Source organism: Rhinoderma darwinii, chromosome 11 (genome assembly GCF_050947455.1).
Source record: "Rhinoderma darwinii isolate aRhiDar2 chromosome 11, aRhiDar2.hap1, whole genome shotgun sequence".
Taxonomy (NCBI): domain Eukaryota; kingdom Metazoa; phylum Chordata; class Amphibia; order Anura; family Rhinodermatidae; genus Rhinoderma; species Rhinoderma darwinii.
The window spans coordinates 50898393-51042571 of NC_134697.1; positions in this window are offsets into that span (position 1 = coordinate 50898393).

Genomic DNA, 144179 nt, shown 5'->3' on the forward strand with positions numbered 1-144179 from the left:
TGCGCTTGTCGCAGTCCCTGTACGATCTAAGTTAACGTTACTATTGGGACTCGTGTAACTGACCATGGTTATTTTATTTGTTGTCACTGCTTTACCAGTTTGTGCTTGTTAGGCTTGTTTACAGACCTGTTGTTATTTACTTGTGACTGCATCTGATGTGTATGCTTTTTTATGTAACCTTATGAATGCCATCAAAAAGTAATAAAAAAATGTAAAGTTTCACAAAAAAAACAGCACGCTGACTGAGTAGCCTTCTGAACAGGGACAAGCAGTGAACTCAGCTCATCTTTCGGGTGTTCACAAAAAATACAGTCAGTCCATAACCCATCACTCGTGGGGCAGGTAATTCATGCTTTGTAGTCTAAGCCTAAAGAATTAACCAGGTGACTTCAGTTCATCTTCTTCCTTATGTAAGGAGTCGCTTTACGCCTGCACTAAATGTTAATGAGATGGAGAGACGCATGACAACCTTTTGCTTACTGCCCCAGTCTCAGTTGAGTTATGTAAGTACGGGATGTACAAATGTAACAAAGTATACAAAAGAAATTAGCATCTCTATAGCTGATGTCTACTATTTCAATTCAGAATATTTCTGATTCTTCTCTCAAACCCCAGCAGAAACTCATTTGAAAAGCCATGTTTCATACCTTTTGAATGTGAATTAAAGCAAAATATTTCTATTAACTTCCTACCAAACTAATGGTCGATGGGTTTCAAGACTGTAGATGTGTTATTGGAAGGTTGTGTTGTGATTTTTGTTATATTATCTGCTGCACATAGTGAGATGTGTAGTTTATAATAAGGTGAAGTGCTTCACTTAAACACAAAAGAAAGACAGTCAAAAATATTTCAAGTGTTACTCCCAGTGTCCATATCCTTACTTTCGTCTTTTCACACTGCAGCATTACTGATGGCGACAGTTATTAAATACCAACATCTCAACAAGTGCAGAAATTAGAATATATTTACCAAGCAGTAACCCAAGACTTCTTGTGAGCTGCACTTGACCTACTGTTACACAGTTAGGGTATGTTCACACACAGTTCTTTCGCGCCCAAAAACTGCCGAAGACGCATCTTAATGATTAAAAAAATAAGCGTCATGCTCTTTCTTCAGGTGTTTCCATCTTTGACCACCCATTGACATCAATGATGCTTTTATTATCCGCAACGCTCAACGCCGCAAAAAACGGGGCAAACAGAGTGCAGGCAGGTAAAAAAAAATGAAATGTTCTGCCTGCAAAAAACTCAGTGTGAACACGACCTTAGAGTGTACTTGTTTGCAATGGATGTTTAATATGAGGTTTTTCAGAATAGATATACTCATGGCTCTATGCTGCTGCCTTGCACTGGATTGGAAGACCAGTTCACTAGAGTTTATACATATGACACTAAGAAACTCATATGAACTAACTTAGTGATAATGACAACAATCTCGGTAATTTTACAGGAACACCAGCAGCTAGAAATTGTTGGTGCTCTGTTGCACGGGGCCCATATATCACTTGGGATGTATGATATATATAGATGTATAGATAGATATAGATAGATATATAGATATATATCTCCGAGCTTCCACCATCCAGCTGAACTAAAAGCTGCTGCATGAATTCTCTGGCTTAAGCTACAGACAACAGTTGCTCTGCTAAATTTGTATCTTTTTTTTGTGCATTGTACTATAATTAAAATAGATATTTTTAGCAATATATTATTAATCTAATAATAATCTTTATTTATATAGCGCCAACATATTCCACAGCATTTTACAATTCAGAGGGAACATGTACAGACAATATCAGACATTACATAGTGGCACAACTTATTTACAATTCAAACTAGAGGAGTGAGGACCCTGCTCGCAAGAGCTTACAATCTATGAGGAGAAAGGGGTGAAAACATTTTCCATCTGTTATATATCTATTTACATCTCTGTTTTAAATTTATTGTATCTGTGTCTGTCTGATTGTCTATCTATCATCTCTGGTATGACATCACAGCCGCTCTCTGACCCGTGTGCTTTGGCGTTTTGTTTTTTTCAAAAAGCACACTGTATTTAAGGTGCATTACAGTTTGTCCTATGTTCGGCCTGATGAAGACGCTAGTTCAGCGTTGAAACGCGTTGCCTTTTAGCAAACAATAAATACACAGATTATTTAAACATCTTTCTGGATTGCATGTGTAGCACCGCCGATTGTGGTCCTATTTTTCATGGATACCCTATTCTATCTATCATCTCGTATCTATTTCTCTCATAAATAGCTATCTACATTATTTATTGATCTATCTATTGATCCTGGAGGATATGCCAATCACATGACAATCTAAGCCATTGTGGTTACTGTCCATTTAAATGATAAAGATTTCATGCATATTTTAAATAATTAACCAGTCTGAATATATCTGTATGGGTGTCTAATTCACATGTAAAGTTGGCTCAATAAGAATTCTCTGTATTGTCCTTCTGGTTATATGACTTTCTAAGTGTTTCTTTCATTGTAGCCCTGTGTGAAACCTTTAGTGGCTTAAACCCAAAGAATGAAAGCTGACGGGTGAGTTTAGTTCATCTCCTTCCTTATATGGGAGTCCTGGAAGACATCACTATAACATTACCTGCTGGGTAGACCAGATTCCTTTCTCTTCGTAATTACGATAGCATTCAGAAAATAATTATCAGGCCATGATTCAGAACCCAATGCTTGATCCACAGTTTGCAGAGTGAAAACTGTATTTCCACGACTGGACAACTGATGACCTATCCACCAGATAGGTCATCAGTATATGATTGGTGGGGGAACGACACCCGGACCCCACACCAATCAGCTGCTCCGGCTGCCTCCGGGCACGGGACATCCATGCCAGAAGCAGATGGCTCCGGTCACGGAATAGCGGCCGAGCTGCAGCACTGCATCTCTGCTCCTATTCAGGTGAATAGGAGCAGAGCTGCAGTTCTGCCGAACGGTCGCTGTGAAGTGGTCGCAGCCATCTGCTTGCAGCTCCAACTACTGCACATCGTTCAAAACATCCGGCGCCCGGACGCAGCCAAAGCGGCTCATCGGTGCGGGGTCCGGGTGTTAGACCCACACCGATCATATCTGTTGACCTATCTTCTGGTTAGATCATCAGTTGTCCGGTTGTGGGAAAACCCCTTTAAGTCCATTGTCCATATAGATGGTTGTGAGATCAACTCTGTATATAATCTATATAATCTTTTTTTATAGTAAGATGATTTGTTTACTTAGTTACCTATAAAAAAATGTGAAGGAGTAAAATCACTTTTACTCCGGACAGCATTAGTCAGAAATGACATAGGAACCTGACAGCCCAAAAAGTCCAGATATTACATTATAAAGCACCTGAGACATAAGGTAACGCTAGCCAAGCTACGATCAATATTGATATCAAATCTGTTCTATTTTTATTTTTGTGTGTGCAACATGGATGTGAAGTATCTCTCTACACCAACACTATAGTACAGCAAAATGTTGAAGAGAAACTTTTAGCCTGCTTACCATTGCAACTCCCAAAGGTATTTCCTTATTTTCCCAAATGATATGTAAACAGTAATGTTGGTTTCACACAACCTATTTTCAGGCGTAAACGAGGCGTATTATGCCTCGTTTTACGTCTGAAAATAGGGCTCCAATACGTTGGCAAACATCTGCCCATTCATTTGAATCGGTTTGCCGACATACTGTGCCGACGACCTGTCATTTACGCGTCGTCGTTTGACAGCTGTCAAACGACGACACGTAAAATGACTGCCTCGTCAAAGAAGAGCAGAACACCTCTTTGAAACGTAATTTGAGCTGTTCTTCATTGAATTCAATGAAGAGCAGCTCAAATGTTCGGCCGTCAAAGACGCCTCGCAAAATGCGAGGACGAGCAATTACGTCTGAAACTACGCAGCTGTTTTCTCCTGAAAACAGTCTGTAATTTCAGACGTAAAAGCCAGTTCTCGTGTGCACATACCCTTAGAGCTCTTATCATTGGTGTAACTACCAGTACCATAAGAATAGAAGCTGCTATATGGTCTAGCAAGAAAGAGGGCACACTTTCACTCAGATGTGAGGTGCAGTTAGCAAGGGTATGTTCACACGCAGTGACTAAAAACGTCTGAAAATACGGAGCTGTTTTCAGGCGAAAACAGCTCCTGATTTTCAGACGTTTTTGTAGCAACTCGCATTTTTCGCGGCGTATTTTACGGACGTTATTGGAGCTGTTTTTCAATGGAGTCAATGAAAAACGGCTCCAAAAACGTCCCAAGAAGTGACATGCAATTCTTTTTCGCGGGCGTCTTGGAGCCGTTTTCTCAGGCGTAATTAGAGGCGTAAAATGCCTGAATTATGTCTGAAAACAGTGCGTGTGAACATACCCTAATTGCTATGGATGATGGAAGGAGAGCAAGGAAAATAATGTAAGTAATGAAAATCACTAGGAGACCATGAAAAGGACATTATTTCTGTAATGGCAGGAAGGAGGTGAAGGGAAAGTGAGCCCTAATCTACCCACCGCCCTGTCCCTGCCTACTTGCAACGACCCGCCCTAGGCAACGGGGTACAACTGGGCGGCGGTCCCTACGCTGTCTAAGTGCACGGGAGAACAAACAGGGAACACGCAAGGGAAGGGGCAGTCGCCCACGGAACGCCGCGGGGAAACGGGGTGGTGAATGAGTCGTCCGGACCAGGATGAAGTGGAGTATACCCAAGTGAGCACGGAGGAGGAAGCAAGCCAGAGGCAAAGCAAAGCAGGTTGAGCGGAACTGCAGCAAGGCAGAAGCACGGCAGAAGCAGGCTGGAGCAAGCAGCAGTGGGCCAGGAATCCAGAAGAATTACAAGCACTGAGGAGGAGAACACAGCAGGTAATAAAGGGCAGGGGGCGGAGCTAACTCCGACTGACCAGGCCGCGATAGGCTCTCCCACTCCTGAGCCTGCCACCCTGGTTGGTGGGAGATGGTGTCAGTCGAACAGGTCTGGCCTCAGGTGTGGATTGATTAATCCCAGGAGTATACCTAGATGTAGTACCTGGCAGATCCCTAACAGTACTCCCCCTTTTATGAGGGGCCACCGGACCCTTACTAAGAGGTCCCAGTTTAGTAGGGAAGAGAAGGTGGAACCTCCTGATCAATACCCCAGCGTGAACATCACGGGCAGGTACCCAAGTCCTCTCCTCCGGCCCGTATCCTCTCCAATGGACCAGGTACTGGAGGGAGCCCTGGACCATCCTACTGTCCATAATCTTGGCCACCTCGAATTCCACCCCCTCAGGGGTGAGAACGGGAACAGGAGGTATCCTCGAGGGGGACCAGGACGGGGAGCAGCGTTTAAGGAGGGAGGCATGGAAGACGTCATGTATGCGAAAGGATGGGGGCAGCTCCAGACGGAAGGATACAGGGTTGAGGACTTCAATGATCTTATAAGGTCCAATAAATCGGGGAGCAAACTTCCTGGATGGGACCTTAAGGCGCAAGTTCCTGGACGACAACCAGACCAAATCCCCGACAACAAACCGGGGGTTAGCAGAACGTCTACTATCCGCCTGAATCTTTTGTGCGCTCTGGGACGCCTCTAGGTTCTTCTGAACCTGGGCCCAGACAGTGCACAGTTCCCGATGAACATCCTCTACCTCAGGATTATTGGAACAACCAGGGGAAACGGAGGAGAACCTTGGGTTAAACCCGAAATTACAGAAAAACGGGGAGCTCCCTGACGAGTTACTGACCCGGTTATTCAGGGAAAATTCAGCAAGGGGAAGGAATGAGACCCAATCGAATTGACAGTCAGAGATGAAACAACTTAAATATTGTTCCAGGGATTGGTTAGTCCTTTCCGTTTGACCATTAGTTTCGGGATGGAGGTGTAGTGAGCATTTTGACCCCATTTGGTGAGCTCCCCAGTATTCCAATCAAACGTGGGATTATGCAACTGCAACCAGGGAAGACCTAATACCAGATCAGACGATAATCCCTGCATCACCAGTACAGAGCACTGCTCCAAATGCATGGAGCCAACCAGGAGTTCAAAAACAGGAGTATGCTGAGTAAAATAACGATTAGCAAGGGGAGTTGAGTCGATACCTACAACAGGGATAGGATAAGGCAAATCAATAAATGGCATCTTTAGAGACATAGCAAATTCCACAGACATGATATTAGCAGATGAGCCAGAATCCACGAAAGCACTGCCCGTGGCAGACCGGCCAGCAAACGAGACCTGAAAGGGAAGCAAAATTTTATTGCGTTTCACATTAACGGGAAATACCTGTGCGCCCAAGTGAGCACGGAGGAGGAAGCAAGCCAGAGGCAAAGCAAAGCAGGTTGAGCGGAACTGCAGCAAGGCAGAAGCACGGCAGAAGCAGGCTGGAGCAAGCAGCAGTGGGCCAGGAATCCAGAAGAATTACAAGCACTGAGGAGGAGAACACAGCAGGTAATAAAGGGCAGGGGGCGGAGCTAACTCCGACTGACCAGGCCGCGATAGGCTCTCCCACTCCTGAGCCTGCCACCCTGGTTGGTGGGAGATGGTGTCAGTCGAACAGGTCTGGCCTCAGGTGTGGATTGATTAATCCCAGGAGTATACCTAGATGTAGTACCTGGCAGATCCCTAACAATTTCTGTACTGTGATATCACTTTTTGCATTTTTTTCTATGCTGTAACATCACTATGCACATTGTCCGTGTACAGTGACATCATTATGTGCATTATTCCTGTGCTGTGTTATCATTGTGTGCATCATAAAGCAACAGAAAAATGATACCACTATAGTGACATAATTGCTCGCATGATACATGAACTATGTGGATTGATACTGTGATATCACTGTGTGTGTGTTATCTCTATGTTATGACATCACTGTGTGTATTAACTCACTACTGTGTAATGACTAAAGGGGGTTTTACACTGGACGATTATCGGGCAGACGAGCGTTCATGTAACGCACGTTGCCAATAATTGCCCTGTGTAAAAAGGGCAGCGATCAGCAGAAGAACGAGCAAACGCTCGATCATCTGCTGGTCGTATCATTTTAAAAAAGTAAAAGTTTATCGTTGTCGGCAGCGCATCTACCTGCGCGCTGCTGACATGACAATAATGTATGGGGACGAGCGATCGGAGTAACGACCGCTCGTCCCCATCCATAGCTCCGTGTAACAGGAGCAAGCACTGGCCGACTGTCGGCCAGTGTAAAAGGGCCTTAATGTGCCGTGTAAACGAATGCCGATCAACAAAACAGCTTCATGATTGGCGCTCATTTGCTTCTTTGACAAAGAGCAATGCTTGTTTATGTATGGGGTCGAAGGATCGTTACCACGATCGATCATCCCCATGTATTTCAATCACGGCAGCACACCTCTCTGTTTACATAATGATAATATTTAATGGAGCATAAACGATACGAGCAGCCGATAAACTAGCCTTTGCTTGTTCATCAGCTGATCGTTGCCCTGTTTACACAGGGCAATGATTGGGTATGAGTGTTCATAAGAAGGCTCGTTTGCCCGATAATTAGCCTGTGCAAAAGAGCCTTAAGGGATAGTGCTTCCTGAAATACATCAGCATTCCTTCTACTTTTGTTTGTTTTGTACCTTAGATTTTATCGCAATTCAACAATAAAGGATCCTGGTTTTATCTCATGAAGAGTGCTGGTCTTTTCCTTAACTTCCACTGTGAAATCACTGTTTTCATGATTCATGAGCTGTAGCTTTACCAAGTGGATATCCCAGTATTGTGATAACGCTGTGTGCATTTTCTCTATTCTGTGATATTGTCATGCCCATGGCCGCCGGCCGTCAGGCTCTCTCACCTCCTGACGGCCGCAGCCATGGACCTGTGAGTGCTGGCCCCCATCTCCTCCTCAGGAGACGCCAGCGCTCAATTCCGCTTCTCTTGGCCGGGTCCTGTAGGGTGCGGGCGCACGCTCGTGCCCGCTCTTAAAGGGCTAGTGCGCGCACCTAAGTTAAAGTGCCAAATTAGCCCATGAGCACCCTGGACTATAAGAGGGGCCTGCTGCCAAAGTCCCTTCCGAGCCTGCCTCGCTAATGTCTGAGGCTACCACAGGTACACCTATATGAACTATAGACTTTGACCTGTGTCCTCTTGGCCAGCTGCCATACCGTTAAGGCGGTACAGTCCAGTGGGTCCACGTACCCATCGTGACAGATATAACTCTCATGGATAGTTGGTCACAAGACCTTCTGCTGCTTTGTCCCACCAGAGTTAGCTATTGGTTAATTGTAGAGTGATAGAAAGCCTGATGTTCATCTTTTAGCCTAGATTTTCTCTAGACCTTATTAAGGGGTACCAAATTAGATTGAAAAGCAATGGTAAGTAATTTTTTTAATTGCACAGTTCTCCAGCAGTTTTTGAATTTCTATTGATGAACAATCCAGCTGATGTAGGGGGATTTAGTTTGCAAGGATTTCACCAAGAGTGTGCCAAAGACATTGGATTATCCTGCCATTTCCTATAAGAATGGATGATCAGTACAGGGGATGTCCCATTCATCCAGATATGTGTTGTGGCTATGCTATAGTGATAAAATTACAATACTATAAAGAAAAGTCACCTTCCTTGACGTTACTGTGTTGATGGTGGATCCAGTATAATCCTCAGTAAATAGTACTTCACTAAGAAAAAGCTTAGTTGTATTAATTTAAAACTGCAACATGTTTTGACCTTGCACCAACTCAAAAAGGTGAGGAAATAAAACTGCAATCCTTCCATGTTTAGTTTAAGAAATATATTGCCTTATTTCGGTCCTTTTTTTTTTTTTACTATTCACAAGCATATTGATAATATTGAATGTGTGAATATATATCACAGCTTTTTCTTGTATCCCCAATCTATCTGGTTAAAATTGCAGCAGATAAGCATATTGGGGGAAGCAATATTGGGGAGATTTAACATAGTGCTTGCAGATGAAAGGTCAATGATTTTGAGACATCCAATTAAGTCTGGGAATAGCCAGTCCACCTCTGTTGGGTCACAGAAGAAATTGAAAAGTTGTAGCTGGAAAGATGATGGGATATATACAGAGGGTCCTGAAGGTATTGCACATAATAGGTCAGATACTGGTGTTTCGTTGCCACTTTCAGCATAGACCGAAGATTATAAATTACGTAACCAAAGAAAGAGGAAAAAGAACAAATCCTGGTATAGAATGGCACTCGGCTCGGTTTGCTAAAAAAAAGTTTTTACAAAGTTTATTAATTAATTATAAAGGCTAAAAATATGCAATCTTGCACAAAATAACAAGCAAATAGACATCACAAGCCCGGCCGGGTAATGGGTAACATGATTCACTAGATTTGAGAAATAATCTTACTCAAAAAGAGCATATGTTAAACAGTTTTGGCCTGGTGTATCAATATATATATATAGAATAAAGCAAAATAATTATATGCAAGTAGGATCGGAATCATGAAGTGGTAAATTAATCAAAAATATAATACCGCTAACGGAAGAGGGCTGAGTATAATATCATGGGCTGGAGACGGAGTACTGGCTTTAAATGGTGAGTAGTCACAAAGCAAATACTGTGCATGGACATAGGGACTTATACAAGTACATAACAATCAATCAGACGTAGTTGTAGACTGCATAATATAACATACAGGGAATCAGCCCATAAGGTACATGTATAAAAGAATATACTTATCGATAAGTTATTAGAAATTACGTAACTCCTATACCTGAACTTCATCAGCCTCATACATTATGTCTCAGAATAAGGAAGCATTTTTAAGACCATTGCCATTCATCTATCCACATTCTGGTTATCTCCCTCCATTGATTCTATTTCTAAATTAATTCATTGGAGGAATGTTGTTATAGTGTAGACAGAAGCCATACAACCAGACAGATTTTCGAAAGGCATTATAAAGTTTGTGCAGGAACCAATGCCAAGAATACGATATTCGGGAACAGATGTCAGAAACATTGTTGACTGTTATACTGAAATCTGACAGACTCATTAGCGCTTCCAGTCCTGCTGCTCTTTTAATTTTAACGATGATCTAAATGTTCTAACTTTTAACAGGCTTCAGGTTTATCCACAGCTGCAGCAGAAAAGGCTCAATCATATAAATTTCACTGGACATCCATCATGAAACTAAGGGAAACATTCCCTTATTTGCGTTTAAGATTTAATAGAAACATAACTTGGTTGCCAGATACATTTTTTTGTTTTCGTTTTTTTGGGAGGGGGTCATAATTGCATTTTTTTTAAAAACTGGCACTGTCTATATGAGCTCCCATAAATTCCTATAATATTGAATTCAGAGGTATATCTATGGGCACTATATTTGAGATCTGGATCATACTCTGTATGTTGCCATGTGGTACCTCCAATTCTACACTGAGGGACAAGGAGGTAAAATATGGGCCCATAGCAGGCCAATCACCTGTATGTCCATTAAATGACCAGGACAGATTTGTTTCTCCTAAAAGTAAACAGTACAGGTTTCTATTGAATGACCGAGGGCTAAGATCTTGAAAGCCATGAACATTCAGCAAATATATAAGAAAATCTTACAACTTATACAATGAAAAATTTTTTTTGCTGAAAGTGTAAGGGTATGTTCACACGTAGTGACCAAAAACGTCTGAAAATACGGAGCTGTTTTCAACCGAAAACAGCTCCTGATCTTCAGATGTTTTTTTAACAACTCGGGTTTTTCGTTTCATTTTTTATGGCTGTTTTTGGAGCTGTTTTTCAATAAGTCAATTAAAAACGGCTCCAAAAAAGTCCCAAGAAGTGTCCTGCACTTCTTTTGATGAGCCGTCATTTTACGCGCCGTATTTTTACAGTGGGAACAGAATACCGTAATTCCCATTGAAAGCAATAGGCAGATGTTTGTAGGCGTATTATGGGAGTTTTTTTCAGGCATAATTCGAGGCGTAAAACGCCCGAATTACGTCTGAAACCACTGCGTGTGAACATACCCTAATAGACTAAGGACCCATGCACACGACCGTATTTTTCATCCACCGTAAATAATGTCCATAAATATGTAGTCATTTATAGTCATCCGCATATCGGAAATACAGTCCGTAGTACATCCGTAATGCATCCATATTTACGGATCCGCAAAAAAAAAATAGTGAAGACTCTTGGTTAATCCCCTGGCGTCGCATAGCAATGCTTCCGTAATTACGGATGGCTACGGATGCACATCCGCAGCCATCCGTGATTACGGAAGTGCCCATAAACTTCTATGGGGAGTCCGTGCCATAATTACGGACAAAGAAAGGACATGTTCTGTCATTTCTACAGCATGGACACCCATCCGTAAAAATACGGAAACGTGTCCGTAGCCCATAGAAATGAATGGGTCCGTAATTACGGATGAAAAGTACGGTCGTGTGTATGGGGCCTTAGACTTTAAATTGAGAATCAGAAGGTTTGATAAAAACAATTATAATATTATATTATATTATTACAGATAAAACACACAAAACATCCTGGCTGTTAAATTGCACATTAGTTGCAAATATCTCTAAACCCTTTAGTTCCGAACTGTCAGAATATAATTGAATAGATAAATTATTAATGTACTAGTTCATTTCAGGACAAGGTAGATTAAGTTGGTTCAGACTTGAAAGAAGTCATGTTAGTTTGTTATTCTCTACTATGCCAAATCTGATTATGTTAATATCATATTGTTCCGGCAGAGTCTGGCAAGATCTGGTAGTTCTGGACTATGAGAAATTAATGTTTTTCAAGGGCTTCATAAGTTAAGGTTAAGAGGTGAATGGAGTCTTCGTCCAAAAATGCTCTAGGATAAGGGCAGTTACATATAGTTACATAGTTGATAAACTTGAAAAAAACACAGGTCCGTCAAGTCCAATTTATAATCCTACCGTGTTAATCCAAAAACCCTTATAAAGGTGGATGACAATTACCCCATAAAAGGGGAAAAAAATCCTCCCCGACTCCAAATTAGGTATTCAGAGCAAATCTCTGGATCAACATTCCACCCACAGAATCTAGTGCATATAACTTGGAGTATTATTTTTTTTCAAAAAAGGCATTCAAGCCCTTCTTGAACTTACTCAATCAATACAACCATCAGAACATCCTGTGGCAGCGAGTTCTAGTCTCACGGCTCTAACAGTAAAGAGCAGTGAAAGGTATTGTACGGTAAAATCTTCTTTCCTCTAGACGTAGAGGATGCCCCTTGTCATAATTATAGGCCTAGGTATAAAAATATCATTAGAAAGAGCTCTGTACTATTCTTTTATATATTTGTACATTGTAGGTGGATCACCCTCTAAGCCTTCTGTTTTCTCAAATGAATAACCCTACGTTTGATTACCTTTCTTGGTACTGAAATTCACCCATTCCCTTAATTGCATTTATCGCCCTTCTTTGCAACCTCTCTAGTTCATTTATGTTGTTCTTGTATACATGTGCCCAAAATTCCATGTTCGGTCTAAATAGGGATTTTTATAGAGGCAAAACTATGTTCTTTTTATGAGCATCTATGCATCTGTTGATGCATGCCTTTATTTTATTTGCCTTGGCAGCAGCTTCCTGGCACTGGTTGCTAAAGTTAAGTTCACTGTCAACCAATATCCCCAAATCTTCTTCAGTGGCAGTTTTACCAAGTATTTTACTATTTAATACATAATTGTAGAATCTATATCTTTGGCCCAAGTGCATAACGTTACATAAATCCACATTAAAGTTAATTTGCCATTTCTCTGCCCACGACGACACCAGCTTCCCCAAATCCCTCTGTAGTATTACACTATCCTCCTCTGTGTTGATTACTGTATGGAGCTTAGTATTATCTGAAAATTTTGAAATCATACTCTATAAACCCTCTACAAGATCATGAAAAAACATATTAAAAGGAAGAGGGCCCAATACTGACCCCTGTGGTAACCTTACTGGTAATTGTGACCCACTGTGAGGATGTCCACTGAATAGCCACTCTGTTTTCACTGAGCCAGTTGTTAACCCAATTACAAATATTTTCTCTCAGTCCTAGCATTCTTGTTTTATATACCAAGATTTCAAGCGGCACAGAATCAAACACCTTTAATGCTTTTTCTCCCTATTACTGTGCATAGGGAGAACAGTGTTAATCAGCAGCTGGAAGGAAGGGAAAGCAGGCATATATGAATATACTTGGACTCATCATTTGCATTGCTGGCCGCGCGCTATAGGTATAAAACCGAAATACTCATAAACTACTGAACATTAATGACTAAGTGATGCACCGCTGAAATGAGCATGCCTGTCACTTTATGCTGCCCTCAGACAGGGCAGTATAAAGAAGTGACAGATCTACATTAAATGCTTTCTTTTTATCATTTATTGCCCCCCTTTCAGTTTTATTAAACCACATCGGTTTATTTAAGAGGCTTTTAAACATGTCCCATTTAGCTTGTGTACTTTTATTTTTTTGTGGGCATTGTCCATGTTTATACCTCTAGGTCATCCCTTGACCGATGAAAATAGGCCTTCCTTAAGTTTAGTGTCACTGTAGCTCCTCTTCTAAACATCTTATTAAAGGATGCATGAAAACATATTATGTTACCTAGGTGACCTCCAACCTATACTTTTGATATCCTGTCCAGTCTATTGATTAAAATTAGTTCTGGAAGTGCCCACCCCCCCCCCCCCCACTCTTGTTGGGTCCTTGCACCAGTTGTAAAATGAAATTGTCTTTTATTATGGCCAAAAAAGTGTTTCCTTTGATGGACCTGCAGATTTCTGCTTCCCAGTTAATATCAGGGTAGTTAAAGTACCCTATAATTATGACTTCATTATGATTTGCTGCCTTATTTATTTAAAGTACACAGCCTGTCCGACCTTGAACCCACAGGGAATTCCAGTCTAAAGACCAAACCAAATTGTGGTGCAGATTTTTGTCTGAAATCGCTGCAGCGGAAGGAAGGGAAGGAAAAAAAAAAGAAGACAATATTTACTTTCACTTGCATTGCCATAGCAACGCATCCCTCTGGTCTCCGTGCAGCCCCGCCTCCTGTGATGATGCAGCGGCCCATGTAACCAAAACAGCGTGTGATTGGCTGCAACAGTCACGTGGGACGTCATCTTAGGAGGCCAGGCTGCACAGAGAACAGCTGGTGGAACAAGGAGCCATTGCTATGAGAACGCCAGGGGGGTAGGTATAGACTTTTTTTATTCAATTTAAACAAGAAAAGGGGTTTTATTTTATTTCAGATTTTTCACCACAAAATCGCAATATTTGCTATTTGCTGTTTGAACTCAATGGTGAAAAACTGCAACAAAAGTGCAACGGTTTCACAGCATAAATTGACATTGACATTGGATTAAAATACTGCACCACAGATCAATTTATACACATTTTCTCAATGGATTCGCAGCGTGTGGATGAGATTTATTTAAATGTCATCGACTTTGCTGCTACTGTATTATGCTGCGAATTATCCGCAATGAAATCTGTTGCGAAAAATCCGCATCTATTCCGTCCAGTGTGCACATAGCCTTACAGAACCTCTGTGTCGCATTGGTTTTTTTTTTAGCAGAATGTTAATGTCCTTTTGTTTATTCAACAGATAAGTGTTGTCTACACAACCGATGATTATTAGAAGAGCTGCTTAGGCATTTATGGTTCATTTATTCTCCATTGAGGTCATGAGTTTATCCCTGGGTGTGGCCCTAGGGGGCTAAGGCTATGCAGCTTTCCTAAAAATTATGATATTGTCTCCCAGACATGGTGACTTTTGATTTCCCAGATAGATTCGCATGGCAATGTGCGCATAAACTTTGTGAGTTCCATATTTTATTAAGTACATTTTATTAGCCAAGGCACTATTGCCTTCTTTAGAGGCAATAGGTTTATAAGGAACTAGTAGCCTAAGTAGTTAAGGCACTTTTATTTTTGGCAATTTTAAAATACTGTCTGTGAGTTACAATCAAATCCTGGAAACCCTTACTTTGGACAAACGTTTGGGGTTGTCTGTCGAAGATATGCTAATGAATACCAAATTTGGATTTATTACTTATATTGTCTTTTGTTAGCATTGAATGGCAATAGTGGTAATGTGGTGGTTCTTACACTATTGTAGTACACAGAACTATGCTGAGAGTGCTGAAAAGTTCACATCAGCCTCAGTGCATTGAGGAATTCCCTGGTAACATGTTGGGCAGGTGCCTAGATAATACCTAAAAGACAAGCTGTATTATGTGGAACACACCTCTAGCAGCAGAACTGCATGTGATATAGTACAAGCTGCATTCTTGAAGGTGGTGGTGTTGGGTCTTGATACATCTTTTCCAAGGTCAGTCACTTAGAGGGCCTGTCAGAACTCTTTTCCTGTGTCTCTTACTTAGATAAACCCTTCACGTAGGCGGTGGGTGAGGCCAACAACTGCCGACCAAGTGCAAGACAACGCCCACTAAATGTATTTGCTAGGTATGTCTAGGACCCGTGGTGGTGTACAGAGCGATTTAGGTGCAAGCCAACAAATTTAGCGTTGCAGTTAATGGATAGTTCTCACAATTAAGGATTCTGTCAGTTAGTTGGTAGCCCCACTGTGACCCGCAGAGACGCATTGAAGGAACAATGACCATCTGGTCGGATGTGGGCCTTTGTCTCAGCCGATCCAAGGGGGGTCATGATCCCCAACCTCTATTCATACCGTACCTACTGAGGGTTCCAGGTGATGTACTGTACAATAAAGCTGGTATAGACAATGTCCACATGTGAAGCAGTCTTCAGAAGAACATACTGTTCTACTATTCTCTTACTATCATCTCAGGTAATATCAGGGTAGTTAAAGTCCCCTATAATTATGACTTCATTATGATTTGCTGCCTTATTTATTTTAAGTACACAGCCTGTCCGACCTTGAACCCACAGGAAATTCCAGTCGAAAGACCAAACCAAATTGTGGTGCAGATTTTTGTCTGAAATCGCTGCAGCGGAAGGAAGGGAAGGAAAAAAAAAGAAGACAATATTTACTTTCACTAGCATTGCCATAGCAACGCATCCCTCTGGTCTCCGTACAGCCCTGCCTCCTGTGATGATGCAGCGGCCCATGTAACCAAAACAGTGTGTGATTGGCTGCAACAGTCACGTGGGACGTCATCTTAGGAGGCCAGGCTGCACAGAGAACAGCTGGTGGAACAAGGAGCCATTGCTATGAGAACGCCAGGGGGGGTAGGTATAGACTTTTTTATTCAATTTAAACAAGAAAAGGGGTTTTATTTTATTTCAGATTTTTCACCACAAAACAGGGGCGTAGCTAGGGGGGGTAGGGGGGCCATGTGCCCCGGGCGCAGCTTAGAGGGGGGTGCCAGCGCCACCTCCTCCTGCACTATAATTGTACCTGTGTCTATAGGGCACAGGTACTGTAATGATGGGGGTAGGGAAACGGACAAGTGAGCCCTAATCTACCCGCCACTCTGTCCCTGCCTACTTGCAACGACCCGCCCTAGGCGACGGGGTACAACTGGGCGGCGGTCCCTACGCTCAGTAAGTGCAAGAGACAAACAGACAAGGGAACACAAAGCAAAGGGAAATGGGGCAGTTGCCCACGGCAACACCGTGAGCAACAAGAGTGGTGAACGAGCCGAGTCAAACCAGGAGTGCACGAGGTACCAAACGCAGAGCAGGAGAGTAGTCAGAAAGCCAGGGTCAGTATGGAGCAGGATCAAATAGTCAGAAGCTGTAGCTGGGCCAGGAAACCACACGAGAAGAATCACAAGCCAAGGGGGAACAGGAAAGGCAGGTATAAATAGACAGAGGGCGGGCGCTAGCTCCGTCTGGCCAGGCTGCGATAGGCTCTCCCACTCCTAAGCCTGCCACCCTGAGTGGTGGAAGCTGGAGTCAGTCTCAGAGACATAGACTCAGGTGCAGACTGATTACCTATGGGCGTATACACAGAAGTTGTGCCTGGCAGATCCTTTACAGTACCCCCCCTTTTATGAGGGGCCACCGGACCCTTTCTAAGTGGACCTGGTTTATTGGGGAAACGAAGGTGGAACCTCCTGACCAATACCCCAGCGCGAACATCCCGGGCGGGTACCCAAGTCCTCTCCTCAGGCCCGTATCCTCTCCAATGGACCAGGTACTGGAGGGAGCCTTGGACCATCTTGCTGTCCACAATCTTGGCCACCTCGAATTCCACCCCCTCAGGGGTGAGAACGGGAACAGGAGGTTTCCTTGAGGGAGCCACGGACGGGGAGCAGCGTTTAAGGAGGGAGGCATGAAACACGTCGTGTATTCGAAAAGATGGGGGCAACTCCAGTCGGAAGGAGACAGGATTGAGGACTTCAATGACCTTATACGGCCCAATAAACCGGGGAGCAAACTTCTTGGACGGGACCTTAAGGCGCAAGTTCCTAGACGATAACCACACCAGATCCCCGACCATAAACAAGGGGTTAGCAGAACGTCTTCTATCAGCCTGAGTTTTTTGTACGCTCTGGGACGCCTCTAGGTTCTTCTGAACCTGGGCCCAGACTGTGCACAGTTCCCGATGAACGACCTCTACCTCGGGATTGTTGGAACTACCAGGTGAGACGGAAGAGAACCGTTGCTTAAACACAAAATTACAGAAAAAGGGGGAGACCCCTGACGAGTTACTGACCCGGTTATTAAGGGAAAATTCGGCGAGGGGAATGAATGAGACCCTATCATATTGACAGTCAGAGATAAAACACCTTAAATATTGTTCTAGAGATTGATTAGTCCTCTCAGTTTGACCATTAGTTTCAGGATGGAAGGCAGAGGAGAAGGACAGATCAATCTCCAACTTTTTACAGAAGGCTCTCCAAAAGAATGAAACAAATTGTACCCCTCTGTCCGAAACAATATTGACAGGGACCCCATGGAGACGCAGGATGTGTTTGACAAACAAGGTAGCTAACGTCTTGGCATTAGGTAGTTTCTTGAGGGGCACAAAGTGGCACATCTTACTGAAGCGGTCTACTACCACCCACACCACCGACTTGCCTTGAGATGGAGGCAAATCGGTGATAAAATCCATGGAGATATGGGTCCAAGGTCTCTTGGGAATGGGCAAAGAACGTAGTAAGCCCGCTGGTCGGGACCTGGGAGTCTTTGACCTAGCACAAACCTCACAAGCAGCGACGTAGGCCTTAACGTCTTTAGGCAACCCAGGCCACCAATAGTTTCTGGCAATGAGGTGTTTGGTACCCAGGACGCCTGGATGACCAGATAGTGCGGAGTCATGATTTTCCCTAAGTACCCTTAGCCGGTATTGCAGGGGAACAAACAGCTTGTCCTCAGGAAGGTTCCCAGGAGCTGAACCTTGATCAGCCGCAATTTCAGAGACTAAATCAGAATCAATAGAAGAGATGATTATACCAGGAGGCAAAATACAAGCAGGATCTTCCTCCGAAGGAGGGCTGGCCATGAAGCTACGCGACAGTGCATCGGCCTTAATATTTTTAGACCCAGCCCTATAGGTAACCAAAAAGTTGAATCTGGTAAAAAATAGCGCCCATCAAGCTTGTCTCGGGTTTAGCCTCCGGGCAGATTCTAGGAAAACCAGATTCTTTTTGGTCGGTAAGGACCGTTACCTGGTGCCTAGCCCCCTCCAGGAATTGGCGCCACTCTTCAAATGCCCATTTAATGGCTAAGAGTTCGCGGTTGCCAATATCATAGTTACTCTCAGTGGGCGAAAACTTCCTGGAGAAGTAGGCACAGGGACGGAGATGGGTGAGGGACCTGGTACCCTGGGACAAGACAGCCCCCACTCCCACCTCGGATGCGTCAACTTCCACGATAAATGGCTCCATTTTGTTGGGCTGAACCAGCACCGGGGCCAAGATAAAGCACTTCTTAAGGACCTCAAAAGCCTGGACAGCCTCAGGGGGCCAGTGGAGGAGATCAGCACCATTGCGAGTGAGGTCCGTAAGAGGCTTAGCGATGACCGAGAAGTTAGCAATAAATCTCCTGTAATAATTAGCAAACCCCAAGAAACACTGTAACGCCTTCAGGGAGGCAGGTTGGACCCATTCCGCCACAGCCTGGACCTTGGCGGGGTCCATGCGGAATTCATGAGGAGTGAGGCTTTAAACGAAAGTAGAGCCTACAACTCTCCCGAAAGGAGAGAAAAGTCCTCCGGTCCCCTGAGAACCGGTCAGGCAACTTGAGGTGGGGTTCAAGAGGTGAGGTGAGGGGCACTACCATGGTAGCGTCAGGCTGGTTCACCCTCTGAGCCAGGGCCTGGACCTGTAGGGAGAGACCCTGCATTTGCTGGGCCAGGGTCTCAAGGGGGTCCATAGTAGTGTCAGGGACCAGGGTAGACTAGGTATATGGGCTTGTGATTATGTAATGATGGGGGTAGGGAAACGGACAAGTGAGCGCTAATCTACCCGCCACTCTGTCCTTCCTACTTGCAACGACCCGCCCTAGGCGACGGGGTACAACTGGGTGGCGGTCCCTACGCTCAGTAAGTGTAAGAGACAAACAGACAAGGGAACACAAAGCAAAGGGAAATGGGGCAGTTGCCCACGGCAACACCGTGAGCAACAAGAGTGGTGAACGAGATGAGTCAAACCAGGAGTGCACGAGGTACCAAACGCAGAGCAGGAGAGTAGTCAGAAAGCCAGGGTCAGTATGGAGCAGGATCAAATAGTCAGAAGCTGTAGCTGGGCCAGGAAACCACACGAGAAGAATCACAAGCCAAGGAGGAACAGGAAAGGCAGGTATAAATAGACAGAGGGCGGGAGCTAGCTCCGTCTGCGATAGGCTCTCCCACTCCTAAGCCTGCCATCCTGAGTGGTGGAAGCTGGAGTCAGTCTCAGAGACATAGACTCAGGTGCAGACTGATTACCTATGGGCGTATACACAGAAGTTGTGCCTGGCAGATCCTTTACAGGTACAATTAGAAGCAATGAATGACCGGGCACGTTCCGTGCCCGGCCATTCAGCGCCTTTCCACGAGTGAAGCAACTGGTACCTTTTGTACCAGTGAAGCTTCCGTCGATGAAAGGCACTGAGTGACAGGGAAAGTCATCCTGCCCAGCCACTCAGTGCCTTTCATAGACGCTGCGTTCAACCCCCAGGAGACCTGCGCAGAAGAGAGCAGGTCTCCATGGCTGCCGGACGGCGTGGGAGCGGGATTAAGGTGAGTTTAAATTATTATTTATTTTTTTTAAATTGTAATAAATGTGTGCGGCTGTATCTACAGGGAGGACTTTGTCTACACGGTGGGGACTTTGTCTACACGGGGGGGATGCCTTTATCTACACGGGGGGGACTTTATCTACACGGGGGGCTTTATCTACGGAGGGGGACTTTATCTACACGGGGGGGCTTTATTTACACGCGGGGGCTTTATCTACGGAGGGGTGTCTATCTACAGGGGGGCTATATACTGGGGTGGGCCATCTATGGAGAAACATATACAGGGGTGGGCTATAGCTACAGGGGGGCAATATACAGGGGTGGGCTATCTATGGAGCACCATATACAGGGGTGGTATATAGATACAGGGGGGGGGCTATATAGTATATAGCCCCCTGTAGATATAGCCCACCCCTGTATATAGCCCCCCTGTAGATATAGCCCACCCATGTATATAGTCCCCCTTTAGATATAGCCCACCCCTGTAGATATAGCCCACCCCTGTAGATATAGCCTATCCCTGTAGATATAGCCCACCCCTGTAGATATAGCCCCCCTGTAGATATAGCCCATCCCTGGATATAGCCCACCCCTGGATATAGCCCACCCCTGGATATAGCCCACCCCTGTAGATATAGCCCACCTGTAGATATAGTCCCCCTGTATATAGCCCACCCCTGGATATAGCCCACCCCTGGATATAGCCCACCCCTGTATATAGCCCCCCTGTAGATATAGCCCACCCATGTATATAGTCCCCCTTTAGATATAGCCCACCCCTGTAGATATAGCCCACCCCTGTAGATATAGCCCATCCCTGTAGATATAGCCCACCCCTGTAGATATAGCCCACCCCTGTAGATATAGCCCACCCCTGTAGATATAGCCCATCCCTGGATATAGCCCACCCCTGGATATAGCCCACCCCTGTAGATATAGCCCACCTGTAGATATAGTCCCCCTGTATATAGCCCACCCCTGGATATAGCCCACCCCTGGATATAGCCCACCCCTGGATATAGCCCACCCCTGTAGATATAGCCCCCCTGTAGATATAGCCCCCTGTATATATAGCCCACCCCTGCATATAGTCCCCCTGAAGATATAGTCCCCTTGAAGATATAGTCCCCCTGTAGATATAGTCCCCCTGTAGATATAGTCCCCCTGTATATAGTATCCCACAAATAGCTCCCCCTATAGTGATCCACAGAAAGCCCACCCCTGTATATAGCCCCCCTGTACATATAGTCCACCCCTGTATATAGTGCTCCACAGATAGCCCACCCCTGTATATAGTATATACAGGGGTGGGCTATCTGTGGAGTACTATATACAGGGGTGGACTATCTAGTGGAGCACTATATACAGGGGTAGACTATATGTACAGGGGGGCTATATACAGGGGTGGGCTATCTGTGAAACACTATATACAGGGGTGGACTATATGTGGAGCACTATATACAGGGGTGGACTATATGTGGAGCACTATATACAGGGGTGGGCTATATCTACAGGGGGGCTACATACAGGGTTGGGCTATCTGTGGAGCACTATATACAGGGGCAGGCTATATCTACAGGGGGGCTATATACAGGGGTGGGATATATCTACAGGGCGGCTATATACAGGGGTGGGCTATCTGTAGAGCACTATATACAGGGGTGGGCTATATCTACAGGGGGCTATATACAGGGTTGGGCTATACGTGGAGCACTATATACAGGGCTGGGCTATATCTACAGGGGGCTATATACAGGGGTGGGCTATAGATACAGGGGGGCTATATAGTATATAGCCCCCTGTAGATATAGCCCACCCCTGTATATAGCCCCCCTGTAGATATAGCCCACCCCTGTATATAGTCCCCCTGTAGATAGTCCCCCTGTAGATATAGCCCACCCCTGTAGATATAGCCCACCCCTGTAGATATAGCCTATCCCTGTAGATATAGCCCACCCCTGTAGATATAGCCCCCCTGTAGATATAGCCCACCCCTGTAGATATAGCCCATCCCTGGATATAGCCCACCCCTGGATATAGCCCACACCTGTAGATATAGCCCACCTGTAGATATAGTCCCCCTGTATATAGCCCACCCCTGGATATAGCCCACACCTGGATATAGCCCACCCCTGGATAAAGCCCACCCCTGTAGATATAGCCCCCATGTAGATATAGCCCCCTGTATATATAGCCCACCCCTGCATATAGTCCCCCTGAAGATATAGTCCCCCTGAAGATATAGTCCCCCTGTAGATATAGTCCCCCTGTAGATATAGTCCCCCTGTAGATATAGTCCCCCTGTAGATATAGTCCCCCTGTATATAGTATCCCACAAATAGCTCCCCATATAGTGATCCACAGAAAGCCCACCCCTGTATATAGCCCCCCTGTACATATAGTCCACCCCTGTATATAGTGCTCCACAGATAGCCCACCCCTGTATATAGTATATACAGGGGTGGGCTATCTGTGGAGTACTATATACAGGGGTGGACTATCTAGTGGAGCACTATATACAGGGGTATACTATATGTACAGGGGGGCTATATACAGGGGTGGGCTATCTGTGAAACACTATATACAGGGGTGGACTATATGTGGAGCACTATATACAGGGGTGGACTATATGTGGAGCACTATATACAGGGGTGGGCTATATCTACAGGGGGGCTACATACAGGGTTGGGCTATCTGTGGAGCACTATATACAGGGGCAGGCTATATCTACAGGGGGGCTATATACAGGGGTGGGATATATCTACAGGGTGGCTATATACAGGGGTGGGCTATCTGTAGAGCACTATATACAGGGGTGGGCTATATCTACAGGGGACTATATACAGGGTTGGGCTATACGTGGAGCACTATATACAGGGCTGGGCTATATCTACAGGGGGCTATATACAGGGGTGGGCTATCTGTGGAGCACTATAGGGGGAGTTATTTGTGGGACACTATATACAGGGGTGGGCTATATGGGGGCACTATCTACAAGGGGCTTTATGGCAGGCACTATCTACGGGGGGCACAGTGTGTGTGTGGGACACGGTGTATGGTGCTATTATAATTAGAGGTGCAGTGTATGGCGCTATTATATTTAGGGGCGTAGTGTGTGGTATAATGATAACTTTATATTTATTTATAGGTGCAGAAATGTTGGAAAAGTGAGAAGCTGAAGACATGTGAGCGGCAAACTGCAGAAATGGGCTGTGACCGGGAGAATTCATCATAGAGGTCTAGATCGGATGGAGAAAAAGAACTAGAATCTGAGACGTCACCGGTGAGTCACTTAATGCAAATGTTTATTCTGCCTCTAATCAGTAATGTAGTCACTGTGTGATCTGCAGCGAGATAATGGGTGGTGTGATTATGATATGATTTCTTTTTTGTGAAACAGCATCTCCCAGCATATCCTTACCATTGTTCGGGCCATGCTGGGAGCTGTAGTTTTACGCCGTACACACCTATACGGCAGGGGTTGCACTAAATTGAGCTGTATTTGTGCTGGTGCTGTATTTATGTACTGAGCTTGGTTCTGGTATTGTGTATAGAACCATATTGCTTGTAAAATGTACAAATGTTTTTATGCTCGCGTTACATAAAAAGAAATGTGGAAAAGAAATGACACGTCGATTGGTAGAGAAAACAAACACGGCGAGGGGGAAGGAGATGTCGGGAAAGAGGTTGGGGGGGGGCGCCAAACTGAATCTTTGCCCCAGGTGCTGGAGAACCTAGCTACGCCTCTGCCACAAAATCGCAATATTTGCTATTTGCTGTTTGAACTCAATGGGGAAATACTGCAACAAAAGTGCAACGATTTTGCAGCATAAATTGATATTGACATTGAATTAAAATACTGCACCACAGGTCAATTTATACACATTTTCTCAATGGATCCGCAGCGTGTGGATGAGATTTATTTAAATGTCATCGACTTTGCTGCTACTGTATTATGCTGCGAATTATCCGCAATGAAATCTGTTGCGAAAAATCTGCATCTATTCCGCCCAGTGTACACATAGCCTTACAGAACCTCTGTGTCGAATTGTTGTTTTTTTTTAGCAGAATGTTAATGTCCTTTTGTTTATTCAACAGATAAGTGTTGTCTACACAACCGATGATTATTAGAAGAGCTGCTTAGGCATTTATGGTTCATTTATTCTCCATTGAGGTCATGAGTTTATCCCCGGGTGTGACTCTAGGGGGCTAAGGCTATGCAGCTTTCCTAAAAATTATGATATTGTCTCCCAGGCACGGTGACTTTTGATTTCCCAGATAGATTCGCATGGCAATGTGCGCATAAACTTTGTGAGTTCCATATTTTATTAAGTAAATTTTATTAGCCAAGGCACTATTGTCTTCTTTAGAGGCAATAGGTTTATAAGGAACTAGTAGCCTAAGTAGTTAAAGAGGCTCTGTCACCGGATTAAAAGTGCCCTATCTGCTACATAGTCTGATCGGCGCTGTAATGTAGGTGACAGCAGTGGTTTTTATTTTGAAAAACAATCATTTTTGAGCAAGTTATGAGCTAGTTTAGATTTATGCTAATGAGTTTCTCAATGGACAACTGGGCGTGTTTTTACTTTTTACCAACTGGGTGTTGTACAGAGGAGTGTATGACGCTGACCAATCAGTGACCAATCAGCCTCATACACTTCTCATTGTTCCAGCCCAGCATGATCCACAGCACAGTGTGATTGTGCAGTGAAAGAAGCTGGGCTGCAACAATGAGAAGTGTATGACGCTGATTAGTCACTGATTGGTCAGCCTCATACACTCCTCTGTACAACACCCAGTTGGTAAAAAGTAAAAACACGCCCAGTTGTCCATTGAGAAACTCATTAGCATAAATCTAAACTATCTCATAACTTGCTCAAAAATTATCGTTTTTCAAAATAAAAACCACTGCTGTTATCTACATTACAGAGCCAATCAGATTATGTAGGAGATAGAGCATTTATAATCTGGTGACAGAGCCTCTTTAAAGAGGCTCTGTCACCAGATTTTGCAACCCCTATCTGCTATTGCAGCAGATAGGCGCTGCAATGTAGATTACAGTAACGTTTTTATTTTTAAAAAACGAGCATTTTTGGCCAAGTTATGACCATTTTCGTATTTATGCAAATGAGGCTTGCAAAAGTACAACTGGGCGTGTTGAAAAGTAAAAGTACAACTGGGCGTGTATTATGTGCGTACATCGGGGCGTGTTTACTACTTTTACTAGCTGGGCTTTCTGATGAGAAGTATCATCCACTTCTCTTCAGAACGCCCAGCTTCTGGCAGTGCAGATCTGTGACGTCACTCACAGGTCCTGCATCGTGTCGGCACCAGAGGCTACTGTTGATTCTGCAGCAGCATCAGCATTTGCAGGTAAGTAGCTACATCGACTTACCTGCAAACGCCGATGCTGCTGCAGAATCATCTGTAGCCTCTGGTGCCGGTGTCCTCGCTCGTCTGACACGATGCAGGACCTGTGAGTGACGACACAGCGTGATCTCTGGAGAACACGGCTGTGTCTGCACTGCCAGAAGCTGGGCGTTGTGAAGAGAAGTGGATGATACTTCTATACACAACGCCTAGCTAGTAAAAGTAGTAAACACGCCCCGATGTACGCACCTAATACACGCCCAGTTGTACTTTTACTTTTCAACACGCCCAGTTGTACTTTTGCAAGCCTCATTTGCATAAATACGAAAATGGTCATAACTTGGCCAAAAATGCTCGTTTTTTAAAAATAAAAACGTTACTGTAATCTACATTGCAGCGCCTATCTGCTGCAATAGCAGATAGGGGTTGCAAAATCTGGTGACAGAGCCTCTTTAAGGCACTTTTATTTGTGGTAATTTTATAATACTGTCTGTGAGTTACAATCATATCCTGAAAACCCTTACTTTGGACATACGTTTGGGGTTTTCTGTCGAAGATATGCTCATGAATACCAAATTTGGATTTATTACATATATTGTCTTTTGTTAGCATTGAATGGCAATAGTGGTAATGTGGTGGTTCTTACACTATTGTAGTACACAGAACTATGCTGAGGGTGCTGAAAAGTTCACAACACCCTCAGTGCATTGATTGCAGAGGAAAAAAATGGGATATGATATGGCCTGAGGAAGATGCCGGTGCGGCATTGAAACGCGTAGCCTATTGAATAAAAGATCTTATCATTATAACCATTCCAAGCATCATTCTTGAGTTGCAGCGCCGTTCATATCCCATTTTTTTCCTCTGCAATCATTTCTACACGGAGACCCATTGGTGTGACCGTCTGGGATTTCGGCTGCAGCACTTACCATCCTACGTGACTGATCTTACTTCTTGTGGTAAGCCTACACCTGTCACATTTTGACTGCTATTTTTGGGCTTACTTACGCTATGTGGCGCCGTGTGTTTTTTCTTGTATCATTCACTCAGTGCATTGAGGAATTCCCTGGTAATATGTTGGGCAGGTGCCTAGATATTACCTAAAAGACAAGCTGTATTATGTGGAACACACCTCTAGCAGCAGAACTGCATGTGATATAGTACAAGCTGCATTCTTGAAGGTGGTGGTGTTGAGTCTTGATACATCTTTTCCATGGTCAGTCACTTAGAGGGCCTGTCATAACTCTTTTCCTGTGTCTCTTACTTAGATAAACCCTGCACGTAGGCGGTTGGTCAGGCCAACAACTGCCGACCAAGTGCAAGACCACGCCCATGAAATGTATTTGCTAGGTATGTCTAGGACCCGTGGAGGTGTACAGAGCGATTTAGGTGCAAGCCAACAAATTTAGCGTTACAGTTAATAGATTGTTGAGGATAGTTCTCACAATTAAGGATTCTGTCAGTTAGTTGGTAGCCCCACTGTGACCCGCAGAGACGCATTGAAGGAACAATGACCATCTGGTCGGATGTGGGCCTTTGTCTCAGCCGATCCAAGGGGGGTCATGATCCCCAACCTCTATTCATACCGTACCTACTGAGGGTTCCAGGTGATGTACTGTACAATAAAGCTGGTATAGACAATGTCCACATGTAAAGCAGTCTTCAGAAGAGCATACTGTTCTACTGTTCTCTTACTATCATCTCAGGTAGAGAAATGCGCCAACAACCAATAAATACTCTTGACGGTAAAAGAGATCAAACATCTGCCCAGACAACCCATTTCTTATGGAATCCCAGTCCGAGATGGGGTGAAAACCTGAATCATACATGCCCAAGAAGATTAACCAACAAATTAGCCAAAGATGCAAAATTAATGAACTTATAATATGTATTGTGTGTTTGCAAGACCATATGGACTGACCCCAAGTTGCATGTTCTTAGGGACAATCTTCTTTCTCTTTTTCTCACACCCATGGTAGAAAGGGGGATTTTTATTTTTCCACTAGGGATCTCCTTGAGGGATTTTTCCTGCTGTGCACCAAAGTTAAAGGAGAATATTGTTCCCATCCAGACACTCTGAATTATGACCACATAAAATATACCTGGTAAATTGAGATGGTATGTACTGATATTATTCAGTGATGTTCACCCATTGAGGTGTCAATATGCCCAGAGGATGTTTGGTCATATATTTTTATGAACTTCTTATAAGCATTTCAAGGGGCCTCAGTACAGAAAGGAGCCATTGTAAACTAGGTGTGGAGGCATCTAGGCATACTGGAAATCGATTTACTTGCATTGTACAGATGCACATTGGAAGTTATTTGGATGGACTGCAGGTCCTCTTACACACCCCGTCGTGGGCGGTGTAAACGAGCGCCGATCAACAAGACAGCTCGTTGGTCGGCGCTCATTTGCTCCTTTCACAAGGAGCTAGTATGGGGACGAGCGCTTGTTACTACGATCGCTTGCCCCCATACATTTTTATCATGTCGGCAGCACGTTTCCCTGTTTACACAGAGAGATGTGCTGCCGACAATGATAATATTTTCGGCATATAAAATTATACAATCAGCCGATGAACGAGCGTTTGCTCGATCATCGGCAGATCGTTGCCCTGTTTACACAGGCCGATTATCGGGAAGTAGTTTATCTGTGAACGCTCATTTGCCCGGTAATTGGCCAGTGTAAAAGGGCCCTAAGGTAGGAGTGCAGGAAGTGGGCAGAGACAACTTAAAGATCGAAACATTTAGACCATGTGAAACTCTTGGGCTCTCTCTCTTTTCCTGCCACCCCTGGACGAACAGCACTTATATCAGGAACAGGCAAAGTTATATTATATGTGTGCCTTCTGTGTATGTATATAAATCAGGGGCGTAGCTAGGGGGGTAGGCGGGGCATGTCCCCCGGGTGTAACTTAGAGGGGGGCGCCAGGGCCGCACCGTCCATGACGGCGGCCTGCTGCCTCTCTGAGGGGTTGACGGCGCCACTGAAATCAGCCGCTGCCACCCCCTCCTGCACTATAATTGTACCTGCGTCTACAGGACACAGGTACAAATAGAAGCAATGAATGACCGGGTACGTTCTATGCCCGGCCATTCAGCGCCATTCTACGAGTAAAGCGGCGCGATACTTTGCGCCGCTTGCATCGTTGAAAAGAGCTGATTGGCAGGGAAAGTCATTCTGCCCTGCCAATCAGCGCCTTTCATAGACGCAAGCGGCACGATCACTGCTTGCGTCGTTCAACCCCAGGAGACCTGCGCAAAAGAGAGCAGGTCTCCATTGCCGCCGGACGGCGCGGGAACGGGATTAAGGTGAGTTTGTATCGTTTTTTTTTTTATCCTAATAAAAACATGTGTGGCATTATTTACGAGGGTGGCTTTATCTACGGGGGGTGGTTTTTTCTACAGGGGGGCTTTATCTATTGGGGGCTTTACCTATGGGGGTGCTTTATCTATGGGGGGCCCTATCTAAAGGGGGTCTATACACTGGTGTGGGCTATATGTGGAGCACTATATACAGGGGTGGGCTATATGTGGAGCACTATATACAGGGGTGGGCTATGTCTACAGGGGGGCTATATACAGGGGTGGGCTATCTGTGGAGTTATATATACAGCGGTGCACTATATGTGAAGCACTATATACAAGTGTGGGCGATATCTACAGGGGGGCTATATGCAGGGGTGGGTTATCTGTGGAGCACTATAGAGGGAGCTATATGTGGGACACTATATACAGGGGTGGGCTATATGGGGGCACTATCTACAGGGAGCTCTATGGGGGCACTATCTACAGGAGGTTCTATGGGGCACTATCTACAGGTGGCACGGTGTGTGTGACACAGTGTATGGTGCTATTATAATTAGAGGTGCAGTGTATGGCGCTATTATATTTAGGGACGTAGTGTGTGGTATAATGAGAACTTTATCTTTGTTTATAGGTGTAGAAATGTTTGAAAAGTGAGAACCTGAAGACATCTGAGCGGCAAACTGCAGAAATGGGCTGTGACTGGGAGAAGTCATCATAGAAGTCTGGACCGGATGGAGAAAAACAACTAGAATCTGAGACGTCACCGCTAAGTCACTTAATCTAAATGTTTATACTGCCTCTAATCAGTACTGTAGTCACTGTATGATCTGCAGTGAGATGATGGGTGGTATGATTATGATATGATTTTTTTTTGTGAAACAGCGACTCCCAGCATATCTTTACTATTGTTCGGGCCATGCTGCGAGCTGGAAACAATTTAGTGCAAACCTATACGGCAGGAGTTGCACTAAATTGAGCTGTATTTGTGCTGAGCTTGGTTCTGGTACTATATATATGTACTGAGCTTGGTTTTGGGGCTGTATTTATATACTGAGCTTGGTTCTGGAGCTGTATTTATGTACTGAGCTTTGTTCTAGTGCTGTATATATGTTATGAGCTTTGTTCTGGTGCTGTATATATGTAATGAGCTTTGTTCTGGTTCTGTATATATGTACGGAGCTTGGTACTGGAGCTGTATTTATGTACTGAGCTTCGTTCTGATGCTGTATATATGTAATGAGCTTTGTTCTGGTGCTGTATATATGTAAAGAAACATAAAAAAAAGTGTGGAAAAGAAATGACATGTCATTGATTGGTAGAGAAAACAAACATGGCGAGGGGGGAAGGAGATGTCGGGAAAGAGGTTTTCTGGGGCGCAAAACTGAATCTTTGCCCCGGGTGCTGGAGAACCTAGCTACGCCTCTGCATAAATATAAGTATAATAACATTACAGTAGACTTTATATGTGTATATATAGATATTCTAGGTGTGTGTGTGTGTGTGTGTGTGTGTGTGTGTGTGTGTGTGTGTGTGTGTGTCAGAAAATACGTAGGCATACTCGGGTACAGGATTCACGTCCTGCAGTGAGTGTGTATGTGCACATATATTTGCAGCCTGTAGTTAAACCGCAATTACACAGGCTCTGTGGATCCAGTGTCCTGCAATTGTTTATGGATGAGTAGATTATATATGCTATTTATACATGAGTCTGTATATGTACATGTACTAATAGTCAGGTGCTGGATGCGGCTTTGGTTGTAAGTATAATTCCAGGAGACAGTGTAGTGTAGGGATTCGGATATATATTATATATACATACACATTACAGCAATGGACTAAAGGGACAAAATACAGATAGTCTCCTTTTTCATCATGAAAATAAAAATCAATGTATTTTCAGAAAAAATTCTGATTTATTGCAGCATATACTGCTCTTATGTATTCAACAAACTGACAGTACATCATTCGTTGAATATATTATTAATGTTTTGATTCGTTTCTAAAATTGTCAAAGTTGATTCAGACTTAGAAAAGGTCATTTAAGTTTGCCCTAGACTTTGTTATGCCATACTAAGCCAGATCTGATTATTATGTTAATCTTACATCATTCCGGTAGATTCTGGGAAGGTCTGGCAACTGAGGACATCTTAATAAGATGAATTATGGGCTTAAAAGTGAACATAATTATTATGTAGTTCTTTTGTAAAGTTTTTTGTAAATTATGTCATTTATTTCAAATATGGGATATGGTTGTGTCTGAAAATTCCGTTTTCAGGAGTTGCCAGGAGTCTAAAACTTTCCTCCAGTTGGGTTTTTCAATTTCCACCAGTACAAGTTTCGGCCATACAAGCTCCATAGACAATCAATAGTAGAATTGGTCATACCAAGGTGGCATTGTCATAGCATGCTGCATGAACAAGTTACTTTGTTAAATTTCTCCCCAGCTCACGTTGGGTAGTGGAAATGTCTAGGAAGGTCAATAGCTCTCACACAAAGTGCTAAAGCCTGTAGCACATAAACTTGGTCGTTCTTAGTTGCAAGCGTGTTTAACGTCAATACATTGGCTAGCGTGGTATTAAGCATATTGCCATTGAGTTTTGGAGTAGCGAAAGCGCTTTCCATCTAACACTTTGACGGAATAATCTACATTTAGTGGATGCCAAAAGAATCCCTTCTGTCCACATGCATTGTGGCAACTTTAATGTTTGGTGCAGGAGGAATAATGGTCTAAGGTGAAGTTTATGATAAGGGCATAGAAATACCCTCTGTCAGCCCATCACATGGTCAGCCAATTATTTGAATGTATGACATGTAATGCTACATTTCCCATGCAATGGCCACCAAAGGTGTTTTTTTCTGGCTAGAGCAGGACTCGTGACTATCAAATGATAACCAGGCCAGCATCTATTTAAAAACAGATTGTCTTCATGATACAACCCCTTTAGTGGTAAAGCATATACTGAAATTGCAGATAAATGTGCCCTTCCAACTTTGTGGCAGCAGTTTGGAAAGTGCCCGTTCCTTCATCTGCTTCACAATGCACCTGTACAAATGAGATCTAAAAGAACAAGCTTGAGGTTAATATGGAAGAACTTGACACACCTAATAGGACCCAACCTAATACCATCTGAAAAAGATGAATTGGAATGCTGAGTGAGCCAGATCCCTACTGCCATGTTTTTAAGGCTAAGTTCACACTAACGTTTATCTCTCTTCCGTCAGAGGAAGAGAGGATCGAAAAAGATTAAACTGAAAGCAACAGTTCCATTAGAATTTCCATTGATTTTAGTGGTAATTCTTCTGTTTCAGTTGCTTTCAGTTTTTCTCCATTCGCTAGGTTTCCATTTTTTTCACGGAAACAAAAGTTCTGCAGACTGTCCTTTTTTCTTCTGTCAAAAAAACCGGAAACCTAGTGAACGGAGACAAATGGAAAGCAACTGAAACAAAAGAATTACCATTGAAATCAATGGCTAATTGTAACGAAACCGTTGCTTTCCGTTTAATCTTTTGATCCTCTCTTTCTCTGACGGAAGGGAGGTAAATGTATACTAACGCTAGTGTGAAAGAAGACTATCTCTACTGTAAAGCCTTGCCACAAAATTCGAGGCTGTTATAGCCTAAAAGGAGGGACCAATTCTATTTGTCCATAACTTGGTAAACCGTTGCTTTCCGTTTAATCTTTTGATCCTCTCTTTCTCTGACGGAAGGGAGGTAAATGTATACTAACGCTAGTGTGAAAGAAGACTATCTCTACTGTAAAGCCTTGCCACAAAATTCGAGGCTGTTATAGCCTAAAAGGAGGGACCAATTCTATATGTCCATAACTTGGTAAATAGGAGTTAGGGAAGCAAATATAGTTGGGATATTCAGTTGTCCACATACTTTTGGCCATCTGTTGATGGTGATAAAGCAAGAGGTAGTGGCTAGCAGATACCTCTGGCACCAAAAGTCCAACATGGCCTAAAGCAGGTGTTTAAATGAGTCTAGAAGTTCCCATACAATTTAGATTTTCAACAATTTCATTGGAAGGAACAGGATCTGATGTGTATATGTAATTATTTAAAGGATTAAGCCGATCGATGGAAAATAGGGAGATTTAGCATGTTTTATACAACAAAATATATCATAAGTTAATTCTGATATCATTTTTTTTTTTAATCTCTAGGACAGTGCTCCCCAACTAGTGACTTGGGAGCTATTGGCAGATACTAATGCAACAATGACACCAGGTATATCAGAGCATTAAAAAAAAACTTGGCATCAGGGCCAGGACCACATCACTGGCAATTGACACCAGGTATATAATTGTCTCTTTTCTGGCAGGATCATATAACAGGCACCAAACACTACAGTCAGCATTGTAGAACTGGACTTACTCCTTCACCAGCACAATATCACAGCCGGTTGACATTATTCACACTGAAATTTTCAGTATAGTGTTTTCTTTAAATCTTACTAGTAATTGGATATAAGCGGAGGAAAATCTTTCACTAAGGCCCCATGCATACGACCGTAAAAACTCCCGTAATTATGGGCCCATGGACTTCTATTGTCCATGGGTACCTCCCTGTATGCTTACGGGAAGGTGCCCGACCAAATTTTTGTCCACCCGTAAATACTGGTGTAAATACGGGTCCTTAGTCAGTTAGCCACTGTCCAGGGTGCTGAAACAGTTACTGCCGATCGTTTAACCCTTTCAGCACCCTGGACAGTGACTATTTACTGACGTCGCCTAGCAACGCTCCCGTAATTACGGGTGCACACACGTAGTCACCCCTAATTACGGGAGCCCCATAGACTTCTATGGGCTGCCCGTGCCGTAATTACGGCCTGAAATAGGACATGTTCTATATTTTTCAACGGCACGGGCACCTTCCCGTAAGCATACGGGGAGGTACCCGTGGCCAATAGAAGTCTATGGGCCCGTAATTACGGGCCAAAATTACGGCCCGTAATTACGGGAGTTTTTACGGTCGTGTGCATGGGGCCTTAGGCTGAGTTCACATGTTGCGGATACGCTGCATAATAGCATGCAGCGTATCTGCCCTGTGTGCCGCAGGGAATTTCGGGTAAAAAAGCGCACCAAACTGTGGTGCAGTTTTTCGCCCAGAATGTCAGCGGAAAAACTGCACCAGATAGCCTGTAAACTTGGGACATTTCATCCCAGGAGACCGCTGCAGCCAGTGATTGGCTGCAGCGGCAGTCACAGGGGATGAAGCGTCATCCCAGGAGGCTGGCCCTTTGAATTCATCCAGGCCGGCTTACTGGGATGATGTTTCACATTCTTCCTACTTCTCCCGTGCATGAGGACAGCCAATATTAGTGCTTTATTTACTGTACGGGGCATATGCCAGGGCCTGGCAGAAAGGAAGGCCGTTTTGGCTTTTGCAGCCCACCAATTGTACAGCTAATTTTCTGGAGTGCCAGAATATTGCAAACACCCCGCAAATCATGTCTACAAAAGTAGACTCCCCAAGGTATTCATCAAAGGGTTTAATTACTTTTTAATAGAAAGTTCAGAATTTTTAATTTTCTAGAAAGGGTATTTTTTGTTTTTGTTTTTCAGGGGTTTGTTTTTTTTGACAAATCTGACATTTCATGCATGCAGTTCTTATACACAGCACCTTTTCTGGCGATTACTCCTAGTTGATGTTGGGGGAATGGGACTGATAAATCGCCCAGCTTCTGGCAGTGCAGACACACAGCGTGTTTGAGAGATCACGCTGTGACGTCACTCACTTCCTGCCCCAGGTCCTGCATCGGTCCTGTGTCGGACACATCGGCACCAGAGGCTACAGTTGATTCTGCAGCAGCATCAGCGTTTGCAGGTAAGTAGCTACATCGACTTACCTGCAAACGCCGATGCTGCTGCAGATTCAACTGTAGCCTCTGGTGCCGATGTGTCCTTGCTCGTCCGACACGATGCAGGACCTGGGGCAGGAAGTGAGTGACGTCACAGCGTGATCTCTCGAAAACACGCTGTGTGTCTGCACTGCCAGAAGCTGGGCGTTCTGAAGATAAGTGGATGATACTTCTCATCAGAACGCCCAGCTAGTAAAAGTAGTAAAAACGCCCCGATGTACGCACATAATACACGCCCACTTGGACTTTTACTTTAAACACACCCACTTGGACTTTTGCAAGCCTCATTTGCATAAATACAAAAATGGTCATAACTTGGCCAAAAATGCTCGTTTTTTAAAAATAAAAACGTTACTGTAATCTACATTGCAGCACCTATCTGCTGCAATAGCAGATAGGGGTTGCAAAATCTGGTGACAGAGCCTCTTTAAGCATCTCCTCACAAGCATAAGCACAGGACTCCCCAATTATCATGCACTCCCCCACTAATTGCTGTGGAAAACAATTATGTTTTGGTTATGGTTCCAGATGCCCCTGTGTTCGCAGCATGCCAATACCTACACAGGAGCAAACTTGGGCTTTTTTTTAATAATACTCCTATTTAGGGTGAGCCCCAAAACTATTTTTAACTATTCAGTTGTTTGTGGGTGTCCAATCTTTGGAACGGGTAGATGAAGGGTTCTGCATTATATACTGCGTAGCATATACATTAGTTAGATTAACGATTCTTTAAAGAAGTTGTCACTTACGAATAAACTAAAGTAGTCCATTTGAACAAACTTTGAATTGTCCACTGTTATGCCAGGAGTGGCAGTAAATGTGTGCATGATATGGGCAAAAGATGGTGCAGGTGCCTGAACTTGAGGGACCTTACTGTCCTGTACCACAGCGCTACTAGATCCTGCGCTTTCATGCTCTGCAGTGTCATCTTCAACCAGAAATAATGTCCCCTGAAGACGAATCTCAAGTGACACTAACTTTGTCGCTGCTAAAAAAAAGTTCCATCTCTGTTACTGTCTCAAATTCTGACCACAGCTAGCATACGCCTACTCTATATAACACTATATAACCTCCTCAACATAATAAACTAACACTAACTAATCAAAAAAAATATATTTTTATATTTTTGGTTTTGTTTTATAACTTTTTTTCTTTTTTTTTATAACAAAAGAGATTTTATATATATATATATATATATATATATATATATATATATATATATAGTTAGGTCCAGAATTATTTGTACAGTGACACAAGTTTTGGCATTTTAGCTGTTTACCAAAACATATTTAATACACAGTTATATAATCAATATGGGCTTAAAGTGCAGACTCTCAGCTTTAATTTGAGGGTATTCACATCCTAATTTGAGGAAGGTTTTAGGAATTACAGCTCTTTAATATGTAGCTGCCTCTTTTTCAAGGGACCAAAGATAATTGGAAAATTATCTCCAAAGCTATTTAATGGGCTGCATGGGCTATTCCCTCGTTAATCCATAATCAATTAACCAGGTAAAAGATCTGGAATTGATTCAGATGTGGCATTTGCATTTGGAAGCTGTTGCTGTGAACCCACAATGTGAGGTCAAAGGAGCTCTCAATGCAAGTGAAACAGACCATCGTTAGCCCGAAAAAATTAAGAAATCCATCAGAGAGATAGCACAAATGTTAGGAGTGGCCAAATCAACAGTTTGGTACATTCTTGAAAAAAAAGAGCACACTGGTGATCTTGTGAACTTCAAAAGGCCTGGACGTCCACGGAAGACAACAGTGGTGGATGATCGTAGAATCGTTTCCATGGTGAAGAAAAACCCCTTCACAACATCTACCCAAGTGAAGAACATTCTCCTGGAAGTAGGTGTATCAGTTTCTAAGTCTAAGAGAAGACTTCATGAGAGCAAATACAGAGTGTTCACCACAAGGTGAAAAACATTAATCAGCCTCAAAAACAGAAAGCCCAGATTAGACTTTGCCAAACAACATCTAAAGAAGCCGCCCAGTTCTGGAACAGCATGAAACTAAGATCAACCTGTAATAGATTTATCCGAGGAAGAAAGTATGGAGAAGGCTTGGAACAGCTCATGATCCAAAGCACACCACATCCTCTGTAAAACATGGTGGTGGCAGTGTGTTGGCATGGGCGTGCATGGCTGCCAAAGGCCCTGGGTCACTAGTGTTTATTGATGATGTGACTGAAGACAGAAGCAGCCGGATGATTTCTGAAGTGTTCAGGGATTTGCTTTCTGCTCAGATTCATCGGAATGCAGCAAGGTTGATTGGACGTCGCTTCACAGTACAGATGGACAATGACCCAAAACATACTGTGAAAGCAACGCAGGAGTTTTGTAAGGCAAAGAGGTGGAATATTTTGCAGTGGCCAAGTCAATCACCAGATCTCAACCCGATCGAGCTGCATTTCACTTGTTTAACCCCTTAACGCTCCAGGACATACTATTATGTCATGGTATGTGCATCGTTCGCGCTCCATGACATAATAGTATGTCATGGAGTAAACACGGCGCCGTTCGCGCGGGGCGCGTTCATGAGCTGTGATAGCTGCTGTTTCCGACAGCAGACTATCACTGCTCAATGTGCCGGGACCGATCGCGGAGCTCCCCCGCCGATTAACCCCTCAGAAGCCGTGTTCAATAGCGATCGCGGCTTCTTAGGGGTTAATCCGCCATCGCCGGCCTGCTACACGATAGCGGCCGGCGATGGTGACTATGGCAACCGGACACCAAACAATGGCGTCCGGCTATGCCACAACGTCAGGACCCACTATGCTTGCTGTCAGTGAGTAGCTGACAGTTCTAATACACTGCACTACGCATGTAGTGCAGTGTATTAGAATAGCGATCAGGGCCTCCTGCCCTCAAGTCCCCTAGTGGAACAAAGTAATAAAGTAAAAAAAAAGTTAAAAAAAGTTGTGTAAAAATAAGAAAATAAAAGTTTTAAAAGTATTAAAAGTAAAAATCCCCCTTTTTACCTTATCAGTCATTTATTATTAATAAAAATATATAAACAAACAAATAAACTATACATAATTGGTATCGCCGCGTCCGTAACGGCCTGAACTACAAAATTATTTTGTTATTTATCCCGCACGGTGAACGCCGTAAAAAAATAAAATAATAAACCGTACCACAATCACAATTGTTTGGTCACTTCACCTCCCAAAAAATGGAATAAAAAGAGATCAAAAAGTCGCATGTACCGAAAAATGGTACTGATCGAAACTACAATTCGTTATGCAAAAAATAAGTCCTCGCACGGCTTTATTGATTGAAAAATAAAAACGTTATGGCTCTTAGAATAAGGTAACACAAAAAGTGAATGATTGTTTACAAAACGTATTTTATTGTGCAAACGCCATAAGACATAAAAAAAAACTATAAACATCTGGTATCGCCGTAATCATATCGCCCCGCAGAATAAAGTGAATATGTCATTTATAGCGCACGGTGAACGCTGTAAAAAAAATAGAATAAAAAAACAATAGTAGAATTGCTGTTTTTTAGTCACCACGCCACCTAAAAATAGAATAAAAACTGATCAAAAAGCCGCATGCACCCCAAGAAAACTACAATGGATTCCTCAAGGGGTCTAGTTTCCAAATTGGGGTAACTTTTGGGGGCTTTCCAATGTTTTGGCACCACAAGACCTCTTCAAACCGGACATGGTGCCTAATAAAAAAGAGGGCTCAAAATCCACTAGGTGCTCCTTTGCTTCGGAGGCCGGTGCTTCAGTCCATTACCGCACTAGGGCCACATGTGGGATATTTCTCAAAACTGCAGAATCTGGGCAATATGTATTAAGTTGCGTTTCTCTGATAAATCCTTTTGTGTTATAAAAAAAGTGGTATAAAGAGGATTTTATGACCAAAAAAAAAAAGTAAATTTCACCTCTACTTTGCTCTAAATTTCTGTGAAACACCTAAAGGGTTCATAAACTTTCTAAATGCTGTTGTGAATACTTTGAGGGGTCTAGTTTCTAAAATGGGGTGTTTGATAGGGGTTTCTAATATATGGGCCCCTCAAAGCAACTTCAGAACTGAACTGGAACCTAAAAAAATAAATAAATGAGGCAATACTTCGCTTCTTACATTATACTGATAATGAGCCGTGCCCACCCCGAGATGACCCCAGTTTTGACCGTTTGTATAAACGGAGACCCCTATTAGACCGTTTCAGTGCCCGGTTTTCCCAAGCATACACCCCCGAGAAGTGTATTTCTATTGAGGAGTCCCTGGTACATTTTAAAGGGAGGGTTCAATTCCGCCAGTACCTGCCGGGTAAGAGGGCAAGGTATGGCGTGAAGATGTATAAGCTGTGCGAGAGTGCATCAGGGTATACCTACAGATTTAGGATATATGAAGGAAAGGCCACCCCCAAACCAGACTGCATCCTGGACTACAATAGGTACATGGGAGGGATGGACTTGTCAAATCAAGTCCTGAAGCCCTACAGCGCCATGCGGTGTGGTATAAGAAGCTGGCCGGGCACATCATACAGATGGCTTTGTACAATGCGTACGTGCTACGTCGATGTGCAGGACAGAGGGGAACTTTCCTGGAATTTCAAGATCTAATCTTTAGGGACCAGGAAGGTTGGGCACCCAGTACTTCTGGAAGCGAGGCCACACGCATCGTACCAGGGCAACACTTTCCAGGAGAAGTTCCCCAAACCGGTGGAAAGGGAAAGAGTCAAAAGAGGTGCAGAGTCTGCTATAAGAGGGGGATAAGGAAAGTCACAATATACCAATGTGACACGTGTCCCGAAAAACCAGGGCTCTGTATAAAAGATTGTTTTAAAATGTATCATACATCCCTTGATTTTTTATTTACCCTGATGCACTCCGCACAGCTTACCCCCCTCATCTTTCCCTTCTGAGCCCTGCCGTATGCCCAGGCTGCTGATAACAGCCACATGTAGGGTATTGCCATACCCAGGAGAACCCACATTACAATTTAAGAGGTGTATATCTCCGGTGGCGCATGCTGGGCACAATATATTGGACACTGAAATGGCATATATATATATAACATTGCAAATCTCACTCTGCACCATCTGCTGCGCATTATCTTTTACACAGTACCTGTGGGGTCAAAATACTCACTACACCTCTAGATGAATGTCTTAAGGGGTGTAGTTTTTAAAATGGGGTCACTTCTCGGGGGTTTCAACTGTACTGGTACCTCAGGGGCTTCTGCATACATGACTTAGCACCAGAAAAGCTTCAGTAGGCCAAATGGTGGTCCTTCCCTTCTAAGCCCTGCCGTGTGCTCAGGCAGCTGATAACAGCCACATGTAGGGTATTGCCGTACCCAGGAGAACCCACATTACAATTTAAGGGGTGTAGATCTCCGGTGGCGCATGCTGGGCACCCTATATCGGACACTGACATGCCATATATATATATAAAATTGCAAATCTCAATCTGCACCATCTGCTGCGCATTATCTTTTACACAGTACCTGTGGGGTCAAAATACTCACTACACCTCTAGATGAATGTCTTAAGGGGTGTAGTTTTTAAAATGGGGTCACTTCTCGGGGGTTTCAACTGTACTGGTACCTCAGGGGCTTCTGCATACATGACTTAGCACCAGAAAAGCTCCAGTAGGCCAAATGGTGGTCCTTTCCTTCTGAGCCCTCCCATGGGCCAAAAGGGCAGTTTATCACCACAAATGGGGTATTGCCGCACTAAGGACAAATTGGGAAACAAAATGGGGTATGTTGTTCCTTGTGAAAATAAGACATTTTGATAAAAAATGACATCTTATTGGAAAAAATATCATTTTTTTCATTTCACAGCCCAATTCAAATAGGTGCTGTGAAAAAACTGTGCGGTCAAAATGATAACAAAAACCATAAATGAATTCCTTGAGGGGTGTAGTTTTCAAAATGTGGTCACTTCTGGTAAGTTTCCATTGCTTTGATACCTCTGGGGCTCTGCAAATGCGACATGGCACCCGAAAACCAATCCAGCAAAATCTGGACTCCAACAAACACATAGCGCTCCTTTCCTTCTGAGCCCTCCCATGGGCCCAAACGGCAGTTTATCACCACAAATGGGGTATTGCCGCACTAAGGACAAATTGGGCAACAAAATGGGGTATGTTGTTCCTTGTGAAAATAAGAAATTTTGATAAAAAAATGACATCTTATTGGAAAAAATATCATTTTTTTCATTTCACAGCCCAATTCAAATAGGTGCTGTGAAAAAACTGTGCGGTCAAAATGATAACAAAAACGATAAATGAATTCCTTGAGGGGTGTAATTTCCAAAATGGTGTCACTTCTGGTGGGTTTCCATTGTTTTGATACCTCAACACCTCTTCAAACCTGGCATGATGCCTAAAATATATTCTAATAAAAAAAGAGGCCTCAAAATGCACTAGGTGCTTCTTTGCTTCTGTGGCTTGTGTTTTAGTCCACGAGCACAGTAGGGCCACATGTGGGACATTTCTAAAAACTGCAGAATCTGGACAATACATATTTAGTAGTGTTTCTCTGGTAAAACCTTCTGTGTTACAGAAAAAATTGAATAAAATTGAAATTCAGCAGAAAAAATGAAATTTGCAAATTTCATTTCCACTTTGCTTTAATTCCTGTGAAATGCCTGAAGGGTTAAAAAACTTTCTATATGCTGTTTTGAATACTTTGAGGGGTCTAGTTTTTAAAATGGGGTGTTTTATGGGGGTTTCTGATACATAGGCCCCTCAAATCCACTTCAGAACTGAACTGGTACCTTCAAAAAAAGGCTTTTTAAATTTTCTTAAGAATATGAGAAATTGCTGTTTATGTTCTAAGCCTTGTAACGTCCAAGAAAAATAAAATAATGTTCAAAAAACGATGCCAATCTAAAGTAGACATATGGGAAATGTAAACTAGTAACTATTTTGGGTGGTATAACCGTCTGTTTTACAAGCGGATGCATTTAAATTCTGAAAAATGCTATTTTTTGTAAATTTTCTCTAAATTTTGCAATTTTTCACAAATAAAGACTGAATATATCGACCAAATTTTACCACGAACATGAAGCCCAAAGTGTCACGAGAAAACATTCTCAAAATCGCTTGGATAGGTTTAAGCATTCCGATGTTATTACCACTCAAAGTGAAATATGTCAGATTTGAAAAATGGGCTCTGAGCCTTAAGGCCCAAACTAGGCTTCGTCCTTAAGGGGTTAAGACAAGACTTAAGGCAGGGGCATAGCTAGGGGTGGCAGGTGGGGCATGTGCCCCAGGCGCATCTTAGAGGGGGGAACCAGCAGGGCCAGACTGGCTTGTGAACAGTGGGCCGGGTGCTCACGCAATCAATGTCGGATAGTGTTGGGCTTGGGCTTCGCCCCCTGGTGTTCACAACTACACTTTGCTTAGAGATGCTCATCTGCAATGATGGGAGTCTGCAATAAAGAAGTCTAGTGATTATTGGCCGAGCCCTGGCTAATCAATGCTAGTCTTGTTTACTGCACAGGTTCCCAGCTAAGCAGTAGAGTCCTGCCTAACTACATGTAGAAATCAAGCCTAACATTGATTGGCTGAGCTTTAGCCAATCAGCGCTAGGCTTGCTTTCTGCTCTGCCCACAGAGCACAACTTCAGTTTTGCTGACGGAACCCTTGCACAACTGAGAGAAACGGAAACCATTGGCACCGGATCCGTCACAATTTAAATCAGTGGTGATGGAAACGGAAACCTTTTTTTCCGATGGAATGCTCCGACAGAACGAAACCCTAGCGCAAATGTGAACGAAGCCTTAGCTGTGGGGATGTGGAAGATTTTTCTCTTCAGTGTGATACCAGAAGTTTCTTATCCTGGTTTAAGCAATAACTTTCTGATACATTTCAGATCTAATAAAACTAAATATAAGAAATGTAAGAATGCTATCTTAGCGGATAAGGATTCTGCCAGTACCTCCGCCTCCTCCCCCACAATTTCAAAGGGTGAATTACTGTCGGATGTCTCTGATGAGGGCTCTTCCAAAGACCATTATCTGCTCAATAAAGATAGTATCTCAAAGCTTATTAAAGCTGTTAAGGAGATCGTTGAGTCAAATATTGATTCTGATGACATGTCCAAAGAGAAAGCAGCTCTTTTATATTCCCAGAACTAAAGAAAAAGTTCTGCCTGTTCATCCAGTCCTATCAGATTGGTTCCAGGGAGATTGCAACAAACCTGATAAAAGAATAGATGCAGGTGCTAGGTTTAAAGAGGCTCCGCCACCAGAATATAAGTGCCCTATCTCCTATATAATCTGATCGGCGCTGTAAAGTAGATCACAACAGTGGGCTTTATTTTGAAAAACGATCAGTTTTTAGCAAGTTATAAGCAATTTTAGATTTATGCTAATTACTTTCTTAATGCCCAACTGGGCGTTTTTTAAGTTTTGACCAAGTGGGCATTGTGAAGAGAATTGTATGATGCTGACCAATCAGCGTCACACACTTCTCTCCATTCATGTCCATTTGTACTCAGCACAGCGTGATCTTGTGAGATCATGCTGTGCTGTCACATACACCCACAAGACACCTCTCAAGACTGAAGTGCCTTGAGAGTGAACAGACATTGCCTCCAGCCAGGACTCGATGTCTATACACACTCCCGACACTTCGATAAAGTTTGTGTGGGACTTAATTGCTGCACAGCGTGATCTCGCGAGATCACGCTATTATGAATGACCACAGTAGCGTGATCTTGCAAGATCACTCTGTGCAGCGATTAAGTCCCACACAAACTTTACCGAAGTGTCGGGAGTGTGAATAGAGGGGGTCTACAGCCCCCCCCCCTCTACTGTGAAAGTAGCTTTTGCTTCAGTTCCAGCAGCTTGGGCTCTCCACATATGGCTTAGCCAGATTTGATGTTGAAGATGGGGTACCATGAAAACAAAAGCCTTGATAACATCCCAATGCTCAAGTCTGTGCAGATTTTTTGTGTGATTAGCCCCTTGGATTCCTCTAGATCCATGGCATTATCTAATGCAGCTAGAAGGAGACTATGCATGAAGCAATTGTCTGGGGATATTCCATTAAAACAAATCACTTTTTCTCAAATATGTTTAAGTCCTGTTTGTTTAACTGGACAAGATTTTAATATCCCTTAGTGAAGAAAACTAGCAAAAAGACTACCTTCAAGCCCAACTTCTGTTTACAAGGCAAATGGTCCCCTGGATATAAAAGAAAAACTAGATTCTATAATAAGCCTAGAGGATACAAACCTCAACAAGGTTCCTCGTCCTCAATCAAGAAAATAAAATAAAGATCTTTGATGCCAGCGTCAGAATGTCTCCAGTTGGAGGAAGACTATCCAACTTTCTTCCATCCTGGTTAAGAGCTTCATAAATCAAGATGGTCACACCCAAGAATTAAAAAAGATTCTTTACCATTTTCTAAAACCTGGCTTAGATCCTATCATTCTTCATCTTCTGCAGGAATTTATAAACAAAAGAGCCCTGGTAGGACAAGGAGTGTACTCAAGATTAATTTCAGTTCCCATGTTCGTAGGAAAATGTTATTTTATTATCAACCTCACCTATCTCAACAAATACTTTGTTAACCCCTTAATACCTAAGGTATTTTAAACCTCAATGACCAAGCATTTTTTTAAGTTTTTCTATTGTCGCATTCAAAGATCTATAATTTTTTTATTTTTCCATTGACACAGCTGTATAAGGACTTCTTTTTTGTGGGACAAGTTGTATTTTTTTAATAGTACCATTTTGGGGTACATATAGTTTATTAACAATCATTAACTTTTTGGAGGGGTAATGGAAAAAAACACCAGAAATTTCGCCATTCTTTTTTGCGTCTTAAATTTACGCAGTTTACCGTTTGGATGAATAACATAATCATTTTATTCAGTGGGTCGTTATGATTGTGTTGATACCAAATTTATATAGTTTATGTTTTGCTACTTTTACAAAGTAAAAACACTTTTTTTTCAAAATTATTTATTTTTGTGTCGTCCTATTTTAAGAGCCATAACTTTTTTATTCTTCTGCTGACATAGCTGTATGAGGGCTTTTTTTTTTGCGGGACGACTTTTAGTTTTTATTAGTACCATTTTGGATGTGTATCTCCATATTCCGATACGAGAAAGCCACAGGAAATGTAATTGAATAGCAGTTGCTATGCCGCATCAGTCCAATCATCTATAGTTCACCTGCTTGCCGTTCACCTACTTAACATTAACACCAAGAGTCTTTACCAAGATCGTAGATCGTAGTCAGCTCAGCATCCCTCAGACTCCAAAGCATTTTCATAACACTATTTATATAGACGATTGGCTGCTAAATGCTTCTTCTCAAGATCTCCTCCTTTCTCATCTAGATCAGACTCTTCAGATGTTACAACAGCATGGTTTTCTTATTAAATAAAAAATATCCCAGCTCACACCAACTTGTCACTTGAAATGTTTGGGGTTTATGTTGAACACTCATATATGACACCAACTTTGTCCAAATATAGAATTCAAACGATTCATCAGTAAATCAATGCCTTCAGAAATTTGTCGTCAAGTCCTAGGTCTGGTGGTCTCATCAATAGATGCAGTAATTTGGGCCAAAGCCCACATGAGAGCACTCCAGCACAATATCCTCTCAAGTATTCCAATTCCTTACACAACCTTTTGCCCATCCTTCCCTCTGTCAAACAAGATCTGAAGTGGTGAATTTCAAGGGGGCATCTGTCATCTGGAAACACACACCTTTAGACAAGGAAAATTTGTCTCAACACGGATGCTTTGTTCTCAGGTTGGGGTGCCCATGTAGGGACTAACTGCGTGCAAAAGGGTTGGCTTCCATCAGAGTTACAAGTTACATCTGTCCTCCAACACTATCAAGTTAGCTCTAATGCACTTTATGGTTCTCTTTAAAGAGGCTCTGTCACCACATTATAAATGCTCTATCTCCTACATAATCTGATCGGCGCTGGAATGTAGATAACAGCAGTGGTTTTTATTTTGAAAAACAATCATTTTTTTAGCAAGTTATGAGCAATTTTAGATTTAGTTTCTTAATGCCCAACTGGGCGTGTTTTTACTTTTGACCAAGTGGGTGTTGTAAAGGAGTGTATGAGGCAGACCAATCAGTGTCATACACTCCTCATTGTTCCAGCCCAGCTTCTTTCACTGCACAATCTCACTGTGCTGTGGATCATGCTGGGCTGGAACAATGAGAAGTGTATGACACTGATTGGTCACTGATTGGTCAGCCTCATACACTTCTTTACAACACCCACTTGGTCAAAAGTAAAAACACGCCCAGTTGGGCATTAAGAAACTAAATCTAAAATTGCTCATAACTTGCTCAAAAATGATCGTTTTTCAAAATAAAAACCACTGCTGTTATCTACATTACAGCGCCGATCAGATTATGTAAGAGATAGGGCACTTATAATCTGGTGACAGAGCCTCTTTAACATCAGGAGGTCCAAGTTTGCAATCTGGTCTCTGTTTATCATATAAACAAACAGGGAGGAACAAAGAGTCTCTCCTTGACAAAGGAGTGCAAACAGATAATGGCCTGGCCAGAAAACTATCTGAAGGGGGTCTCAATGGTTTACATTAGAGGTATTTAGAACTCCAAAGCAGACTGGGGTTTTACACGGGACGATTATCGGGCAGACGAACGTAAATATAAGACGCGTTGCCGATAATTGCCCTGTGTAAACAGGGCAGCGATCAGCAGATGAACAAGCAAATGCTCAATCATCTGCTGGTTGTATTGTTTTAAAAAAGTAAAATATTATCGTTGCCGGCAGCACCTCTCTCTGTGCAAACAGGGAGACGTGCTGCCAACATGATAATAATGTATGGGGACGAGTGATCGGTGTAACGACTGCTCATCCATATCCATAGCTCTGTTTGACAGGAGCAAGCAAGCGCCGATCAACGATGTCTCATTGATCGGCGTTCGCTGCACCGGCCAAGTGTCGGCCAGTGTAAAAGGGCAAAAGACTTCGTTCACATCTGCGCTGGGGCTCCGTTCCGACGTTCCGTCTGAAGCTTTCCGTCAGAACGGAGCCCTGAGAGACACAAACGGAAACGATACGTTTCCATTTCCATCACCATTGATTTCAATGGTGGCGGATCAAGTGCCAATAGTTTCCGTCTGTCTCCGTTGTGCAAGGGTTCCGTCATTTTGGCGAAATTAATAGCATAGTCGACTATGGTATTGATTCCGTCAAAACAACGGAACCCTTGCACAACGGAGACAAACGGAAACTATTGGCACCGGAACCCGTCACCATTGAAATCAATGGTGAAGGAAACAGAAACCTATGGTTTTCGTTTGTGTCTGTCAGGGCTCCGTTCAGACGGAAAGCTCCAATGGAACTTCGGAACGGAGCCCTAGCGCAGATGTGAACGAAGCCTTAGCCAGAATTTTTTTGTCTCCAGAATGGGAGCTGAATTCCAAAATTTCCAGCCAAATAGTCTAATGTATGGGGGTTTGCAGACCTAGATGTGATGGCAGCGAGAGAGAGAATAATTTATCGCACTTCTTTTTTTAGGTGTTATTACCATATTTAAGTCAAGATATCATATCACCCTCAGCCCTCTCTATGTTAGCGTAAATAGAGTTCATTTTGACAACAATTCTTTTATAAAAAGAAGGAAAACAGCAGAAGACGTTTCTCAAGGTAGCAAAAGAGGATTTTATCCACCATAATACACAACAACGTTTTGACCCAAGTGTGGGTCATTTTCAATCTTGAGCATTTTTTTTTAAATATGCTAATGTGGCTGTAAGGTCCACAGCCACGGACCGTCGTGCTTACCTGCCCCCCGACGGCCACGGCCATGGACAAGTGACTGCTGGCACTCACTTCCGCATCACTGCACTGGTTCCCGTAGGGTGTGCGCTCGCGCCCGGCCTTAACGGGCCAGTGCACACACATGAGTAGAATCTGTAATTAGCCCATGATCTCCCTGGACTATAAAAAGGGCTCTGCATTTTTAATTCATTGTCTGAGAATTGTTGTGTTTACAAGTGTTCATCTTGTAGATGGTCCCTTAGTGTTATCCAGGTCCCGTCTGTGCCGAGCCTCCATTACTGTCTGAACGACTACAGATACCCTTGTGCTTGGACTATATCTATACATTGACTTGGTACACTGTTTGGCTAGATGCTATCTCACTATGGCGGTACGGCCTATTGGGCCCACATACCCACAGATCGTGACAGTGGCTCTAATAGCCAATTAGGAGGTGACTCTTTATTTTCACTCTGGGCGGTGTAATGTTTTCTGTATGACGCTGTCCGATCAGCATACAGCTTCTCCCGCTTCCCTGCCCAGCAACACAGCCCGATCATATAGTATACAGATTCTATTCCCGACTGTGTATTCAACTGGCGATATCTCTGGTTGTGTCACAGCTAGAACTGCGATCCTGGTGTAATATGAAAGATTAGAATCTCCTCTTTCATATGCCACCGCTGTTCTAGGTGGTCCACTGCCCGAGATATGGCTATTTGAAGTGATCCCCCTTTCCTCCAGCCTTAGTCTCTCACACTGTGTGAAGCAGCTTCATGTTGATAGGACAGAGTTAGAGGCTGTGAGGTAGCTCCTCCTCAGGAGAATCACTGGTGTTGACACCCACTTGTCTAGTATAGCCCAGGGTTGTCAACCGTCCGTAAATTTACGGACAGTCCGTAAAAATGGGTGTGTTTTTTTTCTGCCATCCGTAGCGTCCGGCAGAAAAAAGCACCGTCCGGGTCTTTTCTGCAGTCTCTCTGAACTTTGCATTGCGCATGTGCCAAAATCTACATGCGCATTGCAAAGGAATAGTAGGCCACGGCCGGGCATATTTTCATATTCTGCGGAATCTGAAAATATGCAGGCCGGCCGCTGCCAAGTGAGGTCGGTGCTGAGAGTGGACCAATCCAGTCATCTGACATGAGGTCAAGTGACTCAGGTCAGGTGACTGGGCCAGTCCTGTGCAATCACCGCTCTCCCCTCTGTTTGCACTAAGTACAAGGGAAGGGGGCGCTATCTAGAAGGGTGGCTGTGTGTGGCTATCTAGAAGGGGGGCTGTGTGTGGCTATCTACAATGGAGGGCTGTGTGCGGCTATCTACAAGGGGGAGCTGTGTGGCTATCTACAAGGGGGGCTGTGTGGATATCTACAATGGGGGCTGTGTGTGGCTATCTACAAGGGGGGACGGTGTGGCTATCTACAAGGGGGGACGGTGTGGCTATCTACATGGGGGGCTGTGTGTGGCTATCTACAAGGAGGAGCTGTGCGTGGATATCTACAAGGGGGCTGTGTGTGGCGCTATCAACAAGGGGGGCTGTGTGGCTATGTACAAGGGGGCTGTGTGGCTATATACAAGGGGGGGCTATGTGGCTATCTACAAGGGGGACCGTGTGGGGATATCTACGAGGTGGGCTGTGTGTGGTTATCTACAATGGGGGCTGTGTGTGGCTATCTACAGGGGGGCTGTGTGTGGCTATCTACAAGGGGGGGCTGTGTGTGGCTATCTACAAGGGGGGGCTGTGTGTGGCTATCTACAAGGGGGGGCTGTGTGTGGCTATCTACAAGGTGGAGCTGTGTGGCTATCTACAAGGGGGAGCTGTGTGGCTATCTACAAGGGGGGGCTGTGTGGCTATCTACAAGGGGGAGCTGTGTGGCTATCTACAAGGGTTCTGTGTGGCTATCTACAAGGGGGCTGTGTGGCTATCTACAAGGGGGGGCTATGGGGCTATCTACAAGGGGGGCTGTGTGTGGCTATCTACAAGGGGGGCTGTGTGTGGCTATCTACAAGAGGGATGGTGTGTGGATATCTATGAGGGGGGCTGTGTGTGGCTATCTACAATGGCGGCTGTGTGTGACTATCTACAGGGGGCTGGGTGTGGCTATCTACAAGGGGGGGCTGTGTGTGGCAATCTACAAGGGGGGGCTGTGTGTGGCAATCTACAAGGGGGAGCTGTGCGGCTATCTACAAGGGGGGACTGTGTGGCTATCTACAAGGGGGAGCTGTGTGGCTATCTACAAGGGTTCTGTGTGGCTATTTACAAGGGGGGCTGTGTGACTATCTACAAGGGAGGGCTGTGTGGCTATCTACAAAGGGGAGCGGTGTGGCTATCTACAAAGGAGAACTGTGTGGCTATATACAAGGGGGCTGAGTGGCTATCTACAAGGGGCACTGTGTGTGGTGTTATCTGCAGGGAGCATGGTTACTGATGGGGTATTTTTTATAGTGTTGAGTACTGAGGGATCATTATTACCATCTGGGGCACTGTACATTACTAGTTTGTTTAGAGGATGGGGTATAGGTGGGGGTGATGCTGGAAAAGCGAGAAACCAACATGTCTCTGTGTCAAATTCTGTAGAGACGAGTCGTGGCTGGAATAAGTCGTCACAGTGGTCTGGGCCAGATGGAGAAAAAAAGGGAAAGTGAACGACTCTAATCAGAGAAAACATCACCTAAGTTAGCGGGGGAAAGCTCAGCTGTGAGCAACCCTGGTATATCCTCATTTGCATATTAAGAAAAAAGTTCATAACTTTTAAAATAATAAACTTTTTGGGACACAATTTTCACTATCATTATCAGTGTGACAGCGCCTATCAGATTAGCTAGGAGATAGGGCATTACTAAACTACTCACACACCTAATGGCTATAGATCAAGCCAACCGTATCGGGAGAACCCACTACGTCAGTAATGACACGCATAACAGAATTCCCTATTGGTCAGGATCTAATAAGTAGATGACGATAGTGGGTTAGCACATTACAGTATAAAAACATTAATGGTGGTTGTCTCCTCATTCTAAAAAACACTATGTTATAAAGTAATTTAAATTAGGGGAGAATCTTCTATGAGCCATACCCTTTGTTGTGATCTCTTAAAGTAATTTAGTGAAATTGCGGTCAGAATGACGAAATCGCAAGCCATAGTGGAAATAATAAAAGGACTGGGTGTCAGGAACTACACTAGCCACTATAAGTAAGTACATACATAGTATTGATGCTTGTGTTCAGAAACACGACGAGCAGAATCATAAATAGATAAATGTGGGAAAGGGAAATAGCATGAGAAAAAGCGATGCGGATAAACTAAAATATATCCTTTTTTAGGTATGCTTTAATATAATGTCGCTATGGGAATTAAAATGAGCCTTTATCCTGATAAATACTGGAATAGGATTCTCTATCCCTGACCACTGAACCCTTATGTCTTGATGTAGCAAGTCAAATAATTGTGATACAGTGTTATTGGGGCAGCGACACTGTATCCGGACAAATACTCCGTGCTTAGACGTCAGGAGCGTGTCATGTAGGTGAGGTCAGAGACCATGGTTTTCTCTTTACCCAACTTGCGATTTTCGTTTTGTTATGTTATACTGCCTCAACACTTATAGGGAGGTTATGTCTTTACGTTATATCTCTCAGCAGTACTACAGCGTGTGCTATTGTGTCAAGGGGTATCACCACCAACCACCGTAGACATGTGAGAATAATGTCGCAGGGAGCTTTTTTTCAGCACTCCTGTTTCAATATGATTCTATTGTATTTTTACAAAGCCTTCTCAGGGCAGTCTCTGGAATCCACTGATAGGATAATATATATATTCTACCTACTGAGGGATAAGAAATGGCATTGCTATCTTATAATGATCATGCTAATTAGGGCAAATGGAAACAAAAAAACAAAATTATACCTAAACCAAAAATACAAAAAGTAGTCCACTAGTATAGAAAAATAATAATATTTATTACCCAAATACTGGGAAACCCCCCTACAAATACATACAGTGAAGGAAATAAGTATTTGATCCCTTGCTGATTTTGTAAGTTTGCCCACTGTCAAAGACATGAACAGTCTAGAATTTTTAGGCTAGGTTAATTTTACCAGTGAGAGATAGATTATATTAAAAAAAATAAAAAATATCACATTGTCATAATTATATATATTTATTTGCATTATGCACAGAGAAATAAGTATTTGATCCCTTTGGCAAACAAGACTTAATACTTGGTGGCAAAACCCTTGTTGGCAAGCACAGCAGTCAGACATTTTTAGTAGTTGATGATGAGGTCTGCACACATGTTAGATGGAATTTTGGCCCACTCCTCTTTGCAGATCATCTGTAAATCATTAAGATTTCGAGGCTGTCGCTTGACAACTCGGATCTTCAGCTCCCTCCATAAGTTTTCGATGGGATTAAGGTCTAGAGACTGGCTAGGCCACTCCATGACCTTAATGTGCTTCTTTTTGAACAACTCCTTTGTTGCCTTGGCTGTATGTTTCGGGTAATTGTCGTGCTGGAAGACCTAGCCACGAGCCATTTTTAAAGTCCTGGTGGAGGGAAGGAGGTTGTCACTCAGGATTTGACGGTACATGGCTCCATCCATTCTCCCATTGATGCGGTGAAGTAGTCCTGTGCCCTTAGCAGAGAAACACCCCCAAAACATAATGTTTCCACCTCCATGCTTGACAGTGGGGACGGTGTTCTTTGGGTCATAGGCAGCATTTCTCTTCCTCCAAAAACGGCGAGTTGAGTTAATGCCAAAGAGCTCAATTTTAGTCTCATCTGACCACAGCACCTTCTCCCAATCACTCTCAGAATCATCCAGATGTTCATTTGCAAACTTCAGACGGGCCTGTACATGTGCCTTCTTGAGCAGGGGGACCTTGCGGGCACTGCAGGATTTTAATCCATTACGGCGTAATGTGTTACCAATGGTTTTCTTGGTGACTGTGGTCCCAGCTGCCTTGAGATCATTAACAAGTTCCCCCCGTGTAGTTTTCGGCTGAGCTCTCACCTTCCTCAGGATCAAGGATACCCCACGAGGTGAGATTTTGCATGGAGCCCCAGATCGATGTTGATTGACAGTCATTTTGTATGTCTTCCATTTTCTTACTATTGCACCAACAGTTGTCTCCTTCTCACCCAGCGTCTTACTTATGGTTTTGAAGCCCATTCCAGCCTTGTGCAGGTCTATGATCTTGTCCCTGACATCCTTAGAAAGCTCTTTGGTCTTGCCCATGTTGTAGAGGTTAGAGTCAGACTGATTCATTGAGTTTGTGGACAGGAGTCTTTTATACAGGTGACCATGTAAGAGCTGTCTTTAATGCAGGCACCAAGTTGATTTGGAGCGTGTAACTGGTCTGGAGGAGGCTGAACTCTTAATGGTTGGTAGGGGATCAAATACTTATTTCTCTGTGCACAATGCAAATAAATATATATAATTTTGACAATGTGATTTTCTTTTTTTTTATATATATAATCTATCTCTCACTGGTAAAATTAACCTAGCCTAAAAATTCTAGACTGTTCATGTCTTTGACAGTGGGCAAACTTACAAAATCAGCAAGGGATCAAATACTTATTTCCTCCACTGTACAATAGATAAAAAACACAAAATTTAAAAGAAGTCTCGGGTGGGAAAGTCCAACATGACCCTTTACAAATGGAATAAGTAGTATACTACCATATAGCGATACAGTTCCACCTGGGATCAGGTATCTAGAATCTGATCCCCAAGGTAAACCACAAGTATACAATACAATAAATGGTAAAAAGATCCAAGCAATTTACATAATAAGACAGAGTCTATTACCTGTGGTTGACATGATGGCAGATGCACTAGTTCCAAAACCGAGGAGACACCTCGACGCACGTTTTGCTACCTTCGTCAGGAAGTTACTTTACTGGTCACATACCAAGTTTAAATACTGAACCCAAAATGGTGATGTCCAATGGCGCATAGCCTGTCACACCCCTCTCACAATGCCAGACCACCCGCGTCACGGCTGCCAAAAAATGCGTGCCAAGTTCCAGACCTCTATATTAGCCTGTGTTTTGACAACTTCCGGTCCAACGCTAGAAGAACCACATGGCCGACATGCGCACTCATCACAACCCTGGTTTGGATAATTGAGATGTAAAGAAGAGCCGTACTACTATTTAACCCTTTCAGGTAAAAAGAAGTGCCATCTCTCATCCTGCCCAAAACATCCATCAATATCGTATAATATATAATATAACACACATAGTAAAAGGAATAATAGCCATGGTGATGAAAGGAACATTTTAAGCATTATATACAGGTTATACCATATAAATATTTGCACAAAGCCTAAAAAGTAGATAATATGTGAAACCCGACCATAGATTAGTGTTCCACATGTACCTATACACAGACACATACATATATATATATATATATATATATATATATATATATATACCCACATGTGCAGACCATAATACGTGCGAGTGACTGAAACCACAAAAGTGAGAGCAACACTATGGTTCCTATCCCCATCGCAGATCCAGCCACACCACTAAAACCATAAATGTGAAAAAATATAAATAAAAAAATGTGAATACAACTTTTTTTAAAATATATTTTAGTGGATCCTAAAGAAATCATCCTCCATTCGGGCAATTGGACTTGTTAATAAAAAAAGGATAGGCTCAGTCAGAAACCATAGTGAAGTGTGTTTTGCCGGTTTCCCGGCTTCTTCCTGTAGTGCAAAAGCATGTCTGCTATGGTCTGAATGTAAATAAATTGTATATTCTGTTGACTGGGACAATAGCTGAAATAAATTTTCTGCACCATGTGCTCTTATTTGTCAATTGTTCACAATTGTAAAAGGAGCAAATTGGCCATCAGGTATATATTAGGCAGTTCTTCTAAATGCAATTCCGTAAAGTGCACACGAAAATTTACTTTAAAACCCAAGTCCCTCCAATAACCATCACACCCCATGTCACACTCTCAAAGAATTTAGAAGCTGAGGCATAAGGATATGTATGTAAGGGTCCTTGCATTGGAGAGCTGGTAGTATAATATTGGTGGTAAAATATTCCCATGCCATACAAAATACAGTCATGGCTCTGCAGGGCTACTGAGGCATCAAAATATTTTTTTACCTCTTAGGAGAACCCATGAACTTATGTGAGTGAAGTCAACTGCAATTACACCTGAATTTTTACGTTTTGAATATTTAAAGATAAGGCCTTTTTGCTAATATTAATGATCTGTCTTTTGAGGTTAGGCTTCGTTCACATCTGCGTTGGGACTCTGTTCATGGGTTCCATCTGACCTTTCCGTCAGGAGAACCCATGAACGGAACCCAAACTGAAACAAACGGAAACCATGGGTTTCCGTTTGCATAAACATTGATTTCAATTGTGACGGATCCGGTGCAAATGGTTTCTGTTTGTCACCATTCTTCAAGGATTCCGTCCTTTTGACAGAATCAATACCATACTCGAGTGCGCTATTAATTCTGTCAAAACGACGGAACCCTTAAACAACAGTGACAAGCGGAAACCATTTGCACCAGATCCGTCACCACTGAAGTCAATGGTGATGAAAACAGGAACCCATGGTTTCCGTTTATTTCAGTTTGGATTCTGTTCATGGGTTCCCCTGACAGAAAGGTCAGACGGAAACCATGAACTGAGTCCCAACAAGGATGTGAACGAAGCCTTAACTAAGATCCTCTTGCAGTAGTGCAAGCAAATATTTCCTAAATTTTCTTATTATAGCCCACACAAACTGCCCGTAAGAAGAATCTAATCACCATTAAAAAGACCCTTAGATTAAAAGCAGTTTCCCATTATATTTCTTTATTAGGGAGTACTTCCGATTCAAGCTTTGAAGGGGACCAGTTAGGAACTTGTTGCCTCTCTTCAGTATTATTCTGTAGAGCGTATCATAGAGAAGTTCAGACGTATTCATGACAAATAATTAGGACTTAAAGAGGCTCTGTCACCACATTATAAGTGTCCTATCTCCTACATAAGGAGATCGGCGCTGTAATGTAGATGACAGCAGTGCTTTTTATTTTATAAAAATGATCTATTTTCACCATGTTATTAGAGATTTTAGCTTTATGCTAATGAGTTTCTCAATGGACAACGTGCGGCGTGTTTTACTATTGACCAAGTGGGCGTTGTACAGAGGAGTGTATGACGCTGACCAATCAGTGTCCTACACTTCTCTCCATTCATTTAGTCAGCGCATAGGGATCCTTTTAGATCGGCTATGTGCTGTCTTATACTAACACATTAACGATACTGAAGTGTTTAGACAGTGAATAGACATTCCACGGGATGTCTATTCACAATCTGTGCACTTCGTTAATGTTTATGTGGTAGTTACAGCAGAGCAAGCGTAATCGCGCGAGATTACGATATAAATGACAGGTTACAACGAGATTACGCTTGCTCTGCTGTAACTACCACAGAAATAAACCTCAGGTCCGTGCGATGCGCGTGATATTTACACCCGTATCACGGACGTGAACTACGCTCGTGTAAATAAGGCCTTACATTTATGATTCTGTTCTTACAATTTACATAAATATATACGGATATAAAACAATAAATAGGTAAATAAAAGACATCACCATTAAAAGTAAATAAAAAAAATGAATTTGAGTAGATTATTCCAAAATAAAATATATTATCATTTCTAACCACCAATAAATATAGACAGAAAACACAGAAAACAGCCGAGCTACTGTAAGGGGGAGTTCACACGAAGCCAAAACGCGCCAAAAAACAGCCAATAATGCCTCCCATTGATTTCAATGGGAGGCGGAGGCGGTCTTTTCCCGCGAGCAGTAAAACCGGCTCGCGGGAGAAAGAAGCGACATGCCCTATCTTCGGGCGTTTCCGCCTCTGACCTCCCATTGACTTCAATGGGAGGCAGAGAAAGCGTATTTCGCGGCGTTTTATGCCCGCAGCGCCCAATAGCTGCAGGCGAAAATCGTTGCGAAAATCGACATGCAGGGAGAGGAAAATCTGCCTCAAAATTCCAAATGGAATTTTGAGGCAGAGATTCTGCCTGCAAAATACTCCGTGTGAACATAGCCTAAGTTTGTAATTTGGCACTCATCATATCGCAACTTGTTTATTTTCTGTGTTTTAAACAGGACTGCAGGTAAACTACTGACTCTGAGATACCTTTACTTAGTAAATATAGCTCTGCTACATATGTATATATGTATAGACATGCACTGATATATGTCTATATCTAATTTAGCTTATAGATGATTACACTGGTGATAATGGTTTACAAATAGACAGTAAGGCTGGGTTCACACGACCTATTTTCAGACGTAAACGAGGCGTATTATGCCTCGTTTTACGTCTGAAAATAGGGCTCCAGTACATCGGCAAACATCTGCCCATTCATTTGAATGGGTTTGCCGACGTACTGTGCCGACGACCTGTCATTTACGTGTCGTCGTTTGACAGCTGTCAAACGACGACGCATAATATGGCTGCCTCGTCAAAGAAGTGCAGGACACTTCTTTGAAACGTAATTTGAGCCGTTCTTCATTGAATTCAATGAAGAACAGCTCAAATGTTCGGCCGTCAAAGACGCCTCGCAAAATGCGAGGAGGAGCTTTTACGTCTGAAACGATGCAGCTGTTTTCTCCTGAAAACAGTCTGTAATTTCAGACGTAAAAGCCAGTTATCGTGTGCACATACCCTATGTGTATCAGATACATCACGAGAGTCACATCAGGTCAACTTCGAGTTTAGTAAATGAAAGATATCAACTGTAGAGACTTGGAGTCCTAACACAAAGTCATGCTAAATCCATTTTAACTGTATAGTAACAATAAACAAATAAAGCAGCAATAAAATGTTTTTCTGACCTATCTCCCAGTTTATTATAGCAGTAATTTCTGATCATGAGAAACACTTTTATATATAGAGATGAAAAGACCTGATATTCCTCCACACTGAATTCAAGGCACCCACTCACAAACCTTCTGAATTAGGCTGGGTTCACACAAGCACATTAACGTCCATAATGGACGGACGTATTTCGGCCGGAAGTGCCGGACCGAACTCAGTGCAGGGAGCCGGGCTCCTAGCATCATAGTTATGTACGATGCTAGGAGTCACTGCCTCTCCGTGGAACTACTGTCACGTACTGAAAACATGATTACAGTACGGGACAGTTGTCCTGCAGAGAGGCAGGGACTCCTAGCATCGTACATAACTATGATGCTAGGAGCCCGGCTCCCTGCACTGAGTTCGGTCCGGGACTTCCGGCCGAAATACGTCCGTCCATTACGGACGTTAATGTGCTCGTGTGAACCCAGCCTTAGAGTGTATTCACACATTGCGGTTCTGCCGAGTTTCCTGCCGTGCGGCTGAAAACCACACTGCAAAATTGGTGTGTTTTTACCATGACTGCAAATCATCGTAAAAACGCATGCGGTTTTGCAGTGTGCTTTTTGGCCTTGCGGCACAATCCATGACAAAACCGCCCCTTAAAGTCTTCAATTAAAGAGAACCTTTCACCTTCCCATACATGTGCAGCTGAGTGCAGCATGTAATGGGCAGGGGTGAACAAACTCTGGGGTACTTTACTTTTTTTTTTCTACCTTCCTTCTTTATTTAGATATCGGTGCCGTTATATTTGGCGCCCGATATTTAAATAACTCCCTGAACTATCAATGGGGCGTGTACTACCAAGGGGGCGTGTTACTATGGCTGTGACACTGTCCAATCAGATATGGACAGTGTTACAGCAAGAGCGAGGATAGAGGAGAGAGTGTGCGCGAGCGCGCACGCACGCTCTCACACTTCAGCTTTCAAGATCAGTCTTATGCCGAACAAGCAGTGACATGCCCCCTTGCCAGTTCGGCAGAAGACTGATCTTGAAAGCTGAAGAGTGAGAGTGTGCGCGCGCGCGCTCACGCACACTCTCTCCTCTATACTCGCTCTTGCTGTAAGGGCGGATTTAGACGAACGTGAGCGTTTAGCGCGCGCACAAAACGCTGCGTTTTGCGCGCGCTGCGGCAGCATGTCAGCTCCGTGTGTCCTGTTCATATGGATGCGCGGTTGTGTGATTTTCGCGCAGCCGCCATCATTATGACACTCCGTTTGGATGTTTGTAAACAGAAAAGCACGTGGTGCTTTTCTGTTTACATTCATTCTTTTACTGCTGTTGCGCAAATAACGCTTGTCCCACGGAAGTGCTTCCGTGGGGCATGCGTGATTTTCACGCACCCATTGACTTCAATGGGTGCATCATGCGCGAAAAACGCCTAAATATAGAACATGTCGTGAGTTTTACGCAGCAGACCCACGCTGCACAAAACTCACGGACTGTCTGCACTGCCCCATAGACTTGCATAGGTCCGTGCGACCCGCGTGAAATCCATGCGTGCTGCACGGAAGAAAATCACGTTCGTGTGAATCCCCCCTAACACTGTCCATATCTGATTGGACAGTGTCACAGCCATAGTAGCATGCCCTCTTGCCAGTAAACGCCCCATTGACAATTCAGGGGGTTATTTAAGTATTGGGCGCCAAATATAACGGCACCGATATCTAAATAACGGAGGAAGGCAGAATTTTTTTTAAAGTGCCCCAGGGTTTGTGCAGCTGCACATGTATGGGGAGGTGAAAGGTTCTCTTTACGTACCAGGCAAGAGGATTTCTGATAAAGAGCTGAATTTGTTGCAAAGTAATACTTTGCATAGTTTCTGCATTATGTTCTTACAGTATATCTTTCATTAGTGATTTTCCATAAAACGTTGTCAAGATTTTAAATTCATTAAACATTTTAAAGCCAGCCATGGTCATAAAATAATTCTAAACCGAAAAGTGTATATCGGGAGATAATTAAAATGTCACCTTAAAAGAAGGTCAGACATTAGTCTTACGTGATGTTTTATATGTAACTATCCATGTAGAAAGAGTCGTGAAATATTCAGTTTTTCTCTTAGCCATTGGGACCTACACAATAGGCTGACCCTTTTTGTTTCCTGCAGCTCGCTGGTTAGCTGTGCTGTGTAGACTGGGACAGAGTTACAGAGGGCAGAGGATTTAGTGACAGCTCTATTATACTGCTGGAGACCTAGATACAACAGGATAGTATCACAACACACTATTCAACATATAAGGCCCTGTATATATCTCCCCGGCCACTCCCTGGTGTCACAGCTATGGGTATGTGGACCCACTAGGTCGCTCCGCCGTAGCGGAGTAGCATCAGGCCAAACAGTCAATAATAGTCTTTAGAACAAGAGTACCTGGATAGAAAATTTGGCAGACACTTGGCGTAGCAGACGTTTGATGTAGCAGACCTTTGGTAGAGCAGACGTTTGATGTAGCAGTCGTTTGATGTAGCAGGCGTTTGGTATCGCAGATGTTTGATGTAGCAGACGTTTGATGTATCAGACACTTGGATCAGATGACACTTGGCAAAGATGACACTCTCGAATCTAGACTTCGCATTGCAACAAACACAATTACTGGCTACGGGAACAGGGGATACAACTTAGGGACCATTTACAATAACAAACATGGGCAGACACAACAACCCTCAGGCAAGGAGGAAGAGGGCAAAGTACTTTTTGTGGAGCAGGGGGAGTAGAGATTGGGTAGGGAGCTTTTTGTAGATGCGCGCGCTGGAACGTTAAGGCCGGGGACGAGTGCGCGCACTCTAATCAAAGTAGTAAAACAGAGCGTGCTGGCGTCTCAGAGGAGGGAGATGCCGGCTGAAGCACATCGGTCTGTGGTCGCGGCAGGTAAGTAATGCTGGCGGTCCACGACCACAGCCATAACACCTGGTCTCTAGAGTAGTTGGCTGTACTCACTTCCTGCAGTCTGTAATAGTCCTTTGACATTTCTCAGTCAATGAACTCCCTTTCGTTGCAGCTGCCACAAAGTACATACACCCCATTGTACTATTTATACAGACAATACAGAAAGCGTGTACCTGTAATACAGCCAGGGACGTTTTTAAAAATAATAAATAAATAGCTACAACATTTAAAAAAAGCAAAAATAAACACACAGGGGCAGATTTACTAATAGTGTCTTAAATTTAGACATTCTAGAATTAAAATATATACGCCAAATGTAATGGCAGGGGGTAGGGAGACGGACAAGTGAGCCCTAATCTACCCGCCACTCTGTCCCTGCCTACTTGCAACGACCCGCCCTAGGCGACGGGGTACAACTGGGCGGCGGTCCCTGCGCTCAGTAAGTGCACGACAAACACGACAAACATACAAGGAACACAAGCAAGGAAAAGGGGCCGTTGCCCACGGCAACACCGTGAGCAACCAGAGTGGTGAACGAGCCGAGTCAAGCCAGGAGTGTGCGAGGTACAAAACGAAAAGCAGAAGAGTAGTCGGTAAGCCAGGGTCGGTATGGAGCAGGATCAAAAATAGCAGGAGCTGTAGCTGGGCCAGGAACCACAAGGAAAGAAACAAAAGCAATAACAAGCACCGAGGGACAGGAAGTGCAGGCTTAAATAGACCGAGGGCGGGAGCTAGCTGAGTCTGGCCAGGTTACGATAGGCTCTCCCACTCCTAAGCCTGCCAGCCTGAATGGTGGAAGCAGGAGTCAGTCTCAGGGATGTATTCTCAGGTGCTGACTGATTAGTTCTGGGAGTTAACCCCGCTGTGCCTGGCAGATCCTTTACAGTACCCCCCCTTTTATGAGGGGCCACCGGACCCTTTCTAAGTGGACCTGGCTTACTGGGGAAATGCAGGTGGAACCTCCTGACCAATACCCCAGCGTGAACATCCCGGGCGGGTACCCAAGTCCTCTCCTCGGGCCCGTATCCTCTCCAATGGACCAGGTACTGGAGGGAGCCTTGGACCATCTTGCTGTCCACAATCCTGGCCACCTCGAATTCCACCCCCTCCGGGGTGAGGATGGGAAAAGGAGGTCTCCTCGAGGGAGCCAAGGACGGGGAGCAGCGTTTGAGGAGGGAGGCTTGAAACACGTCGTGTATCCGAAAAGACGGGGGTAACTCCAGCCGGAAGGAGACAGGATTGAGGACCTCAATGACCTTATACGGCCCAATAAACCGGGGAGCAAACTTCTTGGACGGAACCTTGAGACGCAAGTACCTAGACGACAACCACACCAGATCCCCGACCATAAACAGGGGGTTAGCAGAACGTTTTTTATCAGCCTGAGTTTTTTGTACGCTCTGGGACACCTCTAGGTTTTTCTGAACCTGGGCCCAGACTGTGCACAGTTCCCGATGAACGACCTCTACCTCAGGATTGTTGGAACTACCAGGTGAAACGGAGGAGAACCGTGGATTAAACCCAAAATTACAAAAAAAAGGAGAGACCCCTGACGAGTTACTGACCCGGTTATTAATGGAAAATTCGGCGAGGGGAATGAAAGAGACCCAATCAAATTGACAGTCAGAGACAAAACACCTTAAGTATTGTTCTAGAGACTGATTAGTCCTCTCCGTTTGGCCATTGGTTTCAGGATGGAAGGCAGAGGAGAAGGACAGATCAATCCCCAACTTCATACAGAAGGCTCTCCAAAACAATGAAACAAATTGTACCCCTCTGTCCGAAACAATATTGACAGGGACCCCATGGAGACGCAGGATGTGTTTGACAAACAAGGTAGCCAACGTTTTGGCGTTGGGTAGTTTCTTGAGGGGCACAAAGTGGCACATCTTACTGAAGCGGTCCACCACCACCCACACCACCGACTTGCCTTGGGATGGAGGCAAATCGGTGATAAAATCCATGGAGATATGTGTCCAAGGTCTCTGGGGAATGGGCAACGAACGCAGTAAGCCCGCTGGTCGGGACCTGGGAGTCTTGGACCTAGCACAAACCTCACAAGCGGCGACGTAGGCCTTAACGTCTTTAGGCAACCCAGGCCACCAATAATTTCTGGTAATGAGGTGTTTGGTACCCAGGATGCCTGGATGGCCAGATAGTGCGGAGTCATGATTTTCACTAAGTACCCTTAGCCGGAATTGCAGGGGAACAAACAGCTTGTTCTCAGGAAGGTTCCCGGGAGCTGCACCTTGATCAGCAGCAATTTCAGAGACTAAATCAGAATCGATCGAGGAAATGATTATACCTGGAGGCAAAATACAAGCAGGATCTTCCTCCGAAGGAGGGCTGGCCATGAAGCTACGCGACAGTGCATCAGCCTTAATATTTTTAGACCCAGCCCTATAGGTAACCAAAAAATTGAATCTGGTAAAAAATAACGCCCATCGAGCTTGTCTCGGGTTTAGCCTCCGGGCAGATTCTAGGAAAACCAGATTCTTGTGGTCGGTAAGGACTGTTACCTGGTGCCTAGCCCCCTCCAGGAAGTGGCGCCACTCTTCAAATGCCCATTTAATGGCTAAGAGTTCGCGGTTGCCAATATCATAGTTACTTTCAATTGGCGAAAACTTCCTGGAGAAGTAGGCACAGGGGCGGAGATGGGTGAGGGACCTGGTACCCTGGGACAAGACAGCCCCCACTCCCACCTCAGATGCGTCAACTTCCACGATAAATGGCTCCATTTGGTTGGGCTGAACCAGCACCGGGGCCGAGACAAAGCACTTCTTAAGGACCTCAAAAGCCTGGACAGCCTCAGGAGGCCAGTGGAGGAGATCAGCACCTTTGCGAGTGAGGTCCGTAAGGGGCTTAGCGATGACCGAGAAGTTAGCAATAAATCTCCTGTAATAATTAGCAAACCCCAAAAAACACTGTAACGCCTTCAGGGAGGCAGGTTGGACCCATTCCGCCACAGCCTGAACCTTGGCGGGGTCCATGCGGAATTCATGAGGAGTGAGGATTTGACCCAAAAATGGAATCTCCTGTACCCCAAACACACATTTTTCGGTTTTGGCAAACAGTTTATTTTCCCGAAGGACCTGGAGCACCTTCCTGACATGCTCCACGTGGGAGGACCAGTCCTTGGAAAACACCAGTATGTCATCAAGGTACACTACCAGAAAAATCCCCAGGTAATTTCTCAAAATCTCATTTATGAAATTCTGGAAGACCGCAGGGGCATTACACAACCCAAAGGGCATGACGAGGTATTCGAAATGGCCTTCGGGCGTGTTAAACGCAGTCTTCCACTCATCCCCCTCTTTGATGCGAATAAGGTTATACGCCCCCCGTAGATCCAATTTAGAAAACCATTGGGCCCCCTGAACCTGATTAAAGAGATCAGGAATCAAAGGAAGGGGATACTGGTTCCTTACCGTGACCTTATTCAGGCTACGGTAGTCAATGCATGGCCTAAGACCACCATCCTTCATCCCCACGAAGAAGAAGCCAGCACCTACCGGAGAAGAAGAGGGACGAATGTAACCCTTGGCCAGGGATTCCTGGATATACACTCTCATAGCTTCACGTTCGGGACAAGAAAGATTAAATATCCTACCCTTAGGAAGCTTAGCTCCTGGTACCAATTCGATAGCGCAATCGTATTCTCTATGAGGAGGTAACACTTCGGAGGCCTCCCTAGAGAAAACATCAGCGAAGTCCTGAATAAACTCGGGTAGCGTATTCGCCTCCTTAGGGGGAGAAATAGAATTAACAGAAAAACATGACGTACAACATTCATTACCCCATTTGGTTAGCTCCCCAGTATTCCAGTCAAACGTAGGATTATGCAACTGCAACCAGGGAAGACCTAGAACCAAATCGTACGATAATCCCTGCATCAACAGTACAGAGCATTGCTCCAAATGCATGGAGCCAACAAGGAGTTCAAAAACAGGGGTATGCTGTGTAAAATAACCATTAGCAAGAGGAGTGGCATCGATACCCACTACCGGGACAGGTTTAGGCAAATCAATAAGAGGCATAGCAAGGGACATAGCAAATTCCACAGACATGATATTAGTAGAGGACCCTGAATCCACGAAAGCACTGCCGGTAGCAGACCTACCACCAAAAGAGACCTGAAAGGGAAGCAAGATCTTAGTACGTTTCATATTTACGGGAAATACCTGTGCGCCCAAGTGACCTCCCCGATGATCACTTAGACGCGGAAGTTCTCTGGCTGCAACCTTACGCTTAGGACAGTTGTTCACTTGATGCTTGTCGTCCCCACAGTAGAAGCAGAGACCATTCTTCCTGCGGAATTCTCTACGTTGTTGGGGGGACACGGAGGCCCCGAGTTGCATAGGTATCTCTGAATCTTTCGGGGAGGAACGAAGCAACGGAGCTTCAGGAGGCATCATGGGGGAGTCGGAGGAGAAAACACATAAACGTTCACGTTGTCGTTCCCTGAGACGTCGGTCAAGTCGTATCGCTAAAGCCATAACCTGGTCTAGGGAGTCAGAAGAGGGATAGCTAACTAGCAGGTCTTTCAGGGCATTCGACAGACCCAACCTAAACTGGCACCTTAAGGCAGGGTCATTCCACCGAGAAGCTACGCACCACTTCCGAAAGTCAGAGCAATACTCCTCAACAGGTCTCTTACCCTGACTTAAGGTCACCAGCTGACTCTCGGCAAAGGCAGTCCTGTCAGTCTCGTCATAAATAAGTCCGAGAGCAGAAAAGAAACAATCAACGGAGGAAAGTTCAGGGGCGTCAGGAGCCAAGGAGAAGGCCCACTCTTGGGGCCCTTCCTGGAGCCGGGACATAATTATACCCACCCGCTGGCTCTCAGAACCTGAGGAATGAGGCTTTAAACGAAAGTAAAGCCTACAACTCTCCCGAAAGGAGAGAAAAGTCCTCCGGTCCCCTGAGAACCGGTCGGGCAGCTTGAGGTGGGGTTCAAGAGGTGCGGTGCGGGGAACTACCAGGGTAGCATCAGGCTGGTTGACCCTCTGAGCCAGGGCCTGGACCTGTAGGGAGAGACCCTGCATTTGCTGAGCCAGGGTCTCACGGGGATCCATAGTGGTGTCAGGGACCAGGGGTAGACTAGGTATGGGCTTGTTATTATGTAATGGCAGGGGGTAGGGAGACGGACAAGTGAGCCCTAATCTACCCGCCACTCTGTCCCTGCCTACTTGCAACGACCCGCCCTAGGCGACGGGGTACAACTGGGCGGCGGTCCCTGCGCTCAGTAAGTGCACGACAAACACGACAAACATACAAGGAACACAAGCAAGGAAAAGGGGCCGTTGCCCACGGCAACACCGTGAGCAACCAGAGTGGTGAACGAGCCGAGTCAAGCCAGGAGTGTGCGAGGTACAAAACGAAAAGCAGAAGAGTAGTCGGTAAGCCAGGGTCGGTATGGAGCAGGATCAAAAATAGCAGGAGCTGTAGCTGGGCCAGGAACCACAAGGAAAGAAACAAAAGCAATAACAAGCACCGAGGGACAGGAAGTGCAGGCTTAAATAGACCGAGGGCGGGAGCTAGCTGAGTCTGGCCAGGTTACGATAGGCTCTCCCACTCCTAAGCCTGCCAGCCTGAATGGTGGAAGCAGGAGTCAGTCTCAGGGATGTATTCTCAGGTGCTGACTGATTAGTTCTGGGAGTTAACCCCGCTGTGCCTGGCAGATCCTTTACACCAAATTTATCACAGTGGCTCATGCTGTGTGATAAATTTGGTGCATCTTTAGACATTTCAATCTAACTTTATACCACATCTTTGGTTGGTTTACAAAATTTTGATGCAGATTGGTGAATCTTAAGTCACGCACCGTTTCCCCAAAGCCATGCGACGAGTCTGAAACATCTGTTCTTTTTGGCGCATTTCTTTGATAAATGTGTCCAAAATTATTTGCGTCAAAAAGAAGATGCAACTTAGACTAAAATTCTGGCGTTGCTAGAAAATCTGCCGCATTATATAGCCAGGAGAGGAGTCGGCTTGAAATAACGACTACCGGAGCAGGGTCAAGTCATTATCTCTAGTCGTTATCTCAAGCCGACTCCTCTCCCGGCTATATAACAGGGAGTCCGTCAATCTTAACCATTTGTACACCACCTGAGGAAGAGACCTGTCCAGTCTCGAAACATTTTATTGTTGTATCTTGTACGAAATAAAAACCCGTTCTTACTCACCTTGTCCTGTGACTGAGTAGAACGAACGAATCCTACACCGGCTGCGCTAGAGGGAACATTCGATTTATCCTATGCCTTCTTCCCAATGAAATATCGAGACTGTTCCAGTCCTCGAATCGGATCTCCGGCTGCACCCAAATCTAAGCCCTTAAACTGCCAAGGACTACTGAACCATCCGTTTTTGGATGTTATTCTCCCAGCATAACGCCTCAAGGTTAGCATAACCTGTATCTCTTGTATACAAAGCAATTTACTGTTTCATGCACTATGTGCGCTTTGTCTCTTTTCTCTTATCCTATCCTGTGTAAACAGGGAGACACGTTGCCGACATGATGATAATGTATGAGGACGAGCGATCGAAGTAACGACTGCTTTTCCCCATACATGGCTACTTGTGACAGGAGCTAACAAGTGCCGATCAATGAGCTGTCTTGTTGATCGGCGCTCGCAGCACCAGCCAAAATCAGCCGGTGTAATAGGACTTTTAGTTTAACAGTGCACACAATATTTAAAACTTGTAGTGCACAAATTCTACAGCAATTACAAGTACATTGACTTTCTTTAGTACACAAAAACTACCAAAGAGAAGCATGTAAAAGAAAATAAGCTTACTGTGTGGGTCATGCATCAATAGTGCAATTGTTACTTCTCAGTAGGTCTAGCCTGTGGTACATATGGGCCATTTTTGGCGCACATGAATGGTGTCATGGAAAGAAATATATCCTGAAAATTGTTTCATTACAATATTTTGCTAAGAAAAGAAAGGAAACTGAGAGTATTGTATTTCAGGAAACAATGGTGCATATACAGTATTTCAAACCATTTTTGAGCCATTCTCTGTCTAACAAGATTGATATATAACTTGCTTGGTACATATGACTATGTATTGTACTGCAGAGAGTTGTGAGGTTAGGCAGAGCCATGTGCACAGAGCCTGTATGGCGGCACATGGTATTCGTATGTCTTTGTAGTACGGAGCCATAGGTACCCCGTGTGCCCCATTATGGTGCCTTTGTACTGACCTGTATTGCAGAAGTATTCTCCTTTAGAAGCAATACTCACAGCAATGTCTTGTACGTTTGTGTGTTTGTGTTAAGAGTCCGAGTAATGGGAGACTATGCATTATGTAAGATAGCAAGAAAATAAAAGCAATTCCAACAATAATTTAGGAGAAATGTATGAGGAGGGCTACACCCAATATTAGTAACTCTGCTGCTACTACTATTCCCATGCCAAATTGCCAAACACCCCACCCTCCATTATGTCAATATGAAATATTACACTGCTAGCTAAACTGCCCATAACCATGGAAGCAGGGCAGGCCTTTGGGGTGTCGCACAGGGCACATCACTCCAGCAGGTGGAAGGGGGTGCAGCGCTGGCTCCCTTGCCCTGCTTGTGTTTCAAAAGTGGTAGTTAAGCCGAGAGCAGAGAAGGAGCGCCCAGGCGGAAAGGCAGCTGCAGAGTCGCCGGGCCCGGGCACTCCTTTTCTGCTCTCGGCATAACTACCGCTGCAGCAGCCACAGTGGCTGCTACGGGGCCCACGGCATGAGGGCCCATGCCGCCCAGTGGCACTGCTAGCAGCCACTATGCTACTACAGCAGTAGTAAAAGGGACAGGATCCCTGCGCAGGACAGCGTGATGACGTCACTGAATCACGCCGACATACGCAGGGATCCCGTCGGCATTGTAAAGCAGCTCCATTCGTCACGGGAACGGGGCCTACCTGAGTGTAAAGTTTTTGTTTTATTTGTTAAGGGGGCACTGTCTACAAGGGGGTGGTGGGGGGGCTGTATGGCACTGTGTACAATTGGAAGGTGAGGAGCTGGATGGCGCTGTCTACAAGGGGTAGGTGGTGTGCTGTATGGTGCTGTCTACAAGGGGGAGGTGGGGGGGCTATATGGCACTTTCTACAAGGGACAAATACAAATAATCTTTATTAAAGTCAATTAGACACATGGAGACAACATATAACACTTAGACATAATAAAATGCCGTGGACCCTCAAACACAAACGGAATCCGAACGTAAAAGCAGAGTAGCCCCCCAGATGTAAAAATGGTCTGACACAACCTATATATGGCTAAAGTGCATAAATACATATTAATGAGCAGGTACTAGGCATGGTACAACATGCAAAGTAGTATACCTACACCTGCGTATAAGAAGATGAATAGGCGATCAGGACCAGGAGGGGGGACCTCTGCTTAACCCAACGCGCGTTTTGCTGGTGCTTCGTCAGGGGTTGATGTCCAAATGCCCCAGTTACCCCTAGATATACCTTCCTCAATGGTGTTTTACCGGTAAAATCACAGCTGTTTCTTATCGGGTGGTTAGGTGTTCAGCGTCGGTCACCCATGACAGACGGTGATACTTTGGGCCAAAACTGGATTGCCACTAAACTTTTAGTTTCATTCATCTTCGTCTCCCTGTTTCTGACCTGTTGCGATTCCGCATCGGTCGCTGGAGGCGGTCCTGGGAGGAGGATTGTTTTGATATAGGACTGCACGATAGGACGCTATCGTGGGTGGGCGGGATGTATCGGCGTCTGTCATGGGTGACCGACGCTGAACACCTAACCACCCGATAAGAAACAGCTGTGATTTTATCGGTAAAACACCATTGAGGAAGGTATATCTAGGGGTCACTGGCGTAGCTATAGGGGTCGCAGCGGTCGCAATTGCGACCGGGCCCCGAAGCCAGGGGGGCCCACGGCCCCCCGCACCACATCAATAAAAAGTTACTATAGTAACTCGGGCCGCGGGCCCCTGTTACTATAGTAACATACTTTACTTACCTTCCTGGTTCCGGATCGCAGCGGAGGTCCTGACGTCAAGCGCTGTGCGCAGCGCATGACATCACAGCGCTATGCCGCCGCGCACAGCATCGAGATTACAGAACTCCCGCCGCGGCCGAAGAGGAAGGTAAGCTTAGCCCTGACTGGCGGGGTCTGACTCCCGGGACCCGCCAATCAGCTGTTTTGAAGGGGCCGCAGCACTCGTACGAGAGCTGCTCCCCTTCATTCCGGTCACACTGTGAATCGGTGTCGGCGATTCACAGTGTGGGCGAGTAGTGAAATGAAGGGGAAGCAGCTCTCGTACGAGTGCTGCGGCCGCTTCAAAACAGCTGATTTGCGGGTCCCGGGCGACACATCAGCTATTGATGGCCTATCCTGTGGATAGGCCATCAATGTTTAGGGACTGCACAACCCCTAAGCCTACGATGTAGCAGGCTTAGGGGGCCCATGAGACAGGATCACAGATTGTGTGATCCTGTCTGCTGGGCCCTGTATCTAAGCCAATCACATGGTAGGCTTAGATACATGGCCCATGCGTGATCCTGTCTGCTGGGCCCTGTATCCAAGCCTACCACACTGTAGGTTTAGATACAGGGCCCCAGCACACAGTAATCTTATACTGTATAAGATTACTGTCTGCTGGACCCTGTATCTAAGCCTACCTTGTGGTAGGCTTAGATACAGGGTCCCACAGACAGTATCACACATGGGCCCTGTATCTAAGCCTTAGGGTATGTGCACAGACACTAATTACGTCCGTAAGTGACGGACGTATTTCGGCCGCAAGTACCGGACCGAACACAGTGCAGGGAGCCGGGCTCCTAGCATCATACTTATGTACGACGCTAGGAGTCCCTGCCTCGCTGCAGGACAACTGTCCCATACTGTAAACATGTTTTCATGTAACACATGTGTTACTAATCATTTTTTGTGTGTTTTCTTACAGGTTCGGTCGTTGGACTACGGCGGATTCCAGGACTACTTCGACGACAGCTTTTTTTTTATTAATAAAATAGTTAATGAGGGCTGTGTGTATTTTTTTTTTTATTTCAATAAAATATTTTTTCTATGTCTTTGTGTTTTTTTTTTAAACTATATTACTACCGCCTTAGTAATGGCCGCCGGCTGATTGACAGCATCCATTGCTAAGGCGGGACTTAGTGTTAGCTGCTGCAGAGGCTAACACTAACCCCCTTTATTACCCCGGTACCCACCGCCACCAGGGGTGCTGGGAAGAGCCGGGTACGATCCAGTACCTGACCATCTGTAGTGATGGTCGGCCACTGGGGTGGCCGCAGGCTGGTATTATCAGGAGGGGAAAGGCCAAAAACAGTGGCCCTTCCCATCCTGGTAATGCTGCCTGCTGCTGCTTTATTGTATCTGGCTGGTTATGAAAATGGGGGGGACCCCACGTCATTTAAAAAATAAATAAATAAAAAATAATTGGAAAGAATGATGTCGGGTCCCCCCCAATTTTCATAACCAGCCAGATACAACACAGCAGCGGCAGGCAGCATTACAAGGGTGGGAAGGGCCACTGTTTTTGGCCTTCCCCAGCCTAATACTACCAGCCTGCGGCCACCCCGGTGCCTGCCCGTCACTACAGATGGTCGGGTACTGGTTTGTACCCGGCTCTTCCCAGTACTCCTGGTGGCGGTGGGTACCGGGGTAATAATGGGGGTTAGTGTAGCCTCTGCACCGGCTAACATTAAGCCCCGCCTTAGTAATGGAGGTCGTCAATCAGCCGGCGGCCATTACTAAGGCGGTGATAATAAAGTTTAAAAAGATACAAGCACATAGAAAAAATATTTTATTGAAATAAAAAAACACAACCCTCATTAACCATTTTATTGAGAATAAAAAAAACGCCGTCATTGAAGTCCTCGTATATGAAGTCCAACAACCGAACCTGTAAAAAAAACACAAACACACAAAAATAATCAGTAACACATAAAGAAGCAAAATTATTATTCTTACCTATCCTGGGTCCAGCGCTGGAGCCGCAATGTCAGCGAGCTGGGCCCTGTATCTAATCCTATCATGTGTGATACAGTCTGCTGAGCTGTGTATCTAATCCAATCATGTATGATACTGTCTGCTGGGCCCTATATCTAATCCGATCATGTGTGATACTGTCTGCTGAGCCACTGTATCTAATCCTATCATGTGTGATACTGTCTGCTGAGCCACTGTATCTAATCCTATCATGTGTGATACTGTCTGCTGAGCCACTGTATCTAATCCTATCATGTGTGGTACTGTCTGCTGAGCCACTGTATCTAATCCTATCATGTGTGATACTGTCTGCTGAGCCACTGTATCTAATCCTATCATGTGTGATACTGTCTGCTGGGCCACTGTATCTAATCCTATCATGTGTGATACTGTGCTGAGCTGTGTATCTAATCGTATCATGTGTGATACTGCCTTCTGAGCCACTGTATCTAATCCTATCATGTGTGATACGGTCTGCTGGGCCACTGTATCTAATCGTATCATGTGTGATACTGCCTTCTGAGCCACTGTATCTAATCCTATCCATAGTTTATAGGGTCGTAGTGCTATAGATATGCTATGCTGTCTCATATACACACTTTTTTTTGGGGCAGACACATATGTATTGGGGCTATTTCCCGGACATTTTAAGCCCTGAGGGTATGTTCACACGGCAGCGTCCGTTACGGCTGAAATTACTGTGCTGTTTTCAGGAGAAAACAGCACCGTAATTTCAGCCGTAATGGCATGTGCAGGCGTCTTTTGCTGCGTCCATTACGGAAGTAATTGAAGCTGGTTTTCCATGGAGTCAATGGAAAACGGCTCCATTTACGTCTGAAGAAGTGACAGCCACTTTTTTACGCGCCGCCTTTTGACAGCGGCGCGTAAAAAAAAATGACCGTCGGCACAGAACATCGTAAGACCCATTCAAATGAATGGGCAGATGTTTGCCGACGCTTTTGAGCCGCATTTTCGGACGTAATTCAATGCTAAAACGCCCGAATTACGTACGTAAATAGTGTGTGTGAACCCAGCCTTAGTGACGCCCCGGCTGCTAGTGCTGCATTGTTGGGTCACTTAGGAGACCCAGCGATGCAGCTGAAAGCGGACCGTCGGCCATGAGAAGTTTGCGGGGGGGGGGGGGCCCAGTAAGAATTTTTGCATCGGGGCCCATGAGCCTCTAGCTACGCCCCTGCTAGGGGTAACTGGGGCATTTGGACATCAACCCCTGACGAAGCACCAGCGAAACGCGCGTTGGGTTAAGCAGAGGTCCCCCCTCCTGGTCCTGATCGCCTATTCATCTTCTTATACGCAGGTGTAGGTATACTACTTTGCATGTTGTTTTTACTTAGATTGCACTTTATATATATTCTCTATACTTATTTGTGTGTTCATCTGTGCAAAGCGTACCATGCCTAGTACCTGCTCATTAATATGTATTTATGCACTTTAGCCATATATAGGTTGTGTCAGACCATTTTTACATCTGGGGGCTACTCTGCTTTTACGTTCGGATTCCGTTTGTGTTCGAGGGTCCACGGCATTTTATTATGTCTAAGTGTTATATGTTGTCTCCATGTGTCTAATTGACTTTAATAAAGATTATTTGTATTTTTCCAAACACCTGGTCGTGACTTGTTTCTTTTTCTTGTTCAGTTGAAAATTAGTCACTAGGACCACTAGTAACAATCGGGGTATTGTTCGGTTTGCTAAACTTTCTACAAGGGGAAGGTGGGGGCTGCATGGCACTATTTACAAGGGGATGTGGGGGGCACTGTCTACAAGCAGTAGGTGGGGGCTGTATGGCACTACAGGGGGGCTGTGTTGCAGAATCTACAGGGGGCACTATCTGCAAGGTGGGCTGTGTGTGGCACCCAAAGGAGGGGGGCATTATACTGTGTGGGGGACACTAAGGGGCCATTATATTGTGTAGGGGCACAACAGGGGGCAATATACTGTGTGTGGCACTTAGGGGGCATTATACTGTGTGGGCACACTTAGAGGACAAAATACTGTGTCCTAAAAGGGGTTATAATATTTTATATTATTAAATATTATTATTATACTGTATGGGGCAGCTATGGGACGTTATACTGTGTGGGGCGCACTAAAGGGGGCATTGTACTTTGTGGAGGACCTATAAAGGGCATTATACTGTGTGGGGCACTAAAAAGGGCATTATACTGTGGGAGGCATTATAATTTTTATGATGGGGTGGAGCGCCAAAAGAAAAATTTGCACGGGGCACCATCTATCCTAATGCCGGCCTTGCATGGAAGATATCAACACCAAAATTTTTACCCATGCATAGTCAAACGTTGGAAGAAGCAGCAGGGTGGACAAGAAACAACTTTTTATAATGTTCAATTGGTCATTAATAATCTGATGGTACTGTAATCTTTAGGTCATGGCTGACTGCTGGATGAAAAATTCAACATAAAATATATATATTGTAATGGATTGTCTGTTAGTTATTGGAAACTTAAACATAAGAACATTGCCAGTTACAAACCAACAATTGGTGAGACATTTAAAAGTGTCTGTTTTCGCCAACTTACTGTCACAATGCAGGGTGTGGACCCACTAGGCCGTACCGCGTAGCGGGATGGCAGCTGACCAAACAGGTATAGTACAGAGTCTATAGTCCAGAAAGGGTACTTGTGGCAACTCGAACAATAGCAAGGCAGGCAAGGCTGGGATCAGGTGGCAGGTAGACGTCAGGCGTGGAGTAGCGGAACAGGCGTGGAATGCAGCACAACATGACAACAGCTCAGCACGGTACTAGATCTGGATAGCACGGGAAACAGGATACAGGAACAGGGAACACTTGAAAACTGGAAGACACTAGGAAACCATTAGCAAGACAAACTTTGGGTAACGAATAATGCTCAGGCAAAGAACAAGAGGACAGAGCCCCTTATATAGTCCAGTAGCATTCTGGGCTTGATTGCAGACTTCCTGCAATTATGCGCACACTGGCACTTTGAGACCGTGCACGCGTGGGCGCGCGCGCCCTCCTGGAGACGGTTTTGATACCAGGAAGTGAGTGCCGGCGCCTCACTGGGGACGACGCAGCAGAGAATACACATGTCAAGGCCACGGCCGTCAAGGGGTAAGTCAGAACGACGGGCCATGGCCTTAGAAGTTACAGTCTGCCACCTCTCCTGCCCCTTCTTCTTGGGACCAGAGTGGGAGAGAAACTTTTTCACGAGGACAGGGGCATCGATGTTCTCTTCTGGCTCCCAAGACTTCTCATCTTGACCGAACCCCCTCCAATCCACTAAATAAAACGTCCTTCCTCCCACCTTCTTGGTGGCCAGAATCTCCCTTACTAGTAAGTCCCGGATGAGCCACCAGGGACCACTGCGGTACTAGGAGTCCTGGAGTAGCGGTTCAGGACCATGGGCTTCAGCAAGGAGACATAGAAGAAGTTAGGGATCTTGAGGGTAGGAGGCAGCCGCATCTTGTAAGACACCGGGTTAATCTGTAGCAGGATTTCGAAGGGTCAGAGGAACCTAGGGGCGAATTTGCAGGACGGCACCCTCAGCCAGATATTCTTTGAAGACAACCAGACGTACGTACCTGGAAGAAACTGAGGAGGAGCCCATCTTCTTGTATCAGCCTTTCACTTCATGCGGTCCATCGTCAGCAGGATAGAAGATCGGGTCTGTTGCCATATTTGCAGAAAGTCCCTGAAGGTAGAGTCAGCTGCAGGCACCTGGGACATAGTAGAGATAGGAGAGAGGGTACACTCTACTGCGAGGAGGGGACGACTCAGGAACCAAGTCGATCGGACAATCATATGCTCGATGTGGCGGCAAAGTCTCCGCTTCCTTCTTATCGAAGACATCAGAGAACATAGAGAAACAAGAAGGCAACCCTGCCAATGACTGAAGCGGAGGGGACTGCGGTGGCTGGATATGACCCAGACAGCAGTCGAGACACATGGGGCCCCACTGGAGAACGTCTCCAGAGTTTCAATCAAGGACTGGGGCGTGCAAACGGAACCAAGGCAAACCCAGCAGCACAGGGTTGACGGCCCTGGACAGGACAAACAGGGAGATTAGCTCAGAATGTAGAGCTCCCACTTGAAGTCTTAATGGCTTGGTCACAGACAAAACTGGGTCAGGCAATGGCAGTCCATCTACCGATGGCAACGACCAATGGCCTTTCCAGCAGGACCGTGGGCAACTGAAGAAGTTCCACAAGGTCTTGGCAGATGAAATTGGCTGCAGAGGCAGCGTCCAGGTAGGCAGAGACCGGGTGGGGCCTCTCGCCAGCAATGATGGTTACGGGAATGAACAGTTTGGAGGAGAGTTCTCGATTAAATGCAGTAGCACTCAGGGTTGTCTCTCCAACCAAATCTAGGCGCTGGGGTTTTTTGGCTTCAGAGGGTACAGATGCACGACATGGCCAGCGATGCCGCATTATAAACAGAGTCCAGAGGTGAACCTACGCTGTTTCTCCTGGACGGACAATTTTAGCCGATCCACTTGCATCGGAACCTTGGGCAAAGCAGTAGAAGGGGGCAAGAGGGGTTGCTGGAAGTTGGGCGCCAGTCTAGGAAGCCATCTCTCCTGAAGAACCTCATGAGATCTCTCCCTCAGCCTTATGTCCACCCGAGTGGCAAGCAGAATCAGGTCGTCCAAGGAAGTTGGCAGGTCTCGAGCAGCAAGTTCGTCCTTGATCTCGGGCGAAAGACCATGCCAAAAGGATGCCACCAAGGCCTCATTGTTCCAGGATAGTTCTCCTGCCAGGGTCCGGAACTGGATGGTGTATTCGCCCACAGAGGTGTCCTCCTGGCGAAGATTAAAGATAGCAGTGGCTGCCGATGAGACTCATCCTGGCTCCTCTAAAACAGTCCGGAATAACCGCACGACCACCTGGAAGTCTTGGGTCTCGGGTCTCCAGATAGGGTTTGCCCATTCCAGGGCCTTGCCGGCAAGTAGAGACACGATGAAGGCGATCTTGGTTCTGTCCGACGGAAATGCTCAGGCATGCAGGGTAAAATGGATATACAGTGAAGGAAATAAGTATTTGATCCCTTGCTGATTTTGTAAGTTTGCCCACTGTCAAAGACATGAACAGTCTAGAATTTTTAGGCTAGGTGTAATGACGGGGGTAGGGAAACGAACAAGTGAGCCCTAATCTACCCTCCACTCTGTCCCTGCCTACTTGCAACGACCCGCCCTAGGCGACGGGGTACAACTGGGCGGCGGTCCCTACGCTCAGTAAGTGCACGAGACAAACATACAAGGGAATACAAGCAAAGGGAAAGGGGCAGTTGACCATGGCAACACCGTGAGCAACCAGAGTGGTGAACGAGCCAAGTCAAACCAGGAGAGCACGAGGTACCAAACGCAGAGCAGGAGAGTAGTCAGTAAGCCAGGGTCAGTATGGAGCAGGATCAAATAGTTAGGAGCTGTAGCTGGGCCAGGAAACCACACGAGAAGAATCACAAGCAAAGGAGGAACAGGAAAGGCAGGTATAAATAGACAGAGGGCGGGAGCTAGCTCCGTCTGGCCAGGCTGCGATAGGCTCTCCCACTCCTAAGCCTGCCATCCTGAGTGGTGGAAGATGGAGTCAGTCTCAGAGACGTAGATTCAGGTGCAGACTGATTACCTATGGGAGTTAACCCCGAAGCTGTGCCTGGCAGATCCTTTACAGTACCCCCCCTTTTATGAGGGGCCACCGGACCCTTTCTAAATGGACCTGGTTTACTGGGGAAACGAAGGTGGAACTTCCTGACCAATACCCCAGCGCGAACATCCCGGGCGGGTACCCAAGTCCTCTCCTCAGGCCCGTATCCTCTCCAATGGACCATGTACTGGAGGGAGCCTTGGACCATCTTGCTGTCCACAATCTTGGCCACCTCGAATTCCACCCCCTCAGGGGTGAGAACGGGAACAGGAGGTTTCCTCGAGGGAGCCAAGGACGGGGAGCAGCGTTTAAGGAGGGAGGCATGAAACACGTCGTGTATACGAAAAGATGGGGGTAACTCCAGCCGGAAGGAGACAGGATTGAGGAATTCAATGACCTTATACGGCCAAATAAACCGGGGAGCAAACTTCTTGGACGGGACCTTAAGACGCAAGTTCCTAGACGATAACCACACCAGATCCCCAACCATAAACAAGGGGTTAGCAGAACGTTTTCTATCAGCCTGAGTTTTTTGTACGCTCTGGGACGCCTCTAGGTTCTTCTGAACCTGGTCCCAGACTGTGCACAGTTCCCGATGAACGACCTCTACCTTAGGATTGTTGGAACTACCAGGTGAAACGGAGGAGAACCGTGGATTATACCCAAAATTACAGAAAAAGGGGGAGACCCCTGATGAGTTACTGACCCGGTTATTAAGGGAAAATTCGGCAAGGGGAATGAATGAGACCCAATCATATTGACAGTCAGAGATAAAACATCTTAAATATTGTTCTAGAGATTGATTAGTCCTCTCAGTTTGGTCATTGGTTTCAGGATGGAAGGCAGAGGAGAAGGACAGATCAATCTCCAACTTTTTACAGAAGGCTCTCCAAAACAAAGAAACAAATTGTACCCCTCTGTCCGAAACAATATTGACAGGGACCCCATGGAGACGCAGGATGTGATTGACAAACAAGGTAGCTAACGTCTTGGCGTTGGGTAGTTTCTTGAGGGGCACAATGTGGCACATCTTACTGAAGCGGTCTACTACCACCCACACCACCGACTTGCCTTGGGATGGAGGCAAATCGGTGATAAAATCCATGGAGATATGTGTCCAAGGTCTCTGGGGAATGGGCAACGAACGTAGTAAGCCTGCTGGTCGGGACCTGGGAGTCTTGGACCTAGCACAAACCTCACAAGCGGCGACGTAGGCCTTAACGTCTTTAGGCAACCCAGGCCACCAATAGTTTCTGGCAATGAGGTGTTTGGTACCCAGGATGCCTGGATGACCAGATAGGGCGGAGTCATGATTTTCCCTAAGTACCCTTAGCCGGTATTGCAGGGGAACAAACAGCTTGTCCTCAGGAAGGTTCCCGGGAGCTGAACCTTGATCAGACGCAATTTCAGAGACTAAATCAGAATCAATAGAAGAAATGATTATACCGGGAGGCAAAATACAAGCAGGATCTTCCTCCGAAGGAGGGCTGGCCATGAAGCTACACGACAGTGCATCGGCCTTAATATTTTTAGACCCAGCCCTATAGGTAACCAAAAAGTTGAATCTGGTAAAAAAATAGCGCCCATCGAACTTGTCTCGGGTTTAGCCTCCGGGCAGATTCTAGGAAAACCAGATTCTTGTGGTCGGTAAGGACCGTTACCTGGTGCCTAGCCCCCTCCAGGAAGTGGCGCCACTCTTCAAATGCCCTTTAATGGCTAAGAGTTCGCGGTTGCCAATATCATAGTTACTCTCAGTGGGCGAAAACTTCCTGGAGAAGTAGGCACAGGGGCGGAGATGGGTGAGGGACCTGGTACCCTGGGACAAGACAGCCCCCACTCCCACCTCGGATGCGTCAACTTCCACGATAAATGGCTCCATTTGGTTGTGCTGAACCAGCACCGGGGCCGAGATAAAGCACTTCTTAAGGACCTCAAAAGCCTGGACAGCCTCAGGAGGCCAGTGGAGGAGATCAGCACCCTTGCGAGTGAGGTCCGTAAGAGGCTTAGCGATGACCGAGAAGTTAGCAATAAATCTCCTGTAATAATTAGCGAACCCCAAAAAACACTGTAACGCCTTCAGGGAGGCAGGTTGGACCCATTCCGCCACAGCCTGAACCTTGGCGGGGTCCATGCGGAATTCATGAGGAGTGAGGATTTGACCCAAAAATGGTATCTCCTGTACCCCAAACACACATTTTTCGGTTTTTGCAAACAGTTTGTTTTCCCGAAGGACCTGGAGCATCTTCCTGACATGCTCAATGTGGGAGGACCAGTCCTTGGAAAACACCAGTATGTCATCAAGGTACACTACAAGAAATATCCCCAGGTAATCTCTCAAAATCTCATTTATGAAATTCTGGAAGACCGCCAGAGCATTACACAACCCAAAGGGCATGACGAGGTATTCGAAATGACCTTCGGGCGTGTTAAACGCAGTTTTCCACTCATCCCCCTCTTTGATGCGGATAAGGTTATACGCCCCCTGTAGATCAAACTTAGAGAACCATTGGGCCCCCTGAACCTGATTAAAGAGATCAGGAATCAAAGGAAGGGGATACTGGTTCCTTACAGTGACCTTATTCAGGTTACGGTAGTCAATGCATGGCCTAAGACCACCATCCTTCTTCCCTACGAAGAAGAAGCCAGCACCTACCGGAGAAGTAGAGGGGCGAATGTAACCCTTGGCCAGGCATTCCTGGATATACTCTCTCATGGCTTCACGTTCGGGACAAGAAAGATTAAATATCCTACCCTTAGGAAGCTTAGCTCCTGGTACCAATTCGATAGCGCAATCGTATTCTCTATGAGGAGGTAACACTTCGGAGGCCTCCTTAGAGAAAACATCAGCGAAGTCCTGAACAAACTCAGGTAGCGTGTTCACCTCCTCAGGGGGAGAAATAGAATTAACAGAAAAACATGACGTCAAACATTCATTACCCCATTTGGTAAGCTCCCCAGTATTCCAGTCAAACGTGGGATTATGCAACTGCAACCAGGGAAGGCCTAAAACCAAATCGGACGATAATCCCTGCATCAACAGTACAGAGCACTGCTCCAAATGCATGGAGCCAACAAGGAGTTCAAAAACAGGGGTATGCTGTGTAAAATAACCATTAGCAAGAGGAGTGGAGTCGATACCCACTACCGGGACAGGTTTAGGCAAATCAATCAAAGGCATAGCAAGAGACATAGCAAATTCCACAGACATGATATTAGCAGAGGACCCTGAATCCACAAAGGCACTGCCGGTAGCAGACCTACCACCAAAAGAGACCTGAAAGGGAAGCAAGATCTTATTACGTTTCATATTTACGGGAAATACCTGTGCGCCCAAGTGACCTCCCCGATGATCACTTAGGCGTGGAAGTTCTCCGGCTGCATTCTTACGCTTAGGACAGTTGTTCACTTGATGCTTGTCATCCCCACAGTAGAAGCAGAGACCATTCTTCCTGCGGAAATCTCTACGTTGTTGGGGGGACACGGAGGCCCCGAGTTGCATAGGTACCTCTGAGTCTTCCGGGGAGGAACGAAGCAAAGGAACCTCGGGAGGCATCATGGGGGAGTCGGAGGAGAAAACACATAAACGTTCACGTTGTCGTTCCCTGAGACGTCGGTCAAGTCGTACCGCTAAAGCCATAACCTGGTCTAGGGAATCAGAAGAGGGATAGCTAACTAGCAGGTCTTTCAGGGCATTCGACAGACCCAACCTAAACTGGCACCTTAAGGCAGGGTCAATCCACCGAGAAGCTACGCACCACTTTCTAAAGTCAGAACAATACTCCTCAACAGGTCTCTTACCCTGACGTAAGGTCACCAGCTGACTCTCGGCAAAGGCAGTCCTGTCAGTCTCGTCATAAATGAGTCCGAGAGCAGAAAAGAAACGATCAACGGAGGAAAGTTCAGGGGCGTCAGGAGCCAAGGAGAAGGCCCACTCTTGGGGCCCTTCCTGGAGCCGGGACATAATTATACCCACCCGCTGGTTCTCAGAACCTGAGGAATGAGGCTTTAAGTGAAAGTACAGCCTACAACTCTCCCGAAAGGAGAGAAAAGCCCTCCGGTTCCCTGAGAACCGGTCGGGCAACTTGAGGTGGGGTTCAGGAGGTGAGGTAAGGGGAACTACCAAGGTAGCTTCAGGCTGGTTGACCCTCTGAGCCAGGGCCTGGACCTGTAGGGAGAGACCCTGCATTTGCTGAGCCAGGGTCTCAAGGGGGTCCATAGTGGTGTCAGGGACTAGGATAGACTAGGTATGGGCTTGTGATTATGTAATGACGGGGGTAGGGAAACGAACAAGTGAGCCCTAATCTACCCGCCACTCTGTCCCTGCCTACTTGCAACGACCCGCCCTAGGCGACGGGGTACAACTGGGCGGCGGTCCCTATGCTCAGTAAGTGCACGAGACAAACATACAAGGGAATACAAGCAAAGGGAAAGGGGCAGTTGCCCACGGCAACACCGTGAGCAACCAGAGTGGTGAACGAGCCAAGTCAAACCAGGAGAGCACGAGGTACCAAACGCAGAGCAGGAGAGTAGTCAGTAAGCCAGGGTCAGTATGGAGCAGGATCAAATAGTTAGGAGCTGTAGCTGGGCCAGGAAACCACACGAGAAGAATCACAAGCAAAGGAGGAACAGGAAAGGCAGGTATAAATAGACAGAGGGCGGGAGCTAGCTCCGTCTGGCCAGGCTGCGATAGGCTCTCCCACTCCTAAGCCTGCCATCCTGAGTGGTGGAAGATGGAGTCAGTCTCAGAGACATAGATTCAGGTGCAGACTGATTACCTATGGGAGTTAACCCCGAAGCTGTGCCTGGCAGATCCTTTACACTAGGTTAATTTTACCAGTGAGAGATAGATTATCTAAAAAAAAAAGAAAATCACATAGTCAAAATTATATATATTTATTTGCATTGTGCACAGAGAAATAAGTATTTGATCCCTTTGGCAAACAAGACTTAATACTTGGTGGCAAAACCCTTGTTGGCAAGCACAGCAGTCAGACGTTTTTTGTAGTTGATGATGAGGTTTGCACACATGTTAGATGGCATTTTGGCCCACTCCTCTTTGCAGATCATCTGTAAATCATTAAGATTTCGAGGCTGTCACTTGGCAACTCGTATCTTCAGCTCACTCCATAAGTTTTCGATAGGATTAAGGTCTGGAGACTGGCTAGGCCACTCCATGACCTTAATGTGCTTTTTTTTTAGCCACTCCTTTGTTGCCTTGGCTGTATGTTTCGGGTTATTGTCGTGCTGGAAGACCCAGCCACGAGCCATTTTTAATGTCCTGGTGGAGGGAAGGAGGTTGTCACTCAGGATTTGACGGTACATGGCTCCATCCATTCTCCCATTGATGCGGTGAAGTAGTCCTGTGCCCTTAGCAGAGAAACACCCCCAAAACATAATTTTTCCACCTCCATGCTTGACAGCGGGGATGTTGTTCTTTGGGTCATAGGCAGCATTTCTCTTCCTCCAAACACGGCGAGTTGAGTTAATGCCAAAGAGCTCAATTTTAGTCTCATCTGACCACAGCACCTTCTCCCAATCACTCTCAGAATCATCTAGATGTTCATTTGCAAACTTCAGACGGGCCTGTACATGGGGGGACCTTGCGGGCACTGCAGGATTTTAATCCATTACGGCGTAATGTGTTACCAATGGTTTTCTTGGTGACTGTGGTCCCAGCTGCCTTGAGATCATTAACAAGTTCCCCCCGTGTAGTTTTCGGCTGAGCTATCACCTTCCTCAGGATCAAGGATACCCCACGAGGCGAGATTTTGCATGGAGCCCCAGATCGATGTCGATTGACAGTAATTTTGTATGTCTTCCATTATCTTACTATTGCACCAACAGTTGTCTCCTTCTCACCCAGCGTCTTACTTATGGTTTTGTAGCCCATTCCAGCCTTGTGCAGGTCTATGATCTTGTCCCTGACATCCTTAGAAAGCTCTTTGGTCTTGCCCATGTTGTAGAGGTTAGAGTCAGACTGATTCATTGAGTCTGTGGACAGGAGTCTTTTATACAGGTGACCATGTAAGACAGCTGTCTTTAATGCAGGCACCAAGTTGATTTGGAGCGTGTAACTGGTCTGGAGGAGGCTGAACTCTTAATGGTTGGTAGGGGATCAAATACTTATTTCTCTGTGCACAATGCAAATAAATATATATAATTTTGACTATGTGATTTTCTGTTTTTTTTTAATATAATCTATCTCTCACTGGTAAAATTAACCTAGCCTAAAAATTCTAGACTGTTCATGACTTTGACAGTGGGCAAACTTACAAAATCAGCAAGGGATCAAATACTTATTTCCTTCACTGTAGCATTGGTTCAGAAACCCCCGGCACGTACTTGCGTCTCCATAGAACCGAGAAGGTAATGGCAGTGAGAACTGAGGATCTGAGCCGGAACTGCTAGGAGGTGTAGCAGGAGGGTCAATCTGAGGAGCTTGCATAGAGGCAGAAAGGGAAGCAGCTAGTGTCCCTGTGGCAACTCGGACAGTAGCAAGGTTGGGACCAGGCGGCAGGTAGACGTCAGGCGTGGAGTAGCGGAACAGGCGTGGAATGCAGCACAACACGACAACAGCTCAGTACGGTACTAGATCTGGATAGCACGGGAAACAGGATACAGGAACAGGGAACACTTGGAAACTGGAAGACACTAGGAAACCATAAGCAAGACAATCTTTGGGTAACGAACAACACTCAGGCAAAGAACAAGAGGACAGAACCCCTTATATAGTCCAGTAGCATTCTGGCCTTGATTGCAGACTTCCTGCAATTATGCGCGCACTGGGCCTTTAAGACCTTGCACGCGCGGGTGCGCGCTCCCTCCGGGAGACCGTCTCGATGCCAGGAAGTGAGCGCCTCACTGGGGGGGGGACGCAGCAGGGAAGACACATGTCCATGGCCATGGCCGTCGAGGGGTAAGTCAGAACTACGGGCCGTGGCCATAGACGTTACACTTACTGGTCATATATAAAGTACTGTGCAAAAGTTTTAGGAAGTTGTGGAAAAATGATGCAAAGTAAGAATGCTTTCAAAAATAGAAGTATTAATAGTTTTTTTTTAAATCAATTAAAATACAAATTGAATGAACAGAAGCAAAATCTAAATCAAATCAATATTTGGTGTGACCACCCTTTGCCTTCAAAACAGAAATAATTCTAATAGTTTCATGCGCACAAAGTCATGGATGGGTTTGTAGGATTATATTCAGGTGATTAACAAATTATACCAAACAGGTGATAATGATCATCATTTTGATATGTAGGTTGAAACACAGTCATTAACTGTAATAGAAACAGCTGTGTAGGAGGCTTAAAACTGGGTGAGGAACAATCAAACTCTGCTACAAAGGTGAGGTTGTGGAAGAAAGTTCCATGTCACAGGTCCACCATGGCAACACTGAGCACAGCAACAAGACACATGGTAGTTAGACTGCATCAACAAGGTCTCTCCCAGGAAAATATTTCAAAACACACTGGGGTTTCAAGATGTGCTGTTCAAGCTTTTCTGAACAAGCACAAAGAAATGGCTAACGTTAAAGGAACAGTGTCACCAAAATTTTTTTTTTCATGTCAGTTTTATGTTAGTGTTTTATTAAAAACGTTTTTATTTATTTGTGTGTTTGTGTGTTACTTTTTTCTATTTTTTCACTTTTTCTTCCCTATGGGGGCTGCCATTTTTTTTCCATTTCTGTATGTGTCGATTAACGACACATACAGACATGGAATACGGCAGCCACAGTCCCATAGGGACTGCGAACGGGGCCCGTCCCATCCACTTCTGTGTACGCCGCCTGTGTGGGAACGGCGCATGCGCCGCTCCCACACAGTCCAATTTGAAATGCGCGCCATCCGGCGCCATTTTCCTGTGGACCGGAAGTCGCGGCCGGACAGTAAGATTACTATTTCCGGTCGCGGCTTCCGGACTTGTGCACTTGGACCAGCGGCAGCAGACGGAGCGGACGGGCCGGAGGGAGCCGCGGCGGCAGGAGCAGGTAAGAGATTTCTATGTATGTTCGTGTTTGTGTGTGTTTACTACTGTATGTAAACCTACTACACTGTGTGTTAGCTCAAAAAATAGCGACACACAGTGTAGGAGGTTAGACCGTTCAATCCCCTCGTTTATCCCGGCACTAGCCAGGATGAAGGAGGGGGAGATTCTCAGAGCTCACTAGAGCGAGTGCTTTTTTCCAAATTTTGCAGCAAAAAGCAATGTGGTTGCTTTACCACATGCAATGCTGCAATTTTGGGAATAGCTCCATCTAGTGACCAGCACTGGGAAATATTATAAATTAGAATCTAATTTATAATATTTCCTGACTCGTGAAAAAAAAAAAAAAAAATGTGAACAATGTTACATAGTTTGTACGGTTGAAAAAGACACATGTCCATCAAGTTCAACCAAGGGATGGGAAAGGGGAAGTGGGATAGGAAAGGGGAAGTAAAAAATTTCTACACATAGCAGTTAATATTTTTTTGTTCTAGGAAATTATCTAAGCCTTTTTTAAAGCCATCTACTGTCCCTGCTGCGACCAGCTCCTGCGGTAGGCTATTCCATAGATTCACAGTTCTCACAGTAAAGAAGGCTTGTCGCCTCTGCAGGTTGAACCTTTTTTTCTCCAGACGGAGGGAGTGCCCCCTTGTTTTTTGAGGGGGTTTTACATGGAACAGGATTTCACCATATTTTTTGTATGCGCCATTCATATATTTATATAAGTTAAACATGTCCCCCCTTAGTCGTCTTTTCTCAAGGCTAAATAGGTTTAGTTCTTTTAATCTTTCCTCATAACTTAGATTCTCCATGCCCCTTATTAGCTTCGTTGCTCTTCTTTGTATTTTTTCCAACTCCAGGGCATCCTTTCTATGAACTGGAGCCCAGAACTGGACTGCATATTCTAGATGAGGCCTCACTAATGCTTTGTAAAGTGGTAATATTACCTCCCTGTCCCGCGAGTCCATGCCTCTTTTGATACACGACAATATTTTGCTGGCCTTTGAAGCAGCTGATTGACACTGCATGCTGAAATTTAGTTTATGATTTACAAGTACACCCAGATCCTTCTCAACAATTGACTCCCCCAGTGTAGCTCCCCCTAGGACATATGATGCTTGCAAGTTTTTCGTACCCAGATGCATAACTTTACATTTATCTACATTAAACTTCATTTGCCAAGTGGACGCCCAAACACTTAGTTTGTTTAAATCTGCCTGCAATTCACAAACATTTTCCATAGTCTGAACTATATTGCATAGCTTGGTGTCATCTGCAAAAATAGAAATAGTGCTATTAATCCCATCCTCTATATCATTAATAAATAAGTTGAATAACAGTGGTCCCAGCACTGAACCCTGGGGTACACCACTTATAACTGGGGACCATTCAGAGTAGGAATCATTGACCACAACTCTCTGGATACGGTCCTTGAGCCAATTCTCAATCCAATTACAAACTATACTTTCTAAACCTATAGTCCTTAATTTACCCATTAGATGTCTATGAGGGACAGTGTCAAATGCCTTTGCAAAGTCCAAAAACACTTTATCCACAGCGGCCCCTTTGTCTAGGCTTCTGCTTACCTCTTCATAAAAACAAATCAGGTTGGTTTGACAGCTTCTGTCCTTTGTAAAACCATGCTGGCTGTCACTTATAATACTATTTATTGTCACATAATTCTGTATATAGTCCCTCAATAGCCCCTCAAACATTTTCCCCACAATTGATGTTAAGCTTACTGGTCTATAATTACCCGGCGAAGACCTAGTGCCCTTTTTGAAAATAGGCACCACATTTGCCCTGCGCCAGTCCCTTGGCACTATACCACTCATGAGAGACTCTCTAAATATTATGAAGAGGGGGACAGAAATAACTGAACTAAGCTCTTTAAGAACTCTAGGGTGTAACCCATCTGGTCCCGGGGCCTTGTGTACATTTATTTTATTTAATTTAGCTTGGACCATATCTACATTCATCCAATTCAGTATATCAACTGATATATTAACAGCACTGGCACCGGCTACATCAGCTGCTCCTTCTTCTGTTGTATATACAGAGCGGAAGAACCCATTTAGTAACTCTGCCATCTCTTGATCCCCTGTGACCAACTCCCCATTACCATTATCTAGGGGTCCTACATGTTCAGACCTTGGCTTTTTTGCATTTATATGCTTGAAGAATTTTTTAGGATTTGTTTTACTATCCTTGGCCACCTGCCTTTCATTTTGTATTTTTGCTAATTTTATTACATTTTTACAGATTTTATTAAGCTCTTTATATTTTACAAAGGCTGCAGATGTACCCTCAGATTTGTATTTTTTAAATGCCCTTTTTTTGTCATGTATTGCCCCCTTCACAGAAGGTGTAAGCCATGTGGGGTTTAATTTTAGTCGTTTATACTTGTTACCTGTAGGAATACATTTTGCACTATAATTACCCAAGGTAGATTTGAAAATCTCCCATTTATCATTTGTCCCATTATTTGACATTAGTTCTTCCCAGTCTATATCCTGAATTGCCGCCCTCATCCTGGGGAAATTGGCTTTCTTAAAATTAAATGTTTTTAATTTTAAGAAAGCCAATTTCCCCAGGATGAGGGCGGCAATTCAGGATATAGACTGGGAAGAACTAATGTCAACTAATGTTTAATCACCCACACACTAATTGTTTAACTAAAAAAAAAAATACATGTTTTGCTGGCAACACATTCCCTTTAAAGACCATAGATGCAGTGGTCGACCAAGAAAACTTAGTGCAGCAGATCAAAGACCCATCATTCTTAGTTCCATTCGAAATCAGAAGATGTCCAGCAGTGCCATTGGCTTAGAACTGGCAGAAACCAGTGGGATGCAGGTACACCCATCTACTGTTCAGAAAAGTCTGGCCAGAAGTAGTCTTCATAGAAGAATAGCAGCCAAAAGCCATACATTCGATGTGGAAACATGGCCAAACGACTCAACTATGCATGAAAACATAGGATCTGGAGTGCAGAAAAATAACAGCAGGTGCTCTGGATTGATAAGTCAAAATGTAAAATTTTTGGCTGTAAGCTTATCTGGCCCATCCACACATTACTTGAATGCAACCCTTCTGCTCCACGAGAGGTATCTGCCCTCCCTGAGCTCGCCTTAGGACACCTGCATTACGGTTTTCTTGCAGTAAAAATAGCTGATTGCCTGGGGTTAGAGAAGCCGGCTATAGTTGAAAAACGGGTTGGATTCGTAAGGCAACCCTTTAAACAAGGGAAATATATCAGTTTAACTCCTGAAATAAATAATAAATAGAAAAACAAGGCTAGACAGCAGCATTTCATAGTTTTGCTTTTTTTCTTTTTATTTACACAAAATCTTTTGGTGTTCTGTTTTACATTTACATTTCTGAAATGGTTAGATATACAGGACTGTGTATAGTGACTCATATAACATGTTTGTTGAGAAAACATAACTGAACTATTGCAGGGGTTTAATAAAAAAAAATATTTATACTACCAATGATCTAAAGGACTTAGATTACCATAGGGTTCTAAGATGACTTAAGTTCAGAACTGTGAGGTCTCCGGGTGTTACGGCCATAATATGTGCCCATATTATGGCTGTTTAGCTGTGTGAAACTGGACTAAACTATATATAAATCGAAATTGAAAAAAAAATATATATATTCTTCCAATATGGTCTACTTTGTAATAGTTGGGAGCACTGTAAACACTTTAGGTACATTTATATACCATGCATGTGCTTCTTTTACCATTGCATCAGACAGGAATGAGCTTACTAGGGAACCACCTAAAATGACCACATTTATAGCCATACATACTTCCAATGCACTGACAAGTTACATCAAACGTCTTACATATTTTCTACAATAGATTTTGTAATCCCTCCTTGTCCTGGATTATGACTAGCGAATAGTTCCAGATAGCCTTGAGCTATGCCATTTATTGTGCCAGGGATGTGTCACTTAATTACCATGCCAAATCAAATGCCTGTTATTTATAATTAAGTGCTTTTCATTCAATGGTTGTTCTATCAATACTTATAATAGAGCCAAGAGTTAGACATATACAGATAATTATCATTTCTATTAGCTTGTTTGTTGCGCTTGGACAAACGTACATAGTAATCTCTATGGTGGGGTGGGGCGGTGGGGAATCTAATTTTTATACTGAGAGCAGACACATACCTTTATCTGACAGTTCTTCAAACATTGATTGTCATGAGACATCAGTCCACCTTCAGACCCTTTTAGTAAGGAAAGCTATCCTTGAGAAAATGTCTTTGCTTTCTTATGGTGGTTGCATTTCTTTTAGTACTTGTTAGGGTAAGGCCACACAGAGCGGCTCTGACACTGTCACGACAAATCGGCAAAATCGCAGCAAAAACGCAACAAAACTGCGTTGTACTTTAGGCGGCCAAGGGCCCCCCGGGATCCTCGGGACCTGGGCGGCCACCCAAAATGCCCTAATGATGATCCACCTGTAAAGGATTTGCCAGACACAGCTTCTGTGTCAACGCCCATTGTTAATCAGCCTGCATCTGTGCCTAGGTCTGCTAGAGTGACTCGTTCTGCTATCACTCAGGCTGGTAGGCTGAGGAGTGGGAGAACTTATCACAGCCTGGCCAGACAGTCCTAGCTCCCGCCCTTGGTCTACTTATACCTTCATTTGCTGCTTGTCCTTTGCCTGTGATTATCTTGCTTCCTGGCTCTGCTGTTCCTGTTTTTCCTATTGACCTGTGCTTCATTTTGGCCCTGGCTTTACTGACTACTCTCCTGCTCTGCGTTTGGCACCACGTACACTCCTGGTTTGACTCGGCTCGTTCACTACTCTTGTTGCTCACGGTGTTGCCGTGGGCAACTGCTCCATTTCCCTTAGCTTCTGTGTACCCTTGTCTGTTTGTCTGTCATGCACTTATTGAGTGTAGGGACCGTCGCCCAGTTGTACGCCGTCGCCTAGGACGGGCCGTGCAAGTAGGCAGGGACTGAGTGGCGGGTAGATTAGGGCTCACCTGTCTGTCTTCCTACCCTGTCATTACACCACCATTGTTTGTATGTTCTCTCCGTGTTTGTGTGTGTTTCCTTTGGATACTCTGGTTTCCTCCAACCAGGGCAAGCCTTAGGTTGTATGGCACACTGTGTGGGACTCTCAATTGCTGCTTTAAACAAACCAACAATTAACCACATACATAGACATTCACATACTGAAACATAAATAATATATATACATGAAGGCAGATATTTAGACAAACAGGCAAATATATATACAAACATTCTGGAATATATACATACATGAAGATAAATATATAGACATACAGACACACACACACCGGCACATAAATACATAGACAGGAACATATACAAATACATAAAAGCACATATATAGTAATCTGCAGTCCTATGTAACCCCCAAGATAACATACAGTGATAACTCTCTGAGTACAGATCATGTAGTGGTGTTACCAGCAGTCCTATGTAACACCACATATAACAGTGATACGTTTCAGATTACACATAATGCAGTAGTTGTTACCTGCAGTCCTATGTAACACTACAGATAACACAGTGATAACTCTCTGAGTACAGATAATGTAGTAGGTGTTACCTGCAGTCCTATGTAACAACACAGATAACACAGTGATAACTCTCTGATTACAGATAATGCAGTAGATGTTCACTGCAGTCCTATGTAACACCTCAGATAACAAAGTGACAACTCTCTGAGTACAGATAATGTAGTAGTGTTACCTGCAGTCCTATGTAACTGTAATGAATCGGGGTAGGGTGACGGACAAGTGAGCCCTAATCTATCCGCAACTCAGTCCCTGCCTACTTGCACGGCCCGTCCTAAGTGACGGCGTACAACTGGGCGACGGTCCCTACACTCACTAAGTGCAAGATAGACAACACAGACAAGGGCACACAGAAGCAAGGGGGAAGAGGGCTCAGTTGCCCACGGGAACACCGTGAGCAACAGGCAGTGGTGGACGAGCCGAGTGAAACCAGGAGAGTGCGTAGTAGCAAAATCAGAGCAGGAGAATAGTCAGTCAAGCCAGGGTCAATAGGTAACTGCGGTCAATTAGGTAAATAGCAGGAATCGCAGAGCCAGGAAACCAGACAATCACAGGCAAGGAACATGCATTAAGTTAGGGTATAAATAGACCAAGGGCGGGAGCTAGAACCGTGAGGCCAGGCTGTGATAGGTTCTCCCTCTCGTCAGCCTGCTAGCCTGAGTGGTAACAGATCGCATCACTCTAGCAGACCTTGGAGCAGATGAAGGCTGATTAACCCCGGGCGTCGACACAGAACCTGTGTCTGGCAAACCCTTTACAGTAACACCACAGATAACACACTCTGATAACTCTCTGAGCACAGATAATGTAGTAGATGTTAGCTGCAGTTCTATGTAACACCACTGATAACACATTCTGATAACTCTCTGAGTACATATAATGTAGTAGTGTTACCTGCAGTCTCATGTAACACCACAGATAACACACTGTGGCAACTATCTGAGTACAGATAATGTAGTGGATGTTATCTGCAGTCCTATGTAACACCACATACAAACACACACAGAGGCATATATATATATATATATATATATATATATATATATATATATACATACACACACACACACACACACAAATACACACTTACATAGAGACATATATACACATGCATAGACATATATATACACACATATACACACATACTGAGACATAAACACATATAAAAACAGAGACTTATATACACAGACACATATACACACAGAGACATATATATACACACACACACACATAGACACACATAGGCACTTACCTCCTCACTTCCTGACAGGGCTCGTGCAGGGGCAGGCTGCGGGCTGAGCTTCCTCCCCTTCACTTGCTGACTCTGCTCTTGTTTTCTCCGTGTGTGTGTGTGTGTGTGTGTGTGTGTGTGTGTGCGTGCGTGCGTGCGTGCGTGCGTGCGCGTGTGTGTGTGTGTAACCAAGAGCAGAGGACATGGAGCACAAACGCCTGCCAAGTGGCGCACCCAATCCTGCGCACAAGGCCGTTGAGATGCTTCACTTAATCTCAGAAATAGCCAAAACTTAGAAATAGGCACAAAGAATAAAAGACAACTTGTTAAAGTTGAAAAAAGTGTATTCTTTGTATAAATAAAATCACTATAAAAATAGTGCAAAATGTCTTGTCCGCTAGAGAAAGGGGGAGGTCGCCCGAAACATCGCACCTGGCCTAGTCTAATGCCGTCTTATCCTTCACGTAAGTCTCTGCTGAAGTCCTCCAGACCTCTAGAACCGGAAAACAAGACATCTCACGGCCTAGCTGAGAGAAAGGACTTCTCCTTATGGGGTGACTACTTTTTTACACATTTTGCACTATTTTTATAGTGATTTTGTTTACTATTATATTTATACAAAGAATACACTTTTTTCAACTTTCTACATTTTAAAGATTCAATATACTCATTTTGCCAACTTTCTACTACTACTACTAGTGCATTCCACATTTTTTTCAAAGGATGGTTAATGGGTTAGTGATCGTATTCCTGTAATATTCCTGGGGGTCTTGAGAAGTTAATGGTTAATACCTAGCATCTTTGGTGGTCTAGAGTGGTAAACCGAATAATATTGATATACATTATCAATAGTGGTCGAGGATGTTATAGGTTAATATCTAAAATTGTATGGAGATCTAGGGTGGTATAGTGGTTAAAGGGTAACTAAATGTTCAACTAATTTCTGACATGTTATAGTGACTTGTCAGAAGGTTTGATTGGTGGGTGTCCGAGCACTGAGACCCCCACCAATCGCAAAAACAAAGCGGCAGAAGCACTCGTGTGAGCTCTCAGCCACTTCGTTTCTGTTCGGCTTTTTCCAGAAAGCCGACGTAGCAGAGTATAGGCTCATAGACTTTCTATTGAGCACATACTCTGCTACATTGATTTCCGGCGAAAAAACTAACAGAAATGAAGCGGCTGAGAGCTGACACGAGCACTTCTGCCGCTTTGTTTTAGTGATTGGTGGGGATCTCAGTGCTCGGAGCCCCACCAGTCAAAACTTTTGACATGTCACTATGACATGTCAGAAGTTTGTTGAACATTTAGTTACCCTTTAAAGGATATAAACACCTTTGGGGCAACATTTTTATTTTTATTTAATTGCATGTATTTTTGTGCTAAAAAATTATATTTGTAATTGTTTTTTTGTTTTTCATTAAAAATCCCCCTTTCCGTTACAGTCATTTTCATACTAGAGTTGTATCGTTTTGTCAGGGCGGACCTACCGCTGTTGGTTAGGCTAGCGGTGACATTCTTAGACCCCATGCACACGACCGTAAAAACGCCGTAATTACGGCCCGTAATTACGGGCCCATAGACTTCTATTGGCCACGGGTACCTCCCCGTATGCTTACGGGAAGGTGCCCGTGCCGTTGAAAAAGATAGAACATGTCCTATTTCAGGCCGTAATTACGGCACGGGCAGCCCATAGAAGTCTCTCGGACGCCTGGAGCCGATGTGCCTTCTCTCGTCCGACGGGATGGTGAAGGACCTGTGGGTGACGTCACACTGTGTGTCTGTGCAGTGAAAGAAGCTGGGTGGGAACGATGAGAAGTGTATGACGCTGATTTGTCAGCGTCATACACTTCTATTCACAACGCACAGTTGGTAAAAATACAATACACGCCCAGTTGGTAAAACGAGAAAACACGCCCAGTTGTCTATTGAAAAGCTAATTTGCATAAATCTAAAATTGCTCATAACTTGGGCAAAAATGATAGTTTTTAAAAAAAACAACAACTTTACTGTTATCTACATTGCAGCGCCAATCACATTCAATAGGAGATAGGGATTTTATAATCTGGTGAGAGAGCCTCTTTAATGTTAGTGGTGTAGTTTAGGAATGACCCTTGTTTATGATGACTGCCGCCTTCCTCCATGTAGTTATGTTTCTATAACATCAGGGTTATTTATATAATAATGGATTTTTTTTCTATGCGTTTAGGAGATGTGACGACTCACTTGTCATCGATGAAATCCAATAAATGTTATTATTAGAGACGTCCACATTTGTTGAACATCGTTTAATTTTTTTTGTTTGTTTTATGTATATACAGTATATGAATTGTTTTTGGTGGAGATCGCCTTCTCCTTGCTTTAAAGAGGCTCTGTCACCAGATTCTCAAATCCCTATCTCCTATTGCATGTGATCGGCGCTGCAATGTAGATAACAGTAACTTTTTTATTTTTTTTTAAAGCGTTCATTTTTGGCCAAGTTATGAGCTATTTTATATATATGCAAATGAGCTTTGAAATGGACAACTGGGCGTGTTTTTTTTCGTATGTCCAACTGGGCGTGTATTGTGTTTTTAACTGGGCGTGTTTACTTGTTTTACTAACTGGGCGTTGTGAATAGAAGTGTATGATGCTGACAAATCAGTGACCAATCAGCATCATGGTTAGTGGAGAGAAAAATGGATCTATCTCGGCGCTGCTTGGTGGTGCAAGACGGTGGAGAAACGAGTAGTCTCTTATAATATTGATGAAAGTTTTATTGCAGTAGCAACGCGTTTCGACGCCGAACTGGCGTCTTCATCAGGCATAAAATTGTTTTAAAACAGGACAGTATAAATACATACCACTGAGTGGTGATTGGCCCAATTCAGATGGGGCAGAAATTGAAAAAAACGCCAAAAAACTTTGGGGGTCAAAGTTCAAATTAAAAGAAGCAAATAACACAGAAAACAATGTATACTGAGGTTTAGATGATAAACATAAAAGATACTAAAAACTTACACAATTACAATGTATAACGGAGGATAAGCTGAAAAAGGAAAGCGTGTCACATCTGGATTTCGGAACTAATGGGAGAGCGGCCTTTTATTGAAACATGTGAATAAAATACCCAAAGTAGTGTTAAAGGTGTTTGGACGCCAAGGGAGTGTATTTATTGTTTTATATTTTTTATTTTTTGCTTTTTACTCCTCTCGGAATAGTCTGTCAGTTTCAGATTTTTATTGTTTAAAACGTTGTCAAGGGGACCATGTAAACTACGGTGGCCGGTGGGGACCAAAATTGGAAGGCATGAGGTGGAACGCATGTGGTGGAACGCATGATGGCCCGCACAATGACCCGCATAATCCGGCAGGTTCGTGTGGATTAAAATTGGTAGAGATACGGAAAGCTTCTGCTGGGGATACCCAGGTAAGGAGAATACATTGTAATATAGTAAGACATTAATGTGTGGGTACATGGGAGGTATTAGTGGAGATGTTTTGACTTAAATTGTCTGGGTTTTGAATATCAGGAGCAGGATAAATAGTAGTGTATCAGGTAAATTAGCTATAGAGACGTGAAAGCTAGATGATGATTAATCCAAGGTTGATTCCGAAATGTCGTTCAGGCCCCTTGGATATAGTGTGTCCATTTTGAAAATCCAATAATTTTCCCGTTGTTTTAATTTATTGAACCTATTAGGGACATCTGGATGGATGTGTTCTATAGGGGTGATATTGATTAGGTTGAATTGGCATTTATGTATCTGGGCAAAATGGCGAGAAACACTATGTTTCACGAAACCGGTGTTAACATTGAAACGGTGGTTATTGACCCGTGTTCTCAGGCATTGAGTAGTTCTGCCAATGTATTGTAGTTGGCATGGGCATTCGATAAGGTAAATAACGTAGGAACTCCCGCAGTTAAGGAATGTTTTGATAGGGAAAGATTCATTGGTTACTGTGGATGTATACAGTGGCGGATTAAGAAGACCATGGGCCCTGGGCTGTTACCCAAACTTGGGCCCCCCTTCTCCACCACCACCCTGCCGCGCCGTAACTATTGCTAACACTACCTAAACACTAGTACACAAAGTAGGCACATTATGCACAAAGTACACACAGTACGCACATTATGCACAAAGTACGCACATTATGCACAAAGTACGCACATTATGCACAAAGTACACACAGTACACAAAGTAGGCACATTATGCACAAAGTACGCACATTATGCACATTATGCACAAAGTACGCACAGTACACAAAGTACCACATTATGCACAAAGTACACAAAGTAGGCACATTATGCACAAAGTACGCACAGTACACAAAGTACCACATTATGCACAAAGTACGCAAATTATGCACAAAGTACGCACATTATGCACAAAGTACGCACATTATGCACATTATGCACAAAGTACGCACATTATGCACAAAGTACACAAAGTAGGCACATTATGCACAAAGTACGCACATTATGCACAAAGTACACAAAGTACCACATTATGCACAAAGTACACAAAGTAGGCACATTATGCACAAAGTACGCACAGTACACAAAGTACCATATTATGCACAAAGTACGCACATTATGCACAAAGTAAGGACATTATGCACAAAGTACGCACATTATGCACAAAGTACACAAAGTATGCACATTATGCACAAAGTACGCACATTATGCACAAAGTACACAAAGTACGCACATTATGCACAAAGTAGGCACATTATGCACAAAGTACGCACATTATGCACAAAGTACACAAAGTACGCACATTATGCACAAAGTATGCACAGTACACAAAGTACCACATTATGCACAAAGTACGCACATTATGCACAAAGTACACACATTATGCACAAAGTACACAAAGTACGCACATTATGCACAAAGTAGGCACATTATGCACAAAGTACGCACATTATGCACAAAGTACGCACATTATGAACAAAGTATGCACATTATGCACAAAGTATGCACAGTACACAAAGTACCACATTATGCACAAAGTACGCACATTATGCACAAAGTAGGCACATTATGCACAAAGTAGGCACATTATGCACAAAGTATGCACAGTACACAAAGTACCACATTATGCACAAAGTACGCACATTATGCACAAAGTACGCACATTATGCACAAAGTACGCACAAAGTACGCACATTATGCACAAAGTACGCACAAAGTACGCACATTATGCACAAAGTACGCACAGTACAAAGTACGCACATTATGCACAAAGTACGCACAGTACACAAAGTACACACATTATGCACAAAGTACACAAAGTAGGCACATTATACACAAAGTATGCATAGTACACAAAGTACACACGAGTATGCACATTATACACTAAGTAGGCACATTATACACGAGTATGCACATTATACACAAAGTACACCTTGTAAACACATGAATATGGACATTAAACATACATGAATATGGACATTAAACATACATGAATATGGACATTAAACACACATGAATATGGATATTAAACACACATGCACTTACCTTTTATGTCTTCACTGCAGCTCTTCTCCTGCTCACAGCACAGAGCCCGCCGACAGTCTCCCCTCCCCCATGTCCCAACAGCTAGCAGCAGAGATGTTTAGAGCAGGGAAGGGGGGCTGGAGGGGGAGCTTCTAAAGCAGCACAGACCACGGCTGCTAAGTAGAAGCAAAGCTCCCCTCGCCTGACAGGTGCGGTCCTGGCACCGGGGCTCCCTCCGGTGCTAGCGACGCCACTGGGCATGAGGGGGTTCGGGCGGTCATAGGCTCCTTGGGCCCCCTGGCAGTCTTGGGCCCCGGGCGACCGCCCGAAACGCCCTAATGATAATCCGCCACTGGATGTATATGTGTGTTTTTTATTACAGATGATGTTGCAACATAGGCAACGGGAATGACCACATTTATAGGATCCTTTTAGATCGGACAAGAAATGTGTGTTTGATGATAATTGCTTTTTGAAAAAGCAATTATCATCAAACACACATTTCTTGTCCGATCTAAAAGGATCCTATAAATGTGGTCATTCCCGTTGCCTATGTTGCAACATCATCTGTAATAAAAAACACACATATACATCCACAGTAACCAATGAATCTTTCCCTATCAAAACATTCCTTAACTGCGGGAGTTCCTACGTTATTTACCTTATCGAATGCCCATGCCAACTACAATACATTGGCAGAACTACTCAATGCCTGAGAACACGGGTCAATAACCACCGTTTCAATGTTAACACCGGTTTCGTGAAACATAGTGTTTCTCGCCATTTTGCCCAGATACATAAATGCCAATTCAACCTAATCAATATCACCCCTATAGAACACATCCATCCAGATGTCCCTAATAGGTTCAATAAATTAAAACAACGGGAAAATTATTGGATTTTCAAAATGGACACACTATATCCAAGGGGCCTGAACGACATTTCGGAATCAACCTTGGATTAATCATCATCTAGCTTTCACGTCTCTATAGCTAATTTACCTGATACACTACTATTTATCCTGCTCCTGATATTCAAAACCCAGACAATTTAAGTCAAAACATCTCCACTAATACCTCCCATGTACCCACACATTAATGTCTTACTATATTACAATGTATTCTCCTTACCTGGGTATCCCCAGCAGAAGCTTTCCGTATCTCTACCAATTTTAATCCACACGAACCTGCCGGATTATGCGGGTCATTGTGCGGGCCATCATGCGTTCCACCACATGCGTTCCACCTCATGCCTTCCAATTTTGGTCCCCACCGGCCACCGTAGTTTACATGGTCCCCTTGACAACGTTTTAAACAATAAAAATCTGAAACTGACAGACTATTCCGAGAGGAGTAAAAAGCAAAAAATAAAAAATATAAAACAATAAATACACTCCCTTGGCGTCCAAACACCTTTAACACTACTTTGGGTATTTTATTCACATGTTTCAATAAAAGGCCGCTCTCCCATTAGTTCCGAAATCCAGATGTGACACGCTTTCCTTTTTCAGCTTATCCTCCGTTATACATTGTAATTGTGTAAGTTTTTAGTATCTTTTATGTTTATCATCTAAACCTCAGTATACATTGTTTTCTGTGTTATTTGCTTCTTTTAATTTGAACTTTGACCCCCAAAGTTTTTTGGCGGTTTTTTCAATTTCTGCCCCATCTGAATTGGGCCAATCACCACTCAGTGGTATGTATTTATACTGTCCTGTTTTAAAACAATTTTATGCCTGATGAAGACGCCAGTTCGGCGTCGAAACGCGTTGCTACTGCAATAAAACTTTCATCAATATTATAAGAGACTACTCGTTTCTCCACCGTCTTGCACCACCAAGCAGCGCCGAGATAGATCCATTTTTCTCTCCACTAACCTACTACTAATCAGCGGTTTCCCTCGGCAACCGGATTGGATCTGGCAGCAGCACTCGTGGTTTACCCGCTTTTACCCTACAGCAATCTGGTGAGCATGGTATTTTATTCCTCCATCAGTTTACCATACTGAATTACGCTATGTGGCGCCGTGGTCTTTTTTCTGTACCACGCAATCAGCATCATGCGCTCCTCTCCATTCATTCCAGCAACGGATACGAAATCTCGTTTACCTCCGTTATCTCGCGAGATTTCGTATCCGTTGCTGTAAATCTCACAGAAAAGATTCAGAAGTATCAGGATTCTGAATACACATGACGTCCAGGCTGGATGGTCATGTGTATTCATTATCAGGAACCTGGATTAATGTTAATCAAGCAGAATCGCTGTGTATGTGGCTGCAGATCATGTTCTAGTAAGAACGCGATTCTGCTGTCTAAATGAATGGAGAGGAGTGCATGATGCCGATTGGTCAGCGTCATACACTCCTCTGTACAACGCCCACTTGGTCGAAAGTAAAAATATGCCCATTTGGGCATTAAGAAACTCATTAGAATAAACCAAAATCCTCCTAACGTTGTGAAAATAGATCGTTTTTTTAAATAAAAAGCATTACTGTCACCTACATTAAAGCGCCGATCTCCTTATGTAGGAGATAGGACATTTATAATGTGGTGACAGAGCCTCTTTAAGGTGGCCATACACATTAAATGACATGCCGACCATCTAATGTGTATGGCAGTGTCCCAACATCCGCCATCAGGGGAGAGAAGGGTCGGGCATATTGGATTCCAATATACCTGATCCTTTTGTTTGCAAAGAGATGAGCCGCTCTTTCTCCCTTCTCCATATTGAAAACACATGCACGCTCAGCCGAGCATGAATGTGTATGGGGGAGTCGGTAGGAATAGCTGTTGGCCGAACGATCGTTTAGCTGACAGCTATCTGAAATGTATGGCCATCCTTATACCAATGGCCAGTTTTACCCATGAAGAAATATTTTACATGCCATTAAATGTTCTTTTTTTTTTTTTTTTTTTTTTTAAATCTTGTTTCATCCTAGTTTTTTGAGGTTTTTTTATGAGTCATTTGACTTATGGCCTCTTTTACACAGCAGTCTGATGGTCAGTATTTACATCAGTATCTGCAGGTCAAAACTGGATGCAAAACATGGTAGAAGTGCAAATCTTCCCATTATACTTTTTCTCCGTGTAGGCTCTACTCCTGGTTTTGACTTTAAAAATACTGATACAAAAAACTGACCAAAATATTGTGAAGGGAATAAGGTCTAAATCAATCCATTACTAACTGGTAGTAATTTCTTAAGCAGTTATGTAAGTTTACCTCTGCCCATACTTGGATGGTGCGTGCGCTCCTTTTTGTTTTGTAAAGCCTGACTTTTTTTTTACCTCAGCAGAATGTAAACGTAATGAACTCTTATCTTGCTCGGTGAATCAAGTTTACACATAGCCATATAAGTATGTCACGTCTACGCCCTTCCATTATATAACACACAGATTGCCAATGCATTGTTGCATCATCTGTAAAGCAATGCTTGAACTGAACTCGAAATTTAACAGTAGACACCATTCAGCCATAACATTAAAACCACCTGCCCATTACTCTGTAGGTCCCCCTCGTGATGCCAAAACAGCTCTGGGGCTTAGACTCCACAAGATCTCTGAAGGTGTCCTGTGGTATCTGGCACCAAGATGTTAGCAGCAGATCCTTTAAGACCTGTAAGTTGCGAGGTCAGACCAGATGGGCTAGCCTTCACTCCCACGCGCTTGGGCACCAATGATGCTGTTGGCGGTTCACCGTTTGTCCTTCTTTGGACCACTTCTGGCTGGTAATAACCACTGCATACCTGTGAACATTACAAGACCTGCCATTTTGGAGCTGCTCTGACCCAGTTGTCTAGCCATCACAATTTGTTCATGTCAAAGTCATCATTTTTTTCTGTAATTTTAAAAGCTTTACAACTTTTTTTCCTCATAGAATAAAATTAAACATGTACAGACGTGTCCTTCATTACCTTTCCTCATATCTCACTATATCCTGAGATGTGCAGCACTAGATGATTAGCTAAAAAAAACATCATTTGCTATACTCTTTAACCAGATGTCTGTGCTATGTGTCTGTGTGGCCACCCAGTGGTTCTGATGTGAATTGCAGCCTGTCGCAATATTGTATTGAATTTGTTTCATGAGAAATTGGAGTCCTTAAATAAATTCAAGCTAAGGGTGGACACATCGGTACATTTGGAAATTCCTGAATTTTTGAGATAACAAAATCGAATTTCTTATGAAGAAAGCATAACATAGATGGAAAAAAAAAGTTGTGAGGCTAAAGTAAAATGATACCTAATGTGATAAATTTAAAGTTATATTTCATGATTGAAATAATGCAGCACGAGCTATTGTGTAGTCCTTGCTTTAGTCAGGATCAATGTCTTGGTGGCCTTAAGATATTAGCCAGGTGGTATTTTACATTTGTTACATTGTGCTTAACCCCTTCCCGTCGTAAACAACTTTCAGATTTTCATTTTCGTTTTTTCCTCCCCACATTCCAGAAGCCAAAGCGTCTTTATTTTTCCATCTATATAGTCCTATGAGGGCTTGATTTTTGCGGGACGAGTTGTAGTTTTTTGTAGCCCCATTTATTTTGCCGTATAATGTACTAGGAAACGGGCAAAAAAATATTTGTGGGGTAGAAAATGAAAAAAACAGATATTCCTCCATGGTTTTTTGCGCGTCGTTTTTACGGAATTCACTGTGCAATTAAAACAACATGTTAACTTTATTCTGCGGGACAATACGATTATGGCGATACCAAATATGTATAGTTTTTTCTATATTTTACTACTTTTACAAGTAAAAACCTAAGTGTAAAAAAGAAAATTTATTTTGCGTCGCCAAATTCCGAGAGCTATAACTTTTTTATTTTTCCGTCGATTAAGTGGTATGAGGGCTTATTTTTTGCGGGATAAGCTGTAGTTTTTAATGCTACCATTTTGGTGTACATGTGACAGTTTGATCACTTTTTATTTCATTTTTTGTGGGAGATTAGGTGACCAAAAAATAGAGATTCTAGGGGACTTCAACCAGCTTGCACAATATACTGCAATACTAATGTATTGCAGTATATCGTGATTCTGACAGGCAGAGGCAGGGCTTAATAGGTGTACAAAGATGGCGGACCTGGGCGTCTTCATTAGGCCCCCAGGCAGCCATAGCAACCATGCCCCCCCCCCCCCCGCGATTGCGTTGCGGGGGGTGCGATGAGCTGTTAGTGGGTGTCGCCCCCCTCTTTCTCACGATTTAAATGCTGCGGTCGGTATTCAATGTCTATGGGACTCACGGAAACAGTCGAGCACTCTACTCGTCTGTTTCCATCACTCCCATAGACTTATAGACTTTGAATGGAGCGGCAGAGCGCATGCTCAACCGCCACTCCATAATTCAATTTCGTCCTAAATGCAGTTGAGCAGTGAAAAGGAACAGGGGGTACAGGACCCTGTGATCGGTGGAGTCCAGCATTAAGGCTAACAGTCATCAGACAATTATTCCCCATCTCGTGGGTAGGTGATCATTTTAGCTTCTGGGAATACTGTCACATGTTCAGGTAATACAAGCCCGTATGTCTGTTGCTTGTTTTTTCTTCCTTGTCGGGTTATTGTAAAGTCATGTTTTTAGAAATCTATACAAGTAACTCAACTAACCTGGATTTCATAGAACTATTTACAGTCTAGCCTTATCTTGGCTAATTCTTCGTTCACACTGGGCATTTGTATGGCATTGGCCTGATTTTAAGGGTTTTTAACACCATTTATAAGAATTCAAAATTAAAACAGCTGAATGTGGATTTTTCATGTCCTACCACTTGTGATGTCAATGGGAAATCCTAATCGTAAAAAAAGGCAAAAAACCCACATGACATAGCTTAGTTCCTTTTCGGTGTGTTGCTTGTCACATTTTTTATATATTTTTTTTCATGGTTTTCATTGAATATCCCTATGTGGCAATTGACATTTGGCATTTGACAGAATGTGATTTTTTAATATTTACTTTAAAATGCATCACATTTACTCCACTTGATCCTTTAGCACAAGGCACCGTGGGAATAATAAAAAAAAAACAGCCGTTTTAGTAATTATTAATAACTTTTAATGTTGGAAAAGGTTTTGCGTGAATGACCAAATTCACACCTCGTTTTTTGCAACGTTTGTGGTATACGACGACGTATACATTTTTAAAGTTACAAAAACGTATGCATTTTTAACATGCGCTTGCGTTTTTTTGTAGTACACGTCATATATACGTTTTTATACGTTTGTGTCCGTTCTTACTTCTTGTTAAACGTATACGTCTTTTGTTCTGGAGCTAAATCAAACTTTGTAAAGTCAGGATTTGTAAAGTCAAAATATAAAGGAAGAAGGAGGGAGTGGCTGCTGTGTTTTCTGGCGCCAGTACTGAGGGGCTCGGCAAGGGGAGGCACTGTTTTATCTCATAATCTGGGTAATTTCCCATATATGGTGACAAAAACGTATACGTTTTACGTATGCAAACGTAGGCTTTAAGATTGCATATGTCATCCATACCTCGCCATTGACTTTAATAAAAAATAAAAATGGATAGATTGTACGTATGCCCAAACATCACTATTAGGGCACCCGTCCTAACCGTAGAGATCAATGTACACGCTGTGGTATACCGTACGTTTTGTCACTGTTTTTTCATGTGAAAAGGTTCACGTCAGACGTACAGTAAAAACAAGATGTGAACTTAGCCTTACACAGTGGGAAAATATTCACTACACCTTGAATAAATAAAGCTGCATACTGATTGTAAAAATATTATTGTACATTTTATAATCTGTCCAATAAAAACACTAGATACATTTGAAGAATATAAATAAAACCTTAAAGGAATTGTACAAATGCTTATATTACAGAAAATGTGTTTATGGATATTTCTTAAAGAGCATCTGACACTTTTTTAGTTACAATTAATGTTATATTACAATATATTCTGAGTAATAGATTAAATGGCATCTCTTTATTATAATCTTGTGTACAGAGAGTGGGGCGTAGCTATAGATAGTGCAGAGGTAGCATTTGCACCCGGGCCCGGGCCAAAAGCCCCATAGCCACGTAAGAAGACACGTTTCTTATGAATGATATATGTAGGTGGGTAGATAAAAACAATAGGAACCAGGTGGGATCCACTGTGAAAAAGAGACACCATCCAGGCGCAATACTTCCACGAGTCCCTCCCTTTTTTTTGGTAAAAATATAATTTATTGTCTAAAGCAATAGATCATAATAAAATGTACATAAAAAAGAGAGAGGGTCTCGAGGTACAACGCGTTTCGAAGAAACAGAACCCCTTTATCAAGTAAACATGAAATAATGAAGTGTTGGACTCGTGGAAGTATTGCGCATGGATGGTGTCTCTTTTTCACAGTGGATCCCACCTGGTTCCCATTGTTTTTATCTATCTGCGTTTACTTCACGGCGAGGTTGGCACCTGACGCCCTAGGGATTACGGCACCGGCAGCATCCTTCTTAACCAACAGCCTCCGCAATAGGGTTGTGCCTATCCATGCACTACCTCTAAAGGTGAACCTCCGTTTACTATACCTAACAGAGAATGCCATTGCTAATCTGATGTACTCACCCTATGTAGCGCCTATTTGTTCTCTCTGTTCTCAACCAGCCTTTATATACGTCATATGGTAGGTGAGGGCCTTGTTGTAGATTTTGCATTGGGGCCCCGGAGCTACAAGTTACGCCTCTGTCAAGAGACGTAGAGATAGGTGCCCTTCCCTCTACTGAATCACAATCTGCCTGGGGATCTGTATAAATGAAAGCTCCCTCTGGTGTTTGCACCATCTTGGTGCCAGCACTGATGATGGTGTAATAAACTGTTCAAACTGTGCAGAGAGAGGAGAAGATAATTCTGCTTCATGGACCAGAGATTAATACCTCTATTACATGTCATCGATGGACCATGTACAGTTTTTTCTTTTTGTTGTTTTAGTTTTGTTTTTTTCAAATTCCATCTGAATCTAACAGACAAAATAAACTCTGTATGTCTCTATATAAAATTGTAGTCATTCAAATGTATAGTATGGCCCTACAGATGGGTGCTGTATTATGGCTAAAAAGGCAACTCGGAGGTGGTACTAAGCTGTAATATGGCCATGTGTATGTGCAGCATCCCAGAAGATACCCTTCTGGTTCCCTGTTATTTGTATGTCATGCATTGTATGTGTTTTACATGTCTTTATTATTTTTCACACAGTGTGCTGTTCACCAGCTGAAGAGAAGGATGAAGGTATCAGTGGGGAGCCACTAGAGGGTGCATTGTACATCTAGCATTGTTTGAAAAGGGGGTGGAGCCTGGCTACAGCCCTAGAGCCTCACTCTGACTCTGTCTCACAGTCTACACAGGGGAGTCGGGTCGTGTCTGTGAGGGGACAGACATGTCTGCTAGCTGCTCTGACACAGCAGATTAATACAATCCTTTCAACTGGCAACAGGTCTCAGCACCTGCAGCCCAATGCAAGAGGAGGAACAGTAAGGAGATTGTAACCAGCATATCATCTCTATCATCACCACAGCAAGTATTATTTAGCTGAAAAGCTGTCTGTCTGTTTCTGAGGAGAAGTCTATATAATATTGGGCCTCAGAACTCCTGCTGGCGCTGTTACCGGTTCTGCCGCACGCCACAATTAATATAAGAAGTGTCTATCAAGTCACTCAACTACAACCCTCATCACTGAGAAAAGTGAGTTCATTTATTACACACGCTGCTGGAAAAGTGAATGATTTCTAGATATAGCTGGACAATTGAAACCCTCATTGGTCACCCACTGGTCCCTTCTTCCCCTCAACTGTTGAAGTGGACAGAAGATAACGTGCCTCCATTTTGGAAGACTGTATAAAGTTCTTCAGTAAACGTGAGTTATTCAAATCCCCTGTGTCGTCTGGTCCCTGCACTGCATAACATCAAGGGCACCCCACATACCACCTTGCCAGGCGCACACATACTACTACCCCCATCACGGGAGTTGCTACGGGGGAAAAGACTATCACCACCATCATCCATAGTGCAGCCCCCCTGTCACTGTGCCAGCCCGAGAAGGAGCGAGGGAGGAGAGGTAGAGATTCCTACAGATACCTCAGGCCATACACCGTGCACTTCACTACTGCTCCCATCCTCCTGGGAAGCTCTTCCTCGTGGTTGCTGCATATAAACTTTGGCGTCACGAACAGGATACGTTTAAATCTCATGTGGGCCCCAAACCAGAGAGACTTTGTCCCAAAGCCCTGGTCCCCACCGTACAAAGCTGCAACCGCAGCTGCAAGAGACTATTTCAGCCCCAAAAGGGGTTAAAATCACTGTTTCCCGGCAGTTCCAGCCCAAAAGGGGTTAATGCGCCATTTTACCTCACAAACTGCTGCGTCACAGTTCCATTTACCCGCTCCAGACAGGTTAACCTGCGGCGCCAGTCTAGCGCCACCATCTGGATGATTATAGGAACTCACAATATCCAGCACAGGCAAGAGGGAACGGCCGAAAACTGCTAGGCGCCGCCATCTTGGATGAGTGAAGCCTCTGCACGGCACCTCCACAGCGGATCCCCTGCAACCAGCAACTCTCCCAAAAACATCACAGGAGAGCAACAGAACAGCCCGGTAACAAAGTACAGCCCAGAGGGAAGCAACAGCATACCATCGGTGAGTCCCGATTCAATTGGCCATCAAGTTAACCCCTGCTGTACCACCACCGGTGCCCAATAAAAAGCCCGGGAGCATCCTGGACATCACTCCGGACCCAATAAAAAGTCCGGGAGCATCTTTAACAAGACCCCCGACTCAGTTAAAAGTCCGGGAGCGCCAATAATAGACATTGGAAAAATTTAAAGGGACAGTAACAATGTCGGACTCAAGTGACACGGAAGAGCCCGGTCTCAGCACGGTCACTACACCGGCCATGACAGAAAGAACAACACCTGCTGCAGCACCCTGCATCATGCCGCTGTCCATGCCCTACTATGCAGGGGCCCCATGGCTGCCCCACTACAAAGGTGAACCACACACCTTAAAAGACTTTAGAAAAAAGATGCTTGCCATGTTCCGCCTCTACCCCATTCCAGAAGAACAGAAGGTAGAGATCTTAATGGGACAACTACAAGATGTGGCCCTAAAAGAAGTGGAGTCCTGGCCACGTATCCAAAAGAAGGCTGTAGATCAGATCCTGGTCCAGCTACGTACCACCTTTGAGCCCAAATCCATCTCTGAGCTCAGGATGAGGTTCATGGACAGAGTTCAGCAACCAGGTGAGACACTCCGAAATTTTGCTCTTTCCTTACAGGAGACCATGAGGGCCATGATACAAGCCGACCCCCATGAGGCTGAAAAAGCAGACAGAATCCTGAGGGAGCAGTTCATTGAAGGAGTCGCCTCAGATTCCATGAGTCATCAACTACAAATGATGTCCGTCCAGAACCCTGACAGCACCTTCCATGAGTTTAAAGAACTGGCCATAGAGGTACTAGAAAGAAGGCCCAGAAGAAGAACAGTCAGGGCTACCACCCCTCTTAAAGAGGCAGAAGAGGAACCTGCCCCAGTAGCACCACATCCAACACCTTGCAAGCCCATCACCTACCAGGCTACACAGGCTCAAATCACGGCTGGAGGAGATCAGTACCAAGATCAACTGAAACTCATTGCCAAAAGCCTGGAGCAAGTCTGCCAACGACTGGAGAATCTAGAAGCCAGCTCTCCAGTAAAATGTGAGCTGCCAACATCTAGAGACAGTTATCCAAATAGTCCTAGCAAGGGCTACCGCAATAGTCCCAACAAAACGTCGACAGATCGCTTTGATGAACATGGGAGACCTGCCTGCAGACACTGCCATAAGATAGGTCACCAAGAACGTCAATGCTGGGCGTTAAACGGACGTCTCCCGAGGCAGAGGACCATTCCTCAGGAGGAGAAATAATAGGTCCCAAAGATCCAAAATGGCTGCCACGGTTTGTCGGACCTCGTCCAGAAGTTACCATCCGCATCAATGGAGTACCATTTGCTGCCCTCCTGGATACGGGATCCCAAGTGACAACCATCCAGCAGGCCGCCTTTGAACAACACTGGAGTAGCGAGATCCTGATGCAACCTCCAGAAGCATGGTTAGACGTCATCGCTACCAACGGCCAGTCCCTACCTCTGCACGGGTACTGGGAGCCTACTGTCCAAGTGGGAGGAGTGCACTTACCTCAGCAAGGAGTCCTCGTGATCAAAGTTAAAGATCAAGGACAACCCACAGTAATTCTGGGAATGAACATCCTAAAGCACTGCTATGGAGAAATGCTAGAGGCCCTACCACAATCCGTCCCCAAGGCTTCCAAGGCTGCCCAGAAGGTAATACACAAGACCATCCGTGTACTGGCTGCCCAACAGCGATTCACCAACGCCAGAGGAGAGATCTGCAGAGCTCGCATCAAGGACCACCATCCAGTAACCCTAAAACCTGGCACAGAAACACTGCTATGGTGTCGGGCCCGTTCAGGCCTACAAGGACTTGACTACCAAGCCCTAGTGGAACCAATACCACTAGATGAACATCCAATGGTTATGGCTGCCCGAAGTTTAGTGACTGTGGTCGAAGGGAAAGTACCCATCCGTCTTCTCAACTTAGGAGACCATTCAGTAACCCTGAGGAAGTACTACCCTGTAGCACAGCTGTCCCAACTCAGTGTGCAAGACCTGGTGGACATTCCAACTGTCACCGCTAAACAGGCTGCACAGCAACTAAAGACGTCAGAAGAAGCACCAGTAACACCCTGGTGGGGAGAAATCCATGTGGGAACTGCAACAACACCTGCCTACCAGATCCAAGGAGTACTTGAAGTGGCTCAGGATAGCCATGAAGCCTTCAGTAAGCATCCTCTGGACAATGGGAGAGCAAAAGACATTGAGCACACTATTCCCACTGGTACTCATCCTCCCATTAAGGAAAGACACAGGCCTATACCACCTGCCCTATACCAAGATGTGAAGCAGATGGTCCACGACATGAAAGAGGCTAAAGTCATCCAAGAAAGTCACAGCCCCTGGGCTGCACCACTAGTTCTTGTCAGGAAGAAAGATGGCAACCTTCGCTTCTGTGTGGATTACAGAAAAATTAATAACATTACCCACAAGGATGCCTATCCTCTTCCAAGGATTGAAGAATCTCTGACAGCCCTGGGATCAGCTGCCTACTTCTCTACACTGGATCTCACAAGTGGTTACTGGCAAGTACCAATGTCTCCAGCTGATAGGGAGAAGACAGCCTTCACCACCTCAATGGGCTTATTCGAGTTCAATTGCATGCCCTTCGGACTGTGCAATGCTTCTGGAACATTCCAAAGGCTGATGGAAAGATGCATAGGTCACAGGAACTTTGAGACTGTGCTCCTATACCTGGATGACGTCATAGTCTACTCCAAGTCCTATGAAGATCATCTCAAGCATCTAGCTGAAGTGTTCCAGGTCCTAACCAAAAATGGCTTAAAAATCAAACCCTCCAAGTGTCACCTCCTCCAACCTCAAGTCCAGTACTTGGGACATATAGTGAGCGCAGAAGGCATAAAGCCAGATCCTGAGAAGATAGCTGCTGTCCACAGTTGGCCTACACCTACCACTGTGAAGGAAGTAAGAAGCTTTCTCGGATTTGCCGGGTACTACCGGAGATTCATTCCTCATTTTGCCCGCATCGCTGAACCGCTACAAGAACTCTTGAGGGGGCACCCTAAAGAACACTTGAAGAGGAGAATTCCCATTAACTGGAAAGAAGAACAAGAAATTGCCTTCCAGTTACTAAAAAGATTATTGACTGAACCACCCATTCTGGGCTACCCAGATTACAGCCTGCCCTTCCATCTTTACACAGATGCAAGCAACCAAGGACTTGGTGCAGTGCTGGCCCAACAACAAGGAGACAAAGAAAGAGTGATCGCCTATGCAAGTAGAGCACTCAAAGGAGCTGAAAGAAACGATCAGAACTATAGTTCCTTCAAGCTGGAGTTCCTTGCATTGGTCTGGGCCGTCACAGAGAAGTTTAAGGACTACCTTGCCGCTTCTTCCTTCACTGTCTTCACAGATAACAACCCGCTAGCACACCTGAACACCGCAAGGCTGGGAGCCTTAGAACAGAGATGGGCTTCACGATTAGCAAATTACAACTTCGTGGTCAAATACAGAACAGGCAAGTCCAACATCAATGCGGATGCCTTGTCCCGCCTGCCTACAGGAGAAGACCCGGAGAATCCTGATGATGACAACCACAAAGAGGAAGTAGAGATGCCTGCATTCTACAACCGCTTTGCAGATCCTGATGCTATCAACAACAAAACCCAGGTACATTGTTCTTCCCAACAGGCCAAGAAGCAGTCACCAGAACAAGAACAATGGGCCCTGTTGCAAGCTGAGAGCAGAGTGATTGGAGATATCCTAGACTACCTGGATACCAAAAAAATACCCATTAGAATCCGCCGAGGCAACACAGACCCAGAACTACTTCGCCTTTGGAGACAAAGGAAACGTCTCTTTGAAGAGAATGGTCTGCTGCTGAGGAGAGTGCTGGATCCCATCACCAGTAATCGGCTGCACCAAATTGTCATCCCAAGGAGAGATGCCAAAGTTGTCCTTGAGGCATACCACAACAAGTCTGGACACTTTGGAGTTCAAAAGACAGAAGCTACAATTCGCAGAAGATTCTATTGGATCGGAATTAGAGGTGATGTCGAGAAATGGTGTCAAGAATGTACTGCTTGTGCCTTAGCAAGAGGAGGGAAGCCAAACCAAAAGGCCCCTCTGCATCCTATCGTGAGTCATCCACCGCTGGAGATCGTGGCCATCGACCATGTGAAAATGGAGCCAAGTAGAACAGGATACACCTATGCCATGACCATCATCGACCATTACACCAAATTCACAGTCGCAGTACCAGTAAAGGACTTGACAGCAAAGACCACCGCTGCAGTCTTCCTAAAAACTTTCCTTCTACCCTATGGCTGTCCTGAGAAGATCTTGACAGATAGAGGTTCTGCATTTGAATCCCAACTATTTCAGGAACTTTGTCAGCTGTACAACTGTAAGAAACTAAGAACAACCGCTTACCATCCCCAAGGAAATGGGTTGTGTGAGAAGATGAACCAGATTCTGATTGAGATGCTCAGAACTTTACCGCCTCATCAGAGAGCTGTCTGGCCAAATCATTTGCCTGAGTTGGTGTACATCTACAACAACACTATGCAAGCCTCCACAGGTTACACCCCATACTTCCTATTGTTCGGAAGACAAGGAAAGCTGCCTTCAGACATTTCATTGAATGTGTCCGTTCCAGATGACTTGAACCCTCTACCAACCACAGAGTGGGTGAGTGAACACCAAAGACGCATGGCTGATGCAAATGAAATTGTTGAAGCTAGGATGGAAGAAGCGAGAAAGAAGCAACAACATGATTATGACCAACATGCTAATGCTAAACCCTTTCAAGTTGGAGACCTTGTCTGGTTGAAAAACTTTCAAAGAACCAGCAAATTGGACACTAAGTGGGAAAGAATCCCTTATACCATCAAGGCTGTCCCATACCAAGGAACAGATATCTATGAGATCCAAAGAGATGGTAAACAACCGCAAATTGTCCACCGTAACAGGCTTAAACTGTGCCTACAAGATCAACAGTTGCCTACCATTGAACAGGAAATATCAATTGAAGAACCAGTTGCAATTGATCTACCAGAAGTAACTGAAGCTATTGAAGCAACAACTACTGAGTCCTCAACTCAAGAGCAACACTTGGACATAAAGAACCCACTGAGTTGGTGGTTTACCCCAATTTTGTCATTCCTTGCACCTGATCCTACACCTACAGTGTCTACAACTCACACAGAGGACAGATCACATCATGTACCTGCTGTTGTTGTACCTGAACCTGTCAGGAGATCAGAGAGAACCACTAAAGGAGTGAAACCAGTTCGCTATAGGGATTGAATATAATTGCAAGTAGGGAACAAGAAAGACTCTTATGTTCTAGAGCCCCTTCTTCATTTCTTCATTTATTCCTATCCAAGTTAGGCCGAAGCCTACCAACCCTTGTTACGTTCAAGAGGGAATATCCCCATAGACTCTGACGTACCAGAGCCCCTCATATGCTAAGTGCCATAAACTGTTGGACACTGCCGCTCATCTTGACTTGAGACTTCTGCCCCTCATCTTCCAACTGTTACAGAAGAAATCTTCGCCCCTATTCCCCCTTCGAGAGTCAAGAATACAGGAATACAATGTTATTAAGATGTTTGCATTTCATGTTAACCCTTTTTACATCTTTAAGGCTGTTCATATCCAAGAAAACGACGAGGACGTCTTGTCTTAAGTCCGGGAGTATGCAGCATCCCAGAAGATACCCTTCTGGTTCCCTGTTATTTGTATGTCATGCATTGTATGTGTTTTACATGTCTTTATTATTTTTCACACAGTGTGCTGTTCACCAGCTGAAGAGAAGGATGAAGGTATCAGTGGGGAGCCACTAGAGGGTGCATTGTACATCTAGCATTGTTTTAAAAGGGGGTGGAGCCTGGCTACAGCCCTAGAGCCTCACTCTGACTCTGTCTCACAGTCTACACAGGGGAGTCGGGTCGTGTCTGTGAGGAGACAGACATGTCTGCTAGCTGCTCTGACACAGCAGATTAATACAATCCTTTCAACTGGCAACAGGTCTCAGCACCTGCAGCCCAATGCAAGAGGAGGAACAGTAAGGAGATTGTAACCAGCATATCATCTCTATCATCACCACAGCAAGTATTATTTAGCTGAAAAGCTGTCTGTCTGTTTCTGAGGAGAAGTCTATATAATATTGGGCCTCAGAACTCCTGCTGGCGCTGTTACCGGTTCTGCCGCACGCCACAATTAATATAAGAAGTGTCTATCAAGTCACTCAACTACAACCCTCATCACTGAGAAAAGTGAGTTCATTTATTACACACGCTGCTGGAAAAGTGAATGATTTCTAGATATAGCTGGACAATTGAAACCCTCATTGGTCACCCACTGGTCCCTTCTTCCCCTCAACTGTTGAAGTGGACAGAAGATAACGTGCCTCCATTTTGGAAGACTGTATAAAGTTCTTCAGTAAACGTGAGTTATTCAAATCCCCTGTGTCGTCTGGTCCCTGCACTGCATAACATCAAGGGCACCCCACATACCACCTTGCCAGGCGCACACATACTACTACCACCATCACGGGAGTTGCTACGGGGGAAAAGACTATCACCACCATCATCCATAGTGCAGCCCCCCTGTCACTGTGCCAGCCCGAGAAGGAGCGAGGGAGGAGAGGTAGAGATTCCTACAGATACCTCAGGCCATACACCGTGCACTTCACTACTGCTCCCATCCTCCTGGGAAGCTCTTCCTCGTGGTTGCTGCATATAAACTTTGGCGTCACGAACAGGATACGTTTAAATCTCATGTGGGCCCCAAACCAGAGAGACTTTGTCCCAAAGCCCTGGTCCCCACCGTACAAAGCTGCAACCGCAGCTGCAAGAGACTATTTCAGCCCCAAAAGGGGTTAAAATCACTGTTTCCCGGCAGTTCCAGCCCAAAAGGGGTTAATGCGCCATTTTACCTCACAAACTGCTGCGTCACAGTTCCATTTACCCGCTCCAGACAGGTTAACCTGCGGCGCCAGTCTAGCGCCACCATCTGGATGATTATAGGAACTCACAATATCCAGCACAGGCAAGAGGGAACGGCCGAAAACTGCTAGGCGCCGCCATCTTGGATGAGTGAAGCCTCTGCACGGCACCTCCACCGCAGATCCCCTGCAACCAGCAACTCTCCCAAAAACATCACAGGAGAGCAACGGAACAGCCCGGTAACAAAGTACAGCCCAGAGGGAAGCAACAGCATACCATCGGTGAGTCCCGATTCAATTGGCCATCAAGTTAACCCCTGCTGTACCACCACCGGTGCCCAATAAAAAGCCCGGGAGCATCCTGGACATCACTCCGGACCCAATAAAAAGTCCGGGAGCATCTTTAACAAGACCCCCGACTCAGTTAAAAGTCCGGGAGCGCCAATAATAGACATTGGAAAAATTTAAAGGGACAGTAACAATGTCGGACTCAAGTGACACGGAAGAGCCCGGTCTCAGCACGGTCACTACACCGGCCATGACAGAAAGAACAACACCTGCTGCAGCACCCTGCATCATGCCGCTGTCCATGCCCTACTATGCAGGGGCCCCATGGCTGCCCCACTACAAAGGTGAACCACACACCTTAAAAGACTTTAGAAAAAAGATGCTTGCCATGTTCCGCCTCTACCCCATTCCAGAAGAACAGAAGGTAGAGATCTTAATGGGACAACTACAAGATGTGGCCCTAAAAGAAGTGGAGTCCTGGCCACGTATCCAAAAGAAGGCTGTGGATCAGATCCTGGTCCAGCTACGTACCACCTTTGAGCCCAAATCCATCTCTGAGCTCAGGATGAGGTTCATGGACAGAGTTCAGCAACCAGGTGAGACACTCCGAAATTTTGCTCTTTCCTTACAGGAGACCATGAGGGCCATGATACAAGCCGACCCCCATGAGGCTGAAAAAGCAGACAGAATCCTGAGGGAGCAGTTCATTGAAGGACTCGCCTCAGATTCCATGAGTCATCAACTACAAATGATGTCCGTCCAGAACCCTGACAGCACCTTCCATGAGTTTAAAGAACTGGCCATAGAGGTACTAGAAAGAAGGCCCAGAAGAAGAACAGTCAGGGCTACCACCCCTCTTAAAGAGGCAGAAGAGGAACCTGCCCCAGTAGCACCACATCCAACACCTTGCAAGCCCATCACCTACCAGGCTACACAGGCTCAAATCACGGCTGGAGGAGATCAGTACCAAGATCAACTGAAACTCATTGCCAAAAGCCTGGAGCAAGTCTGCCAACGACTGGAGAATCTAGAAGCCAGCTCTCCAGTAAAATGTGAGCTGCCAACATCTAGAGACAGTTATCCAAATAGTCCTAGCAAGGGCTACCGCAATAGTCCCAACAAAACGTCGACAGATCGCTTTGATGAACATGGGAGACCTGCCTGCAGACACTGCCATAAGATAGGTCACCAAGAACGTCAATGCTGGGCGTTAAACGGACGTCTCCCGAGGCGGAGGACCATTCCTCGGGAGGAGAAATAATAGGTCCCAAAGATCCAAAATGGCTGCCACGGTTTGTCGGACCTCGTCCAGAAGTTACCATCCGCATCAATGGAGTACCATTTGCTGCCCTCCTGGATACGGGATCCCAAGTGACAACCATCCAGCAGGCCGCCTTTGAACAACACTGGAGTAGCGAGATCCTGATGCAACCTCCAGAAGCCTGGTTAGACGTCATCGCTACCAACGGCCAGTCCCTACCTCTGCACGGGTACTGGGAGCCTACTGTCCAAGTGGGAGGAGTGCACTTACCTCAGCAAGGAGTCCTCGTGATCAAAGTTAAAGATCAAGGACAACCCACAGTAATTCTGGGAATGAACATCCTAAAGCACTGCTATGGAGAAATGCTAGAGGCCCTACCACAATCCGTCCCCAAGGCTTCCAAGGCTGCCCAGAAGGTAATACACAAGACCATCCGTGTACTGGCTGCCCAACAGCGATTCACCAACGCCAGAGGAGAGATCTGCAGAGCTCGCATCAAGGACCACCATCCAGTAACCCTAAAACCTGGCACAGAAACACTGCTATGGTGTCGGGCCCGTTCAGGCCTACAAGGACTTGACTACCAAGCCCTAGTGGAACCAATACCACTAGATGAACATCCAATGGTTATGGCTGCCCGAAGTTTAGTGACTGTGGTCGAAGGGAAAGTACCCATCCGTCTTCTCAACTTAGGAGACCATTCAGTAACCCTGAGGAAGTACTACCCTGTAGCACAGCTGTCCCAACTCAGTGTGCAAGACCTGGTGGACATTCCAACTGTCACCACTAAACAGGCTGCACAGCAACTAAAGACGTCAGAAGAAGCACCAGTAACACCCTGGTGGGGAGAAATCCATGTGGGAACTGCAACAACACCTGCCTACCAGATCCAAGGAGTACTTGAAGTGGCTCAGGATAGCCATGAAGCCTTCAGTAAGCATCCTCTGGACAATGGGAGAGCAAAAGACATTGAGCACACTATTCCCACTGGTACTCATCCTCCCATTAAGGAAAGACACAGGCCTATACCACCTGCCCTATACCAAGACGTGAAGCAGATGGTCCACGACATGAAAGAGGCTAAAGTCATCCAAGAAAGTCACAGCCCCTGGGCTGCACCACTAGTTCTTGTCAGGAAGAAAGATGGCAACCTTCGCTTCTGTGTGGATTACAGAAAAATTAATAACATTACCCACAAGGATGCCTATCCTCTTCCAAGGATTGAAGAATCTCTGACAGCCCTGGGATCAGCTGCCTACTTCTCTACACTGGATCTCACAAGTGGTTACTGGCAAGTACCAATGTCTCCAGCTGATAGGGAGAAGACAGCCTTCACCACCTCAATGGGCTTATTCGAGTTCAATTGCATGCCCTTCGGACTGTGCAATGCTCCTGGAACATTCCAAAGGCTGATGGAAAGATGCATAGGTCACAGGAACTTTGAGACTGTGCTCCTATACCTGGATGACGTCATAGTCTACTCCAAGTCCTATGAAGATCATCTCAAGCATCTAGCTGAAGTGTTCCAGGTCCTAACCAAAAATGGCTTAAAAATCAAACCCTCCAAGTGTCACCTCCTCCAACCTCAAGTCCAGTACTTGGGACATATAGTGAGCGCAGAAGGCATAAAGCCAGATCCTGAGAAGATAGCTGCTGTCCACAGTTGGCCTACACCTACCACTGTGAAGGAAGTAAGAAGCTTTCTCGGATTTGCCGGGTACTACCGGAGATTCATTCCTCATTTTGCCCGCATCGCTGAACCGCTACAAGAACTCTTGAGGGGGCACCCTAAAGAACACTTGAAGAGGAGAATTCCCATTAACTGGAAAGAAGAACAAGAAATTGCCTTCCAGTTACTAAAAAGATTATTGACTGAACCACCCATTCTGGGCTACCCAGATTACAGCCTGCCCTTCCATCTTTACACAGATGCAAGCAACCAAGGACTTGGTGCAGTGCTGGCCCAACAACAAGGAGACAAAGAAAGAGTGATCGCCTATGCAAGTAGAGCACTCAAAGGAGCTGAAAGAAACGATCAGAACTATAGTTCCTTCAAGCTGGAGTTCCTTGCATTGGTCTGGGCCGTCACAGAGAAGTTTAAGGACTACCTTGCCGCTTCTTCCTTCACTGTCTTCACAGATAACAACCCGCTAGCACACCTGAACACCGCAAGGCTGGGAGCCTTAGAACAGAGATGGGCTTCACGATTAGCAAATTACAACTTCGTGGTCAAATACAGAACAGGCAAGTCCAACATCAATGCGGATGCCTTGTCCCGCCTGCCTACAGGAGAAGACCCGGAGAATCCTGATGATGACAACCACAAAGAGGAAGTAGAGATGCCTGCATTCTACAACCGCTTTGCAGATCCTGATGCTATCAACAACAAAACCCAGGTACATTGTTCTTCCCAACAGGCCAAGAAGCAGTCACCAGAACAAGAACAATGGGCCCTGTTGCAAGCTGAGAGCAGAGTGATTGGAGATATCCTAGACTACCTGGATACCAAAAAAATACCCATTAGAATCCGCCGAGGCAACACAGACCCAGAACTACTTCGCCTTTGGAGACAAAGGAAACGTCTCTTTGAAGAGAATGGTCTGCTGCTGAGGAGAGTGCTAGATCCCATCACCAGTAATCGGCTGCACCAAATTGTCATCCCAAGGAGAGATGCCAAAGTTGTCCTTGAGGCATACCACAACAAGTCTGGACACTTTGGAGTTCAAAAGACAGAAGCTACAATTCGCAGAAGATTCTATTGGATCGGAATTAGAGGTGATGTCGAGAAATGGTGTCAAGAATGTACTGCTTGTGCCTTAGCAAGCGGAGAGAAGCCAAACCAAAAGGCCCCTCTGCATCCTATCGTGAGTCATCGACCGCTGGAGATCGTGGCCATCGACCATGTGAAAATGGAGCCAAGTAGAACAGGATACACCTATGCCATGACCATCATCGACCATTACACCAAATTCACAGTCGCAGTACCAGTAAAGGACTTGACAGCAAAGACCACAGCTGCAGTCTTCCTAAAAACTTTCCTTCTACCCTATGGCTGTCCTGAGAAGATCTTGACAGATAGAGGTTCTGCATTTGAATCCCAACTATTTCAGGAACTTTGTCAGCTGTACAACTGTAAGAAACTAAGAACAACCGCTTACCATCCCCAAGGAAATGGGTTGTGTGAGAAGATGAACCAGATTCTGATTGAGATGCTCAGAACTTTACCGCCTCATCAGAGAGCTGTCTGGCCAAATCATTTGCCTGAGTTGGTGTACATCTACAACAACACTATGCAAGCCTCCACAGGTTACACCCCATACTTCCTATTGTTCGGAAGACAAGGAAAGCTGCCTTCAGACATTTCATTGAATGTGTCCGTTCCAGATGACTTGAACCCTCTACCAACCACAGAGTGGGTGAGTGAACACCAAAGACGCATGGCTGATGCAAATGAAATTGTTGAAGCTAGGATGGAAGAAGCGAGAAAGAAGCAACAACATGATTATGACCAACATGCTAATGCTAAACCCTTTCAAGTTGGAGACCTTGTCTGGTTGAAAAACTTTCAAAGAACCAGCAAATTGGACACTAAGTGGGAAAGAATCCCTTATACCATCAAGGCTGTCCCATACCAAGGAACAGATATCTATGAGATCCAAAGAGATGGTAAACAACCGCAAATTGTCCACCGTAACAGGCTTAAACTGTGCCTACAAGATCAACAGTTGCCTACCATTGAACAGGAAATATCAATTGAAGAACCAGTTGCAATTGATCTACCAGAAGTAACTGAAGCTATTGAAGCAACAACTACTGAGTCCTCAACTCAAGAGCAACACTTGGACATAAAGAACCCACTGAGTTGGTGGTTTACCCCAATTTTGTCATTCCTTGCACCTGATCCTACACCTACAGTGTCTACAACTCACACAGAGGACAGATCACATCATGTACCTGCTGTTGTTGTACCTGAACCTGTCAGGAGATCAGAGAGAACCACTAAAGGAGTGAAACCAGTTCGCTATAGGGATTGAATATAATTGCAAGTAGGGAACAAGAAAGACTCTTATGTTCTAGAGCCCCTTCTTCATTTCTTCATTTATTCCTATCCAAGTTAGGCCGAAGCCTACCAACCCTTGTTACGTTCAAGAGGGAATATCCCCATAGACTCTGACGTACCAGAGCCCCTCATATCCTAAGTGCCATAAACTGTTGGACACTGCCGCTCATCTTGACTTGAGACTTCTGCCCCTCATCTTCCAACTGTTACAGAAGAAATCTTCGCCCCTATTCCCCCTTCGAGAGTCAAGAATACAGGAATACAATGTTATTAAGATGTTTGCATTTCATGTTAACCCTTTTTACATCTTTTAGGCTGTTCATATCCAAGAAAACGACGAGGACGTCTTGTCTTAAGTCCGGGAGTATGCAGCATCCCAGAAGATACCCTTCTGGTTCCCTGTTATTTGTATGTCATGCATTGTATGTGTTTTACATGTCTTTATTATTTTTCACACAGTGTGCTGTTCACCAGCTGAAGAGAAGGATGAAGGTATCAGTGGGGAGCCACTAGAGGGTGCATTGTACATCTAGCATTGTTTTAAAAGGGGGTGGAGCCTGGCTACAGCCCTAGAGCCTCACTCTGACTCTGTCTCACAGTCTACACAGGGGAGTCGGGTCGTGTCTGTGAGGAGACAGACATGTCTGCTAGCTGCTCTGACACAGCAGATTAATACAATCCTTTCAACTGGCAACAGGTCTCAGCACCTGCAGCCCAATGCAAGAGGAGGAACAGTAAGGAGATTGTAACCAGCATATCATCTCTATCATCACCACAGCAAGTATTATTTAGCTGAAAAGCTGTCTGTCTGTTTCTGAGGAGAAGTCTATATAATATTGGGCCTCAGAACTCCTGCTGGCGCTGTTACCGGTTCTGCCGCACGCCACAATTAATATAAGAAGTGTCTATCAAGTCACTCAACTACAACCCTCATCACTGAGAAAAGTGAGTTCATTTATTACACACGCTGCTGGAAAAGTGAATGATTTCTAGATATAGCTGGACAATTGAAACCCTCATTGGTCACCCACTGGTCCCTTCTTCCCCTCAACTGTTGAAGTGGACAGAAGATAACGTGCCTCCATTTTGGAAGACTGTATAAAGTTCTTCAGTAAACGTGAGTTATTCAAATCCCCTGTGTCGTCTGGTCCCTGCACTGCATAACATCAAGGGCACCCCACATACCACCTTGCCAGGCGCACACATACTACTACCACCATCACGGGAGTTGCTACGGGGGAAAAGACTATCACCACCATCATCCATAGTGCAGCCCCCCTGTCACTGTGCCAGCCCGAGAAGGAGCGAGGGAGGAGAGGTAGAGATTCCTACAGATACCTCAGGCCATACACCGTGCACTTCACTACTGCTCCCATCCTCCTGGGAAGCTCTTCCTCGTGGTTGCTGCATATAAACTTTGGCGTCACGAACAGGATACGTTTAAATCTCATGTGGGCCCCAAACCAGAGAGACTTTGTCCCAAAGCCCTGGTCCCCACCGTACAAAGCTGCAACCGCAGCTGCAAGAGACTATTTCAGCCCCAAAAGGGGTTAAAATCACTGTTTCCCGGCAGTTCCAGCCCAAAAGGGGTTAATGCGCCATTTTACCTCACAAACTGCTGCGTCACAGTTCCATTTACCCGCTCCAGACAGGTTAACCTGCGGCGCCAGTCTAGCGCCACCATCTGGATGATTATAGGAACTCACAATATCCAGCACAGGCAAGAGGGAACGGCCGAAAACTGCTAGGCGCCGCCATCTTGGATGAGTGAAGCCTCTGCACGGCACCTCCACCGCAGATCCCCTGCAACCAGCAACTCTCCCAAAAACATCACAGGAGAGCAACGGAACAGCCCGGTAACAAAGTACAGCCCAGAGGGAAGCAACAGCATACCATCGGTGAGTCCCGATTCAATTGGCCATCAAGTTAACCCCTGCTGTACCACCACCGGTGCCCAATAAAAAGCCCGGGAGCATCCTGGACATCACTCCGGACCCAATAAAAAGTCCGGGAGCATCTTTAACAAGACCCCCGACTCAGTTAAAAGTCCGGGAGCGCCAATAATAGACATTGGAAAAATGTAAAGGGACAGTAACAATGTCGGACTCAAGTGACACGGAAGAGCCCGGTCTCAGCACGGTCACTACACCGGCCATGACAGAAAGAACAACACCTGCTGCAGCACCCTGCATCATGCCGCTGTCCATGCCCTACTATGCAGGGGCCCCATGGCTGCCCCACTACAAAGGTGAACCACACACCTTAAAAGACTTTAGAAAAAAGATGCTTGCCATGTTCCGCCTCTACCCCATTCCAGAAGAACAGAAGGTAGAGATCTTAATGGGACAACTACAAGATGTGGCCCTAAAAGAAGTGGAGTCCTGGCCACGTATCCAAAAGAAGGCTGTGGATCAGATCCTGGTCCAGCTACGTACCACCTTTGAGCCCAAATCCATCTCTGAGCTCAGGATGAGGTTCATGGACAGAGTTCAGCAACCAGGTGAGACACTCCGAAATTTTGCTCTTTCCTTACAGGAGACCATGAGGGCCATGATACAAGCCGACCCCCATGAGGCTGAAAAAGCAGACAGAATCCTGAGGGAGCAGTTCATTGAAGGACTCGCCTCAGATTCCATGAGTCATCAACTACAAATGATGTCCGTCCAGAACCCTGACAGCACCTTCCATGAGTTTAAAGAACTGGCCATAGAGGTACTAGAAAGAAGGCCCAGAAGAAGAACAGTCAGGGCTACCACCCCTCTTAAAGAGGCAGAAGAGGAACCTGCCCCAGTAGCACCACATCCAACACCTTGCAAGCCCATCACCTACCAGGCTACACAGGCTCAAATCACGGCTGGAGGAGATCAGTACCAAGATCAACTGAAACTCATTGCCAAAAGCCTGGAGCAAGTCTGCCAACGACTGGAGAATCTAGAAGCCAGCTCTCCAGTAAAATGTGAGCTGCCAACATCTAGAGACAGTTATCCAAATAGTCCTAGCAAGGGCTACCGCAATAGTCCCAACAAAACGTCGACAGATCGCTTTGATGAACATGGGAGACCTGCCTGCAGACACTGCCATAAGATAGGTCACCAAGAACGTCAATGCTGGGCGTTAAACGGACGTCTCCCGAGGCAGAGGACCATTCCTCGGGAGGAGAAATAATAGGTCCCAAAGATCCAAAATGGCTGCCACGGTTTGTCGGACCTCGTCCAGAAGTTACCATCCGCATCAATGGAGTACCATTTGCTGCCCTCCTGGATACGGGATCCCAAGTGACAACCATCCAGCAGGCCGCCTTTGAACAACACTGGAGTAGCGAGATCCTGATGCAACCTCCAGAAGCCTGGTTAGACGTCATCGCTACCAACGGCCAGTCCCTACCTCTGCACGGGTACTGGGAGCCTACTGTCCAAGTGGGAGGAGTGCACTTACCTCAGCAAGGAGTCCTCGTGATCAAAGTTAAAGATCAAGGACAACCCACAGTAATTCTGGGAATGAACATCCTAAAGCACTGCTATGGAGAAATGCTAGAGGCCCTACCACAATCCGTCCCCAAGGCTTCCAAGGCTGCCCAGAAGGTAATACACAAGACCATCCGTGTACTGGCTGCCCAACAGCGATTCACCAACGCCAGAGGAGAGATCTGCAGAGCTCGCATCAAGGACCACCATCCAGTAACCCTAAAACCTGGCACAGAAACACTGCTATGGTGTCGGGCCCGTTCAGGCCTACAAGGACTTGACTACCAAGCCCTAGTGGAACCAATACCACTAGATGAACATCCAATGGTTATGGCTGCCCGAAGTTTAGTGACTGTGGTCGAAGGGAAAGTACCCATCCGTCTTCTCAACTTAGGAGACCATTCAGTAACCCTGAGGAAGTACTACCCTGTAGCACAGCTGTCCCAACTCAGTGTGCAAGACCTGGTGGACATTCCAACTGTCACCACTAAACAGGCTGCACAGCAACTAAAGACGTCAGAAGAAGCACCAGTAACACCCTGGTGGGGAGAAATCCATGTGGGAACTGCAACAACACCTGCCTACCAGATCCAAGGAGTACTTGAAGTGGCTCAGGATAGCCATGAAGCCTTCAGTAAGCATCCTCTGGACAATGGGAGAGCAAAAGACATTGAGCACACTATTCCCACTGGTACTCATCCTCCCATTAAGGAAAGACACAGGCCTATACCACCTGCCCTATACCAAGACGTGAAGCAGATGGTCCACGACATGAAAGAGGCTAAAGTCATCCAAGAAAGTCACAGCCCCTGGGCTGCACCACTAGTTCTTGTCAGGAAGAAAGATGGCAACCTTCGCTTCTGTGTGGATTACAGAAAAATTAATAACATTACCCACAAGGATGCCTATCCTCTTCCAAGGATAAGGAAGAAAAGAAAAAAGACACGGCGCCACCTTGTGCAGATCAATTGGCAAAGGTGAGACAATACTCCAAGAAATATGCTCACCTGGAACCGAAGTTTTTAAAGCGTGTAAATAAATAAGCCACAGTGCTGCTGCCAGATCCGAGTCGGTGACCAGAAGGGAACCGTTGGAGTAGAGATAATTGCAGGAGAAAAATGTGGATCATTCCAGGGGCGCTGCTGTGTGGTGGTAATAATTGGGAGCGAAATCCAGAGATATTGATAAGTTCAATTTAATTGCATGAGTGGCTACGCGTTTCAACGACGGACAGTCGTCTTCATCAGGCCATGTATATATTACAAGTAACAGAGCTTATATAGTGTCTAGGTTCATTATCCCAGGAGTGAAAAAAACCGCCAAATCTGTAAAAGGTCAAGGTGTGATCGTGACGTCACACCCGGCTTTTTCACAATCAAAGCGCGAAGCAATAGAATACAATTTAAAGTTAGTGTAAAATCATAAAAATTACATATAAAAGAACAGTTTAAACAGACGAAGGGGTGAGGGTTGGGAACAGCGATAATAAATGCATGAAAATACATTGTTAAGTAAAATATTCACAAAAAATATATATATATAATATCTTTAATATACAGATATAAAAATATAAAAGCATACCCTAGTCAGTTAACAGGGTATGGTGAGACCGATGAGGTAAGTTTATGAAATAATAAAGATTGTTTTGACGTGAGGCTATAGTAAAAAATCAGTGTATTGCTGGTTTGCAGAGCGAGAAGCCGGGACGCGGTCTCGTTGCCAAGGTAACCAAGCGGAGAGTGAAGCGACGGAACAGAGGGAGTAGTTCGTGCTTGCTATAGGTGAGATATTAAGAGTTTAAATAGGATAAGGTATACATTGTAGGATAGGTTTCCAAAAAGTTATTAGTCTAAATGATTTACAAGGATAGATCAAAACTTCCGGAGCTCTTTAAAATGAACAGTTCTATATTGAGGAGTTTTAGGTAGAAATACGGAGTGTATTTTTAGCTCAAATTTGTATTTCTATAGAAGAAATAGTAGGTTATAAGTTCCACGAAATATAAACTAATAGTCTGTTAAAACTCTTGCTTGTATTACTAGGTTGCTTAATGTCGGGCAGTCGGACTTGAGGAACTAAACGGGACGGGAACGAAACGGGCAAGGCTTGCCACAGGTGAGTGGATACCTAGGAAAATAATTAATAATCTTCATGTTTAAGGATGTTAATTTAAGCATTAATTCATGTTTACTATTTCAATAAAGGAAGGAAGCCACTGTATGGGTGAACTTAGTGGATAGCGAAGTAGTGGAAAAAGAGCGTATAGTGTGTCAGTAAATATTTGTATTTGGATTAAAGTGTTTAATTTACGGTATAGCGGATAATGAAGATGTGGGTTAATCTAATGTAGATTCAGAGATATCGTTTAGGCCCTCTGGATGTAGTGTCTGTAGTTTAAAGATCCAGTAGTTTTCCCTCTGTTTAAGCCTATTGAATCTATTGGGAACATCATGTTGTATGCTTTCAATAGGTGTAACAGTAATTTGATCGAATTGGCATTTATGTGCATGGGTGAAATGGCGTGAAACACTATGTTTTAAGAAACCTGTTCTCACATTAAATCTGTGTTTATTTACTCTGGCTCTTAAACACTGGGTTGTCCTCCCTACGTATTGGAGTTGGCATGTACATTCCATCAAATAGATTACATAGGTGCTGCTGCAACTTAGGGGTGATTTAATTGTAAAAGACTCTTTCGTAACCGTTGATATGTAGGTGTATTTTTTATTACTGATACTATTGCAGCATAGACATCGCGGGTGGCCACATTTGAATGATCCATTAGGTCTAGCTAAAAAGCTAGTTAGTGATGCTTTTGGTTTGCGGATTCTGCTGGGGGCCAGTATGTTTTTCAAAGTCAGTGACCGTCGGAAAGTGATGGTCGGATAAGCAGGTATTACATCTTTGAGGTAGGGATCACTTTTTATAATGTGCCAATGTTTTTGTAAGACTGATCTAACTGTTTTGTTACCTAGATTAAAAGTTGTAATAAAATTGGTGTTGTATTTATTTAATTCGGATTTTTTCTGTACTGGATTTAAGCAGGAAACCTGAGATAGTGATGAGGCTTTACGTCTTGCGTCTTTAATTAGTTTGAGGGGAAAATTTTTATCTCTAAATCTTCTTTCTAAAGTGTTGCATTCTGATTTGAAATTCCCGTTAGTGCTACAATTTTTACGTATTCTTCTAAACTGGCCGAAGGGTACATTAGTCAACCAAGGGCGGTAATGGGCACTTTTAAAATCAATGTAGCTGTTTACATCTACAGATTTAAAATGAGTTTTTGTGGCAAATTGCTTGGTCACGGTATCATAGCTGATGGTAAGGTCCAAATAGTTAATTGAAATTTCGGAGAAAGTGTGTGTAAAAGAAATGTCATAGCTGTTGATGTTTAGATAATTGATAAAACTAGAGGCTTCATTTTCTGAACCTGACCAAACAAAAAACAGGTCATCTATATAGCGCCTATATAAAAGGATATTCTTTTTGAAAAGATGTTCCCCTAGAATGTATTCTTTTTCAAATGCCCCCATGTATAGATTTGCGTAGGATGGTGCGAATCTGGTGCCCATTGCACAACCTCTAATTTGGTTATAGAAATTTTGATCAAATGTGAATACGTTGTGATGAAGAATGAAATCTATGCAGTCAGTCAAAAAGGAGACTTGGTTATTTGGGATTGAGGTGTTAGATGATAGAAAAAGTTTGGTTACCTGCATACCTTTATTATGTGGGATGTTACTATATAAAGCGGTCACATCTGCTGTGAGGAAGTGTATATCGGATATGGTCGTATCAGTTTTGAGATTAAATAGGTCTTTGATTAGTTGGGTAGAGTCTTTGAGATAAGATGGTAACGTGAGCACAAAGGGTTGAAGGTGTAAATCTATGAAGTGAGAAAGATTGCTGGTTAGTGAACCGATACCTGAAATGATTGGACGTCCGGGGGGGTCCGTGAGTGTTTTATGGATTTTAGGGAGATGATAGATAAACGGTACACTTGGGAATGGTACATGTAAAAACCGTTTTTCTTTCTTCGTGAGTAAGCCCTCCTGGAAAGCTTTCTCTATCATGGATGTATACTTGAGTGTATAGGTAGGAAGGGGATTCGAAGTTAATTTACAGTAAAAAGTTATGTCATTTAGAATCCTTGTAGTTTCTCCGAGGTAATTATCTCTATTCTGGATTACTATGCCTCCCCCTTTGTCGGCAGGACGAATGACTATATTTAGGTTATTTTGTAGGGTTTTAATAGCCTTCCTTTCGTTTGGGGTTAAATTATCTCGATAGGGATAGGGGTTCACTAGCGACCTGAATTCACTGCTGACTAATGTTGAGAAAGTTTCAATGAGAGGACCCTGGTGGTGGATAGGATAGAATTCAGATTTGGCGTGGACTTGAACTGGAATAGCTTTGGTAATTTCATGCAGTGACTGTGGTTCCTCTATGTTAGCTGGTGATGTAGTGGGTTTCTGTAATGCATAGTGTCTAGTTAGGGTAAGTTTTCTAATAAAACGGTTAAGGTCCATGAATAGATCGAAGTCATTAGGTGAGGAAGTAGGACAAAAAGACAGGCCTTTATTAAGTAAATCTGTCTCATGGGGGTTTAATAAGTAAGAGGACAGGTTAAATATTTTTACTGCTTTGTTCGATTTTTCTTTGGGTTCAATCTCGCATGTTGGCTTATTACGGTTTTTTCCTCCTCTCCGTCCTCTATGTCTATATTGAGTTTTCTTTTTATGGAAATTTTCTGTATTTTCGGAAAGAAGTGGGTAATGGTTTGGGCTTTGGGGCTCATTAGAAAGGGTAGGAGAATGTCGTTGCTGGTGACAGTAGGTGTTAATGGAGGTCGAGTGAGTTGTGAGGGAAGGCCTAAAAAAGAAGTTGCTGCATAGGTGATGTCTAATGATGATGTTGCTAAATCAGTTTTGGAATGGTTGTCTTTGGACGGTAATGAAGTGGACAGGCTCCTATGGGGACTCCCTTGTGTGTCGAGGAGGGAGGACTGTGGGGTACTGTGCACTGACAGTTGGAGTAGGGATACCAAGCTGTCTTCGATGGAGTCATTAAGTGGGGAAGAAGGGGAGTTGGGTATAGTTATTACTTCCATTGGCTCGGATGTAGGAAAAAGCTTGGAGAGGTGAAGCTCCAAATCCGATGCCCTGAAGGCATTCAAAGGTACTTCAGTGATTGTTGTTTTGCTAGGTAGAGAAGTAGCTTGTGTAGAAACGCAATCGGCCTCTAACGGTTTTTTTGACGCTAAGGAGATGCGTGTGAGCTGTTTCTCAGCTAGAACACTGATAGGTGTTCTCGTTGAGGGGCTGTCATTAGTTTGTCTCGGATGGAATCTTAGACTGTTTTTGAAGGACCTACTGAAGGTGTTACCTTCGGCAATGGGAGCCCGAAAATTGGAGGGGGCCCTGGACGTCAGGGGGACAGCTAGAGGTACTGAATAATTTTGACGTGGAGTGTTGAGTCTGCTTGTGACAATGTCTATTTTGGATGTGTGAGGTATTGATGCCCTCCAATCCCCTGAATCATTATGTGTATAGTCATCACGGTCCCTCTTAAGTTTCTTAACCTTTTTCAAAATGATATCTTTTTCATACAAATTGAGTCTGTTGCTAGTACAGATCTCTAGTTTCGAAAAATCACAATGGTCAGTAAATTTGAGGAGTTTTTCTTTGATCTGAGAGATTTCTGTTTTGAAGGTCTCAATCAATGTATTACGTTTTTTCAGAAGCCTTTCTAGAAGACCTAGGTGACATTGGTCTAAAAAGGTCTTCCAGTCATTAGTGAAAGATAGATCAGTGGGGTAAGGGTTATTGATAGAAAGCCTTAGCCCCCTTGGGGCGATGTTTTCATTAATATAAAACTGTAGAAAAAGGCAGTCTATGCTCTGTAGAGCTTCTTTTTTGAGGGTGTCCTCCAGTGTTAGATAGAGATCAGTCATTACTTTGGTTAGTTCAGGGTTGGTATCGTTACTCACTGTAGGGAGATCCCTCATCGTAGAATCAGTTCCGATCAACTGCATGATCAGGTTCTCACGTAAGGCATTCCTTTTGTCTGTGAAATCCAGCATTGTGGATGTTGATTGTAGTGATGTTGATAGTAGTGATATTAGTAGATCAGAGAAGAAGGGTTCCACAGCGGTCTTTCCACAAAGGTAAGTAGTTTCACAATGGTACTTCCACAAAGGTAAAAAAAGATCTGTATACGCGGCTGCCAGTGCAGGAGAATCTTTGGAACCGAAAGTTCAGAGGGGGTCACCCAAAGAAACTTTGTCCTAGTCTCCTGGGACCGGAGTGTTGAATCCAAGGAGGAACAATTGAACTCCGACCTAAGGATAAGGAAGAAAAGAAAAAAGACACGGCGCCACCTTGTGCAGATCAATTGGCAAAGGTGAGACAATACTCCAAGAAATATGCTCACCTGGAACCGAAGTTTTTAAAGCGTGTAAATAAATAAGCCACAGTGCTGCTGCCAGATCCGAGTCGGTGACCAGAAGGGAACCGTTGGAGTAGAGATAATTGCAGGAGAAAAATGTGGATCATTCCAGGGGCGCTGCTGTGTGGTGGTAATAATTGGGAGCGAAATCCAGAGATATTGATAAGTTCAATTTAATTGCATGAGTGGCTACGCGTTTCAACGACGGACAGTCGTCTTCATCAGGCCATGTATATATTACAAGTAACAGAGCTTATATAGTGTCTAGGTTCATTATCCCAGGAGTGAAAAAAACCGCCAAATCTGTAAAAGGTCAAGGTGTGATCGTGACGTCACACCCGGCTTGTTCACAATCAAAGCGCGAAGCAATAGAATACAATTTAAAGTTAGTGTAAAATCATAAAAATTACATATAAAAGAACAGTTTAAACAGACGAAGGGGTGAGGGTTGGGAACAGCGATAATAAATGCATGAAAATACATTGTTAAGTAAAATATTCACAAAAAATATATATATATAATATCTTTGATATACAGATATAAAAATATAAAAGCATACCCTAGTCAGTTAACAGGGTATGGTGAGACCGATGAGGTAAGTTTATGAAATAATAAAGATTGTTTTGACGTGAGGCTATAGTAAAAAATCAGTGTATTGCTGGTTTGCAGAGCGAGAAGCCGGGACGCGGTCTCGTTGCCAAGGTAACCAAGCGGAGAGTGAAGCGACGGAACAGAGGGAGTAGTTCGTGCTTGCTATAGGTGAGATATTAAGAGTTTAAATAGGATAAGGTATTTTCCCCTCAAACTAATTAAAGACGCAAGACGTAAAGCCTCATCACTATCTCAGGTTTCCTGCTTAAATCCAGTACAGAAAAAATCCGAATTAAATAAATACAACACCAATTTTATTACAACTTTTAATCTAGGTAACAAAACAGTTAGATCAGTCTTACAAAAACATTGGCACATTATAAAAAGTGATCCCTACCTCAAAGATGTAATACCTGCTTATCCGACCATCACTTTCCGACGGTCACTGACTTTGAAAAACATACTGGCCCCCAGCAGAATCCGCAAACCAAAAGCATCACTAACTAGCTTTTTAGCTAGACCTAATGGATCATTCAAATGTGGCCACCCGCGATGTCTATGCTGCAATAGTATCAGTAATAAAAAATACACCTACATATCAACGGTTACGAAAGAGTCTTTTACAATTAAATCACCCCTAAGTTGCAGCAGCACCTATGTAATCTATTTGATGGAATGTACATGCCAACTCCAATACGTAGGGAGGACAACCCAGTGTTTAAGAGCCAGAGTAAATAAACACAGATTTAATGTGAGAACAGGTTTCTTAAAACATAGTGTTTCACGCCATTTCACCCATGCACATAAATGCCAATTCGATCAAATTACTGTTACACCTATTGAAAGCATACAACATGATGTTCCCAATAGATTCAATAGGCTTAAACAGAGGGAAAACTACTGGATCTTTAAACTACAGACACTACATCCAGAGGGCCTAAACGATATCTCTGAATCTACATTAGATTAACCCACATCTTCATTATCCGCTATACCGTAAATTAAACACTTTAATCCAAATACAAATATTTACTGACACACTATACGCTCTTTTTCCACTACTTCGCTATCCACTAAGTTCACCCATACAGTGGCTTCCTTCCTTTATTGAAATAGTAAACATGAATTAATGCTTAAATTAACATCCTTAAACATGAAGATTATTAATTATTTTCCTAGGTATCCACTCACCTGTGGCAAGCCTTGCCCGTTTCGTTCCCGTCCCGTTTAGTTCCTCAAGTCCGACTGCCCGACATTAAGCAACCTAGTAATACAAGCAAGAGTTTTAACAGACTATTAGTTTATATTTCGTGGAACTTATAACCTACTATTTCTTCTATAGAAATACAAATTTGAGCTAAAAATACACTCCGTATTTCTACCTAAAACTCCTCAATATAGAACTGTTCATTTTAAAGAGCTCCGGAAGTTTTGATCTATCCTTGTAAATCATTTAGACTAATAACTTTTTGGAAACCCATCCTACAATGTATACCTTATCCTATTTAAACTCTTAATATCTCACCTATAGCAAGCACGAACTACTCCCTCTGTTCCGTCGCTTCACTCTCCGCTTGGTTACCTTGGCAACGAGACCGCGTCCCGGCTTCTCGCTCTGCAAACCAGCAATACACTGATTTTTTACTATAGCCTCACGTCAAAACAATCTTTATTATTTCATAAACTTACCTCATCGGTCTCACCATACCCTGTTAACTGACTAGGGTATGCTTTTATATTTTTATATCTGTATATTAAAGATATTATATATATATATTTTTTGTGAATATTTTACTTAACAATGTATTTTCATGCATTTATTATCGCTGTTCCCAACCCTCACCCCTTCGTCTGTTTAAACTGTTCTTTTATATGTAATTTTTATGATTTTACACTAACTTTAAATTGTATTCTATTGCTTCGCGCTTTGATTGTGAAAAAGCCGGGTGTGACGTCACGATCACACCTTGACCTTTTACAGATTTGGCGGTTTTTTTCACTCCTGGGATAATGAACCTAGACACTATATAAGCTCTGTTACTTGTAATATATACATGGCCTGATGAAGACGACTGTCCGTCGTTGAAACGCGTAGCCACTCATGCAATTAAATTGAACTTATCAATATCTCTGGATTTCGCTCCCAATTATTACCACCACACAGCAGCGCCCCTGGAATGATCCACATTTTTCTCCTGCAATTATCTCTACTCCAACGGTTCCCTTCTGGTCACCGACTCGGATCTGGCAGCAGCACTGTGGCTTATTTATTTACACGCTTTAAAAACTTCGGTTCCAGGTGAGCATATTTCTTGGAGTATTGTCTCACCTTTGCCAATTGATCTGCACAAGGTGGCGCCGTGTCTTTTTTCTTTTCTTCCTTATCCTTAGGTCGGAGTTCAATTGTTCCTCCTTGGATTCAACACTCCGGTCCCAGGAGACTAGGACAAAGTTTCTTTGGGTGACCCCCTCTGAACTTTCGGTTCCAAAGATTCTCCTGCACTGGCAGCCGCGTATACAGATCTTTTTTTACCTTTGTGGAAGTACCATTGTGAAACTACTTACCTTTGTGGAAAGACCGCTGTGGAACCCTTCTTCTCTGATCTACTAATATCACTACTATCAACATCACTACAATCAACATCCACAATGCTGGATTTCACAGACAAAAGGAATGCCTTACGTGAGAACCTGATCATGCAGTTGATCGGAACTGATTCTACGATGAGGGATCTCCCTACAGTGAGTAACGATACCAACCCTGAACTAACCAAAGTAATGACTGATCTCTATCTAACACTGGAGGACACCCTCAAAAAAGAAGCTCTACAGAGCATAGACTGCCTTTTTCTACAGTTTTATATTAATGAAAACATCGCCCCAAGGGGGCTAAGGCTTTCTATCAATAACCCTTACCCCACTGATCTATCTTTCACTAATGACTGGAAGACCTTTTTAGACCAATGTCACCTAGGTCTTCTAGAAAGGCTTCTGAAAAAACGTAATACATTGATTGAGACCTTCAAAACAGAAATCTCTCAGATCAAAGAAAAACTCCTCAAATTTACTGACCATTGTGATTTTTCGAAACTAGAGATCTGTACTAGCAACAGACTCAATTTGTATGAAAAAGATATCATTTTGAAAAAGGTTAAGAAACTTAAGAGGGACCGTGATGACTATACACATAATGATTCAGGGGATTGGAGGGCATCAATACCTCACACATCCAAAATAGACATTGTCACAAGCAGACTCAACACTCCACGTCAAAATTATTCAGTACCTCTAGCTGTCCCCCTGACGTCCAGGGCCCCCTCCAATTTTCGGGCTCCCATTGCCGAAGGTAACACCTTCAGTAGGTCCTTCAAAAACAGTCTAAGATTCCATCCGAGACAAACTAATGACAGCCCCTCAACGAGAACACCTATCAGTGTTCTAGCTGAGAAACAGCTCACACGCATCTCCTTAGCGTCAAAAAAACCGTTAGAGGCCGATTGCGTTTCTACACAAGCTACTTCTCTACCTAGCAAAACAACAATCACTGAAGTACCTTTGAATGCCTTCAGGGCATCGGATTTGGAGCTTCACCTCTCCAAGCTTTTTCCTACATCCGAGCCAATGGAAGTAATAACTATACCCAACTCCCCTTCTTCCCCACTTAATGACTCCATCGAAGACAGCTTGGTATCCCTACTCCAACTGTCAGTGCACAGTACCCCACAGTCCTCCCTCCTCGACACACAAGGGAGTCCCCATAGGAGCCTGTCCACTTCATTACCGTCCAAAGACAACCATTCCAAAACTGATTTAGCAACATCATCATTAGACATCACCTATGCAGCAACTTCTTTTTTAGGCCTTCCCTCACAACTCACTCGACCTCCATTAACACCTACTGTCACCAGCAACGACATTCTCCTACCCTTTCTAATGAGCCCCAAAGCCCAAACCATTACCCACTTCTTTCCGAAAATACAGAAAATTTCCATAAAAAGAAAACTCAATATAGACATAGAGGACGGAGAGGAGGAAAAAACCGTAATAAGCCAACATGCGAGATTGAACCCAAAGAAAAATCGAACAAAGCAGTAAAAATATTTAACCTGTCCTCTTACTTATTAAACCCCCATGAGACAGATTTACTTAATAAAGGCCTGTCTTTTTGTCCTACTTCCTCACCTAATGACTTCGATCTATTCATGGACCTTAACCGTTTTATTAGAAAACTTACCCTAACTAGACACTATGCATTACAGAAACCCACTACATCACCAGCTAACATAGAGGAACCACAGTCACTGCATGAAATTACCAAAGCTATTCCAGTTCAAGTCCACGCCAAATCTGAATTCTATCCTATCCACCACCAGGGTCCTCTCATTGAAACTTTCTCAACATTAGTCAGCAGTGAATTCAGGTCGCTAGTGAACCCCTATCCCTATCGAGATAATTTAACCCCAAACGAAAGGAAGGCTATTAAAACCCTACAAAATAACCTAAATATAGTCATTCGTCCTGCCGACAAAGGGGGAGGCATAGTAATCCAGAATAGAGATAATTACCTCGGAGAAACTACAAGGATTCTAAATGACATAACTTTTTACTGTAAATTAACTTCGAATCCCCTTCCTACCTATACACTCAAGTATACATCCATGATAGAGAAAGCTTTCCAGGAGGGCTTACTCACGAAGAAAGAAAAACGGTTTTTACATGTACCATTCCCAAGTGTACCGTTTATCTATCATCTCCCTAAAATCCATAAAACACTCACGGACCCCCCCGGACGTCCAATCATTTCAGGTATCGGTTCACTAACCAGCAATCTTTCTCACTTCATAGATTTACACCTTCAACCCTTTGTGCTCACGTTACCATCTTATCTCAAAGACTCTACCCAACTAATCAAAGACCTATTTAATCTCAAAACTGATACGACCATATCCGATATACACTTCCTCACAGCAGATGTGACCGCTTTATATAGTAACATCCCACATAATAAAGGTATGCAGGTAACCAAACTTTTTCTATCATCTAACACCTCAATCCCAAATAACCAAGTCTCCTTTTTGACTGACTGCATAGATTTCATTCTTCATCACAACGTATTCACATTTGATCAAAATTTCTATAACCAAATTAGAGGTTGTGCAATGGGCACCAGATTCGCACCATCCTACGCAAATCTATACATGGGGGCATTTGAAAAAGAATACATTCTAGGGGAACATCTTTTCAAAAAGAATATCCTTTTATATAGGCGCTATATAGATGACCTGTTTTTTGTTTGGTCAGGTTCAGAAAATGAAGCCTCTAGTTTTATCAATTATCTAAACATCAACAGCTATGACATTTCTTTTACACACACTTTCTCCGAAATTTCAATTAACTATTTGGACCTTACCATCAGCTATGATACCGTGACCAAGCAATTTGCCACAAAAACTCATTTTAAATCTGTAGATGTAAACAGCTACATTGATTTTAAAAGTGCCCATTACCGCCCTTGGTTGACTAATGTACCCTTCGGCCAGTTTAGAAGAATACGTAAAAATTGTAGCACTAACGGGAATTTCAAATCAGAATGCAACACTTTAGAAAGAAGATTTAGAGATAAAAATTTTCCCCTCAAACTAATTAAAGACGCAAGACGTAAAGCCTCATCACTATCTCAGGTTTCCTGCTTAAATCCAGTACAGAAAAAATCCGAATTAAATAAATACAACACCAATTTTATTACAACTTTTAATCTAGGTAACAAAACAGTTAGATCAGTCTTACAAAAACATTGGCACATTATAAAAAGTGATCCCTACCTCAAAGATGTAATACCTGCTTATCCGACCATCACTTTCCGACGGTCACTGACTTTGAAAAACATACTGGCCCCCAGCAGAATCCGCAAACCAAAAGCATCACTAACTAGCTTTTTAGCTAGACCTAATGGATCATTCAAATGTGGCCACCCGCGATGTCTATGCTGCAATAGTATCAGTAATAAAAAATACACCTACATATCAACGGTTACGAAAGAGTCTTTTACAATTAAATCACCCCTAAGTTGCAGCAGCACCTATGTAATCTATTTGATGGAATGTACATGCCAACTCCAATACGTAGGGAGGACAACCCAGTGTTTAAGAGCCAGAGTAAATAAACACAGATTTAATGTGAGAACAGGTTTCTTAAAACATAGTGTTTCACGCCATTTCACCCATGCACATAAATGCCAATTCGATCAAATTACTGTTACACCTATTGAAAGCATACAACATGATGTTCCCAATAGATTCAATAGGCTTAAACAGAGGGAAAACTACTGGATCTTTAAACTACAGACACTACATCCAGAGGGCCTAAACGATATCTCTGAATCTACATTAGATTAACCCACATCTTCATTATCCGCTATACCGTAAATTAAACACTTTAATCCAAATACAAATATTTACTGACACACTATACGCTCTTTTTCCACTACTTCGCTATCCACTAAGTTCACCCATACAGTGGCTTCCTTCCTTTATTGAAATAGTAAACATGAATTAATGCTTAAATTAACATCCTTAAACATGAAGATTATTAATTATTTTCCTAGGTATCCACTCACCTGTGGCAAGCCTTGCCCGTTTCGTTCCCGTCCCGTTTAGTTCCTCAAGTCCGACTGCCCGACATTAAGCAACCTAGTAATACAAGCAAGAGTTTTAACAGACTATTAGTTTATATTTCGTGGAACTTATAACCTACTATTTCTTCTATAGAAATACAAATTTGAGCTAAAAATACACTCCGTATTTCTACCTAAAACTCCTCAATATAGAACTGTTCATTTTAAAGAGCTCCGGAAGTTTTGATCTATCCTTGTAAATCATTTAGACTAATAACTTTTTGGAAACCTATCCTACAATGTATACCTTATCCTATTTAAACTCTTAATATCTCACCTATAGCAAGCACGAACTACTCCCTCTGTTCCGTCGCTTCACTCTCCGCTTGGTTACCTTGGCAACGAGACCGCGTCCCGGCTTCTCGCTCTGCAAACCAGCAATACACTGATTTTTTACTATAGCCTCACGTCAAAACAATCTTTATTATTTCATAAACTTACCTCATCGGTCTCACCATACCCTGTTAACTGACTAGGGTATGCTTTTATATTTTTATATCTGTATATTAAAGATATTATATATATATATTTTTTGTGAATATTTTACTTAACAATGTATTTTCATGCATTTATTATCGCTGTTCCCAACCCTCACCCCTTCGTCTGTTTAAACTGTTCTTTTATATGTAATTTTTATGATTTTACACTAACTTTAAATTGTATTCTATTGCTTCGCGCTTTGATTGTGAAAAAGCCGGGTGTGACGTCACGATCACACCTTGACCTTTTACAGATTTGGCGGTTTTTTTCACTCCTGGGATAATGAACCTAGACACTATATAAGCTCTGTTACTTGTAATATATACATGGCCTGATGAAGACGACTGTCCGTCGTTGAAACGCGTAGCCACTCATGCAATTAAATTGAACTTATCAATATCTCTGGATTTCGCTCCCAATTATTACCACCACACAGCAGCGCCCCTGGAATGATCCACATTTTTCTCCTGCAATTATCTCTATCCTCTTCCAAGGATTGAAGAATCTCTGACAGCCCTGGGATCAGCTGCCTACTTCTCTACACTGGATCTCACAAGTGGTTACTGGCAAGTACCAATGTCTCCAGCTGATAGGGAGAAGACAGCCTTCACCACCTCAATGGGCTTATTCGAGTTCAATTGCATGCCCTTCGGACTGTGCAATGCTCCTGGAACATTCCAAAGGCTGATGGAAAGATGCATAGGTCACAGGAACTTTGAGACTGTGCTCCTATACCTGGATGACGTCATAGTCTACTCCAAGTCCTATGAAGATCATCTCAAGCATCTAGCTGAAGTGTTCCAGGTCCTAACCAAAAATGGCTTAAAAATCAAACCCTCCAAGTGTCACCTCCTCCAACCTCAAGTCCAGTACTTGGGACATATAGTGAGCGCAGAAGGCATAAAGCCAGATCCTGAGAAGATAGCTGCTGTCCACAGTTGGCCTACACCTACCACTGTGAAGGAAGTAAGAAGCTTTCTCGGATTTGCCGGGTACTACCGGAGATTCATTCCTCATTTTGCCCGCATCGCTGAACCGCTACAAGAACTCTTGAGGGGGCACCCTAAAGAACACTTGAAGAGGAGAATTCCCATTAACTGGAAAGAAGAACAAGAAATTGCCTTCCAGTTACTAAAAAGATTATTGACTGAACCACCCATTCTGGGCTACCCAGATTACAGCCTGCCCTTCCATCTTTACACAGATGCAAGCAACCAAGGACTTGGTGCAGTGCTGGCCCAACAACAAGGAGACAAAGAAAGAGTGATCGCCTATGCAAGTAGAGCACTCAAAGGAGCTGAAAGAAACGATCAGAACTATAGTTCCTTCAAGCTGGAGTTCCTTGCATTGGTCTGGGCCGTCACAGAGAAGTTTAAGGACTACCTTGCCGCTTCTTCCTTCACTGTCTTCACAGATAACAACCCGCTAGCACACCTGAACACCGCAAGGCTGGGAGCCTTAGAACAGAGATGGGCTTCACGATTAGCAAATTACAACTTCGTGGTCAAATACAGAACAGGCAAGTCCAACATCAATGCGGATGCCTTGTCCCGCCTGCCTACAGGAGAAGACCCGGAGAATCCTGATGATGACAACCACAAAGAGGAAGTAGAGATGCCTGCATTCTACAACCGCTTTGCAGATCCTGATGCTATCAACAACAAAACCCAGGTACATTGTTCTTCCCAACAGGCCAAGAAGCAGTCACCAGAACAAGAACAATGGGCCCTGTTGCAAGCTGAGAGCAGAGTGATTGGAGATATCCTAGACTACCTGGATACCAAAAAAATACCCATTAGAATCCGCCGAGGCAACACAGACCCAGAACTACTTCGCCTTTGGAGACAAAGGAAACGTCTCTTTGAAGAGAATGGTCTGCTGCTGAGGAGAGTGCTAGATCCCATCACCAGTAATCGGCTGCACCAAATTGTCATCCCAAGGAGAGATGCCAAAGTTGTCCTTGAGGCATACCACAACAAGTCTGGACACTTTGGAGTTCAAAAGACAGAAGCTACAATTCGCAGAAGATTCTATTGGATCGGAATTAGAGGTGATGTCGAGAAATGGTGTCAAGAATGTACTGCTTGTGCCTTAGCAAGAGGAGGGAAGCCAAACCAAAAGGCCCCTCTGCATCCTATCGTGAGTCATCGACCGCTGGAGATCGTGGCCATCGACCATGTGAAAATGGAGCCAAGTAGAACAGGATACACCTATGCCATGACCATCATCGACCATTACACCAAATTCACAGTCGCAGTACCAGTAAAGGACTTGACAGCAAAGACCACAGCTGCAGTCTTCCTAAAAACTTTCCTTCTACCCTATGGCTGTCCTGAGAAGATCTTGACAGATAGAGGTTCTGCATTTGAATCCCAACTATTTCAGGAACTTTGTCAGCTGTACAACTGTAAGAAACTAAGAACAACCGCTTACCATCCCCAAGGAAATGGGTTGTGTGAGAAGATGAACCAGATTCTGATTGAGATGCTCAGAACTTTACCGCCTCATCAGAGAGCTGTCTGGCCAAATCATTTGCCTGAGTTGGTGTACATCTACAACAACACTATGCAAGCCTCCACAGGTTACACCCCATACTTCCTATTGTTCGGAAGACAAGGAAAGCTGCCTTCAGACATTTCATTGAATGTGTCCGTTCCAGATGACTTGAACCTTCTACCAACCACAGAGTGGGTGAGTGAACACCAAAGACGCATGGCTGATGCAAATGAAATTGTTGAAGCTAGGATGGAAGAAGCGAGAAAGAAGCAACAACATGATTATGACCAACATGCTAATGCTAAACCCTTTCAAGTTGGAGACCTTGTCTGGTTGAAAAACTTTCAAAGAACCAGCAAATTGGACACTAAGTGGGAAAGAATCCCTTATACCATCAAGGCTGTCCCATACCAAGGAACAGATATCTATGAGATCCAAAGAGATGGTAAACAACCGCAAATTGTCCACCGTAACAGGCTTAAACTGTGCCTACAAGATCAACAGTTGCCTACCATTGAACAGGAAATATCAATTGAAGAACCAGTTGCAATTGATCTACCAGAAGTAACTGAAGCTATTGAAGCAACAACTACTGAGTCCTCAACTCAAGAGCAACACTTGGACATAAAGAACCCACTGAGTTGGTGGTTTACCCCAATTTTGTCATTCCTTGCACCTGATCCTACACCTACAGTGTCTACAACTCACACAGAGGACAGATCACATCATGTACCTGCTGTTGTTGTACCTGAACCTGTCAGGAGATCAGAGAGAACCACTAAAGGAGTGAAACCAGTTCGCTATAGGGATTGAATATAATTGCAAGTAGGGAACAAGAAAGACTCTTATGTTCTAGAGCCCCTTCTTCATTTCTTCATTTATTCCTATCCAAGTTAGGCCGAAGCCTACCAACCCTTGTTACGTTCAAGAGGGAATATCCCCATAGACTCTGACGTACCAGAGCCCCTCATATCCTAAGTGCCATAAACTGTTGGACACTGCCGCTCATCTTGACTTGAGACTTCTGCCCCTCATCTTCCAACTGTTACAGAAGAAATCTTCGCCCCTATTCCCCCTTCGAGAGTCAAGAATACAGGAATACAATGTTATTAAGATGTTTGCATTTCATGTTAACCCTTTTTACATCTTTTAGGCTGTTCATATCCAAGAAAACGACGAGGACGTCTTGTCTTAAGTCCGGGAGTATGCAGCATCCCAGAAGATACCCTTCTGGTTCCCTGTTATTTGTATGTCATGCATTGTATGTGTTTTACATGTCTTTATTATTTTTCACACAGTGTGCTGTTCACCAGCTGAAGAGAAGGATGAAGGTATCAGTGGGGAGCCACTAGAGGGTGCATTGTACATCTAGCATTGTTTTAAAAGGGGGTGGAGCCTGGCTACAGCCCTAGAGCCTCACTCTGACTCTGTCTCACAGTCTACACAGGGGAGTCGGGTCGTGTCTGTGAGGAGACAGACATGTCTGCTAGCTGCTCTGACACAGCAGATTAATACAATCCTTTCAACTGGCAACAGGTCTCAGCACCTGCAGCCCAATGCAAGAGGAGGAACAGTAAGGAGATTGTAACCAGCATATCATCTCTATCATCACCACAGCAAGTATTATTTAGCTGAAAAGCTGTCTGTCTGTTTCTGAGGAGAAGTCTATATAATATTGGGCCTCAGAACTCCTGCTGGCGCTGTTACCGGTTCTGCCGCACGCCACAATTAATATAAGAAGTGTCTATCAAGTCACTCAACTACAACCCTCATCACTGAGAAAAGTGAGTTCATTTATTACACACGCTGCTGGAAAAGTGAATGATTTCTAGATATAGCTGGACAATTGAAACCCTCATTGGTCACCCACTGGTCCCTTCTTCCCCTCAACTGTTGAAGTGGACAGAAGATAACGTGCCTCCATTTTGGAAGACTGTATAAAGTTCTTCAGTAAACGTGAGTTATTCAAATCCCCTGTGTCGTCTGGTCCCTGCACTGCATAACATCAAGGGCACCCCACATACCACCTTGCCAGGCGCACACATACTACTACCACCATCACGGGAGTTGCTACGGGGGAAAAGACTATCACCACCATCATCCATAGTGCAGCCCCCCTGTCACTGTGCCAGCCCGAGAAGGAGCGAGGGAGGAGAGGTAGAGATTCCTACAGATACCTCAGGCCATACACCGTGCACTTCACTACTGCTCCCATCCTCCTGGGAAGCTCTTCCTCGTGGTTGCTGCATATAAACTTTGGCGTCACGAACAGGATACGTTTAAATCTCATGTGGGCCCCAAACCAGAGAGACTTTGTCCCAAAGCCCTGGTCCCCACCGTACAAAGCTGCAACCGCAGCTGCAAGAGACTATTTCAGCCCCAAAAGGGGTTAAAATCACTGTTTCCCGGCAGTTCCAGCCCAAAAGGGGTTAATGCGCCATTTTACCTCACAAACTGCTGCGTCACAGTTCCATTTACCCGCTCCAGACAGGTTAACCTGCGGCGCCAGTCTAGCGCCACCATCTGGATGATTATAGGAACTCACAATATCCAGCACAGGCAAGAGGGAACGGCCGAAAACTGCTAGGCGCCGCCATCTTGGATGAGTGAAGCCTCTGCACGGCACCTCCACCGTGGATCCCCTGCAACCAGCAACTCTCCCAAAAACATCACAGGAGAGCAACGGAACAGCCCGGTAACAAAGTACAGCCCAGAGGGAAGCAACAGCATACCATCGGTGAGTCCCGATTCAATTGGCCATCAAGTTAACCCCTGCTGTACCACCACCGGTGCCCAATAAAAAGCCCGGGAGCATCCTGGACATCACTCCGGACCCAATAAAAAGTCCGGGAGCATCTTTAACAAGACCCCCGACTCAGTTAAAAGTCCGGGAGCGCCAATAATAGACATTGGAAAAATTTAAAGGGACAGTAACAATGTCGGACTCAAGTGACACGGAAGAGCCCGGTCTCAGCGCGGTCACTACACCGGCCATGACAGAAAGAACAACACCTGCTGCAGCACCCTGCATCATGCCGCTGTCTATGCCCTACTATGCAGGGGCCCCATGGCTGCCCCACTACAAAGGTGAACCACACACCTTAAAAGACTTTAGAAAAAAGATGCTTGCCATGTTCCGCCTCTACCCCATTCCAGAAGAACAGAAGGTAGAGATCTTAATGGGACAACTACAAGATGTGGCCCTAAAAGAAGTGGAGTCCTGGCCACGTATCCAAAAGAAGGCTGTGGATCAGATCCTGGTCCAGCTACGTACCACCTTTGAGCCCAAATCCATCTCTGAGCTCAGGATGAGGTTCATGGACAGAGTTCAGCAACCAGGTGAGACACTCCGAAATTTTGCTCTTTCCTTACAGGAGACCATGAGGGCCATGATACAAGCCGACCCCCATGAGGCTGAAAAAGCAGACAGAATCCTGAGGGAGCAGTTCATTGAAGGAGTCGCCTCAGATTCCATGAGTCATCAACTACAAATGATGTCCGTCCAGAACCCTGACAGCACCTTCCATGAGTTTAAAGAACTGGCCATAGAGGTACTAGAAAGAAGGCCCAGAAGAAGAACAGTCAGGGCTACCACCCCTCTTAAAGAGGCAGAAGAGGAACCTGCCCCAGTAGCACCACATCCAACACCTTGCAAGCCCATCACCTACCAGGCTACACAGGCTCAAATCACGGCTGGAGGAGATCAGTACCAAGATCAACTGAAACTCATTGCCAAAAGCCTGGAGCAAGTCTGCCAACGACTGGAGAATCTAGAAGCCAGCTCTCCAGTAAAATGTGAGCTGCCAACATCTAGAGACAGTTATCCAAATAGTCCTAGCAAGGGCTACCGCAATAGTCCCAACAAAACGTCGACAGATCGCTTTGATGAACATGGGAGACCTGCCTGCAGACACTGCCATAAGATAGGTCACCAAGAACGTCAATGCTGGGCGTTAAACGGACGTCTCCCGAGGCAGAGGACCATTCCTCGGGAGGAGAAATAATAGGTCCCAAAGATCCAAAATGGCTGCCACGGTTTGTCGGACCTCGTCCAGAAGTTACCATCCGCATCAATGGAGTACCATTTGCTGCCCTCCTGGATACGGGATCCCAAGTGACAACCATCCAGCAGGCCGCCTTTGAACAACACTGGAGTAGCGAGATCCTGATGCAACCTCCAGAAGCCTGGTTAGACGTCATCGCTACCAACGGCCAGTCCCTACCTCTGCACGGGTACTGGGAGCCTACTGTCCAAGTGGGAGGAGTGCACTTACCTCAGCAAGGAGTCCTCGTGATCAAAGTTAAAGATCAAGGACAACCCACAGTAATTCTGGGAATGAACATCCTAAAGCACTGCTATGGAGAAATGCTAGAGGCCCTACCACAATCCGTCCCCAAGGCTTCCAAGGCTGCCCAGAAGGTAATACACAAGACCATCCGTGTACTGGCTGCCCAACAGCGATTCACCAACGCCAGAGGAGAGATCTGCAGAGCTCGCATCAAGGACCACCATCCAGTAACCCTAAAACCTGGCACAGAAACACTGCTATGGTGTCGGGCCCGTTCAGGCCTACAAGGACTTGACTACCAAGCCCTAGTGGAACCAATACCACTAGATGAACATCCAATGGTTATGGCTGCCCGAAGTTTAGTGACTGTGGTCGAAGGGAAAGTACCCATCCGTCTTCTCAACTTAGGAGACCATTCAGTAACCCTGAGGAAGTACTACCCTGTAGCACAGCTGTCCCAACTCAGTGTGCAAGACCTGGTGGACATTCCAACTGTCACCACTAAACAGGCTGCACAGCAACTAAAGA